Source organism: Ranitomeya variabilis, chromosome 2 (genome assembly GCF_051348905.1).
Source record: "Ranitomeya variabilis isolate aRanVar5 chromosome 2, aRanVar5.hap1, whole genome shotgun sequence".
NCBI classification, from domain to species: Eukaryota; Metazoa; Chordata; class Amphibia; order Anura; family Dendrobatidae; genus Ranitomeya; species Ranitomeya variabilis.
This window is the reverse complement of record NC_135233.1, coordinates 362,160,829-362,277,292: the sequence shown is the minus strand read 5'-3', so window position 1 is coordinate 362,277,292 and position 116,464 is coordinate 362,160,829. Positions and strand designations below refer to the sequence as shown.

General features: G+C 45.7%; 2 protein-coding genes across 2 annotated transcripts; one reads left to right on the top strand and one right to left on the bottom strand.

Annotated features, from left to right (window-relative positions):
- The first annotated feature begins 23,313 nt into the window (after positions 1-23,313).
- On the top strand, positions 23,314-36,474 carry NOP53 (NOP53 ribosome biogenesis factor). The gene is made up of 13 exons (XM_077285713.1): positions 23,314-23,581; positions 24,781-24,845; positions 25,544-25,640; positions 26,291-26,487; positions 26,567-26,637; positions 28,033-28,128; positions 28,429-28,533; positions 28,944-29,108; positions 32,345-32,520; positions 33,488-33,554; positions 33,701-33,777; positions 34,674-34,730; positions 35,987-36,474. The coding sequence occupies exons 1-13, from the start codon at positions 23,373-23,375 to the stop codon at positions 35,991-35,993; spliced, it is 1,389 nt and encodes a 462-aa protein (XP_077141828.1). The 5' UTR covers positions 23,314-23,372; the 3' UTR covers positions 35,994-36,474.
- A 14,923-nt stretch (positions 36,475-51,397) lies between these two features.
- LOC143805945 (gap junction delta-2 protein-like) lies at positions 51,398-113,926 on the bottom strand. Its single transcript, XM_077285712.1, has 2 exons — positions 113,118-113,926; positions 51,398-52,679 (listed from the first exon to the last, which is right to left on the bottom strand). Exons 1-2 carry the CDS (start codon positions 113,186-113,188, stop codon positions 51,848-51,850), a joined length of 903 nt encoding a protein of 300 aa, XP_077141827.1. The 5' UTR covers positions 113,189-113,926; the 3' UTR covers positions 51,398-51,847.
- Between the last annotated feature and the right edge of the window lie 2,538 nt (positions 113,927-116,464).

The window sequence follows — 116,464 nt, the reverse complement described above, 5'->3', positions numbered from 1 at the left end:
TGGGACCCCGTATCTTCTATGTACTACTTTGGATGGCTTGATCCAAGGGTGTGTAATGTAGTGCGGGGTGGTAGCCATGGACGAGGTACTAGTCTTTCACACTCCAGCACGCTACATGAAGATGGGTCTTCTTGTTGGGTGTATGGACCTTTGCTACACCCTTGCAGGCCACATGATGCCATTGACTTCGGCTGGAAAGTACCAGGTTTTACAGAGTTCAATGAGCATGAGGAAGACCACCATTTAAAAAGGAACAGTCTTTTACTGAACAATAACTTGGTGGGAATTATATGCAACAGATAACAGGTGCATGACTTCATGAATGTTTCTCTAAATACAGTACATGGAACATCTTCAAACACATTTTCTCTATCCTGCCTTATTTAGTCCTCTGTCTTCACCACCACCCAGAAGTGTACTTCAGGAACTTTCCTCGTCCCCAACAATGGTCCTACAGTCAGTAAGTGAGAGTCTTATACTTCAACCTGCAGTTCCGAGTCCTTTTTCCCTTAGGGAAGCTACTTGGTCACCATAGTTGCTACTCTGGTTTTCTACTGGCCAACACCTTGGAACTACCACCTGGGGAACTCTCTATATCTCACGTTCCCTGCTCTTTTCTGACCAGTTACCTTCTGGATTTGCAAGCTCTGATTTGCTCCAAATCCGGGCTCTGAAGAATTACTCACACCTTCTGTCACTTTTCTTGCCTCTTTCCTGGATCTCGCTATCTGTTCCTTCGGTCTCCTCTCACTTCAGGGACACCAACGTAATGTGACTCTGCATACTTATCAGACCATAGGTCTGCTTCTGCTGCAGGTTGGGCCCCATCTGACCCCAATGACAGGAAACTGTCTGTCTCTTCTCTTTAGCCCCTCCTACTCTGGCTAGTCCCAATCTAACTCTCCCTACTGTCGGGCAAAGTACAACACCATCACTAATAACGCATGGCACAATGCACAGTGCATATTACAACAACCCATGTGTCTTTAATAGGGAATATGGGCAGCATGTATACCTCTTTACACGTGGACATACCATTGATGCAACCAGTGCAGGTACACAATTGCCCAAGAAGTAAGGGGTCCACAACCACCTCCAAATTAGGAATAATTGGGCTTTATGAGATATTGTCAAAAGGCCCATATATTTTACCTGCACAGGCACCCTCTTCTGTCTGTGTCCGCTCCTAGCTGGACTGGATAAGAAATGGGTTCAATATGAGAAAACGCAGGATATTTGTGGTGTTAGAAATCTTGGTGGAGGTGCCTACAGGAGTCTATAGACCTTCATTATTTCTAGAGTGAACATCTTTTACTCCTGTACACTCCTCTCTTGTCTCGGAGCATCCATGGGTTTTCCACCTGTCTGTGTCTTGCCCTTCTCCTGAAAATACAAGGATTGGGCATAGAAAACTGCAACATGCCTCATCCTTTTTCCCCATACACATAAATTTGTAAGGTGGTTCCACCAAAATTGACTGATTTGGCTTTGACTTTCCTCTAATGTGTATGGACGTTACTTGAAGACAGACAGTACACACATTATAATAAATCTGAGTTATGAGCCCACCCGAAATGTCACCTTTGCAGATGAGCACTAAGACACAGCAATCAAATACCTGACGAGACGTGGTATCCAGTTAAATGGCAGTGCCCAAATTCACTATGATATTACTTGTTCCAAGGGCCCAATTGGCTACATGCTTTCAGAAAAGTGCAGCAAAGTTTGCCAGATGGCAAGAAATCCCAACAGTCCAACCCCTGAAGAGTCTAGCTGAAAGTAGGTATCCTTTAAGAATTCAGCCAGTTACTTTCCTGGATTGTTGTGAGGTATTTGATCCTTGGCCATATGGTGAACTAAAGCCAACCATACCCTTTCATTTTGTAGATCATCTGCCACACTCTATGACAGTAAGTGCTGGGCCATCACATCTACAAGCCTTTGCCACGAGTCAAAACCCAACTGTTAGTCCGTCTGGAAGATGTGAAGACGCCTCTTTATATTCACACCTCTACACTGACGGAAAGTTTAAAGATTCCGATGGTTCATATCTTAAACTCTTCGGAACCCCTGAATACCAATTTAGGGGTATGCAGACAGAAATGCAGAGTGGGGAGGAGAAGGTCCATTCTCAATGTAAGCTAAATATTACATCCAGACCCTTTTTTTCAGTGATCCTGGTCTTTTTATTTTTTACCACATATGATGTTCTTGGCTTATGTCCATAAAAGCCAACGCCCAGGCATCTTCGCATTTCCACCATTGTCTTCTAATGAAACCCCACTGAACAGTCACTCTGCACGGAGATGCCGCAGACCGGTCGGCTAATGGCTGCACACTATATACACCTATTACTTGCAAACAATGTTTACAAGTGTGAGGAAATTGTGTCGCAGAGGGGATATGAATTATGTGTGTGACATGAATACAATGGGAAAGCGAGCAAATCAGCCAAGAGATGCTGCATCCTGCATGATCACAGCGGGGGTTATGTATATTGTAAAAGTGGTGCAAGTAACAGCCGCAGGATAAATCTGGCATCTGAGAGTGACAAAGCTGTGGTTACAGGTGTAGACGGTTTTCTTTGGTGTGCCGATAGTGCAGTACTATCTAAATAATCATTGATTCACGTAATGGATCATTTTGTGAGTTTCATTAAAAACTTTTGCACCATTTGCTTTTACTGGCTCTTTGTTTCTCTGAACTTACATCTATGATGTAGTCTGTGGTCATAAATCAGATGAAGGGCCGGTTTTAGGCAAAGTGGGGTCCTGGGTAAAAGTTTAAAGTGGGGCCCCAAATGCTAACATATCGCACCATCACACAGAAAAATTAATGTTGCATTTACATGCACTAAGTTCTGACCATTAAACAATCACGATCCACAATATTAACGTCCTTTGGAGCCTGTATCCCGACCTTTTTACACTGGCGGAGGAAGAATAATGGGGACAGAAGGATCACTAATTGATCTATTATAATAGATCAATCTGTCTCCATACAGTATCATGTTATCAGCAGCATATCTGCAGTTTACACTGGTCGATTTGCTGCTGAGAACAATGATTTTTGATCTGGCATAAACAATAGACAGCATTTTGCTCGCTCGTTGGGCGATTGCTGATGATTACACCTATGGACTCCCGTCTGTGCTACTGGTATTTATAAATGTGGATGCTAAACACACATGTATACACAAACTGCATGTTACACACAGGTGAATATACACATAGCACACACACATATACATAGAGCACATACATACAGATACATGTATACATACAGCACATACGTACAGGCACATACATACATACAGATACATGTACTGTATATACATCACCTACATACTGACACATGGGTACATGGAGCACATACATACCGACACATGCATGGATGGAGCACATACATACATGCATGGACAGAGCACATACATACCGACTCAGGCATGGACGGAGCACATACATACCGACACATGCATGGACGGAGCACATGCATACCGACACATGCATGGACAGAGCACATACATACAGATACATGTATACATACAGCACATACGTACAAGCACATACATACATACAGATACATGTATATAAATCACCTACATACTGACGCATGAGTACACGGAGCTCATACATACAGACACATGCATGGATGGAGCACATACATACAGACACAAGTATGCAAAGAGCACATACATACTGACACAGGCATGGATAGAGCACATACATACCTACACATGCATGGACGGTCACATACATACCGACACATGCATGGATGGAGCACATACATACCAACACATGCATGGACAGAGCACATAGATACCGACACCTAAATGGACGGAGCACATACATAATGACACATGCATGGACAGAGCAAATACATACCGACACATGCATGGATGGAGCACATAGATACAGATACATGCATGGACAAAGCACATAGATACCAACACATGTATGGATGGAGCACATACTGTACATACAGAGACAAAGTATAATGGTCCCACACATCCCTACAAGCTGTATAATGACCCCCACACAGTATGATGGACCCCACACAAACCTTCACACTGTATAATAGCTTCCATACAGTATAATGACCACACATAGCTCTCCATAAAGTGTAAAGGTTCCCACATAGCCCACCATATAGTATAATGGCCCCCAAATAACCCTTCAAATATTATAATGGCCTCCACATAATCCACCAAATATTATGATGGCCCTCCAAATATTATAGTGATTAAAAAAATAAATACATACTCACCTCTCTCTCTTCTCCCGGTCCGGTCTCCGCAGCACGTCTCCTCAGCAGCTCCACTGCCTGGCATAGCGTAGAGTGGTGAAGTGATGTCATCGCGCTCGCTGGCTGTGACATCAGACACCGAGGGAGAATGATGTTAGAGGGATTGGACGGCTTCCCTCCTCCATTATTGCTTTCAACTGTATCAGCAGTTGAATGTACGATGCCAGGCGGGGGGGCCAGGTGGTTTGCGGCTATTAGTGGAAAGCCTCTGGCTAGGGGCTCCTGGGGGGAGTGCGGGCGCTGGCCAATGTCCCATTTTCCCCTAACGCCGGCCCTGATCAGATGAAAGGAGCTTAGAAGAAGACAGAAAAAAGTCACACATTCCTTTTCTTACAGTCATAGCGGGCTCACTTTCAAAATCACAGATAAATCATTTTTCAGCCAGCAATAAAGAATGCATCAAGGAGGCTACAGAGGGCAAACGTGCAAAATCTAGAATGACAACCAATTGTAAAAATGATTTTTAGCCCCAAATATAAGCATTTAATAGAAAAATGTCTCCACGGGTAGACAACAATTTTAGTAGTTGCAATATGGATGATCCTTATGGGATATTATTTTTTTTTAGCACCAATATGACTGAACGAGTCTCATCTAAAATATGGAAGAGACGATGAGAGCATGGACATCATCTCAACAGCCGGGTCGAGGTCTACGTGGGCCTTTGGGTGACAGAGTCCCAGTAGGTCGCTCTTCGCTTTTGATTTCTCCTCCTTGCCTTCTGAGCACTCAAACTTTTTTGTTGTTTTTGGTCGATACGAGCTGTAGTTTTTATTGGTATAATTTTGGGGTCCATACAACCTTCTGATCTCATTTTATTCCATTTATTTTTACAAAAAAACAGCAATTCTGCCATTTTGATGTTATTTATTTTGATGTTCACTGTACAGCATCAATACTATAATATTTTCTTAGTTTGGACAGTTTTTTGCATGCGGCTATACCAAATAGTTTTTCTTTCTAATTTTTAAATTTTCAAGAAAAGGGGGTGAAATGAACTTTTATCATTTCTTTATTATTATTATTATTATTATTATTATTATTAATAATATTTTTTATGTTTCTCATAGTTTTTAACATTTTCCACTTTCCTTTGAAGCTCAGGCTTCCGAGACAACGTTGTCGGCACACCATTTCCAACTTCTTGAATACCTGCTATCACAATGGACAGTGGCATATAAGGGGTTACAGTGAGTGTTTTCTTTTTTTAGACATCGATGCAAACGGATGAAAAATGGATTATTAATTGGATGAAATATGATCTTTTGACCTGGCCGCTAAATGGAGGCGACACTTTTGAATAAGGTGGAGAGAAAAAAAAAACATTACTCTGACGCACGTTTCCCGAAAGTATACTGAAAGGACACGCTTTTTCTATATAATTGACGAAAACTAGCAAAGTTTTCACAATGTGTAAATAAGCAAAACCCCTCTGATGTTGATTGCACATTGTACCCCAATAGTCCGGCTACACTTTGGGGTCCGTTCCACCTCAGTGCACTGACATGGAGCCACTCCCGGATACCAGCAGCACATACTGTTACTGAGATCTCTCTCTTGATGATTTTTCCGTTCCAGCCCCGGAATATCGCTCTGTTTTTTTAAGGAATAACATGTTCTATAAGTTTGGCAGCGGTCTCCCGGTGAATCAGAGTATGACTCACACTCTCCATAAGGAAAAGACTCTGCAGCAGGTAGCACAAGGGGGCTCCCCGGCAGGGTGGGCACAAGCAATACTGCCCAGAAGTGACACTGCCCCAAATGCATACACCTTCTATCAATGGAAATAGTGAAACCCTTTTTCTTGCTGTATATTTATTTTTCCATTTCTAGGAAAGTGATAATAGAGGAGTCATCTAGATTTTCCTAAAAGTACAGTATGTTCACACTGTGTTTTGTTCAAGTCTTCCCCCACCAGAAATCGCATGGTGAGTATTTGCGTGCAGAAATTTCTGCAAGGTTTCTGCATCTCTTGGCAGCAAAAAAGCTGCAGCAAGAACGCATCGTGTGAATATGAAGACACTCCATACCTTACAATAAAAGTAAATGGGACAGCTAAAAAGAAGAAGCCCGTGCCGCTTTGCACATTTGTAAGCGTTTCCAACGCAAAATGTACTAACATGTCCTTCATTCATTAATTAATGTCAAAGAAAAGTCTGAAAAAAAGCCCCAAAACTGTAAAAAAAAGCTCAGGAAATGACATCAAAACCAATTAAGAAACGTCTAAAAAAAGACAACAAAAAACTCTTACAAAACATAGTGGGATAATAAAGTGCTGTGTTTCATAAAGTGGTTTCTGCTTAAAAAAAAAAACCTCTCTGTTCTTGTGTGATTTTTATCTGAGTGTTGAATGAAACTCGCCAATGCAATTCTATGGATCCGGGAAAAAAAGCAGACAACACTTGGACACCATCTGAGTGCTGTCTGCTTTTCACCAACTGTTTGATAGGAGCTCTAAAAAAAAACATCTGATGGTAAAAACTGACACCGACAAAACTCTGATGACTCTGATCAAAAACAATGATGAATTTCGGACGTTTTTTTGCACATGAGAAAAATCACTAATGTGTGAAGTAGCCTTAAAAGGGAATTCCCACCTCCAAGATCCTGTCCCAATATGTAGTAGGTATAATAATAATATTATCAAATACCTCCAATTAGAAATGTAGTATAGTTCTTCTGAGTAGCTATGTCGCTTTCCCCATGTGTAGGGCATTGCGCTAGCTGAGGTATCTATGGATACGACCACTCAAATAGAGACAGTTCTTAGTGGTGGTAACCATGGATACATAAGCTACTGCAATGTCCTGCACATGGCTAATCAGAAGAACTGTACTACATTTCCAATTGGAGGCATTTGCTAATATCATTATTATTATACCTATTACATACTGGGATAGGATCTTGGAGATGAGAATACCCCATGAAAAATTGGTGGCATTTTATCCAGAAAAACTGGACATTTTTCATCCGTGTGTCCAAGGCATAAAGGATCGAGCTCTGCAGAAACCATAGAATTGCACTCTGCACTGGGTAAATGAAGTATATGGAGCCGTGCTGTACTGTATCCAGACTTTATTCTGTCTCAACATGTTGAAGTAACAGTTATTATTTTTGAGGAGCGTTTTCGCACAGAGGCGTGCCGGGGCAAGGGAGCGGATTAGCGTGCAGTAGATGGCACAGCTTGTAATGTACGCTTCTTACATGCGGAGGCTATTTCTACCATGAACATGTCATCTGTAGAAGCTCTGTGTACCAAGGACCGTAATATTTCACCAAAGATATTTGCAGTTTTTGTAAAAAAAAATGTCTTTATGTTGAGTGTTGCCTCATGAGAACCTTTATCTATATTTCCTTTAATGGTCTACGGACCCATAGGGTGGGCCTCCTACATTACTGGGAGACCCCTAGAGGAACTAGAGAGGAGAGAGTCATCGATACCATATCTGGAGGACCTGGCCCATCCTTATATTACATTTTCTTTAGTGGCCGCCATAAAATATTGCCGGGCATGTAGGGTGCAACTTCCTAGTAATGCCGGTTTGGCTTCATTAGAGCTGGTGCAAACCAATTTTGTGGCCACGTTAGTGATTTGTTGCCCCCCAGACGGATGTGTGCCTCAACGACTCTAGCTTCCACCATCTCTGGCACAACTTTGATTAGCAATCCCCTGTCGAGACATCATGGTTGCGGAGTGATGCACATGTGAAGTCGCGCCACCGGACTGGATCGCCGTGGATGCTGTCAGGCACGAGGAGGTTCTCAGGGCTCCTGTCCAGCAGTCATAGATTACCAGTGCGGCTGTGGTACCGGATCCTGCAAACTGATTGGCACCAACGCCAGTGATCATGATGGGACAGCCACCTTTCGATTCTACAGTGAACTGGATATTACCATTGTAGCATTAGATCTGTCGAGTGCCGCAAGGAAGAGATAAGACGGAGAGACCGGGTCTGGTCGAGTCTCCTCTTTAGAAGACAAGGGTTACACAGTGTCATCTGAAAGCGATTAGTTCGACCAAAAATATTTGCGCAGCTTCTCTGTGACTTGGTGTGACTATTTTAAAGCGGCAATTTTACAATTAAAAAAAAAACGACTGCCAAATCGTAGCAAAGACGCAAGTGAGTCACAAAAACCCATCACTTTTGGAAACATTTTGCGACTATCCAGCTCTAAATCACAGCGTAATGCAGGTAAATAGGGACACATTGCAACCTCAAGGGTAACTCGACCATAATAAGCAAGGCTTTGGGACTAAATAGATTTTTTGTGAGTCGTTTGGAAAATTGGAAAAATTGGAAAATTAGTTTAATCTAGCTGTTACTGAGCTGCAGTACCAGACACAACCATTCCAAAACATGTGGCACTGCATCTGGGGAGATGGCACTCTCTGCAGCACTGCCGCCCGATCTGCGGGGGCTTTGGGCATACTTTGTATGCAATTCCTAACTTGACAGTTTTGAAAATGTGTATAGAAAAATAGAGACGGAGTAGCAGATAATGGAATTTTACACAATGGTCGCATTATGTGCCATGAGAACAATTTTTTTTGCAGTTGTCAGAATGGATTTCATACAGTCCCTGGCAAAGAAAACCAAAAACCCCACCTGCTCCTGCCAGGGCTGCCCCAGATTCCACAGAGAAGTGCAAGAATGCCAGGTCATAGGATCAGCAGATTAGTGAGCAGGAATGAGGCAGCGGCCTGCCATTTCTCCAAAACAAGAAGACAGTGGAATATGAATAGCATGTCAGAAAACCAAGCAGGGGTGCACGTCCCAAAATTACAGGTTCCGGGAAGAACCAGGACAAGCATCCTGTGCATTCCACTTACAAAAGGACCCCCATCCTGCTCTTTAAAAGAGATGTACCTCTCTCCCTTCATTGGTTTGGGAGTCCTGAAAATTGCTAAGCAGAATCTTTTAGAATCTCCATACAAATGAATGTAGAGAGCCGCATATGGTTGCCCACCTGTTCCTTCCATTCTGGAGATAGATACAGGTTGCAGTTGTGGGACCCCCATGTTCTTCTCATCTTCATATATGGGTATTGTCAGATAGAGCTTGTGAATAAAGGCACTTTTGCAGTTTACTGCTTATTAAAATTTTTAGCCGTTCTTGAGATATTAAGACTTTTATTTACAGCTTGTTGCCTTGGAAACCGACCACCGATCATGCATAGTGTTTATAAGCTCTTTTATACTGAGCTTTTAAGCAATAGTCTGAAATTAGTCAGGAGGGCTGTTACCTACTAACCCTGGCCAGCTTCAACATAGTGCTTACAAGCCAGACAGCAACAGTGGTCGGTCTCCTAGGCAACACATTGTAAACAAAAGAAAGGAAAAGCGTTAACATCTCATGAATGGCTGCAAATTTCAATACGCAGTAAAGTACAAATGTGCTCTGTTCTGACAATGCCCTTGTATGAAGATGGGAATAACCCTTTAAGACATTTAGGCCATAATCTTTTGGATACCAAATGGAAAAAACCTTTAAGCTTCATGGACAAAGGGTGATTCCTAAATCCCTTTCTTGGACACCTTGACAGTTTGATAAAACTCCGACACCAAACAACCCCTTTAAAGCTGATGCTACACAAGATTTTACATACATTATCAATCTCTTAACCCTGATGAAGCTGGTGTACATACCATGAAAATTCATATCAGAATGGCTATATATGCCTTTTCTTTTTACCGTTTTCCCACCTATCATTAAAATGAGTCTAGCTGGGTTCATAAAATATTCATTTTAATATCAGGAATATAAGGCCATTCTGATGGGGATTTTCAAAGTAAGTACACCAACCTCTTTGGGGCTAAAAGACCTATTTAAAATGTATGCAGTCATTCTTGTGCCATGTATAGGTCTCCTGAAAGACCCTAAATATCTATCCTCCTGATTTTTACAACCAGGTATGACTTCTCCAGATCTACATGTCCATAACATCTTATAATGCCCCCCGCCCGCAGAATCCTTCATATACATTCCTAGGGGATCTTTCATCCCGCTATCCATCGCTTCCCTCCATTGTCCTCCACGGCATTTTTTTCTGAGTGTGTAATGAATGAGATTGGTGAGTTGCGTGTATTTAATTCCTGAGTTTTTCGCTGGGCATAACCTAGTGGTGACCCCTGCGTGCCTGGGTGTGCCCCATAAATAAGGGAGATGGGGAGGGGGGTAAGGAAACCTTGTGTAAATGTACAGATTGCAGGGTGGGGGGTGTTATTTGCGCACAAAGGAATGTTCATATATGGCCCAAATCTGGAGAACTTCACACACACTCCTCCTGTAGTCATATAACACTTGGCCTCTACATTCAGTGCAGTAACTCTTTACATGCCACGTTTGACTGCAACCAGCCGTCCTTTAATGTTCTATGATATTGGGCAGTATATACCATAACGATTAAAGAAAAACTTGAGTCTGATAATCAGTTTGTGATTATCCCAGAATTAATTGCTTGGCCCATTGATCTTGATCTCCATCGGTGGGATCTGAGTTTAAAAGGGGTGTTTCTGGACTAATGCATTGATGAAGACAACCTCGGAGAAGGGATATATCACCCTCCCATTGAACATATAGGATTAATTATAACGGGTGAAAAGGGAAACTAATTATAACTAGGAAATTGAGAGAAAACTGACTGCATTGAAGTAGGGACCTCCTGCAGTGAGCAGGTAATTACAACAGGAGATCTACTCTGAGAGCCAGACACTAAGCTTGGGATTCATTTATTCAGAAGCGGAGAAATTTTCCAAGCTTAGAGATTCTTATAATCAACCACAGATCAAAGACTTTTTGGAGCCAGTGGACAGCGATGAATATTAAAGGGAGTCTGTCACCTCATTTTGCCGCTATAAACTGCGGCCACCACCATTAGGGGCTTATCTACAGCATTCTGTAATGCTGTAGATAAGCCCCCCGATGTAACCTGAAAGTCACAGGTCCGGTGTCTCTCATCTTGTGATGACGTCCTCTTCCTGTCGCGGCTCCTGCGCAGGCGTACTTTATCTGCCCTGTTGAGGGCAGAGCAAAGTACTGCAGTGCGCAGGCACCTAGAAAGGTCAGAGAGGCCCGACACCTGCGCACTGCAGTACTTTGCTCTGCCCTCAACAGGGCAGATAAAGTACGCCTGCGCAGGAGCCGCGACAGGAAGCAAAGAAGAGGACGTCATCGTACGAAGATGGGAGGCACCAGACCCGGACCTGTGACGCCCATCAGACCGGACAGCACCGGACCGCCCCTGGGTGAGTATAATCTAACTTGCTTTTCTTATATTCTAGGTTACATCGGGTGCTTATCTACAGCATTACAGAATGCTGTGGATAAGCCCCTGATGCCGGTGGCAGCAGTTTATAGCGGCAAAATGAGGTGACAGATTCCTTTAAGGTTTACATCGATCCGATATTTATAGGAGATATATTTTCGTAATCGTAGCGAAGGAACAACCATAACGCATTCACTCACATCACCGTAAGGCCGTTCTAACTCCTCCAACTTAATATCGAACCGATGGATGATGTTATCCATGCCATGTTTCATCTCTATAGAAAGATAAAATCACAATAGAAAACATGACTACAATATCTACCAACTGGGACCTACAGGGGCGAAGATATCCTGTAAGTTGGCGATCCCATAAACTTCTAAAAGACCTAGCACATCCTGCAACCAGCCCCCATATGAGCATAACATTTATCTAATAAAAATGAGAGTTTGTGTGTCTGTTATTGTTCATTCTGGAAGACAAAGTTCACTGTGTCCCATTTTCCTAATCGGAGAGTTTCCCTCCATAAAGATAAGAGCCAGTCCTGCAACATCAGGTTTAGTAGTTCTCTTTCATTATTCATTTTTATTTTACATAATTGTATATATCACTATGTTTTGTTCCTATTTTGTATTATCTTTGTATATTTTTATAAATAATTGGTAGGGGCAGCTACTAGTTCTTTTTGTTATTGTGGAGCTGGCAGTGACCGTGCTGGGATATATATGCCCGACTAATCCACCTGTCTCCCCGCTATTCCCCAGCCTCTTCCCTATGCCAAGCCCTTCACTGGCTTCCTATCGTTCAGAGACTAAAGTTCAAAACCCTTACTATTAACCTACAAAGCCATTCACAATCTGTCTCCTCCATACATCTGTGACCTCGTCTCCCGGTACTTACCTACACGCAAACTTCGATACTCACAAGATCTCCTTCTCTACTCCCCTCTTATCTCCTCTTCCCACAACCGCATCCAAGACTTCTCCCATGCTTCCCACATACTCTGGAACTCTCTACCCCAACACATCAGACTCTCGCCTACCATAGAAACCTTCAAAAGGAACCTGAAGATCCACCTCTTCCGACAAGCCTACAGCCTGCAGTGATCCTCAACCTACTGAACCACCGCACAACCAGCTCTACCCTCTCCTAGTGTATCCTCACCCATCCCCTGTAGACTGTGAGCCCTCGTGGGCAGGGTCCTCCCTCCTTATGTACCTGCTAGTGCCTTGTTTTTTGCTCATGTTTATTGTAACTGTCTATATTTGCCCCCTTTTTCACATGTAAAGCACCATGGAATAAATGGCGCTATGAGGTATAATAAAATTATATATATATATATTCCATCAGCTGGAATCGGAGGTGTATATACCATACGCTCACTGTGAGTTCCCCAATAACTGGTCTAGTAATAATAATAATAATAATAAGTAGAGGTCTAGTAGAGGAAATGGCCTCGTCCATCCCTCAGCAGACAATTGTATAGTAATAGTAATGGTGATTGGAGGTAGTGAAGTTGCGTCCCCTGACAAACTGGTGACAACAGTGGGATGTACAAACCTCCCGGTTGTTATCCTTGATAAACTAGTGGCAGCGGTGGGATCTGCGTGACCTCCCTGCTGTTGGCCTTGACAGTGACATCCCTGGCATAGGTCATTAATATCAGATTAGTTGGAAATCGACGCCTGGAGCCTCCACCGATCAGCAGTTACAAGCTCTGGCAGAGGATGATGTAAACAGTATGCGGCCCAGAACACCAGAGCTCCAGAACCCAGTGTAGTGACGGCTCCTATTTAAGTAAATGGTCACTCATCTGCAATTCCCATAATGGACTATACACAGTGTGCAGAGCAGGGCTGTCCTGGCTCTCTTCAGTGCCCAAAGTTGGACCCCCACTGATCTGATACTGAAGACCTACCCTAAGGATAACCCCTTTAAGGGCCTGGTTACCATCTCCATTTCTGTGCCACTAACCTCCTAGGTCTATGATCCCTCTGGTCTTGTACATGACATTTTGTGGTACAGAATCCACCGACAACATACAAGAAATTGAAAAGAGATGTAATGTAGGAGGTTTGGAAGCCACTTATCTCTGTTCCTCCATAGAAATAACATATATGTTGAAGAGGTGTTCTCATTTTGGATATATTCACAGTATATCTGATATATTTATAGAAGGATATAGCCACTAGCTTAGCGGGCTGATAATGGCCCTGATTGATCAGGCAGCTTCCGTCAGTTTTCTGGCAAAACAAACCTCTGCTTGAAATGGCACAAGATTTTTTACTGGTAGCTGTGCGAAACTTTGCCTCTTCTGGGGTTTCTATAGTGTTCCTTGCCAGCTCTGCAATTTTGGCAAAAAAAAGGAAAGGAATTAGGGGGGAGGGGGCCCTTGCTGAGCATGACTAACAAAGTCATCATAATTTATGCCAAAAAAGTGACATAAATTAGAAATCCAGAAATCTGCTCCAGTCCTTGACGGCAGCCGAAATAGTGAAATTTTTTTAACTTACAGCTATGCGAAACGTTTGCTTCTTCTGGTGTTTCTATGATGCTCCTAGCCAGCTCTGCAACTTTTGGAAAAGTATGAAGAATTACGGCAGGAGGCGGCCATGCTGGGCATGGCTGGCAAAGTAATCTCTTGTGGTGGCCGTGCAAGGCAGGCAAATAATACCCTAAATTTAATAAGAGGCGCACCCGTCATCAAGACCAGAGTACAAAATACCAGTCTTGTGTAATCTGAGCCAAATAGCAAGACGCCTGGGAAAACAAGGGTCAAGGGATCCCGAACCTGTCAGGAAATGGGACCTAATTTGTAGATATAACATTTCACTTTATCTTAGAAACAGAAATATCCTCTAAGAATATTACAATATGATGATGCACCCCCCCTAACCAATAATACATACTATTGTAATTATTGGACATTATTGGACATACTATTTAATAGCAGGAAAATAATTTTTTCCGAGAGAAGCGCGGAGCAGGTGCACCCCATACAAGAAAAAACAAGCCGGAAATGGAAATTGCACATTTTTTTCCCCTTGGATAGGGTACATGCGCCCTCTACTGCCAAGAGAGAGAACTGAACCACTGGCACCAAATGCAGATGTGGGTGTAACAAGGGCTGTAAAGGAATTTGTTTTTTGGACCACAGATCTTTGGGCATGCCCTATCAGGAGCAAGAAGAAGAAAAACTGGAAATATTCATAGCAGACAAGACCCGAGGAGGTGAAATGTGTTACTCAATATCACATGGGGTCACTAGAAACTTTTGTTTTCATTTGGCAAGAAAATGAATGTCAGAAGTTTTGCATTTCTTACAGCGCCCTCTGCTGGACTCTGATCTAAAACCAATAAGAGACGCAGCAAGAACGAGGACTAATAAAATGCGGACTAATAAAATGAGGACTAATAAGTCACGATATATTCCACAAAATGTATAGGAAGTGATATATGCAGAAGAAAAGATACGGGCCGAAAAGGGTTATTCCCATCTCGTCACGTTACCACTTATCCACATCTACAGAGCGGTGCAAAAGTTTTAGGCGGGTATAGCAAAAGGCTAAAAACACCAGAATGCTTTCAAAAGTAGATATGTTAATGCAGCTCCCCAGAGTCCTGGTCGTTGCAGTACTGATGCTCCGCCGCTAAGGGGGGCTATGGTACGTCTGATGGCACTGAAGGAGTTCACCTGACCAGGTATCACAGACACCAATACACTTCATAGTCTGGCCTCCAGGGGGAGCTAAGGGTGCTATGTATTAGGCCACTCCTCACAATTTGGTAAAACTGGGGGTTAGGTAGGAAGTTAGTTAGAAGCTGACTGGGTTGGAACCAGGCAACATCCTGTGGCAGAGGGTGTTGCAGGGGAAGATTCAGGGGGGTCCCTGTCAGGGGTGGGATCCTGACAGAGGCCTAGCGAACAGAAAGAACATTACGGGACCGCGCCTGCACTTCATTGCGGCGGTACCCCAAGAAAGGACAAGAAGCGAGGTTTATTGTGCTGAGTGAGAAACGAGATCAACGCAACAAGGAGAAACACCAGTGGGAGTCGTGCTGTAAGACGAGGCAACATCCTACTGAGGCGCGCAGCCGGTGACCGGAACGCCGAGGAAGTATTGAGCTCCAGGCCTTACTTCAAACCTACAGCAGGACAGTCAGTCATAGGCGGGCTGTCTCACTCAAATCACCTAAGAAGACATAGGGGGCAACATTTGGAGAGGGGCGACACTAGGGTCCCGGAAGAGCTCCGAGCCTACCCGTCATACGGGTGCGTCCTAGCCATATCATCTGGGGGACGAAGCAGAACATCATAATCGAGTTGTGAGGGAACTTCAGAAACAGACACAACAGTTGTGGGGACTATCCCGTAAGCACAGCAGGGGAGGACCACAACACACAAGCGCTAGAAGGTAGGCACAGATTTCCACCTGCAAAGGGAGCTCTGGAGGTGCCATCGGACCGGCCGGACTTACGCAGCCTGGTTAACCGTATTCCGGATTGAGGACCCTGAAGCCTTCAGTAAAGAGGTAAAGAGACTGCAACCTGGTGTCCTCGTTATTTACTGCGACCTGCACCGCACCATAATATCATCACCATCCACACCTTTCATTGGGCGCCCCTCAGCAGGGTCACGGACCGGGTCTAGCCACCGTGACAACCCCAGAACAGAGACTCAGAGGCCCGGTACCGGGTACCCCTTGGCCCTGCGGCAGTGGGGGCGCTACATTAATAATTAGCACAGTCCGATTTCTTCCACGGACTCATTGGCTTATTTCTTCCATGTGCAATATCGGACGCAAATAATCAGGTACGGCCCCGTAGACTAACACTGGTCCGAGTGCGATGCTTTGTCGGATCACACTTGGACCGAAAATACGGACATTTACACGAGCCCTAATGCTGAGAAATAAAGGAAGATACTGATCCATCATGAAATACCATCAGGGAGGAGTCTGATTGGCTCCAAATTAATTTTGCAGCCGGACAACTGCCCCCAAACATCCAGCCAATGGGATTAAGAATAAAGAGTCCTGGGAGTGATGATCCAGCCCCCGCAGAGCCCTGATCTCACATTGTCCAGTCTGTCTGGGATCACATAGAGAGACAGAAGGATCCATACAAGAAGATCTGGGGTTGGTTCTCCGAGATGTTTGGAACAACCTCCTGCCGAGTTCCTTCAAAAACTCTGTGCAATTGACAAGTATCTAGAAGAAGTGATGAAGGCAAAGAGCGGTCACCAAATATTGATACGATTTACATTTCTCTTTTGTTCATTCACTTAGCATTTTATTAATTGACCAAAATAAACTATTAACACGTCTATATTTGAAAAGCTTTCCTGCTTTGCAACATCTTTCCCATACCTGCCTAAAACTTTTACACAGTTCTTTAGTAAAGAAACCACCGGAGACTAGATGGAGGTGGACATGACATGGGGATGGGTGGACCGAGAACTCCTGCAGCTTTTGTTTGTATTGCGGTGTAGATTTTAAACAAGAGTGTTGTTGCTTTAAGAGGAAGTTTAGATGTTTGTGCCTGGTGTATTACTGTGAGGAGGGTGGGGCTTATATAGGGGAGGCAACTCTGGCTCTCCCTCTCTCTCTCACAGGATGGACAGGAGGAAACATTACCCGCCATCCCGCCCTGTTTATAATCTTTGTCCTTAAACTTTTTAATTATTGCTTGTATAATGATAAATGTTTTATTGTATTTTTGAATTTGTCATTGTATATCTTGTACCATGTTCAATTGTATATTGGCTATAAAGAGTTATTATTTGTGGTAACCTTCTAAGCCCAAGGGAAGGGCAATCCTTCAGCCATGGTTCCCTGGAGGTTTCCTCCACAGGGGGTTTTTCCTCTCCTGAGCGCTGTAGGATGACTCTTTGTGAGTCGGGGGTTTGCCAAGTTTAGTCCCATTAATGCTTTTGCAGGGACTTCTAGTTTTTAAGTTTACAAAAATGATTTAATTATTTATAAAAAAAAAAAAAAAAAAAGGTGTCAAATGAGACTTGGAATATTTAACCCGTCATGGCTTTGCGGTTTAGGAGTCAGGTGGAAGTTGCAGACAAGTTAAGGTGGACTCATTTTAACTAATAGAGGATGTAAAACCTCATGGTGGTGAGCAGGCTCGGCTTTGGTGGCCAGCCTCAAGGACGTTGTAATGGTAACATCAATCAGGGGCGGGCACAGTGGTTAAGCACAGGAGTGAGGATAATAGGGTCATTGGTGCCCTGAAAGTTTACTGGCTCTGCTTGAATGGCAAGCCAGTGCGTGCCGCCCCTTTATGGCTGTCTGTCCTGGTGCTGTATGTCAGACAGCTGAGGATATCGCAGTACTTGTGAATCCCAATGTACTAGCACTCCACCTGACTCCTACTGTGATTATTTAATCCTGTGATTTGAATAAAAGCTGTGGCCATTTTGACAACCAAAATAATGTGTTTTGTGTATTTATTTTAGTACCTAGGTTTACAGTAGTTATGGTGGTTTTAAGAAGGAGTGGGGTCCATCCCATATCCAAAAGTCATGATCGCTGTGGGTTCAGTCACTAGGACTCCCATGATCCAGAGCTCTGAAAAGTCCCGATAGAAAAAAGTAAGATTGCTTCCACTCCATTTCCTATGGGATTGCAGAGGATAGCATTTGCATTTTAGAGCCTCCTTGAGATAAGAGGGGGTTTCTGAGATCAACGAATATTGGAAATTGTAAAACCCAGGGGTGTAACGGTTAAATACACTTATTTTGTGTATGTATTTATTCAGGACTTCTTACAAGATGTGATACAGCAAAGGAAAAGGCACGATAATTTGTATAAAAATTACAGTGGTTTATTGGATTATCCACCAAAAAGCATAGAGTCAAAACATAAAATAGGTGAAGTAAGTAATATTTAATAGGATCTATAGTGGGTGCAGGGTTTGTAGATTAAACCGGGCCCTGGAGCTTAGGGGGGCCCAAAAGGACCTTCTCAACCGATACTATTAAAGACTGGTGATAGTTGGAGATTTGGCCACAAGCTTTATGTTACACCATATTACGGCCATTTGAATATAGCTTACAGTGATTATAAATAAGCCCCGACCCACCTCAGACCTCCAGGGAGATTGTTTGTGAGACCACCTGTATGGGATGCATCAATGATGATGATGACGACATAGTCATGTGCACAAAGCCTGTTTAGCAGTAATGGAGACTGCCGGTGCCAGTGAATACGGCTGTGCCCGCAGCCGCATCTGCTGAAGAAGAGCCTGTAGTGACAAGAGATGAGTGATTAAAGGGGTCCGATATTGGGGTACATACACAGGCGACAGGTTTGCTGTCGAAATTTCCATTAACCTCCCATCTGCCTGAGTAGGATTTTCAGAAATCTACGTTTGTCACAAAAACAAACAAATTCAAATGAATTGAACCGATTTTCAGAAATCTGCATTGTGTGAATGTGAATTAACATTTATAAGTTAAGGTCTAGGGTCCTAAATGGAATCGGCTGCTCCCCAAACTCAGCTTCAACTAAGCAGATAGGGCACCTTTCCCCGAGTGCGGCCTGAAGTGAAAACTCAGGTGTGCATGCACCAGTGAGACTGTCGGCGCAGAGTAGGAGCGCACACATCCCTCTCTCCCGTCTGTTGTGACTGCCTGCTAGGTGTATACACCACCGTATATCAGTGTAAGGCCGGCGTCACAATCAGCGTAGGGAAATACGGTCCGCATTTTACATGCGTAATACGCAGAAATGTTCCCAAAATAGTGATCCGTATGTCATCCGTAGGCAGGGTGTGGCAGCGTATTTTGCGCATGTCATCCTCTGTATGTAATCCGTATGGCATCCGTACAGCGAGATTTTCTCGCCGGCTTGCAAAACCGACATACAATGGATCCATGGGCTGAAATATTCATGAAAACATATATACAGTCTCTCTCTCTCTCTCTATATATATAAGAACCTGAAGACCCACCTCTTCCGACAAGCCTACAACCTGCAGTAACCACCGATCAACCAAACCGCTGCATGACCAGCTCTATCCTCACCTACTGTATTCTTACCCATCCCTTGTAGATTGTGAGCCTTCGCGGGCAGGGTCCTCTCTCCTCCTGTACCAGTTATGACTTGTATTGTTTAAGATTATTGTACTTGTTTTTATTATGTATACCCCTCCTCACATGTAAAGCGCCATGGAATAAATGGCGCTATAACAATAAATAATAATAATAAAATATATATATATATACTGTATATATATATATATATACTGTGTATATATATATATATATATATATATATATGTCAGTGAGACACATATATAAGTATATATGTATATTTCATACAGCGCTAGATGGCAGAAAAGCCGGTAATTCAATTGCCGGCTTTTCCTATCTCCTTCCCAAACTCGACAGGATATGAGACATGGTCTACATACAGTAAACCATCTCATATCCCTTTTTTTCGCATATTCCTCACTACTAATGTTAGTAGTGTGTATGTGCAAAATTTGGGGGCTCTAGCTGTTAAAATAAAGGGTTAAATCACGGAAAAACCTGGCGTGGGCTCCCGTGCAACTTTCTCCGCCAGAGTGGGAAAGCCAGTGACTGAGGGCAGATATTAATAGCCTAGAGAGAGACCATGGATATTGCCCCCCCCCTGGCTAAAAACATCTGCCCCCAGCCACCCCAGAAAAGGCACATCTGGAAGATGCACCTATTATGGCACTTAGCCACACTCTTACCACTCCCATGTAGCAGTGGGATATGGGGCAATAAAGGTTAATGTCACTTTGCTATTGTAATGTCACCTGCTGGTATAACCTCAGATGAACTCGAGCGTGAGAAAATATTCAGAAAAATTCCCCCACTCGAGTTCATCTGAGGTTATGCCAGCAGGGGTCGCAGAACCGCAAGTCTAGGTAGCTACGTTCCCCTGCTTTCCATTCATTCCCCAGTTTTTACAGGCAGGGGCGGCTGCATTAGCAGGCTCCTGCTTGTAAAATTATTTAACCCCTTCAGATGGATTTACAGCGTGGGACAAAACTGAACGACGGAAGGTATGGGATATTGTTGATTTTTTATTTTAACTTTGTTTCAGGTGACAAGGGTCTTCAATTGGATTGAGAGTATAATAAACTATTACAACACCCTGTGTCTTTATTTCAATAAAATTCTTTTTTCCTAATGTGTGTGTGCTTTATTAACCATTTACTACTATTGGATTAATAATGGATAGGTGTCTTATTGACACCTCTCCATTATTAACCTGGCTTAATGTCACCTTACAATAGCAAGGTGACATTAACCCTTTATTACCCCATATCCCACCGCTACACGGGAGTGGGAAGAGAGAGGCTAAGTGCCAGAATAGGTGCATCTTCCAGATGTGCCTTTTCTGGGGTGGCTGGGGGCAGATGTTTTTAGCCAGTGGGGCCAATAACCATGGTCCCTCTCTAGGCTATTAATATCTGCCCTCAGTCACTGGCTTTCCTACTGGTTCCCACGCCAGTTTTTTTCCGCGATTTAACCCTTTATTTTAACAGCTAGAGCCCCCAAATTTTGCACATACACACTACTAACATTAGTAGTGAGGAATATGCAAAAAAAAAAAAGGGATATGAGATGGTTTACTGTATGTAAACCATGTCTCATATCCAGTTGGGTTTGGGAAGGAGATAGCAAAAGCCGGCAATTGAATTACCGGCTTTTCTGCTATCTAGCGCTGTATGAAATATAAAAACAAACATATATATATACATATATATATATATATATATATATATATATCTCACTCACATATATATATATATACCCCTATACTATGTGTAGACATTCTATCTATTCTATTCTGTCAGTGTGATTTTACTGTACACCGCACTGAATTGCCGGCTTTTCTATAGAACACCGCTGTGTATTTCTCGCAAGTCACACTGATGGTCCGTGTGTAATCTGTATTTTTCTCGCCCCCATTGACTTTCATTGGCGTATTTTTTGCGCAATACGCTGACAAACGCAGCATGCTGCGATTTTCTACGCCCGTACAATACCGTATAATACGGATGTGTAAAATACGGCAGATAGGAGCTGCCCCATAGAAAATCATTGGTCCGTGTGCAATGCGTATTTTCTGCGCCTCTCATACGTCCGTAAAACTCGCTAGTGTGACGCCGGCCTAAGGGTTCATGCAGACAACTGAATCGGATGAGTGCTATCCACAGCCCCTGCACCGACGCTGTGCGCACTCAGCCCCCCGCACCGACGCTGCGCGTACTCAGCCCCCGCACCGACGCTGCGCACACTCAGCCCCCTGCACCGACGCTGCGCGCACTCAGCTCCCGCACCGATGCTGCGCACACTCAGCCTATGCACCGACACCGTGCGCACTCAGCGCCTGCACGAACACTCTACATGCTCAGCTCCTGCGCTGACACCGTGCGCACTCAGCTTCTGTCCCGATGCTCTATCTGCTCAGCCCTTGTGCGCGCTCAGTCACAGTGCCAACACTGTGCGCGCTCAGCTCATGTGCTGACGCTCTGCACGCTCAGCCCGTGAGCACTCGACCTCTGCGAACCGACTACGACCTTGTGCGCACTCAACCCCTGTGCGCACTCAGCCCCCGCACCGACGCCACGTGCACTCAGCCCATACACCGAGGCCGTACGCACCCAGCCCATACACCGAGGCCGTACGCACCCAGCTCCTGCACCAACGCTGTGCGCACTCAGAGCCTGCACCGATGCCGTGCGCACTCAGAGCCTGCACGGACACTCTGCATGCTCAGCTCCTGCACCGACACCGTGCGCACTCAGCTTCTGTGCCGACGCTCTATCTGCTGAGTGCTCAGCCCTTGCGCGCGATCAGTCACTGCGCCGACACTGTGCGCGCTCAGCTCATGTGCTGACGCTCTATACGCTCAGCCCCTGTGCACGCTCAGCCCCTGTGCACGCTCAGCCCCTGTGCACGCTCAGCCACTCTGAGCACTCGACCTCTGCGACCTTGTGCGCACTCAGCCCTGATGCTAATGATGATGATGAGTTTTCCGCACAGGCAGCGCTCACACTAAGCGAGCACGGCCAATCAACAAATGGGGTGGATGAGTGCACGGAGAGTTTGGTACCGAGCGCCCTCATTTGCATAATGATTAAGCAGAACTGTCGCGCAGTATCACATCACTGATATTCTGTCGTATGTCCGTCTGGGATTTCTCATGTTTCCCATTGTGGATGAGGTTTGTCCTCAGTCCATGGTTTTTTTCACAATTTTTGCAACATTTTGCTTTATAAAAGGCTAAAAAAGACCAAACTAAAGAGCAGTTTTAGATTTTCTGCAAAATTCATGAACCATTTTGAAGAATTCTGCACAAAAAACATCAACGAACGTCACAAGACCAAAAAAAAATAACTAAAAACCCACAAATGACGAAGCGCGGCTTTGTATGTAGCCCAAAACGGCGACATTAAAAAAAAATACAACTTGACTCATTAATAAATTTGGCTACAATTACTGAAAAATTACATATATGATCGGGTTGTTCGCGCTGCAGTGAGGGGAAAATAGCTGAACCTCTAAGGGGTTAATACCACGTGTTACTGCATACGTCACTATAGAGACTGACAAGAGAGCCCACATACAGCGCTGCACCGCCTCATGGACCAGTCCACTGTGTGTGGGGGGGGGAAAGGAGGGGTGGGATGCTTCCCTTCTGCTAACAATATACTCGTCCCCTGTACAAAAATGGCCGCCACTCGGCTTCAAGCGTCTGCGCGGTGACGCACTTCCGGTCCGTACGGCAGCACAGTCTTTTAACTCCAAGATGGCGGCCGCCACAAGGCAAGACGGCGGCGTGGGGCAAGCCTCAGATTTTTTGGGGTTCACTCCCTTTTCCAAGAGCGGGGAGAAGAAGGACGGACCGAAGAGGAAGCGTGTGAACAGGAACAAGAAGAAGAACTGGAAGAAGCACAGCGATGTCCGCGACGTGGAGGAGTTCTTGGACGACGTGCGGCTGCAGGAGAGGACGGCCGGGTGAGGAGGGCTGATGGCAGGGTAGTGGGGAGCTAAGCAAGCATTGGTCAGAACTACACCCACCAGGCTTCCCGGGACTGGAAACGGGGCATGCTGGGAGTTGTAGTGTCTCATTTTCGTTATTGCTAAAGAGACCTTTTTTTTTTTTTTAAAGTGCCCCTTTAATGTCTATAGTCCGGTGGGTGTTACTAATCTCAGAAGTTACTATTTATTATATATATATATATATATGTGTGTTTTTTTTTTTTTTTTGTTTTGTTTTTTTTTACTTAAAGGGGTTGTCCACTTTTGGGCAAACTATTATTATTTTTGTTGTCTAAATTTTTCTCTAAAAATCACTTTTATAATAGGGAAACATTTTTTAATAAAACCCATTTTGCCTACTATAATCTCTGGCCGCACAGCGAGCTAACTGAGAATCGATCAGTGAGCTCCATATGTTAGGCTGGGAGTCTGTAACTTATCCCTCCCCTTTTTTTTTTTTTTTTTTTTTTTTTTTTTTCCCCCCCCTTCTTTCTCCGATTGTTTGATGGCTTGCACTATATACTATCCTATAGACCTCAGTATTGCAGTATATAGTAGCAGCAGCAGGCCCCCGGCTATGACGTGGTCGCGGTCCCATAGTGAGTATACAGGCTGTTAGGAGCCATTAACTACCGCTGTATGAGATTAATAGCAAACGAAATGGGCGATGAGCAGTGACCGGAGTTGGCTCTGATGGCAGATAGAGCTGCATGCTGACTGTAGAGCACAGGCTGGGAGGCACCGCCCACTGGACTCTTCACAAGTAACACCCACTACTATACTATATTGTCCTCTGGTTTAGAGAGACACACACACACACACACACACACACACACACACACACACACACACACACACCCACACCTAGATCTCTTACTAATGTCACCCAGCTAGAATAAAGGGGATGAAGTTATCACCGATCCTGTGGATATCATTATGTAATTTTTGGGGTACCGCCATGGGGGCTTGTCCGGGGCCTCTTCACTGCCATTCTATTCTCTATAGGACGGTGAGCTCTGTCATGAATGGCGCTGATCTCTCCCGTGGATGGGTGATGACTTCTTATTCCGGGAGTGTTCCTCTTAAATCTTGTAATTTCTGCCTATTTCTAATGCACGCTCTGCCACGGTTTATTCTGATGTGGCGCCTTCTGACCCGTCTCTGCTTTCTTCCAGGGGTTTACTGTCGGAAAAAGCCAACGAAAATCTGTTCTTTGTGGACACCGGCAAAAAGAAGAAAGGTGAGAATGTCCAAAATGGACACAGACTCTACATCCCTGATGTTATCCCTGTGTATATTTGAGTCCTTGGTGATGATGTCCGGTACCTGACGGTGTCCCCATAGATGTAGTCTACCAGCCCACCTGGGACCAGACGTGTCCAGCTATATAGTAAATCTACTGGTGGAGCCATTTCTTATTTTTCGGTTTCTGGATAAGGGAAGGTTCACACTCGTGCAGACTTCCATTTTTCTCTTACACTATGAAAACCAAGAATCTGAAGATCTGCAGAAAGCCTCTCCATTCGGTGACAGATGTATGTGCTTCGGGTTCCTCTAGTGGGACCTGCCTCCAGCTGGGCTGTTTCCCTCCCCTGCTTATCGGTAGAGATGATCGAAAATTCCCATAAAAGCGAATAACACACCCGACCTCCTCTCTACTGTTCTTGAGATAGATGCAAGGGAACAAGAAATGGCAACCTGATCGTCGTTCTTCAGTTGCCTCCTGTCCTCACCCCCTTTAAGAAAAAATTGGCTATCAATAAAAACTCGCCACATTTAAAAACACCTGGCACAGCTCCATGGACAGAAAAGTAAAGAACGCCATCCGCCTTCTTGATTGCTGTAGTCAGTACACTGACAGTGCTTCCACCTCCGGACCCAGAGACCATGCTCCTCAGCCCTCTTCTCTATTATTTTATTTTTTTAATTTCTTTGCAGGCCCTAGAACTGATCCCAAAAGGCTGAAGAGACGCACCAAACCTTTAAGGATCGACCTCAATCTACAGCCAGACTCTAAAGTACCTCCACCTAAAGAGTGAGTGTCGGTGCTCAATCTGCCCTTGCCAATTGTACACTATGTTCCCATTCACTGACGGGAAGCAACGATTCTAGTAATATATTATTCCAGTGTCTCGCATGTCATTAGATTATTTAGATATGTGCACTGTCCCTGTTTGTCCACCAGGCGGCAGTGTCAGATGACTGGATAGAAACACGAACCAGCCAGGTTACACTACCGGTCATTGGGGTTTGCAGAGTTTCTCTCTATGGAACCTCTGCAATTTCTTATGAGTAAGGTCAGAAGTGAACATGGCAAGGCAGAAAAAAAAAATCTGTTATACTGCTTGAAATGGAAGTTAAAGAAAAGCAAATCTGGAACTTATCATCCATCTGGTGAATAGGTAATACGTTGTGATGGTGGGACAACCTCCAGGGGCCCCCACTTTAAAGCTCCCATCACTGCAGGATAGGTAATAAATATAGGACCCCCATTAATCATGAGAATGGCCGTCCTGTTCTCCCTAACTGGATGCAGAGGTGACAGCTTGGTGGTCCCATACTCAATGCGCGATGCTTCGTGCTTCTGATTGACTGTGTTCCCCGGTAATCACACGTTTTATCCCCAGTCCTGCGGCTTTACACTGTTTCTCTGCCGTGTTGCTGACATCATCGGTCTCTCCGCAGCATTCTATCTCACCAGGTGCCCAATGGACAGAAGCTGAAAAGGAAACGGGAGCGAGAGGGGACCCTAGAGAAGAAGGGCATTCTGCCGCGTACGGACAGGCTTCTGCTGGCACAACTGGACAGGCCTACCCCAGCACACGTAGACGAGGCCAACAATAACCCGGGCAGAGGCTTCTATGACCTGTGGGGAGAGAGGAGTAAGCGGATTCCCTGGATGATGATACAACCTGGCCGTGCCGTTTGCCATACATCATATTCACTCTCCTTTCACCATAGATCCCTTGGATTCTGCATCTCAAGGAAAAGACCCCTGGTATTTAGAACAGACCAAGAAGAGTCGTGTGAAGGTGAGCTTGGGCTGAACATTGTCCTTCCTCTGTTTCTCCTCCCGACCGGACCCTAAACTATGGTTGTGTGAATGCATATTCACAAAGAAATGCCCCAAATAACGTTACCCATCACATCTTGGGTTATGTCCTACTGTATTCAACATTTTATCACTTATGGTGATCAACTAGTAATAAGAAACAGATCCCCAAGTAGTACTTATGTATAAAAAATCACTTTTATTAATTTTTATAAACACGAAATTACATTTAAAACAAGGGTGCTAGGTCCTTTAATGAGGGACTTCAATGCCATAGGGTATTCCTAACTATTAGCTGCATACATGATGGCAAACAAATCCCTGTATGCTAGAGCAGAAATCACTTTTTCACATGGGATGTATAACTGTACCTCTAATAAACCTCCTTGGAATTCCTAAAAGGAGGGATATGACTGCATTAATCCCTCTGTCTGTGTGCTCAATGGTGCAATGGCAAGGGCTCAAACCATAATAGTAAATAACAAGTTGTTTCAATACCTGAGGTGCAGCCACATGGAATCCTGTCGGCATCCCTCTGCCCCGACGTGCGTTTCGCAAATGCTTCTTCGGGAGGTTGTGTGAATGCGCCCGCACACCCCTCATTCAGCTACGTATGTACAGAATAAGGCCGAGCCCCCTGTTTGTTATCCAATCTGCATGAAAACAATTGTTTGCTGTGGATTTAACCCTCTTATAACCAGGAAATTCTTGTTATTTTATTGCCTTGTTCAAAGTGAAATAACGTCTTCTTTTTCCCATATATGTAGCTGGACAAGGGCTTGTAACATGTTTATTTTTGGGACATGCTGAGGTTTTGGATTGCATTCACTTTAACCATGCAATGAAAAATGGAAACTGTTTTGGGGGGGGGGGGACGGGGGTTATTTTCAATTTTGCCTTTTTTTTTTTTTTTTTAAACAAAAAAAAAATCATGGTGTTCCATGGAGCTCAACTTGTGGTAGCCATATGGGTCTTCATCAGACCACCAGCTGATATGGTATTCCATCGGTGGGCTGTCAGGAGATGGTGCACTCACTTAACATCTAAAGGGCTATCAGCAACAGCGGAGCTGGACACAGATACCGGCTGTGAAATAAATCGGCTCTGAAATAAATCGGCTCCTGAGCCCCTTTCACACTTGCGGACCCCTTTCCTGAGATGTTTAGTCACATCCTAATGCTTAAAGAGGAATAATCCACAGCATGTTAACTTGTGCTGCAGATGAATGCAGGAGGTGCCATTCGCTGCAGCCCCACGTGTAGCTTATGTGGATTTCCGTACATCCCGTGTGGACGCACCTTTTAGGGTTTGATTTTTATTTTATCATATTTTTTTTTTGTACACTACTACACCTAACTACGTTTCTTCTCCTCAGCGTCCGGACAGACTCCACAAAAAGCCATCTGAGCTTCCAGCCATTGAAATTGCAGCTGCCGGAGCCTCTTATAACCCGACCTACGAATCGCACCAGGTCAGCGCAGTCACTAAGACCTCATTCACACAGGTCGAATTTGTCACACTTGTTACCGTGTATTGTGAAATCTGACCACTCCTCGTCCCACGCATATAACGGGGGTTCTGCGACATCCAAAACGCAGAGGATTAGTCCTATTGATTGGCAATGAGGCTAAACCCACGGAGATTACACGACTGGTGTATTTGACCTGTGTGAGCAGAATGCGGAGATGTAGACCTGCACATGTCAGCGTCTGCCCTGCTACCGAACGGTGGTATAAAGGAAACATTCTTAGTTATTGTGTCTAACCCTCAGGATCTGATGCTGAAGGCTCACGAGGTTGAAGTGAAGAAGCTGAAGGAGGCGAGAAAGCTGTCGAGGAAGCTGAAGTTTCCAACCCAGGATAAAGCGCCCACCGAGGTCTGTATCCCCCTCAGTATACCTACCAGACAATACTACCTAACCCCTTAAGGGTGCAGCAACTTCAGATTTGGGTTTTTTTTTGTGTGACCTACCAGCACCCTGCAATTGTAATAACTGCTACATCTCTGGGGTTAAACATCTATGATCAGAGCTAGCGCAGACCTGACTGTTGCTGCAGTGTCACAGTGAAGATGATGGCCGCTCGGCTTGTCATAACTTACAGCGTTGGGGTGAGATCTTAGCCATCAGTGCCGTATATATGGGGTGCAGAAAGGCAGCAATCCGGGGGTTACTGAGATCTCATAACGTGTGTATCCATATAGTCTTCGATGATCTGCCCTATGCAGGAGAATCCCAGATATCGTCCGTCCATTGCTTACAGTCCTTTGTTTTCTCTTCGCTGTCAGGAAAGCCGGTTACGGGAGCTGTGCGAGGGGCTCGTGGAGGAGTCTGAAGACGACAATCCTTCAGGAGATGAAGGGGAACTCAAGGAGCAGAAGGCGACATCCCTACATCAGAGAGAGCGCAAGACAGAACGACAGAGAAAGAAGGAAAAGGAAGCCAAAATCCTGGTGAGACTCTCACGGCAGTTAAAGAGGTGGTCTTATCCCAATATGTAGTAGGTGTAATAATTTTAGCATATACCTCCAATTACAAATGTAGTAGTCTAGTTCTTCTGATGAGACGTGCAGGGCATTGCTGTAGCTTAGGTGTCCATGGTTACGACCACTCATATAGTGACAGCTCTTAGTGGTCATAACCATGGATACCTAAGCTACTGCAATGCCCTGCACATGGCTGATCAGAAGAACTGAACTACATTCCTAATTGTGGAGGTATTTGCTAATATTATTACAGTTACTACATATTGGGATGGGCTCTTGGAGATGAGAATACCCCATTAGTGCCTTTTCAATTTGGAATGTGGTTTGAAGGAGGTTTCTAAGCCTCTTGTCTTGGCGCTCGGTGCACACAGCGTCGTCTTCAGGCAGTTCAATGTAAAAAAACAAAAAAAAAGCGACTTGTTGAGGTCTTTGGAGCGGCTTCATGTTTCTTAAGACAGGAGGTGGATAAGGGTATGTGCACACGTTGTGGATTTGGCTGCTAATCCGCTCAGTTTTCCATGTGTTGTACAGTTCCATGGAAACCTATGGAAAACCAAATCTGCTGTGCACATGCTGTGGGGAAAAATAACGCCCAGAAAAGCTGCAGATTATTTTCCACAGCATGTCAATTTTTTCTGCGGAATACGCAGCGTTTTTACACCTGTTCCATTTCACAAAATCCGCAATGTGTGCACATACCCTAAAGGCCCCGTCTCACATAGCGAGATCGCTAGCGAGATCGCTGCTGAGTCACTAGTTTTGTGACGCAACAGCGACCTCAGTAGCGATCTCGCTATGTGTGACACGTACCAGCGATCAGGCCCCTGCTGTGAGATCGCTGGTCGTGTCGGAATGGCCTGGACCTTTTTTTGGTCGTTGAGGTCCCGCTGACATCGCTGAATCGGTGTGTGTGACACCGATCCAGCGATGTCTTCACTGGTAACCAGGGTAAACATCGGGTTACTAAGCGCAGGGCCGCGCTTAGTAACCCGATGTTTACCCTGGTTACCAGCGTAAATGTAAAAAAAAAAAAAACAGTACATACTCCCCATCTGATGCCCGTCAGGTCCCTTGGCGTCTGCTTCCTGCTCTGAGTGCCGCCGTAAAGTGAGAGCACAGCAGTGACGTCACCGCTGCGCTCTGCTCTCACTGTACGGCGGCTCAGTCAGAGCAGGAAGCAGACGGCAAGGGACACCGAAAGGCGAGTATGTACTGTTTGTTTTTTTTGGTAACCAGGGTAAACATCGGGTTACTAAGCGCGGCCCTGCACTTAGTAACCCGATGTTTACCCTGGTTACCCGGGTGCTGCAGGGGGACTTTGGCATCGTTGAAGACAGTTTCAACGATGCCGAAGTCGTTCCCCTGATCGTTGGTCGCTGGAGAGAGCTGTCTGTGTGACAGCTCCCCAGCGACCACACAGCGACTTACCAACGATCACGGCCAGGTCATATCGCTGGTCGTGATCGTTGGTAAATCGCTATGTGAGACGGGGCCTTAAGAGGTGACATGACAGTTCTTCAGGTGGCTGTAGTTTAGTTTGCACAGTGTTTTACAAAAAAAACCCTCCCGATATTTCCTGAAGCATCTTCTTCTGTTTGGGGAGGGGGGAACTCGGTAAGTACATGAGCGCCTCCACACCTAAAGGATGTCATCTGCACGTACTCTAAGGATGAGCCATAACTGTGAGTCTTCGGAATCCCCGCTGATGATAAAGGCTCCGTACATACCACTTCTGCCATTACATCCTTTTTTTTTTATTTTTTAATATTGCTTTGCTTGTAAATTTATGATGTCCTGTGACCTCCACCCCCCACAGTTAAGCAGCGATGCCCTTCTCAGAGACTGTAAATCCCTGCCTGATAATTCATTGCCACCTGGGCATACGGCCAATACCGGCTTAATTCTGCCTCCCCGGTCAAGGTGTTCCCCCTCCAGTTGCCTCTTATTTATTGTTTTTGTTTTTTTTCCATGTGGATTTTCTTAAATTAATATTTAATCTGCTTTAGTCTCATAGGAAGATAACAAGCAGGTAAGGAACTCGTCAGTTATGGATCTGAGACTTTTAGCTTCACGTAGACAAATTTTATTTTCTTTATAAAGCTTCCTGTCTGCTTTTTTTTTTTTTTTTTTTTTTTTTTTTTTTTCCCACCACCTAAATTAAAAAAACAAACTGTACATGTTTGGTATCTGCGTACTTGTACGCACCTGGGAAATCATATGGCCAGGTCAGTTTTACCATATAGTAACTAAAGTCTCCGAGCAGCTGCGGTCATTGATGCCGGTTTTGATATTTTTAGTTAATACCAACGCAATAGAAAACAAACAGACCTGGATGCAGCCAAATTTCATTTTGCCACTTAATTTTTTGTCCTCTTTCTTGCAGTTGCTAGATTTTATTTTTAATGGTTTATGTTTAGATTTTGAGTCTAAGATTCATTTTTCTGTTGCTAGATCTGTGTACATGGTTCCCCCCCCTCCCCTACACTGTATTAGTCCCCCAGCTGCCATCAGCACCCCGCATTGGACTGGCGTCGGCTCCATACGGTCTGTATAGATGCGTCAGTCCGGTACAGGCTGCGTGACCACAAACGCCATTGTGGAACCATGTTAATTCTTAGTAAAACTGGTCTGGCTTGCATGTCACAGACTGCTGTGTACGGGAGGCCCCCTGGTGTGTATAGGCCCCCAGGAGCCCCTCGCCTGCTGTTACATGGTCTTCCTACCCCATGATGAGATCCATCCTTGCGCTGTGATCATTCTCTGCCTTACATGCTGGGAATGTGATGCAAAATTTGGGTGCCCTGGGGTTCTGGTCTGTGTCCATCCCCAGGGTCTGAGGGTAGGAAACCATTGTCGTCTCATGCGGTGCCATCGGTCCTTCCTGCCTTGTTTTACAGAGAGGATAAATAAATCCTTTATTAGCGGTTACTAAATAGCAGCCCTGTCCTGGCGCTTCTTCTGCCATGCTGACATCGGAGTACTGCTGCTCAGTAAGACTGTGGTGGTCCCGGTGGGCTATTTATGACCAGAATTTTTGGAATACCCCTTAAAAATAAAAATCCACAGTGCTAGCAATGAGCCTGCTTTAAATCATATGTATGGAAGAAGCCCCCATCTTGCTGCACTATTGCATGCCGTCCTTTACAGTCTCCTTCCCATTTTTATGGTAATAAAGAAAAATGAAAACGTCTGTGATCTTACAGAAAGCCCGACAAGATGCCGAGAAAGCCGAGCGTCTGCGGCGGCAGAGTTTGTTCCAGCTGAAGTCCATCCAGACGTCTCTGAAGACCAGACAAGAGCACCTGGCAAATCGCAAGAAGCTGCGCGGGGAGAAGCAGAGAGCCAAAGCCTTGCAGCCCAAGAGGCTCGGCCGTCTGAAGTAAGTGGGGGGGTAAAGTGACAGACTAGGCAATATTGTAGTTCGTGCGTGGCAGATCGCCCGCTTCCACACCCAGGGGTTGATCCCTAAAGCTACATGCACGTAGGCTTGCCGCTTAAGGCCCCATTCAGATGACAATTTGTGCACCAAGTGCACGGACTGCTGCGAGGCCTGCTTGGATGGGCTGAACACTCGCAATCATTTCTATGATGAATCGGATGCACGTGGCCGCTAATAAATGGGAGTTTTTGCAGGAAAGCTGTTGCTTTCATTGGAAGTTTCATTACAAAAAAGTGCAGTCTCCTGGTCATGACTTGCAGGGACCTTCCTAGACTCCAATATTGATAGTTATTTGGCAGGGATGGTGGATACCCCTACTCCAAATCTAAGGGTCTGCGGCCATATTGTCCCCTTATTTCTTTACCAAGTGTGTCTCCTTACTTGTAGTGGCCGTGCTGTTATGCTCAGTGCAATGGGGGTCCGCCACCAAGTGGATGGATCTGGTAAAAAATGGACTTGAACGCTGCAGTTTCTTCAGATACTGCGTTGGTGGAAGTCCATCTGTCCGTCCCCCCTCCCTATTTAATAACCCCAAACCCCTTCTTCTCCACATATACTTATTAGATGAAAGCCAACCGTCTATCTATGGGGGCCTCCCTAAAACGTCAGCGACAGACATGATCCATGCACAGGTGCGGTTCTGTTTCTAGACGAAAGCGACACTGCTCTTCTAACCCTAAGCAGCCCCTTTACCACCGTAAGGGTCTGGACTCTGCCCTGTGATGAGACGCATCCTTGCGCTGCGAGAATTTTCGGCTTTGCTGGAAATGTGATGCCAACACTGGGTGCCCCGGAGCTGGGTGCGGTCACCTACTCCGGGGTCTGAGGGCAGAGGACGGAGTGTGTGGTCCAAGGGGCAGACCCATATATGTAGGAAACGCTGTGATACAAATCCTATAATTTACAGGTATCAGGAACCCGACATAGATGTCCTGCTGAGCGAAGAGCTGACCGATACCCTGAGGAGACTGAAGGTAAGCCGGGGTTCTGACACTCGTCTGCCATTAAAATCACATTTCTCTAAGCTTAAACCTTGGTGATTTCAGGAGTGGGCAGATTATCTTTTGTCAGCACTTGCTTAGCAAAACCGCTATAATAACAGGAGATTGTTGTCTTACAGCCGGAGGGGAGCGTTACCAAAGACAGGTTTAAGAGTTTCCAGAAGAGAAACCTCATCGAACCAAGGGAGCGTGCAAAGTAAGTGGTGGGGGGGACGTGCAATCATTACCTAATTGTTAAGCCGGTAATATCATAAGGCTGCTAATAGATTCCCTGCAGGGTAAGTCCAGACATGGCGGATTCAGCATTGGAAATCTGCCGTAAACGTACGGTGCAAGGGGATGAGACTTTCTATACCTTCATACACGTACTAGAAAATTTCTTCTAGCCATGATGCAGACATCCAGATCTGCAACATGTGAAGGTGGATGAGAAAATCCCTTTAACCCCCTCAGATGTGTACTGCAAAGTCACATGAGGGTCCGGTGTACGGAGTGGACTCGGGCAGTGCCAGGGAGACGCTGTCTGTTACAAGCTCTGTAACTGCAGCGACCTCCATTCTGCTCTGATTGCTGCAGTTATAGCACATTAAATACCGCTGGCAGTCATTGACTGCATCTATTACGGCCATCGCCTGCCGCAACAACGGGGTGGTGATGGACTGCCATGGTTCCGGGGGGGGGGGGGTATAGCATTGCTAATACCTTTAGTCTTTGCTGGACTTTATAGAGAAATATCCTTTTGACTGTCCGCTTCTATACTACTGCGGTGTCGCTGTATTAAATACAAGTCATCGAGCGATCACAAGTTCATGTATAAAAGTTGTGGCTCTTAGAAGTAAAGCTGGACACTCTGTGGATGGACGAGTTCCATGAAGATGAGTTTTTCTGATACTGTACTAAGCGTCGTTTGTAAATTCCTCATTGGCCATGTCGCATCAGATGTGCCGAGATTAAATATGTCTTTTCCCTTTTGAAGATATAATTTCGCCTGTTTTGTTTGCTTTCGCCTCTACAAATTGAACAATGTAAAAAAATTTTTTTTTATTTTTTTTTTTACTTTGAGGTCTGAATTTATTTATTTTTTTTGTGCAGATTCAAGAGAAAGCTGAAGGTGAAATACGTGGAGAAACGCGCATTCAGAGAAATCTCGTAAGTTACCCAGGACCTTGAGTAAAAGGCACATTCATGCATCCGTTTTTAGTTTATTCATCCATTTACAAACCCTTATTTGGCTCATAGCAAATACCTGCCTGTGAGTAAATAAATCCTAACTACTTAGTAATTACCTGCCTGTTCTACCCGATCCGTCAATTGCTCCTGCGGTTCTGCTGCTCTGTCGATGGGGTGTTACTGCCTTATGTCAGGGTGATTGACTGCCAGCTCCTTGCCTGATGTTGGCAGTCACTCCTCGATGGCGCAGAGTGGAAGAGAGAAAGCTGCTCTGTTGATTTAATATTAGCAGAAGCCGCAGGAGTAATCAGTGACCGATCTGTGGCGGCGGGGATCTGCTCTGGGCAGAACAGGTAGGTAGTTGGCATCTACCTGCCTGTTTATTTTTTACTATGGGTCTAAAACTTTTTAATGGTGAAGTTCTGAGTGCAAACACAAGGGGCGGATGTGTTGCTGTTATGATGCAGCCAAAAACCCTTTAAAGGGAACCTGTCACACACCCCCAGGCGTTTGTAACTAACAGAGCCACCTTGTTCTGCACTAATGCTGCATTCTGACAAGGTGGCTCTTTTAGTTCGGGTCCCTGACACTGCTGAAAGAATCGTTTTTGGAATTTGTCCCTCATACTGTGAAATTGCCATGGGGGTGGGAAAAGACCTGCCCGCGTGGTGATTTCACGGTATGAGGGACAAATTTCAAAAACGAGTATTTTTGCTCATCACTAATTAAAACTAGATTTTTAGAAAACTTTTTTCTTTTTAATTATTTCTTGGATTCAATTTACAGAACTGCCCGGCTGTGCCGCCTTTGGATGTGTAGCCCTCCTTCTAGTGCATCTGTACTTTTTGCATCCCCATATGATGCCCTGGTTGGAATCCATCCAGATCTGACGTTCTCTTCCAAATTTATATCTTTTCATAAGACGGGATAAAACAAAGTCAAGGATTTCACTCATTGCAAAAAAAAAAAAAATAGTGTGAAATCGGCTTGTACAGCGGAGATTTCATTGCGGATTTGCAGCCATCTCCGTCACATCTGAGCAGACTTTTAGCAGCTTATAGAACCCAACATCGCCGACTAGGTTAACCCCTTATGGAATCTTAAAGATTCCTTTTAAATGTATGAAGGAGAAGCCCCCTTACTCCCAGGCCGTGCCGGGCTTTGTGGATTTAGAGCTGCGTCGTCTCCTCTTGTTACATCTTGTGGTTTCATACAATTTAATTCTCGTCAATCAGGGCCTAATGTGGACAGGAGCATCTCGCCCCGGACTGCATCCTCAGGGGGGCTAACATCTGAACGGACCCCCACAGTGACTGTCTTCTGTCTCCAGTCGCTTCAGCCGGCTCATGCCTATTGGATTAGCAGGATTCATCAGGTCACTGCCATCACTTCCGTGTTTATCCAGATTGAATTATTTCACCTCGGCCGCTGTCTGCGGGATAACTGGTGTCAGATCTGTACGACACGTCCCATTACCAGACGCTAGAATGCAACCGAACTGCAGGTTTCCCACGCACCGACCATTGCACCATGCAGCAAGAAAAGCGCGGGTGTCGCTGTACAGCTCGGGACCGGTGCTGGCACCCGAAACTGCAAGATCACGAAACATGTGGCTCCCAGGGTGGCTGATGTCGTGCTGCCTCTCCTTGTACATCAAATGTCGTCACCCTTTTGCAGGGACTTCAATATGTATTTCCTGTGCAAATAAATATCTATTTTGGAATTTGTAATGTTTCTTGACACATAGCATGAGACGAAACTCAGGAACGATGCACGTTGTCAGTTTATTAACCCCTTCACCTTAAGGAGATATAGAGATATATATATATATATATATATTTATTTTATCAATATAGCCATATGAGGGCTTGTTTTGGGGGGACTAGTTGTTCTTTTGAATGACCCTATTCATTTTATCATGTGATACACTGGAAACCGGGGGGGGGAAAAAATTCAAAGTGTGGTGATATTGCAAAGAAAAATCTGTCTCTCAATTATTTTTTTTTTCCTTCTAAATTATGTGAAGGCAAATAAAATAAAGGGATGTATTAAAAGAGGCATAGATGCTCATGAGGAGAACATAATTTTACCTCTATACAAGTCACTAGTTCGACCACACTTAGAATACTGTGCACAGTTCTGGTCTCCGGTGTATAAGAAAGACATAGCTGAACTGGAGCGGGTGCAGAGAAGAGCGACCAAGGTTATTAGAGGACTGGGGGGTCTGCAATACCAAGATGGGCTATTTAGTTTGGAAAAACGAAGACTAAGGGGTGATCTTATGTTAATGTATAAATATATGAGGGGACAGTACAAAGACCTTTCTGATGATCTTTTTAATCATAGACCAGGGACAAGGGGGCATCCTCTACGTCTGGAGGAAAGAAGGTTTAAGCATAATAACAGGCGCGGATTCTTTACTGTAAGAGCAGTGAGGCTATGGAACTCTCTGCCGTATGATGTTGTAATGAGTGATTCATTACTTAAATTTAAGAGGGGACTGGATGCCTTTCTGGAAAAGTATAATGTTACAGGTTATATACACTAGATTCCTTGATAGGGTGTTGATCCAGGGAACTAGTCTGATTGCCGTATGTGGGGTCGAGAAGGTTTTTTTTTTTTTTTTTTTTCCCCCAATGTGGAGCTTACTGTTTGCCACATGTTTTTTTTTTTTTTTTTTGCCTTCCTCTGAATCAACGTGTTAGGGCATGTTAGGTTAGGCTATGGGTTGAACTAGATGGACTTAAAGTCTTCCTTCAACCTTAACTATGTTACTATGTTCAGTATATGGTAAAACTGACCTGACGATATGATTCTCCAGGACAGTACAAATGTGCAGGTTTTTGTTTTAAGTGGTTAAAAAAGTTTGAAAATTTGTAAGAAAATTTAATATATGTACTTAATAGTTCCCTTAGGGGACATATAGCTGCAATTGCTCGCCTATTCTATAAAGAGGAGTGCGTCAACCCTGCTATGTACAGAGAAAATCACGATCTATGAACGTCAGCTACAGGCTGCTATTGACAGGAGGATCGTGATGACAGGCACGGGGGTCTTCAGCAGATCCCTGGTCACCAGGACAAACCATCGGCACCCTGTGATCACATCACAAGTGTGCCGATGGGAGCGTTGGATTCAACGGGTTAATAGCTGTGGGCTCTATTTTGCATGTTTTCACCCAGTATTGCTGTAGTGTCCCTGCAGTTCGCAGTTCCTACCAAACTGGGATCTGTGCATACCTAGATGTGGCTGAGACCTAGTGCTTTAAGGCTATGTGCACACGCCAGGATTTCTTGCAGAAATTTCATGAACAAAACCGGACATTTTCTGCAAGAAATCCTCATGCGTTTTTTTTTTTTTTGCGTTTTTCTCGCATTTATTGCGTGGGTTTTTTTTTCTGGAGGTTCCCAATGCAATAATATAGTGGGAAATCCGCAAAATGTAATGAACACGCTGCGTTTTTTTCGCGGAAAAAAGCGCAACATATGCACAAATTGCGGAATGCATTATAAATGATGGGATGCATATGTAAGTGTTTTTATAGCGAAAAAAAAACGCGACAAATCCTGAACGTGTGCACACAGCCTACGTTTTAGGATTTATTTCATGGCTTAGAAACTAGATGATAGCTCTCCTGATCCTGTGGCCATGTGCGGATTCCACGACAGACTCCGTGGGGCCCTGTGACCTGCCACCAAGGCTGTGGTGTCAGTAAGCCAAACCTCCCGACTCAATTTCCATGACACGGACTCCACCAAAATCGGCTCCAACTCCGACTCCACAGCCCTGCAGCCACCTAGGCTCCTCGTTTAACTACCCAGCTTAGTACGATGTGGCGTATCCATCATTCCGCAGCAATAATGTGGCGCCAGACTGACATCCCCCCCCCCAAAAGAAAAAATAATAACCTGGCATCCTGGTGGCTAGGAGGCGGCGTGCTGGGCTTCCTCCTGATGTGGCTGTCAATTCTCTCCTCTCTACAAGTACTGGAGAAGTGGAATGATGGCTGCAGAAAACTTCCAGCGTGTCTCTAGTCTTGCAAATTTTACCTGCTATCTTTTTTTTTTTCTTATACATATTTCACAGTGTTGTGATAACTCACAATCCAAATTTCCTATGCTGTAAATCCATGTGAAGGGGTTAGATAATTTAAAAAAAGAAGAGAATGTCCAGCTTCACCGAATCCGTAAAAAAGTTTTCTTTATTCACAAACTTTAAGCATAGAGGATACAGACTTAAGAAAACTCTTTTTTACGGATTCGGTGAAGCTGGACATTCTCTTTTTTGGATTCTATACGCCTGGACACAGCGGGTCCGTGCTCCCAAAGATTAGTTTATGCATCACGGGTGAGCTGGTTTATATTCCTTCTTTGTTAGATAATTTTACAAGCAGGAGCTCTGCTAATACAGCGGTGCGCCTGACTAAAATCTGGGGAATTAATGGGAAGCAGGGGAACGTAGCATCGTAGACTTGCGGTGCTGCGCCCCCTGCTGGCATAAACTCATATGAACTCTAGCGTGAGAAAATATTCAGAAAAATTCCCACGCTAGAGTTCATATGAGTTTGAGCAGGGGGCAGAGCACCGCAAGTCTAGGTAGCTACGTTCCCCTGCTTTCCATTAATTCCCCAGTTTTTACAGGCAGGGGCGGCTGCATTAGCAGGCTCCTGCTTGTAAAATTATTTAACCCCTTCAGATGGATTTACATGGTGGGACATGACTGTAACGGTAGAAAGGTATGTGATGTTGTTTTTTTATTTTTCATTTTTTACAGAATGAGGGTCGTCATTTGGATTAAGAGTATTATAAACTATTACAACACCCTGTCTTTATTTCAATAAAATACTTTTTTCCTAATGTGTGTGTGTTTTATTAACCATTTACTACTATTGGATTAATAATGTATAGGTGTCTTATTGACGCCTCTCCATTATTAACCAGGCTTAATGTCACCTTACAATAGCAAGGTGACATTAACCCTTTATTACCCCATATCCCACCTCTACAGGGGAGTGGGAAAAGAGAGGCTAAGTGCCAGAATAGGCGCATCTTACAGATGTGCCTTTTCTGGGGTGGCTGGGGGCACAAGTTTTTAGCCGGGGGGGGGCCTATAACCATGGTCCCTCTCTAGGCTATTAATATCTGCCCTCAGTCACTGACTTTCCCACTCTGGCGGAGAAAATTTCACGGGAGCCCACGCCAGTTTTTTCCGCAATTTAACCCTTTATTTTAACAGCTAGAGCCCCCAAATTTTGCACATACACACTACTAACATTAGTAGTGAGGAATATGCAAAAAAAGAAGGGATATGAAATGGTTTACTATATGTAAACCATGTCTCGTATCCTGTTGGGTTTGGGAAGGAGATAGCAAAAGCCGGCAATTGAATTACCGGCTTTTCTTCTATCTAGCGCGGTATGATTGATTGATATATATATATATATATATATATATATATATATATATATATACACTCACCGGCCACTTTATTAGGTACACCATGCTAGTAACGGGTTGGACCCCCTTTTGCCTTCAGAACTGCCTCAATTCTTTTCGTGGCATAGCTTCAACAAGGTGCTGGAAGCATTCCTCAGAGATTTTGGTCCATATTGACATGATGGCATCACACAGTTGCCGCAGATTTGTCGGCTGCACATCCCAAAGATGCTCCATACAAGGCAGGATGGATCCATGCTTTCATGTTGTTTACGCCAAATTCTGACCCTGCCATCCGAATGTCGCAGCAGAAATTGAGACTCATCAGACCAAGCAACGTTTTTCCAATCTTCTACTGTCCAATTTCGATGAGCTTGTACAAATTGTAGCCTCAGTTTCCTGTTCTTAGCTGAAAGGAGTGGTACCCAGTGTGGTCTTCTGCTGCTGTAGCCCATCTGCCTCAAAGTTCGATGCACTGTGCGTTCAGAGATGCTCTTAGGCCTACCTTGGTTGTAACGGGTGGCGATTTGAGTCACTGTTGCCTTTCTATCAGCTCGAACCAGTCTGCCCATTCTCCTCTGACCTCTGGCATCAACAAGGCATTTCCGCCCACAGAACTGCCGCTCACTGGATTTTTTTTCTTTTTCGGACCATTCTCTGTAAACCCTAGAGATGGTTGTGCGTGAAAATCCCAGTAGATCAGCAGTTTCTGAAATACTCAGACCAGCCCTTCTGGCACCAACAACCATGCCACGTTCAAAGGCACTCAAATCACCTTTCTTCCCCATACTGATGCTCGGTTTGAACTGCAGGAGATTGTCTTGACCATGTCTACATGCCTAAATGCACTGAGTTGCCGCCATGTGATTGGCTGATTAGAAATTAAGTGTTAACAAGAAGTTGGACAGGTGTACCTAATAAAGTGGCCAGTGAGTGTATATATATAATTAGACTGTATATATGTTTTCGCGAATATTTGAGCCCATGGATCCATTCTATGTCCATTTTGCAAACCGGCAAGAAAATCTCGCTATATGGATTACATACGGAGGTTTACATGCGCAAAATACGCAGCCACACCCTGCCTACGGATCACTGTTTTGGGATAATTTCTGCGTATTACGCCTGTAAAATACGGACCGTATTTCCCTACGTTGAGTGTGACGCCGGCCTTAAAAGAATACCTTTATTGATCCAGTAGTGTAAAAACGCACAAAAAAAATGGTTGAACCCTACGGCTACTTTCACACTAGCGTCGTGCACTGCACATCGCTATGCGTCGTTTTGTAGAGAAAATGCATCCTGCAAAAGTGCTTGCAGGATGCGTTTTTTCTCCATAGACTAGCATTAGCGACGCATTGCCACACGTCGCAACCGTCGTGCTGCATCGGACCGTCGCCACCAAAAAAGTTGCATGTAACGTTTTTTGGTGCGTCGTGTCCAGCATTTCCGACCGCGCATGCGCGGCCGGAACTCCGCTCCCTCCCCCCCGCACCTCACAATGGGGCAGCGGATGCGTTGAAAAACAGCATCCACTGCCCCCGTTGTGCGGCGCATTCACTGCTAGCGTCGGAACGACACAATTCGTCGTGCGTCGTACGACGCTAGTGTGAAAGTAGCCTACAGCACAAAAATGAAAAATATATCTTTTTTGTGCGTTTTTTATTTTTGTGCTGTTGTTTTCAACCATTTTTTTTCTGCCTTTTATATTACTGGATCAATAAAGCAATTATTTTATGAGGATGTGAGCCCCATGTGCTTCCTGCCCTTGATGGGATATTGCATGGACAATATTTTTACATTTTTTCTTCCCATAGTGGATTGGCACCAGTGTGAGTCGTTGACTGGTGCACTACGCGGCTGTTATACGAGCCGGTGCCTGCGCCATATGGCACGTTACTGGGCTTATTGGGAGAGGAAACGCTTTGATTAAATTACGCAGTGTGGCAGGTATCAGGAGATCCCAATGGAGTCTGCAGAAGTTCCTGGTCTGTGCTTAATGCAGAAATGTCCTTTTTTCGTCTAATCCCCGGCTGCTCACTCACTGCGCGTCTGCCTGCTGATGTGAGGCTTCTTGGCTTTGCTCCATGTATTATTCAAGGGATTAATGCATTTTCGATGTCTTACATTTTGTTTTCGCTTCCTTCTTTCCTGCTGATGCCACCAAAATAGAAACACTGATTTTGTATTTTTCGTTTTTGCATCCCCCCCTCCGCGCCTGTCCTTTATCCATTCTAAATTTAGCTGTGAAGCCGCCCTGCGGATCTAGCGGCGGAGGGAAAGATGGGGGCTCGCGTGTAGGGGAGCGAGCGTGCTGGTCTCCGAGGCTACCTTGTTCTGCTCTGCTGATGAAATGTTAACTACTAAGAGGCCGGGATGGGAGAGAAGCCTTCGCTCCCCGTAGCCCACCATAAATCCAAAAGCAAGACCCCCCAACCCCCCCGCTCCTGTATTAGACGTCAATCATTACCGTTCATTTACTTGATTAGATTTTTAAAATTTGGAGCCTTTCGGTTCCCTGCGTCCCTGCCTGCAAATAGTCTTTGTTTGCACCCGTACGATGTGTCACGTTACATCAAGCACAGGAATAATCTATGCACTGGGAACGACTGGAGGTTTGCCATTAATATTAACGCGGCCGTAGGACTGCTGCAGGGAGGTGAGCGCAGCCTCGTATTTAGAGAATTTGGATCTAAACATTTTTGTAATTGTGTGTCAGTAAAAAAAAAAAAAAAAGTTGCACATTTGCCTTCTTTAGCTTCGTTGTTACACTTCCTAATGGTGCTGAATGAGTTAACTGAGGATGAGTCAGTGAGCGCATTCTGATGGGCTAGTATGAACCTTTTTTATATGTGGATGTATGACCACAGACCACATCAAAGTTGAGCTAAACTTTGATGTGGTCATAAATCGGCTGAGAAGGAATGTCTGGGTTCAGACGGGCCATATATACTCAACTTGCGTCTCCTGACCAGAACTTGCTGCCTGATATGCATCTATGAGGCTGTAAGTTCAGGTCAGGACCATAAATTTCGCCTGTTTGAACCTGGCGAGCAACAGTGCAGGTAAAAGGCAAGCGGTGCAAAGTTTTTAATGAAGCCCAGGTGCCAAATTAGTTTTAGGCCAAAATACACACACTTAACAGAGTTTTGTCATCTCTGAGACCCTATCCCAATCTGTAATAATATTAGCAGATACCTTAGTATAGATCTTCTGATAACCTATGTCACTTACATCAGCGCTGGGCATTGCAGTAGCTTCAGTATCCATGGTTCTGACCACTAACAACAACGGTTACCTAAGCTACAGCAATGCCCTGCACATGGGGTAAGTGACATAGTTAATCAGAAGAACTATAACACATTTCCTATTGGAGGTATTTGCAGATATTATTATTATTACACCTACTACATATTGGGATAGGATCTATGCTTTAAGTAAAAAAAAAAAAAAACCCTAAAAATGTTTTTTTATCCTTTAAATGAAGCGCTTAGGACATGCTGGAAGTTGTAGTTTTGCAATGGATGGAGAATCGCAGATATGGGATCTGTACTATCATTTAGAATTTCCTTTTTCCATCACTGGACCAATCACCCGGCAGCTTGTCGGCTGAACGCGCGTCGGGTCCTTGATGTGTTGTATCCTTCCATGTCCTCTGCAGTTTACGCACATAGATCTTGGATCCATCGTCACTAATACGTGACCCAACGGCATCTCTGAATTATTTTTTTTTTACAAGAATTTTCCTATATTGAAGAGGAGGGAAAAAAAAAATAACGGGTGCAGCCCCCTTCATTTTCAGGATCAGTGCGTGGTCTTGATAAGGTGATGGTATATGCGAGCGATATGCTAGGAAGTCCGCTTAACGTTTTATGTGAAATCAGTAAACCTGTTTAGGAAGAGACATTTGTCAATGGCCAAGATCGAAGGAAGAAATGATAAACTTGTCCTCGAAAAACACGAAAATGAACCGACAGGAAATGAGACCACCCTACGGTGCCCCCATATAACAGTAACATTAAGAAGACACATATCAGCATTTATTATAGTAATTCATAGATTCTCCATAGAATTCCTGAGACTTGTTCTTCTCGGAATATTGCACCTGTATTACAGCTGAAATCTGCATTGCATCATCGGTTCACCCCACCCCATGACCCTGTGCCAGAAATGTCATTATGGAAAGTCAATGTCCGGAATGGTTGGATATTTCTGTACATTTGGTTGATACAAGCACCTTTGAGTTTCTTCCATTTTGACTGTATCCTGAGTCTGATGCCGGGTGACAGCACGGACGCGCGCTGCCTGCAGGTGAAGGTGGGCGTAGCGTGGAACACTGAGTTGACTCTTCGCTGAGTTACCTAAAAGACGTCCACTGACTTGTCTCTCTTGAGGAAGAATTTGCTAAATGGAGGCAGTGATTCCTTAAAGGGAAATAAACATCAATTTAAAGAATAAAAACCCTTTGGATTTTTTTTACCCAATTGCTGATCTGCAAAAATTAATCATCAAACCATTAATATATTATTCTAGTACAATACTCCACTTTTTTTTTATATATATAGAAAAATTACAGGCCGTATACAGGTATTAAACACATGCTTACATACCAACATATGACTTTAGAAAAATTGCGCGGTTTATGACGTGTTGGGGGGCACATACTTAAGTGAATTGTTCAGATCTAGGCTGAATTCTAAGCAGCTGCAGCCCCAGCCTAAGTGAAGTTGCTACTAGTTATTTTATACGTGACCTTGATTAAGGCTGCGTTCATACCTTGCGTGCAAAAAAATCAGTTCAGTATGAAATGTAAATGACTTCTGCAAAAATCACCTTAACTGTTAATGGCCATGTAGAGACGAGCAGATCGATTTGTAGGACCCTGGTCTAACGATGACTTCATTTTTCCGGTTGCCCTGCAAACTACCTCCTACCTACTGTCATCCCCGGTGCCTCCTCTGATTTGTAGGACCCTGGTCTAGTGGTGACTTTAGTTTTCCGGTAGCCCTGTGAACCACCTCCTACCTATCAACATCACTGCTGCCTCTTAGACTTGTAGGACCCTGGTCTAATGGTGATTTCAGTTTTTCTGGTAGCCCTGCGGACTACCTCCTACCTACCGGCATCCCCGATGCCTCCTCTGATTTGTAAGACCCTGGTCTAATGGTTATTTAAGTTTTTCCGGTAGCCCTGTGGATTACCTCCTACCTACCGGCATGCCCGATGCCTCCTCTGATTTGTATGACCCTGGTCTAATGGTGACTTTAGTTTTCTGGTAGCCTTGTGAACCACCTCCTACCTACCGGCATCCCTGCTGCCTCCTCTGATTTGTAGGACCCTGATCTAGTGGCAACTTTAGTTTTCCAGTAGCCTTGTGAACCACCTCCTACCTACCGGCATCCCTGCTGCCTCCTCTGATTTGTAGGACCCTGATCTAGTGTTGACTTTAGAATTTCTGGTAGACTTGTGAACCACCTCCTACCTACCAGCATCCCTGATGCCTCCTCTGATTTGTAGGGACTGTGTCGTCACGTCATTGTTGCAGCATGATGCCCACATAACTAATAAGAAGAGGAGCCGGGAATACCAGTAGGTAGAAGGTTCGAGGGGCTCCTGTCCAGGACCAGGGTCCTGTGAATCGATTCGGTCATCTCTATGGGCATGTAGTTATGCAATTCTCTGCATGGCTATTATTAATTAAAGTGGTCTGAGTCACAGTCATTTGTGGTTCTTGGGCTGCATAGTAAACGCAATGTGTGGACACAGCCTCAGGTTTCCTAATTAAGTCACCAAACGATAGAGGAGGAGATGCTGAAGTGGACATATATAGTTTTCTATGATTTGGTTCAGTATTTCAATGTAAAACACATTCAGATTCATTGATTGAGGACCTAGAGAAATAATTCACTGAATTAAGTGGACTAACAGTATAAAATTATAACCTTTATTAAAATACATTAAAACAACCAATATTCTAACCCACCATGCAGAGTATGTCTATCTCCCAATCGCACCTCTTAAGATTGGCGCAATATCTGATCCCACCCACTCATAGAGAATCCTGTGAGTCATGCTTCTGCCACCCACTCATAGAGAAAGCCTGAGTCCTGCTTCAACCACCAACTCAATAGAGAAATCTATGAGTCCTGCTTCCCCCACCCACTCATAGAGAAGCCTAGGAGTCCTGCTTCCCCCACCCACTCATAGAGAAGCCTATCAGTCCTGCTTCCCCCACCCACTCATAGAGAAGCCTATGAGTTCTGCTTCCCCCACCCACTCATAGAGAAGCCTATGAGTTCTGCTTCCCCCACCCACTCATAGAGAAGCCTATCAGTCCTGCTTCCCCCACCCACTCATAGAGAAGCCTACGAGTCCTGCTTCCCCCCACTCATAGAGAAGCCTAGAGTCCTGCTTCCCCCACCAACTCATAGAGAAGCCTATGAGTCCTGCTCCCTCCACTCATAGAGAAGCCTACGAGTCCTGCTTCCCCAACCAACTCATAGAGAAGCCTACGAGTCCTGCTTCCCCCACCAACTCATAGAGTAGCCTATGAGCCCTGCTTCCCCCACTCATAGAGAAGCCTACGAGTCCTGCTTCCCCCACCAACTCATAGAGTAGTCTATGAGCTCTGCTTCCCCTGCCAACTCATTGAGAAGCCTGTGAGTCCTGCTTCCCCCACCGACTCATAAAGAAGTCTACGAGTCCTGCTTCCCCATCCACCCATAGAGAAAGACTACGAGTCCTGCTTCCCCATCCACCCATAGAGAAAGCCTACGAGTCCTGCTTCTCCCATCCACTCATAGAGAAAGCCTATGAGTCCTGCTTCCCTCGCCGACTCATAGAGAAGCCTGTGAGTCCTGCTTTCCTTGCCAACTCATAGAAAAACCCTGTGTGTCTTGCTTCCTCCATCCACTCATGGTGAAAGACTGTGAGTCCTGCCGCCCCTGCTCATTCATAGATAAAGCATGTGAGTCCCACTTACCCCGCCCATCCATAGAGAAAGCCTGTGAATCGCGCTTACCCTGCCCACCCATAGAGAAAGCCTATGAGTCTTGAATCCTCTGCCCACTCATAGAGTAAGAATATGAGCCCTGCTTCCTCCAACCACTCATAAAGTAAGATTATGAGCCCTGCTTCCCCCTCCCTTATAGAGAAAGCCTGTGAGTCCCACTTACCCCACCCACTCATAGTCTGTAGTCCTACAAACACATACAGGAGAACCCATCAGTCACTGTGTATGAGTCGGGTAAGGAATTGAATAGCTTTTTACATACAAATTTGAATTCAAATCATGAAAAACTATATATCTTTGAGTTGAGCGTTGGAAACTGGTCCAAGGGCAAACCCACATTTAGAGGCATTGCCCATGGGCTTATTTTCAGTGGGGCCCAAAAGCTCCTTAGGCAGTTAAAGTGCTCCTTAAAGGGGCATTCCATCAATATACATATCTGGGGGTTCCACTCTTGAATGGAGTGATGACACACATTTGACCAGTCAGACTAGACCAGTCTACTCCTTGTTGCAGTGGAGCATCAATTCTGATGGTCCTTAGCACTTATCAAACAGATAGGTGATAGATTTTTTTGCGCAGAAAGCTCCTTAAATTAAATTTCACCATTTCTGGATTGATCCCCATTAGAAAGTTACCATATTACATCGATGAGTGCTCTTATGATGTATGGTACTCTACCCCCTCTTCTACACTACCCAAAATTAAAATTTGAAGTTCTCCATAGTCCTTACTTCTGGATCACCTGCTTTTATACCGCTGTTTTAGGGTTACCTCTCTCTTGTCCCTACAGTGAGTATTAGCACCAGAGTTACCATACATGTTCTAGATCAAGAGGTTACCACGTTACGTGGGCTACATATTATTTGGAGACTGTACAAAAAGTGCATTGAAAGAAAGTAGAAAGGGTCCGACATATCTTATCGGCAGAGCCATGTCGAAGGCATATTATCACAATTGCTACTAGATGGTGGCCACTGGGTCACCTTATGTCCCGGCATTTTTTTTGGTCAACTTTTTGCATTAATTCCATTGGATTAAGCACTTTTTAGTTACTTTTATGCTACATCAGTCTCTAGACCATGTTGTTTGGTTGTTTGGTAATTTTAGAAGGAGCAAATTGAGTCACAGAAAAGTTTTTTCATTATTCTAACACTATAATGGAAGGTACCCAACAAAAAAATGGGGGACTTCTAAGTGAGATGGTATTTTTTCTCAAAGTTTTTCAGAATATTGTCTAAGCCCTTGGTTCACACTTCGGTTGTATGCCACCGGAGGTAGATGTCCTTTGCTAAGGGGGTACTTGAAAAACTAGCACATTGTGTAATTCTAGCTTTGGGGTATTGCTATTTATTTGAATAAGGGGTATTGGTTTACACCCCAAACATGAACCCTATATCTATGTATGTTTAGGCTCTTTCCAATAGTAGCTAGCTATTGGAAATCCAAACGGTTTTCCCATCTATCTCTAAGATATGTCATCACCTTATGATCGGCGGAGGTCCAACATTTTGGATTCCCATCAATCCAACAAATGAAACAGAAGCAACGCTACTCCAGGGGATTAGCATTCCTTATTTCTTGCATAGCGTCACTGCAGCAGGGGGAAAAATCAGGAATGCTACCCCAGTGCTGCATCCATATAATTTTTTGCAATAAGGAATTCCCAGAGGTCGGACTCCCACTGATAATATGGCATATCTTAGTTATAACTCGGAAAATTCATATAACTGGTGAATCTATACAATTAGTACCTACTTTTATTTCTCCCTTCCCTGGCCAAGTTCTTACTTGGACTGGATACCTTCTTACAAGTCGTGGCATTTTTCAATATGGATCGACCTATTTAATAGTTCCCTAAAGTTTTTTAATGCCTTCTTCAAAATTAGTAAATATAGAGAAGGTGGCAACTTTATAGGGGTCAATTTTGTTAGAAGGGTTACAGCTGCGATCAGTAGGGATCAGGCGCAATCTTCAGGAGGACTGGCAGAAAGTGTTCATTTTCCCTGCAGCACAACCGCAGGACAAATAAAGCATTACATCATGCCTATTAAAATCAATGGCTGACAATGTAATGCCGAATCCTCCAGAAAGATTGCCACTCTTTGCAAGTTGTGAGAGGTGGGCTATTAACTATTAAGTCAAAATCACTCAATAGGGAATATAAAAGTGAATTTTCTAAAACCAAACTACTATAATCCTCCCAGGTATAGCATTGGCTGGGAATCCCTATGGATGAAAGTCCTGGTGCCCACAACCCATTCCAGTTACTGTTAAAAATGTGTTATTGATTGAAAAATGCAGATCATTTCTATTTAGATGGCAATTAATATAGATATCGAATGAGCATGAAGATAGCACCACAACATGCCAAATTTACAACCACTAAATGCAATCCTCATTTACCCAAGCAAGACATTCATGTCTTTGGAGGCATCATCTCATCTTGCACATAGCAAATCTTAATATTATTTAACATGCAAAATGTAAAAAATAAAAATCAGGTTGAGTAGTTTTAATCATCAATCGTCATGCTACTCGTACTTATATGAAATCTGCCCCGAAGCCTTGCATCTCAACAGCTTGGTGTTTCAGTGCTCCCTCATTGTGCCTGCTTATGTATCCTCATTCTGTTGTCTAAATAATGGGTTGTGTTTTGAAAGATCTTGAGCTTTTGTTTAGAGCGCTCTTTGTCTACGAGTTGGGTGTGAAAACGTTTCCTATTTCTTTACGATTGATTGCCTCTTTTACGTCGAGACCATAATCATCCTCCATCGGAAGCGCGAGGCCGAGAGTAATCAGGGAATTTGCCGCCGACAAGGATGAATCTGAATGCGAATGAACAATCGCAATAACGATCGCTCGGCAGCATGCCGTGCCGATGACTTGCTCAACCTAACTGGAGCTAAATGAGCACTGACATGCTGTGACATTGATCCATGCAAAAAGACCCTTAGGCTTGGTTTACATGGCCATGTTTTGGGTTCGGTTGTGCAACGGGCTGCATACGGTCATAATCTGTAGGATACTGCACATGAGCAAGTTTTGCTCTTTTGGAAAAAATTGCAGGATATGCTATTCTCACCATACAGTGTATGTAACTGCGGGTATCTCCGAACAGCATGGAGACCTACAGACCTAGTAATATCAGCGAATGCCGACATCAGCATCAACCTATCAAAGGATGCCACTTGATATCGGGGCGTAATTATAGCGGGTGCAGAGGTTGTAGTCATATCCAGGTCTGGTGCTATCAGCTACCCAAAGTACAACTGCACCATAAATGGTCTATGATGGTTGATCCAGAAGCACTGAGGGTCCATTTGCACAAACAGTTAAACTGCCCAAACTTGGTCCGATCGACAGGTTGATATTCATGGGGCAATCGTGAATTTACTATTGGAAAAATGATAATTTTTGCATAATTGCTGTCCCTATTTTTACACGAGAGTATGTGCTGCAGACATTGCTAACTTTTAGAGTTGCGTAGTAAATGGGATCAGCCAGCAATCAGCATTTGTTGGGCAATCGCTGGGTATTTATACACAGGTAACGATGGGAAATGGCCAACGTAAAAGGGCCCTTACTTACATCTGTCCCTAGTATCTTCCTTCACCTCCATCACATCTGGTCCCTTGGTCAACCCCTGAGTTTATGACAACCATATGCCCCTTAATAAATTAAACTGCCATGGTAGGTGTTGTAGTGATTCTTTAGTTATCTGTTGGGAGTAGTGTCATTTACCCTCAACTTCTACTTTATTCAAAGTTCCTTCAAGATGTGTCCTTGGCTTTGGTGTTTCCTCCTAATATCCTCTGGGCTATCCTTTACTGGATCCTTGCTGGTTCTACCTCTTGTTTGACTCTTCTACCAGGATACCTGTTAAATTTTATTCTTTGCTGTATTCGGGTTGCAATGTTTTCCTGACCCCGTTTGACTGCCATGTACTCTTACCGTGCCTTCTGACTGTTCTTGTGCCCTTCCATGTCTTAATTAATGATTTGTGTTAGATATAGAGAAAAAAAATAAACAAACTAGAGATTCCTGGCTCCTTAGCAGGTTTTGTAATTGGCAATTCTGTTTCGGGAGCAGGTGAGGTGTGAATGAGGATTTTATCGGAGGGAGTTTGCAGTGAGTGGGAGGTGAGAGGTATATAACAGTCGTGAGAGGTTTTTTTTACATAAAGTCCTCTCTTGAAGAACCCCTTATGTATATCATTTATTTATCCTCCCTGCTTGTCGTTATGGCTTCTTATAAGTTAGTGCAGATTTTCAATATTTATAACACTCCCTGGAGGATACATGTACACCACTCTCCATCATCATCGGTCCATCAGTGGCTGGCATTATAAAAACAAGATAAATTGCAGAATATAATACTGAGCAAAACTCTTCAATTTACAGGCCCAAAGTTGTAGTAAAAAAAAGCAATAGTCCATATTTTCATCTCCCACCCCATCCTCCCATGCTAAATCCAAGCTTCGCTTCCCATAAAAGCCAGCAGCCATAATCGTCGACAGGCCACTAATATAGTTTTGAGGGTCTCCACTGTTGGTTGGAAGACTGACGCCATTCTCTGCCATATTTGCGTTCCCATACATTCTCTAAAGCATGGAGGAGATCTAGAAATTGTTGGCATGACCACACGTGGGGTCAAACGTAAGCTGACTCACTGGACTGTGTCCTCCCCAATGTTGGCACTTGAGCCAAGGTGGATGGCTCCTTTTTACGCACCTCACACACTGACTTCCTGCGAGCCTGTACTCCCCTCATGGCTGTCTTGATCTTTCGCCACCCAAGATGGTTTAGCTCGGCTAAGTTAAGAAGGACACAGATGCCACTGACAGCAAACATGAAGACCAGGAAGACTGTCTTCTCGGTTGGCCGAGACACATAGCACTCTACCTCCTTTACGCAAGGGTAGCGGTCACACTCAAAGATGGGTGGCACACTGAAGCCATAAAGAAAGTATTGTCCTGCAAGGAATCCAATCTCTAAAGCATTCCTAAAAAAGACCTGAATGATGTAGAAGCGGGATATGCCCTCTTGACGTTTCACCTTGGGACTTTTCCCTGCTTTCTTGGGTGTGTTCGGGATCTCTTTCACTTCCAAGCAGTCTGGTTCATCCTTGGAGGACATGTCTGGGTTTTGCATTAAGATCCCATTGATGTTTTTCATTCTTCTGTTTTCTCGTGGCAGTTCCTTCTCTAGCAGAGGGTAGAGAAAGGAGTATCTGCGGTCTCTCTGCTTGGCGGACTGATGGACAGAGTATGTAATGAAGCAGAGGCTTGGTGTGCAGACAAGAATTATCTGGAAGACCCAATACCGGATGTGGGAAATTGGGAAAGCTCGATCATAGCAGGCTTGGTTACAGCCGGGTTGAAGGGTGTTGCACATGAACATCGTCTGTTCGTCTTCATAGACCGTCTCCCCAACGATTGCCACAATTAATATGCGGAAAATGACCACTACAGTCAGCAGGATCCTATCGGGAAGAAAAGAAGATAATGAATACTCTACATATATGAAATGGCATAACCAAAGTCTACAGTGAACCTGTCTTGTCATGTACTGGTCAGGAGTGTAACCATGGAAGAGGCATGTGTCATGGTTGCTGAGGGCTAGTAGGGTGCCAACTAGTGATTTGCCTTGGCTAGCATATTTAGATACGTGGCTTGGGGCAGTAAAAGGAATCTTTGTGCCAGGTGAAACAAAGCCTAGATAACTACTCTGCCGTAGACTTAGCCTTTTGACTTTTTCAACAGACATTAAGATACCCAACGAGCAATAAAATGTATAAACATTACATATATAAAAAAAAAAGCAAAAGTAATCAATAGTTGTTATAAGGGGTGGAAAAGCAGACCCCCATCTCCGTCGTGTGGTTTGTACAGGATGACTCTTGTAAGGCCACATTCATCGGAACCATCTTGGTTGCCAATATCAATCATACAGAATTCAGCATTCATTCTATCAGAGCAGTGTATGTCGACACCCACTGATACCGAAGGGTTCGACAGACTGTATGAAGTGTATGTTTGTCGAGGCAGTTAAGGATCTGGCATGACTGATTTCAGACTGCCGATCCTTTTGTTCTCTCAGAGGTAAGCCTCTGCCAAACATGTCTGGCGGTGGCTCTTTTATAGGGAACACAGGAGCCCTTGGCTGAACAATTGCTCCTGTGCATAGGAGAGAAGACCAAGATGGCTGCCAGCTGTACATTTCAGCCAAACCATCGTTTGGTCAACAGTTATCTAATGTGTTTGGCGGCTTAAGAAATGAATTCCTCCATCCTGCCAATTGGGTGGTTCTCAGAGGTAGGTATGTCCAACATGGTGTGTTTGGATAGTGGACACCAAGTTGCACACAGTCTCATTCACAGGAACACACGACTGTTCTTCTGGGCAATTTCCAGACTTTCCTGTTCCAGCAAAACACAGTATACATGGTGGATGGTGTCATAACTAAGGATCCCTGGCCAATGCAAAAAAATGGACAATCATCTGTTCAGATATCCATTATTGTTGCTGACAGCCAGGAGATGATTATAAGAAGCCTGAGGAAGTTGAACAAAATGATTCCAGAAGGCGCATGTCTACACAACGACATGTCGCCATGCAGTGATCGAGTGTGAGCAGTGTAAGAGTTAAAGGAAAACAGAAGTGTAGGGTGATCTACTGGATAGGATCATAGATAATCATTTAGACTTACAGTATCTCCTGTAACAGTTAAATGAAGTTATCAGAAAATGATCTATTTTTTAAAATTATTTTTTGTGTGAACTTTTTTTTTTACATTTTCAGCATATTTTTCCATATTACAATCTGAATTAAAAATAAATAGAAATCTTGCAATTTTCACACTAACTTCCTGTTGTTTCAGAAAATGCACATGTACATTAGCCACAATGACTATACTGTTTTGTATTGAAGCATCTAATGAGCGTGTGCAAAGGTCATTGTGAAGAGAGGGAGCAGGGTCATTTGTGACCAGTTATTGAGATTGGTGGTTCCTGTGTTATCAGCAGTGTACAGAGGTCTTACATGTTATTGTAATTCTGCCACTGCTTAAAAATCTTCATAAACAGACAGGAAGTACAAGTCTCAAATAGCCCCAATGGCTAGTTTGAAAATGGTAAAATTAATATTTTTACTTTTATTTTTTTTTTTAAAGATCGTGATATGAGAAAAATTGAAAAAATTGCCCAAAATTATATGTATAAAAAAAATATGCAAAAGGAAAACCCGATTTAAACCATGGGTCATTTTCTGATGACACATTCCCTTTAAGAGTGCCATTCTTCCGTTATCCTATAAACACCGCACAAGGGAACGGGAGTTGTTTTTCATCTCTCTCCTGGTACAACAGCTAGATATACCGGTACATAATTCTTCATCTTGTAAAAAAAGTAAAAATCTATAGACACCCATGAGACAAATGTGGTGTAATAAATGAAAATGCCTAAAAATCCATATGTGATAATTACACAAATGGATTTTTCAGATAACCAAATTTCATTTTGATGTCAGACATCATCACATACGAGTCATGTCAAACACAAAAATCAAATTTTATGGAGAAAAATAATAGTAATAAGAACAAAACTACGGGACTATTCAACGGTACAAAATATCACTAAGCGCTATATAGCAGCATAGGGTTCTTGTTATTAGGCACTGTATGGTGGTAATATTTAGGTACTATATCTCACTGATCTTTTCCTCCTGCCAACCAAAATATTTCAGATCCTGATAGCTCAGCTGTAGGAGCAAAACAAAATTTAGTATACCCTGATTGTTTCTTAAATTAAGAAGGTAAGCATCAGCCAGGTGCTGCTAATCAAAAGCCCTTGATTAATTGTTCATCACCAAAGCGTGACCACCTCTATAAAAGCAGAAGTTTGGGCAGTTTGCTGGTTTAGTCAGGAGCGGGTTAATGCAATACTAATGAGGAAAGATGTACACTGAGATCTCAGAGAAGCAGTTGTTTATGCTCATGAATATGAGTAGGGTTATAAAGCCATTTCCAAGCAATCTGGAGTCTATCATTCTACAGCAAGAGAGATTATACACACGTGGAAAGCAAGTAAGAAAATTGACAGTCTTCTCATGGGTGGACATGTCAGCAAATTCATACCAAGGTCAGACGGAGTAATGCTCAACGAAATTGCATAAAACCCAAGAGCTACAGCTCAGACTCTAAAGGCCTCAGTTAGCATGTTCAATGTTCACGTTCATGACAGTACAATTAGGAAAAGACAGAACAAGTATGGCTTGTTTGAAAGTGATGCCAGGAATAAGCGCCTTTCTAAAAAAAGAAAGGGATATCACCTATTGTGAATGGTGGATCCAGTGTTATCTACTGTATATAGAGGTGTTATCAGTTATTGTACAGGAGGAAGAGGAGGTGAGCTGTGACATCACCTATTGTGAATGGTGGATCTAGTGTTATCTACTGTATATAGAGGTGTTATCAGCTATTGTACAGGAGGAGGAGGAGGTGAGCTGTGACATCACCTATTGTGAATGGTGGATCCTGTGTTATCTACTGTATATAGAGGTGTTATCAGTTATTGTACAGGAGGAGGAGGAGGTGAGCTGTGACGTCACCTATTGTGAATGGTGGATCCTGTGTTATCTACTGTATATAGAGGTGTTATCAGTTATTGTACAGGAGGAGGAGGTGAGCTGTGACATCACCTATTGTGAATGGTGGATTCTGTGTTATCTACTGTATATAGAGGTGTTATCAGTTATTGTACAGGAGGATGAGGTGATTTGTGACATCACCTATTGTGAATGGTGGATCCTGTGTTATCTACTGTATATAGAGGTGTTATCAGTTATTGTACAGGAGGAGGAGGTGAGCTGTGACATCACCTGTTGTGAATGGTGGATCCTGTGTTATCTACTGTATATAGAAGTGTTATCAGTAATTGTATAGGAGGGGGAGGAAGTGAGCTGTGATGTCACCAATTGTGAATGGTGGATCCTGTATTATCTACTGTATGTAGAGGTGTTATCAGTAATTGTATAGGAGGGGGAGGAGGTGAGCTGTGGCATCACCTATTGTGAGTGGTGGATCCTGTGTTATGTACTGTATATAGAGGTGTTATCAGTCATTGTACAGGAGGAGGAGGTGAACTGTGATATCACCTATTGTGAATGGTAGATCCTGTGTTATCTACTGTATATAGAGGTGTCATAAGTCATTGTACAGGAGGAGGAGGTGAGCTGTGATATCACCTACTGTGAATGGTGGATCCTGTGTTATCTACTGTATATAGAGGTGTTATCAGTCACTGTACAGGAGGAGGAGGTGAGCTGTGATATCACTTATTGGGAATGGTGGATCCTGTGTTATCTACTGTATATAGAGGTGTTATCAGTCATTGTACAGGAGGAGGAGGTGAGCTGTGACATCAGCTATTGTGAAAGGTGGATCCTGTGTTATCTACTGTATATAGAGGTGTTATCAGTCATTGTAAAAGGAGGAGGAGGTAAGCTGTGACCACCTATTGTGTATGGTGGATTCTGTGTTATCTACTGTATATAGAGGTGTTATCAGTCATTGTACAGGAGGAGGAGGAGGTGAACTGATCACCTATTGTGAATGGTGGATTCTGTGTTATCTACTGTATATAGAGGTGTCATAAGTCATTGAACAGGAGGAGGAGGAGGTGAGCTGTGACATCGCACATTGTGATTGGTAAATCTATATACAGCAGTTACCTCTTACTTTTCATTGCAGTCCTGTCTGTCATGATAACGAGGCTGCTAAAAAGTGATCTTAACAGAAAAGGAATTATGAATTAAGCTTAAAGCCTCGCTCACACTGGAGTATAACACGGCCGAGTGCTATCTGTGTGTTTTACTCATCCCAATGTTACACTATGAGGCAGCGCAGATCTGTGATTATCTGCTATTATTTTATTGAGAAAACAATCGCATCGTGCAGTGAGTGCATCTGATAATCAGGTCACATGCACCCATACAAGACTGTGGGTGTGTGTGAAACATCAGACTGCACTCAGATGTCATCTGACTGCAGTACGATGTACTCTCACAGGGATAATGGAAAAGATGGAGAAATTACTTTCTCCGTCGTCTCCACACCTGTGCTGCGATTCCCTCATGTGAGAGAATGAGATCACACTCACATGACAGGCGGACACTCAGATCGCACTTGAATGACACTCGGACACTCAGATCACACTCGGATGAACTATTTGGACACTCAGATGACACACAGATCACAGTCGTACACTCAGGTCACACTCAGATGACACTCAGATGACACTCGGACACTCAGATGATACTCGGATGACACTCAGATTACATTCAGATGGCACTCACATCACACTCAGATGACACTCTCTGACACACAGATCACACTCAGATGACACTCTCTGACACACAGATCACACTCAGATAACACTTGGAAACTCAGATGACACTCAGATCACACTCGTATGATACTCGGACACTCATGATACTCAGATGACACTCAGATTACACTCAGATCACACTCAGATCACACTCGGACACTCAGATGACACTTGGACACTCAGATCACAATCAGATGACACTCGGACACTCATTATATTCAGATAACACTCACATTACAATCAGATGACACTCAGATGACACTCTCTGACACTCAGATCACACTCGAACACTCAGATGATACTCGGACACTCAGATCACACTCATATGACACTCAGACACTCAGATCACACGCAGATGACACTCGGACACTCATGATACTCGGATGATACTCGGATGACACTCTCTGACACTCAGATGACACTCGGACACTCAGATGACACTCGGACACTCATGATACTCGTGCAGCGCCCCAGAGTCCTGGTCGTTGCAGTACTGTGGCTCCGCCACTATGGGGAGCTATGGTGCGTCTGATGGCACTGAAGGAGTTCATCTGATCAGGTATCACAGACACCAATACATTTCACAGCCGGGCCTCCGGGGGGAGCTAAGGGTTCTATTCACTAGGCCACTCCCCACCATAGTGGGTAAACTGGGGGTCAGGCAGGAAGTTAGTCAGAAAGCTGACTGGGTTGGAACCAGGCAACACCTTGTGGCAGAGGGTGTTGTGGGGGAAGATACAGTAGGGTCTCTGTCAGGGGTGGGATCCTGACAGAGGCTTGGCAACTTGAACGAACGTAACGGGACCGTGCCTGCTCAGGATAGCGGCGGTGCCCAAGGAAGGACCAGAAGCGAGATAGATTGTGCTGAGTGAGAAACGAGATCAAGGCAATAAGGAGAATACCAGTAGGGGTCGTGCTGTAAGACCGAGGCAACACCCTACTGAGGCGCACTACCGGTGGCCGGAACGCCGAGGGAGTATTACAACATCCAGCTTCAAGCGATACTCTAAACAGCGGCAGGACAGTCAGTCTAAGGCGGGCTGTCTCACTTAAATCACCTATGCAGTCTTGGGGGGCAACTTGTGGAGAGGGGCGACTCTAGGGTCCCGGAAGAGCTCCGAGCCTACCCGTCAAACGGGTGCCGTCCCAACCAGAACATCAGGGAGGGACGGAGGATTAGCAGAACATCATCTAATCGAGTTGTGAGGGAACTTAAGAAACAGACACAACAGTTGTGGGGACTTTCCGTAAGCACAGCAGGGAAGGACCGCAACACATAGCGCTAGAAGGAAGGCACAGATTTCCACCTGCTAAGAGAACTCTGGAGGTGCCATTGGACCGGCCGGACTTGCGCAGCCTGGTTATCCAGATTCTGGACTGATGACCCAGAGATCTTCAGTAAAGAGGTAAAGAGACTGCAACTTGGTGTCCTCGTTATTTACTGCACCGCACCACTACAGCTTCACCACCATCATCCGTCATACTTATTCACTGTACGCCCCTCGGCAGGGTCACGGACCGGGCCTAGCCACCGTGACAACCCCAGAGCAGAGACTCAGAGGCCCGGTACCGGGTATCCCCTCGGCCCTGCGGCAGTGGGGGTGCTACAACTTGGCGTCACGAACAGGATCCACTTAAGCCTGAAGAATTAGGTCATGTGTGCCTTGGAACTGTGATTTATTGTGCTTGGAACTGTACTTTATTGCAAAGACTGTGCTGTGCCACTTGCCGCCAAAATCCGCCGCCATTACAGCGCTGAGGAGAGCGCAGGAGAAGAAGAGGGGCGTGGAGTGGGCGTAGACAAGCTGGAGAGCGCGAAGGACAATGGCCGCCCAGTCTAAATATTTCTGTGTCCTGAGGACGTGTCCGTCAACAGCCGAGGTCCGCCTCCTGATCTTGTTTGGAGGGTGGAGACCATGGAGATGGGGCCGCCCACGAAAGAGACCACGGGAAGAGGACACTGGAGAAGAAGCGAAAATGGCGACACTAGGAACACCGCATGGGAATGACCAGACTCGGCGAGAGGCTGTACAACCTGATGCAGCCCAGGATACGCCGTCACTGCGAGAGCTGACCCTTGCAGAGCCAGCGATGGGCCGACCTCCCCGGCCGCCGTCCGAAGAGTGCGTGGCCGCAGCTGAAGCCCGGCGGATAGCCTACCGCTTGGAAGCCGATGCCCGCGTGATCGCTCGGCTGGGCCAGCCTACGGAGGTCCGCCTGTCTCCAGTGTCCCCTGCCTCCTCCATCCAGGCCGCGGCAGAGTGTGAGCTGCGCGCATCGGGCCTGAGGATCCTACCGGAGGCCGAACACCTGCGGCGCCTCATGGCAGCCTGGCGGAACAGACCTCAGCCTGCCACTCAGGTTGATCTAACCAGTGTGGAAGAAACCCCACCGTCCCACTGGGGTGTGGTGGTCTCCTTTAACTCCCGACATGGGAAGGGAGTTATCCAAGAGATCGGGGAGCCACTGCAGGTCCGCGTTGACCGTGAAGAAGTCGAGCCCTGTGGAGGAAGGTATGACGCCGACCTGGAACCTGGCAATGCCGTGACCTACACCCGGTGGAAGAGGGAAGCGGGTGGAACAGGTTGGATAGCTCGGGGTGTCCAGCGGTGCGTCGCCCTGGAGGCTGCTACCGGAACGATGGAAGATGAGCCTTCTGCAGAGAAGAAGCCGGAACCAGCCCCCAAGGAATCTCAGGAGGTCCGGGTCCACCGCGTGCCTCTGGGTCGCGCTCGCCCACAAGCAAGGAGGGCATCCCGGCGTGGGATCCTGTCGCTGCTGGTGCCAGGACTGGCCCTTGTTACCCCAAGGCGACCCGTTGGCCGGGTGAGGCCTGGAAGGAGACCGTTCCCTGCACAAGAAGACTGAGTAAGCATGAATGCTTTATTAATGTAAATAGTTCCTTTAACTGTTCGTTGTCTGCTACGTTGCTGCTAAACCCGTTCAGGGTTAACTCTTAAAGGGATCCCTTTGTTGACCCGGGATCCCTATTGTTTTGTTTATTTTTCTGAGCTTTTTGCACAAGTTTCCAGAACTGCCGCAATCATGAACAGTGCATGATACAAACTTTTTGTAAATAGTTTGCACCTTATTAAAGGTGCTCCCTACTGGTTTTACTTCAAAAAGGACTCTTTGTGAAGATACCACACTGGAACCTTTGCTGAGTATGGACTGGTAGCTTGAGAAGACATGCTACCTCATAGAGACTTGGTCCCCTCTTAAAGGGGACGTTCGTGTGTTGCACTTGGAGAATAGTATTGCTTTAAGACTGAGAGATAGCAATAATGTTTTGATGAAAAGAAAGTGATGATAATGTTTACATGAGAAAGTTATATGTATCCAACTAGTTAATTGTAAAGAAATGCTGATAATGTTCCCTGAAAGAAAGTAAGAGCTAGAAGAAGGATGCAGTAGGCCCGTAGGGGTAGATGTAGTGTCCAGCATACATGTCAGTAAGAAGATAATAAGAAGGTTTAATGTTACATAGAAAATGTTTGATAATGTTGATAGACAACGAGGATAGAAGGTGAACCCTGAGTCCTCCTAGGAGCCATGTAGAGATGGCTCAGTGCTCTTAAACTGAAAGTAATGTTATGTTCTATACTGTGTATAGTAGTTGAAAAGACAGAAGGCTCGGGCTGAAAGGAGCGGTCCTGTAAGAAAGGAGAGGCAGTAGGTCTGGTGCCGTTAGGACAGGCGGTCCTGCAAATTTAACCCCTTCCCGACATCTGACGTACTATCCCGTCGAGGTGGGGTGGGCCCCCATGACCGCCGACGGGATAGTACGTCATACGCGATCGGCCGCGCTCACGGGGGGAGCGCGGCCGATCGCGGCCGGGTGTCGGCTGCATATCGCAGCTGACATCCGGCACTATGTGCCAGGAGCGGTCACGGACCGCCCCCGGCACATTAACCCCCGGCACACCGCGATCAAACATGATCGCGATGTGCCGGCGGTGCAGGGAAGCATCGCGCAGGGAGGGGGCTCCCTGCGGGCTTCCCTGAGACGATCGGTACAAGGTGATGTACTCACCTCGTACCGAACGTCTTCTCCCTGCAGGCCCCGGATCCAAAATGGCCGAGGGGCTGTATCCGGGTCCTGCAGGGAGCACTTCCGGGTCGGAGCAGGCTGCAGATGAAAGCTGCAGCCTGCACGGCTGTAAGTGAGATCGGAGATCTCACAGAGTGCTGTGCACACTGTGAGATCAGCGATCTGTAATGTCCCCCCCTGGGACAAAGTAAAAAAGTAAAAAAAAAAATTCCCACATGTGTAAAAAAAATAAAAAAAAATTCCTAAATAAATAATAATAAAAAAAAAAATATTATTCCCATAAATACATTTCTTTATCTAAAAAAAACAAACAAAAACAATAAAAGTACACATATTTAGTATCGCCGCGTCCGTACCGACCCAACCTATAAAACTGCCCCACTAGTTAACCCCTTCAGTAAACGCCGTAAGAAAAAAAAAAAAAAAACGAGGCAAAAAACAACGCTTTATTACCATACCGCCGAACAAAAAGTGGAATAACACGCGATCAAAAAGACGGATATAAATATCCATGGTACCGCTGAAAACGTCATCTTGTCCCGCAAAAAACGAGCCGCCATACAGCATCATCAGCAAAAAAATAAAAAAGTTATAGTCCTCAGAATAAAGCGATGCCAAAATAATTATTTTTTCTATAAAATAGTTTTTATCGTATAAAAGCGTCAAAACATAAAAAAATGATATAAATGAGGTATCGCTGTAATCGTACTGACCCGACGAATAAAACTGCTTTATCAATTTTACCAAGCGCAGAACGGTATAAACGCCTCTCCCAAAAGAAATTCATGAATAGCTGGTTTTTGGTTATTCTGCCTCACAAAAATCGGAATAAAAAGTGATAAAAAATGGTCACGTGTCCGAAAATGTTACCAATAAAAACGTCAACTCGTCCCGCAAAAAACAAGACCTCACATGACTCTGTGGACCAAAATGTGGAAAAATTCTAGGTCTCAAAATGTGGAGACGCAAAAACTTTTTTGCTATAAAAAGCGTCTTTTAGTCTGGTTTCACACTTGCGTTTTTATCTGCATGCGTTTTTTTAAAAAACCACGTGTGAAAAAATGCATGTAAACGCGGTAAAACGCATGCGTTTTTATAGAAAAACACAAGAAAACAAGAAAAAAACAAAAAACCCTAACCCTACCCCTAACCCTACCCCTAACCTGAAATACGTGGCACTGAAATACGTGGCACTGAAATATACGTTTATATACGTATATAAGTGCCACGATATTTCAGAGGCCACGTATTTAAGTGCCACGTATTTAAGTGCCACGTATTTAAGTGCCACGTATTTCAGTGCCACGTATTTCAGTGCCACGTATTTACGTGCCACGTATTTACGTGCCACGTATTTACGTGCCACGTATTTTTCAGTGCCTGAAATACGTGGCACTGAAATACGTGGCACTGAAATATCGTGGCACTTAAATACGTGGCACTTAAATACGTGGCACTGAAATATCGTGGCACTGAAATACGTGGCACTTAAATACGTGGCACTGAAATACGTGGCACTGAAATACGTGGCACTTAAATACGTGGCACTTAAATACGTGGCACTTAAATACGTGGCACTTAAATACGTGGCACTTAAATACGTGGCACTTAAATACGTGGCACTTAAATACGTGGCACTTAAATACGTGGCACTTAAATACGTGGCACTGAAATACGTGGCACTGAAATACGTGGCACTTAAATACGTGGCACTTAAATACGTGGCACTTAAATACGTGGCACTTAAATACGTGGCACTTAAATACGTGGCACTTAAATACGTGGCACTTAAATACGTGGCACTGAAATACGTGGCACTGAAATACGTGGCACTTAAATACGTGGCACTTAAATACGTGGCACTTATATACGTGGCACTTATGACTGTCAGAAAATGTTCAGTAAACGGTTAGGGGTGAGGTTAGGGGTAGGGTTTCAGGTAGAATTGGGGAGTTTCCACTGTTCAGGCACATCAGGGGCTCTCCAAACGCGACATGGCGTCCAATCTCAATTCCAGCCAATTCTGCGTTGAAAAAGTAAAACGGTGCTCCTTCCCTTCCGAGCTCTCCCGTGCGTCCAAAAAGGGGTTTACCCCAACATATGGGGTATCAGCGTACTAGGGACAAATTGAACAACAACTTCTGGGGTCCAAGTTCTCTTGTTATCCTTGGGAAAATAAAAATTTGGGGGGCTAAAAATCATTTTTGTGGGAAAAAAAATATGTTTTATTTTCACGGCTCTGCGTTGTAAACTGTAGTGAAACACTTGGGGGTTCAAAGTTCTCACAACACATCTAGATAAGTTCCTTGGGAGGTCTAGTTTCCAATATGGGGTCACTTGTGGGGGGTTTGTACTATTTGGGTACATCAGGGGCTCTGCAAATGCAACGTGACGCCTGCAGACCAGTCCATTTAAGTCTGCATTCCAAATGGCGCTCCTTCCCTTCCGAGCTCTGTCATGCGCCCAAACAGTGGTTCCCCCCCACATAGGGGGTATCAGCGTACTCAGGACAAATTGGACAACAACTTTTAGGGTCCAATTTATCCTGATACCCTTGTGAAAATACAAAACTGGGGGCTAAAAAATCATTTTTGTGGAAAAAAACATAATTTTTATTTTCACGGCTCTGCGTTATAAACTGTAGTAAAACACTTGGGGGTTCAAAGTTCTCACAACACATCTAGATAAGTTCCTTGGGGGGTCTAGTTTCCAATATGGGGTCACTTGTGGGGGGTTTGTACTGTTTGGGTACATCAGGGGCTCTGCAAATGCAACGTGATGCCTGCAGACCAATCCATTTAAGTCTGCATTCCAAATGGCGCTCCTTCCCTTCCGAGCTCTGTCATGCGCCCAAACAGTGGTTCCCCCCCACATAGGGGGTATCAGCGTACTCAGGACAAATTGGACAACAACTTTTAGGGTCCAATTTATCCTGATACCCTTGTGAAAATACAAAACTAGGGGCTAAATTTCATTTTTGTGAAAAAAAAAAAAAAAAATTATTTTCACGGCTCTGCGTTATAAACTGTAGTGAAACACTTGGGGGTTCAAAGTTCTCACAACACATCTAGATAAGTTCCTTGGGGGGTCTAGTTTCCAATATGGGGTCACTTGTGGGGGGTTTGTACTGTTTGGGTACATCAGGGGCTCTGCAAATGCAACGTGACGCCTGCAGACCAATCCATTTAAGTCTGCATTCCAAATGGCGCTCCTTCCCTTCCGAGCTCTGTCATGCGCCCAAACAGTGGTCCCCCCCCACAAATGGGGTATCAGCGTACTCCAGACAAATTGGACAACAACTTTTGGGGTCCAATTTATCCTGATACCCTTGTGAAAATACAAAACTGGGGGCTAAAAAATCATTTTTGTGAAAAAAAAAAAAAAATTTATTTTCACGGCTCTGCGTTATAAACTGTAGTGAAACACTTGGGGGTTCAAAGCTCTCAAAACACATCTAGATAAGTTCCTTAGGGGGTCTACTTTCCAAAATGGTGTCACTTGTGGGGGGGTTTAATGTTTAGGCACATCAGGGGCTCTCCAAACGCAACATGGCATCCCATCTTAATTCCAGTCAATTTTGCATTGAAAAGTAAAATAGCGCTTCTTCCCTTCTGAGCTCTGCTATGCGCCCAAACAATGGTTTACACCCACATATGGGGTATCGTCGTACTCAGGACAAATTGCACAACAACTTTTGTGGTCTAATTTCTTCTCTTACCCTTGGGGAAATAAAAAAATGGGGGTGAAAAGATCATTTTTGTGAAAAAATATGATTTTTTATTTTTACGGCTCTGCATTATAAACTTCTGTGAAGCACTTGTTGGGTCAAAGTGCTCACCACACATCTAGATAAGTTCCTTAGGGGGTCTACTTTCCAAAATGGTGTCATTCGTGGGGGGTTTCAATGTTTAGGCACATTAGGGGCTCTCCAAACGCAACATGGCGTCCCATCTCAATTCCAGTCAATTTTGCATTGAAAAGTCAAATGGCGCTCCTTCCCTTCTGAGCTCTGCCCTGCGCCCAAACAATGGTTTACACCCACATATGGGGTATCAGTGTACTCAGGACAAATTGCACAACAATTTTTGGGGTCCAATTTCTTCTCTTACCCTTGGGAAAATAAAAAATTGGGGGTGAAAAGATCATTTTTTGTGAAAAAATATGATTTTTTATTTTTACGGCTCTGCATTATAAACTTCTGTAAAGCACTTGTTGGGTCAAAGTGCTCACCACACATCTAGATAAGTTCCTTAGGGGGTCTACTTTCCAAAATGGTGTCACTTGTTAGGGGTTTCAATGTTTAGGCACATCAAGGGCTCTCGAAATGCAACATGGCGTCCCATCTCAATTCCAGTCAATTTTGCATTGAAAAGTCAAATGGCGCTCCTTCCCTTCCGAGCTCTGCCCTGCGCCCAAACAATGGTTTACACCCACATATGGGGTATCAGCGTACTCAGGACAAATTGCACAACAATTTTTGGGGTCCAAATTCTTCTCTCACCCTTGGGAAAATAAAAAATTGGGGGTGAAAAGATCATTTTTGTGAAAAAATATGATTTTTTATTTTTACGGCTCTGCATTATAAACTTCTGTAAAGCACTTGTTGGGTCAAAGTGCTCACCACACATCTAGATAAGTTCCTTAGGGGGTCTACTTTCCAAAATGGTGTCACTTGTTAGGGGTTTCAATGTTTAGGCACATCAGGGGCTCTCCAAATGCAACATGGCGTCCCATCTCAATTCCAGTCAATTTTGCATTGAAAAGTCAAATGGCGCTCCTTTGCTTCCAAGCTCTGCCATGCGCCCAAACTGTGGTTTACCCCCACATATGGGGTATCAGCGTACTCAGGACAAATTGTACAACAACTTTTGGGGTCTATTTTCTCCTGTTACCCTTGGTAAAATAAAACAAATTGGAGCTGAAATAAATTTTGTGTGAAAAAAAGTTAAATGTTCATTTTTATTTAAACATTCCAAAAATTCCTGTGAAACACCTGAAGGGTTAATAAACTTCTTGAAAGTGGTTTTGAGTACCTTGAGGGGTGCAGTTTTTAGAATGGTGTCACACTTGGGTATTTTCTATCATATAGACCCGTCAAAATGACTTCAAATGAGATGTGGTCCCTAAAAAAAAATGGTGTTGTAAAAATGAGAAATTGCTGGTCAACTTTTAACCCTTATAACTCCGTCACAAAAAAAAATTTTGGTTCCAAAATTGTGCTGATGTAAAGTAGACATGTGGGAAATGTTATTTATTAAGTATTTTGTGTGACATATGTCTGTGATTTAAGGGCATAAAAATTCAAAGTTGGAAAATTGCGAAATTTTCAAAATTTTCGCCAAATATTCGTTTTTTTCACAAATAAACGCAAGTTATATCGAAGAAATTTTACGACTAACATGAAGTACAATATGTCACGAGAAAACAATGTCAGAATCGCCAAGATCCGTTGAAGCGTTCCAGAGTTATAACCTCATAAAGGGACAGTGGTCAGAATTGTAAAAATTGGCCCGGTCATTAACGTGGAAACCACCCTTGGGGGTGAAGGGGTTAAAGAAGGAGAATGTAAAAGTTAAGTTGCCTTATAATGTGATTATAAGAAGGTCTTTAGTGGATTCAGAGTGTACGTCCTTAAAGGCAATGTTAAATTATTGTTCAACAATTTTGCACTTAGTAGAATACCCGGTTGGGTAAAAGAAAGTTATTTATAGCATGTTGCTATGATATTTAACCATGTTTGTAACGTTCAAGTGTCCTCACCTCCCATAAAGGGAAGCTCTGTTTACATATACTTATTGTTATTGCACTCAACAAAATTGTATGTCTTTTTGCTAACTTGTATTGTTTTCTTCTCAGTCCCGGAGTACTGTGTTTAACCAGGGGGGAGTGCAGCGCCCCAGAGTCCTGGTCGTTGCAGTACTGTGGCTCCGCCACTATGGGGAGCTATGGTGCATCTGATGGCACTGAAGGAGTTCATCTGATCAGGTATCACAGACACCAATACATTTCACAGCCGGGCCTCCGGGAAAAGCTAAGGGTTCTATTCACTAGGCCACTCCCCACCATAGTGGGTAAACTGGGGGTCAGGCAGGAAGTTAGTCAGAAAGCTGACTGGGTTGGAACCAGGCAACACCTTGTGGCAGAGGGTGTTGTGGGGGAAGATACAGTAGGGTCTCTGTCAGGGGTGGGATCCTGACAGAGGCTTGGCAACTTGAACGAACGTAACGGGACCGTGCCTGCTCAGGATAGCGGCGGTGCCCAAGGAAGGACCAGAAGCGAGATAGATTGTGCTGAGTGAGAAACGAGATCAAGGCAATAAGGAGAATACCAGTAGGGGTCGTGCTGTAAGACCGAGGCAACACCCTACTGAGGCGCACTACCGGTGGCCGGAACGCCGAGGGAGTATTACAACATCCAGCTTCAAGCGATACTCTAAACAGCGGCAGGACAGTCAGTCTAAGGCGGGCTGTCTCACTTAAATCACCTATGCAGTCTTGGGGGGCAACTTGTGGAGAGGGGCGACTCTAGGGTCCCGGAAGAGCTCCGAGCCTACCCGTCAAACGGGTGCCGTCCCAACCAGAACATCAGGGAGGGACGGAGGATTAGCAGAACATCATCTAATCGAGTTGTGAGGGAACTTAAGAAACAGACACAACAGTTGTGGGGACTTTCCGTAAGCACAGCAGGGAAGGACCGCAACACATAGCGCTAGAAGGAAGGCACAGATTTCCACCTGCTAAGAGAACTCTGGAGGTGCCATTGGACCGGCCGGACTTGCGCAGCCTGGTTATCCAGATTCTGGACTGATGACCCAGAGATCTTCAGTAAAGAGGTAAAGAGACTGCAACTTGGTGTCCTCGTTATTTACTGCACCGCACCACTACAGCTTCACCACCATCATCCGTCATACTTATTCACTGTACGCCCCTCGGCAGGGTCACGGACCGGGCCTAGCCACCGTGACAACCCCAGAGCAGAGACTCAGAGGCCCGGTACCGGGTATCCCCTCGGCCCTGTGGCAGTGGGGGCGCTACACTCGGACACTCAGATCACACTCATATGACACTCAGATCACACGCAGATGACACTCGGACGCTCATGATACTCGGATGACACTCAGATAACACTCTCTGACACTCAGATGACACTCGGACACTCAGATCACACTCAGATCACACACGGACACTCAGATCACACACAGATGACACTCGGACACTCATGATACTCGGATGACACTCAGATTACACTAAGATGACACTCTCTAACACTCAGATCACACTCAGATGACACTCGGACACTCAGATCACACACAGATTACACTCGGACACTCATGATACTCGGATGACACTCAGATTACACTAAGATGACACTCTCTAACACTCAGATCACACTCAGATGACACTCGGACACTCAGATCACTCACACTCAGATGACTCTCGGACACTCAGATGACATTTGGACATTCATCTCACACTCGGACATTCAGATGACACTGACAGAGCTTGAGCTGAGGGCAATTTGCATAATCCGCCTGATTCTCTGCAAGAGAGAATACGGTCGTGTGAGTGAGCCCTAGTAGTGTGAAAATTGTACTTTTTTTTTTAAAATAGTGATGTATAACATTTTAAAAAAGTAAAAAAAAAATTAACTTAAAAAACAGGATTTTAAAAATAGATGATTTTCTGATGACACATTCCCTGTAAGTACAAGGTAAGATGTCTGTCTCATGTATCATCACTATGCACTCCATACCCCCATGAGCGGAGCGCTATGTGCCGCACAGCCGCTTCCTCATTATAATTGTTAATTTGATTAAATATTTGATTAATCCCTAAAATAAAACCGCACGGGCATATTGAAAAAGAACGCGATTTATCCAGACGTCTATGTCTTAAAACAAATGAGCTTATATCATTACCTCTTCCTTTCCCTTTCTGTAGTGGTAACAGCAGGGGATTGCTTTATTAACCCTTGGTCGGCCGTTAGAGTAATCCAGTGCGGAGAGTGCACGGAGCGCGTGCTGCCAGAGGATGGCGTTCCCTGCAGCATGGCAACACTTGTCGGCAGCTTGTGAGGCTCCCAGAGCCATAGGGCAAGATGACAATGTTTTCGGCAATCTCACCCGTGATAACTCGGTTGTCACATTGCGTCATGTTAATATGACTGATGGAAAAAAAATGGCGCCGTGATGACTTACACAACTATGGTCAGATAGTAGAAATCCCTATATAAAGCCCCATCTTACATGCAGAGGAATTCATTTCCCTTTATTGGAAAACTCTATCCACATTTAATAGGGGTATTCTCACATTGGTGGGGTCATCATGACCGCTGTCTCGGAGAGCGGGGTCTGAAATGCCCCATTGCTGTCCGACACCTTTTCGTTCATTTTCCTGAGGATTTTCTGGTGGTAGTGGAGCACAGAATCGGCAATCTCTGGCAGTCCACAGCACTACTTTCTGATGGGGCATTTCAGGGCCCCATTTTCGGGATCGGTGGGAGTCCCAGTGCTTGTTCCCCCAGCGATCAGTCAGTTAGCACCTAACCTTTCAATATGTAGTAACATTATAATGGTGGGAATGACCTTTAAGGGCTCATTTACACTTGTAAGAGAAAAAACGGTCCGTAATCTGGACCGAAAAAAACGGATGCAGCGTAGGCGATTGTCATGCGAGTGTCATGCGTGTGCAATGCGATTTTTTAATTGCACCATCCGTTTAACATCTGTATGCAATCTGTTTTTTTCTCTGCAACTATTTTTATACAGTCATTTACAGGACCATTTACAGTGTTCTATGCCATCGAATGGTAATGAATCCGTAAAAAACGGACGGAATACGGATGGTCCGTATTCCATGCGTTTTTTTTCTCGCACCCATTGACTTGCATTGGCGAGACTCGCAGCAATACGCAGCATGCTGCGATTTTTTTCTCTAGTCCGATTTCGGCAGAGAAAAAAATCGCAAATGAAAAGACACCTATTGAATAACATTGGTCTGAGTGCAATCCGATTTTTTCCTCGCAAGTGGTAATGAGCCCTAATACTGAGAGTGGAAACTTCACCCTTTTCTGGAGACAGAACTAAAACGTGCCGACTACATCACACTAGCTGTGGGGACTAGCAACCTAGCATAAGAATTGCTCGACGACTCCATGGCCAGAGGTAGACCTCCGATTCAGCAGCACAGAGACCGTGCATCTAAAATATTTATAGGGACTGTTGTACACATGTATAATATTACACATGTATAATATCGCTATACTGTACACACATTATACCACTATGTACTATACTCAGATATAATACTGTTATATGCTATACAGATATCATATATGTCTTACATATGTATAATATCGCTATACACTGTACATAATATTGCTATACACTGTACACACATAATACCACTATAAACCGATAGCGAAAACGAAGGAGCAATAGATCCTCAGTAGTAATAGCATGACAAATTTTTATTTGAATTAAAGATAGGAGATAATAAACAATTCAGACACAGAAGTACAATAACAGTGGGACATAAAGAGAGAACACTAAAAAACAGACATACTGTAAACGCCAGTGGTAACCGGGCACATCAGGAATATGTATCAGTTATAACAGTATATCAGTATAGGAAGACGATATATGAAACTGATATGTCCAGTAAAAATCTCTCTCTATATATCTATCTATCACAAAATACTCAGGCACAGGTATCAAGTAGAAAGTGCTGATGTAATACCAGAAATGGCCTTTAAAAAATGCCAAAAAATTCTAATGAAATATTCTAATAAGTTAAGGTCACTGGCATTACAATGAAAAGACCATCAGGTTAAATCACAGTATCATAGTGGGGTGCTCAGATACATCGTCATGAGTCATGACCTGCCGACGAAGATGCAGAGGCGGTGAAACGCGCGTCGAGGTGCGTCATAGTAGACTATATACCCCATCTACTATGGCTACAGGTGTCTTTATTAAATGATCTCTTTACATATTATGCCATGACTCATGACTTGATGGATCTGAGCACTCCACTATGATACTGTGACTTAACCTGATGGTCTTTTCATTGTAATGCCAGTGACCTTATTAGAATATTTCATTAGAATTTTTTGGCATTTTTTCAAGGCCATTTCTAGTATTATATCAGCACTTTCTACTTGATACCTGTGCCTGAGTATTTTTTCATAGATAGATATATATAGAGATATTTTTACTGGACATATCAGTTTCATATATCATCTTCCTCTACTGATATACTGTTATAACTGATACATATTCCTGATGTGCCCGGTTACCACTGGGGTTTATGTCTGTTTTTTAGTTTTCTCTCTTTATGTCCCACTGTTATTGTACTTCTGTGTCTGAATTGTTATTTGTTATCTCCTATATTTAATTCAAATAAAAATTTGTCATTTTATTACTATCGATGATCTATTGCTCCTAAGTTTTCGCTATCGGTTTCAGTGATTTATGTATGAAGGGATCATTGCATTGAATTAATAATAATAATAATTACCCATGAGGAATTTTATTGGTTCTACATAATACCACTATGTACTATGCTCACATATAATACTGCTATATAAAATACAGATATCACTATATGTCTTACACATGTATAATATCGCTATACACTGTACACACATAATACCACTATGTACTATGCTCATATATAATACTGCTATATACTATACAGATATCACTATATGTCTTACACATGTATAATATCGCTATACACTGTACACACATAATACCACTATGTACTATGCTCACATATAATACTGCTATATACTATACAGATAGCACTATATGTCTTACACATGTATAATATCGCTATACACTGTACACACATAATACCACTATGTAATATGCTCACATATAATACTGCTATATACTATACAGATATCACTATATGTCTTACACATGTATAATATCACTATACACTGTACACACATGATACCACTATGTACTATGCTCACATATACTACTGCTATATACTATACAGATATCACTATATGTCTTACACATGTATAATATCGCTATACACTGTACACACATAATACCAGTCCTGTACTCACATATAATACTGCTATATACTATACACACATATCACAATAAGCCTTATACACTCACCGGCCACTTTATTAGGTACACCTGTCCAACTTCTTGTTAACACTTAATTTCTAATCAGCCAATCACATGGCGGCAACTCAGTGCATTTAGGCATGTAGACATGGTCAAGACAATCTCCTGCAGTTCAAACCGAGCATCAGTATGGGGAAGAAAGGTGATTTGAGTGCCTTTGAACGTGGCATGGTTGTTGGTGCCAGAAGGGCTGGTCTGAGTATTTCAGAAACTGCTGATCTACTGGGATTTTCACGCACAACCATCTCTAGGGTTTACAGAGAATGGTCCGAAAAAGAAAAAAAATCCAGTGAGCGGCAGTTCTGTGGGCGGAAATGCCTTGTTGATGCCAGAGGCCAGAGGAGAATGGGCAGACTGGTTCGAGTTGATAGAAAGGCAACAGTGACTCAAATCGCCACCCGTTACAACCAAGGTAGGCCTAAGAGCATCTCTGAACGCACAGTGCGTCGAACTTTGAGGCAGATGGGCTACAGCAGCAGAAGACCACACCGGGTACCACTCCTTTCAGCTAAGAACAGGAAACTGAGGCTACAATTTGTACAAGCTCATCGAAATTGGACAGTAGAAGATTGGAAAAACGTTGCTTGGTCTGATGAGTCTCGATTTCTGCTGCGACATTCGGATGGTAGGGTCAGAATTTGGCGTAAACAACATGAAAGCATGGATCCATCCTGCCTTGTATGGAGCATCTTTGGGATGTGCAGCCGACAAATCTGCGGCAACTGTGTGATGCCATCATGTCAATATGGACCAAAATCTCTGAGGAATGCTTCCAGCACCTTGTTGAATCTATGCCACGAAGAATTGAGGCAGTTCGGAAGGCAAAAGGGGGTCCAACCCGTTACTAGCATGGTGTACCTAATAAAGTGGCCGGTGAGTGTATATGTATAATATCACTTTACACTGTGCTCACATAATAAAGGGTGGACCATTTATATGGATACACCTAAATATGATGGGAATGGTTGGTGATATCAACTTCCTGTTTGTGGCACATTAGTATATGGGAAAGGGGAAACTTTTCAAGATGGGTGGTGACCATGGCGGCCATTTTGAAGTCAGCCAATTTGGATCCAACTTTATTTTTTCCAATGGGAAGAGAGTCATGTGACACATCAAACATATTGAGAATTTCACAAGAAAAACAATGGTGTGCTTGTTTTAATGTTACATTATTCTTTCATGAGTTATTTAGAGGTTTATGACCACTTATAAAATGTGTTTAAAGTGCTGCCCATTGTGTTGGATTGTCGATGCAACCCTCTTCTCCCACTCTTGACACACTGATGGCAACACTGCAGGAGAAATGCTAGCACAGGCGTCCAGTATCCGTTGTTTCAGATGCTGCACATCTTGTATCTTCACAGCATAGACAATTGCCTTCAGCAATAACAAAGATAACAGTCTAAGGGGGTCAGATCTGGAGACCTTGGTGGCCATTCAACTGGCCCATGACGACCAATCCACTTTCCAGGAAACTGTTCATGTAGGAATGCTCAGACCTAACACCCATAATGTGGTGGTGCACCATCTTGCTGGAAAAATTCAGGGAATGTACCATCTTCAGTGCATAAAGAGGGCAACACATCATCATGTAGCAATGTCAGATATCCAGTGGCATTGAGGTTTCCATAGATGAAGAATGGCCCCACTATCTTTGTACCCCATATACCACACCATACCATCAATTATGCCATCAATTTTGGGTGTCAGGTCCGAGCATTACTACATGAACAGTTTCCTGGAAAGTGGATTGGTCGTTGTGGGCCAGTTGAATGGCCACCAATGTCTCCCGATCTGACCCCCTTAGACTTTAATCTTTGGGGTCATCTGAAGGCAATTGTCTATGCTGTGAAGATATGAGATGTGCAGCATCTGAAACAATGGATACTGGAAGCCTGTGCTAACTTTTCTTCTGCGGTGTTGCTATCAGTGTGTCAAGAGTGGGAGAAGAGGGTTGCATTGACAATCCAACACAATGGGCAGCACTTTGAACACATTTTATAAGTGGTCATAAACTTGTAAATAACTCATGGAAGAATAAGGTTACATTAAAACCAAACACACCATTGTTTTTCTTGTGAAATTCTCAATATGTTTTATGTGTCACATGACCCTCTTCCCATTGAAAACAATAAAGTTGGATCCAAAATGGCAGCCATAGTCACCACCCATCTTGAAAAGTTTCCCCCTCCCATATACTAATGTGCCACAAACAGGAAGTTGATATCACCAAACATTCCCATTTTATTTAGGTGTATCCATACAAATGGCCCACCCTGTACAATACCACTATGTACTATACTCACATATAATACTGCTATATACTATACAGATATCACTATATGTCTTACATATGTATACACTGTACACACATAATGCCACTATGTACTTTGCTCACATATAATACTGCTATATACTATACACAAATATTACTGTATGCCTTACACATGTATAATATTGCTATACACTGTACACACATAATACAATACTACTATTTACTATTATATTGTGTATTGGAGGAGCAGGGGGACATCATTATATTTATAGGGGAACTCTGAGGGACATCATACAGTGTATAGGGGAGCTGTGGGCTCACCATACTGTGTATAGTGGAGCTGTGGGCTCACCATACTGTCTATAGGGGAGCTGTGGGCTCACCATACTGTGTATTGGGGAGCTGTGGGCTCACCATACTGTGTATAGGGGAGCTGTGAGCTCACCATACTGTGTATAGGGGAGCTGTGGGCCCACCATACTGTGTATAGGGGAGCTGTGGGCACATCACACTGTGTATAGGGGAGCTGTGGGCCCATCACACTGTGCATAGAGGAGCTGTGGGCCCACTATACTGTCTAAAGTGGAGCTGTAGGCCCACAATACTGCGTATAGGAGAGGTGTGGGGACATCATAATATGTATAGAGGAACTGTGGACCCATCTTACTGCCTATAGGAGAGCTGTGGGGACATCATACTGTGTATAAGGGAGCTGTGGGCCTACCATATTGTATAAAGGAGAGCTGTGGGGGTATCATACTGTGTAAAGGGGAGCTGCGTGTCCACTATTCTGTGTAAAGGGGAGCTTTGGACCCATCATACTGTGTAGCGCTGTGGGTCTTTGTGTAGAGATTTATTTTCATTAACAGCGTAGTCATCTGCTCAGGTTCCCGTATAACCACTATTCGGGGGAGCCACTATAGTTGTAATCGGTTACCGGTTAGGGGCCCACTCCGATGTTTTGCCCCATCTGAGCGGAACCCCTAGCTACGCCTCTGGTTCAGACAGTACACAACAGATGGGGCTTTGAAGTGTCTCATGTAATAACATAGCAGGAATATGAGGCTATGATCTGCAGTTCTGTCATGCAGAGAGCAATGGCCTGCGTGCAGCTAGGAACAGATGGAAAGGCAGGTCGCACATGTGCCAGACTGCACCACGGGGCTCTAGACATGCACTCACGCACACAATGGCACTGAGTGCACAATGCCCTAGTGAAATGTTCTTGTCTTCTTCTACAGGCTTGCGGTAACTTGCACGAAGATGCAGTGACCAGCTGATGTCTAATAGAGTCTCTTCTCTACAAGATTCATTGAAAATAATAACGTTACTAAGTTTTGGAGCTGACTCAGGGAGGCCAGGAAATCAATTTTATAAAATGTCTAATAACATAATGCTTTGTTGCATGCTCCATGCTGAACACGTTACGTCACCCTTTGCATGCATTACTTTAGATCAGTATTTTGTGCTAAAAGAGACACATTTTGGGACTGCGTGTAGCCAACTTTCCTATCACTGGGGGTCTCACCACTGAGACGCCCATGATCCAAGCAACAGGGCTCTGGAAAGCTTTGTCTGAATGTAGCCAGGAATTGTACTTTGCACAAATCTTGTAAAGCAGTTGTCCCATCTTAGCATGTATTTTAGAATTTACCATTAATGATGATAGATGTTGGTCCTACCACTGGGATTCACATCTATATCAAAGCCCAAAAATAAACACTTTATAAGTTCTAACTTGCCACATAGGTTTGCACCCTAAAGCCCACCATACACATTAGACTAATGACAACTGAAACTGCCAACATCGATGGGTTCAGCCAACAGTCCAATGCATATTGGGGCGCCGGCCAGATGATGTCAGGGGAGTTAAGGTTTCGGCATATCTAATTTTGGACAGCTGATCCGTTTGTTCTCCCTGAGATAACCTGCCTCCAGAGATGTCTCTCTCATGGAAAACATGGAGCGTTTGCTCTATGGGAGAACCTGGTGAGATAGCTGCCAGATGAACGATTGGCCAACAACCATCTAAGGTCTATGGTGCGGGGCAGGCTTAAAACTAAACAATGTGGTTGTAACAACTCTGCTGGCATCACTGCATGGGCTCCCATCCCCCACCTGCATTACACTCAACTCACTCACTTCTCTGGGCCATCTTGTGACTTCTCTCTGCTGCCAGCTCCATGCTGTGTGCCTCATGTCTGCTGTTTGCTCTGTGCATGCTCTGTCTGTGTCCATAGGGGGGCGGTGCTGGCAACTCCTGTTTCTTATAGAGACTGTCAGGGCTGCCACTAGAAATTTCGGGGCCCCATACTGGCAAAATTTTCGGGGCCCCTTAAGACTCCGCCCAGGCTCCACCCCAGCCCCGCCTCCAACCCTCGAACTGTCCACAGCACCACCGCTGTCTCTTGGAAAAACTCCACTTCTCACCAATCACACATTAACAGTTCCCATCACCAGATCACACACATAGCCAGCAGATTTTGTTTTGGCCAAAAGGTTTTTTTAATCTGCCACAATGACAAGGTAGACTCTTTTGGCCGGGCCCTACTCTACTCTAACTTATTAAACATTTGTTAAAATATGCAATACAATTTAGGTATATTTTTATTTATTTTTAAATTTTTCAAATGACCAATGATACCACATACAAGGGACAAATACCACAACACCATGACCAGACACCACATTATCACCACATAGTGACCTATAATACTATCTACAAGGAATAAATACTGCCACACCATGTGCAGACCACATATTACCACCACAGTGACCGAACAATATCGCATACAAGGGACAAATACCACCGCAGGATGTACAGACCACATATTACCACCACATGGTGACCAACTACATACAAGGAACAAATACCAACACAACATGACCAGACCACATATTACCACCACGCGGTGACCGAATAATAGCACGTACAAGGAACAAATACCACCACACCATGACCAGACCACATATTACCACCACATAGTGACCAAATAATAGCACATACAAGGAACAAATACCGCCACACCATGGCCGGACAACATATTACCACCACATTGTGACTGAATAGTACAATACTGATCATTAATAAAAAAAAAATACTATCACCATAAGTGCCATTATACATAGGAGATCTGTACTTAGTATGCAGTGTCTGTGTACAGGTAATACAGTGGTCACCGGTGCCATTATACACAGGAGCTCTATATATAGTGTCAGTGTACAGGTAATACAGGGATCACCAGTGACATTATACACAGGAGCTCTATATATAGTGTCAGTGTACATGTAATACAGTGATCACTAGTGACATTATACACAGTAGCTCTGTGTATAGTGTCGGTGTACAGGTAATACAGTGATCACCAGTGACATTATACACAGAAGCTCTGTATACAGTATACAGTGTATGGTGTCAGTGTACAGGTAACATACTGACTCACCAGTGATGTCTCTAGCTGAAATCCTTCATCTTTGCGTTTCTTTTTAATCCAGCGCAGACCGCCATCACTTCTTTCAGCCAGGACTCGTCTCTGCATAAAATAACACAGTTATCTAGAGCACCGCTTCCAGAGCACATTCCCCACTTTTTCCCTTTCTTCTACACTACACATCTGAATACAGACTTTCACCCACCATTAATATATACTGTAATTGGTTATTATGCAACCCATCATTCCAAATATAAATTATAATACGCCACTGAGCCCCTTCTAGCTATACATAGCCACTTTCCCCATTTAATATATAAATTAATTAGCACCTGTACTCTTTCCCCCAATTTATTTCCAGTTACTTTATCCTCAACGATCCCACTATGTACCTCCCGCTCTAACCCTAACTCCGATTCATTATAGTTACATGCCCCTTCTGCCTCAATTCATTGTCATGTCTTCTCTCTCTCCCACCCTCTATTCATTATCAACTGCTCTTCCACACCCTCAAAATTCATTATTTGCTCTCCCTACCTTCAATACACCATTGGCTCTCCCCACCTTCAATTCAATTGCTGTCCACCGTCCCTCACACTCACTTGATGTGCAGTCCCCATCACCCCCACTTCATCATTTGCAGTCCACCTTACTTCATCATTTAGTCCCCTATCCCCTTCGCTTCATCTGCAGTCCCCCTTACTTTATCATTTGCAGCCCCCTATCATTTCATCATGTGCAGTACCCCCTCAAACACAATTCATCATCTGCAGTCTCCATCACTCCCACATCATTTGCAGTCCACATCACCCCCACATCATCATTTGCAGTCCACATCACTTGCAATCACCATCACCTCATCATTTCCAGTCCCCATCACCCCTGCATCATTTTCAGTCCACATCACCCCCACATCATCATTTGCAGTCCGCATCATCATTTGCAGTCCACATCACCCCCACATCATCATTTGCAGTCCCCATCACCCCCACTTCATCATTTGCAGTCCCCTATCATTTCATGTGCAGTACCCCCTCAAACACACTTCATCATTTGCAGCCCCCTATCATTTCATCATGCGCAGTGCCCCCTCAAACACACTTCATCATCTGCAGCCCCCTATCATTTCATCATGCGCAGTGTCCCCTCAAACACACTTCATCATCTGCAGCCCCCTATCATTTCATCACGTGCAGTGCCCCCTCAAACACACTTCATCATCTGCAGCCCCCTATCATTTCATCACGCGCAGTGCCCCCTCAAACACATTTCATCATTTGCAGCCCCCTATCATTTCATCTTGTGCAGTGCCCCCTCAAACACACTTCATCATTTGCAGCCCCCTATCATTTCATCACGCGCAGTGCCCCCTCAAACACACTTCATCATCTGCAGCCCCATATCATTTCATCACGTGCAGTGCCCCCTCAAACACACTTCATCATCTGCAGCCCCCTATCATTTCATCACGCGCAGTGCCCCCTCAAACACACTTCATCATTTGCAGCCCTCTATCATTTCCTCTTGCGCAGTGCCCCCTCAAACACACTTCATCATCTGCAGCCCCCTATCATTTCATCATCTGCAGCCCCCTATCATTTCATCATCTGCAGCCCCCTATCATTTCATCATGGGCAGTGCCCCCTCAAACACACTTTATCATCTGCAGTCTCACTCCCCCCACCACACCCATTTAAAAAAACAAAAATAAAAATGTTTTTTATACTTACCTCAGTCGTTCCGGAGCGTCTAGGGTTTCCAGCAGTGAAGCAGCAGCTAGAATGTATGGGCTGCTGAGAGGACCTGACAGGAGCCCCTACATTCTAGCACATTCACTACTGAGACTGCTAGAATGTATGGGCTGTAGTCAGGACCTGCAGGGAGCCCATACATTCTAGCTACAGCCGGGCAGGAGCTGCGCAGCCGACTAGGGTAAGACGGCCGTGCACAGCTCCAAAACGGCTCCCGGGCCCCAGCGCCGACGTGTGCGCCACAGTGCACAGTATTTTAGTGCACGATGGGGCCCAGTCAGTAGAAGCACAACAGTGGGGCCCCGGATCTGCAGGCCCCTCTGTGTACTGCTGCTGACCGGGCCCCATACAGCAGTAACGGCTGTAATGCCCTGATGGCGGCCCTGGAGACTGTGTGCACCTTGCTAAGGTGTCCCAGGTCAATCGCCATGAGGCTTCCTCTGTTTAAGACATCCCCACCCATTGGTGGGGGCCTGTGCAACTTACTCCCTCAGTCAGTTTTTAGCTGCTGAGGTGCCAGGCCCTGTCTCGCTTATTCTTATGTCTGCCACCCAGGGGGTTGTTGTACCCTGGTCTGTTTCCTGTGTAGCCACCCAGTGGGGCTTCGTACCCTGGCCTATGTCCTTGTGTAGCCACCCAGAGGGGCGTCGTAACCTGGCTTGTGTCCATGTCTCTGTGCCTTGTCTCGTTCCTGACTCTGTCTTAGTCTAGTCCCGTTCCTGTGTCCGTTTATATCCCTGTCTTGGTTTGCTTTTTCTGCTGTGCGTTCTCTGTGTCTTGCTTTGCTCTGCTCTGCCCTCTGTGTCTTGCTTTGCTCTGCTTTCGGCTCCGCTCTCTGCAACCTTGCTTTGCTCCTTGCTCTGCATTCTGTGACCTTGCTCTGCACTCTGTGTTTCTGCTCTTGGCTCTGCACTCTGTGTCTTGCTCTGCACTCTGACTTTGCTCTGCTCTCAGCTCTGCACTCTGTGGCTTTGCTCTCAGCTCTGCTCTCTGTAGCTTTGCTCTGTACTCAGACTTTGCTCTGCGGCTCCGCTCAGCTCTCGCTCTGCGGCTCCGCTTCTTGTGGTTCTACTTTGCGCCGCTCCTTGCAGTTCTACCTGGCTCCGCTCCTGGCGGTTCTACTTCTCCCGCTCTTGGCTCCGCCTCCTGCGTTTCTGCACTTGGCTCCAGCTCTTGGCCCCGCCTCCTGCGTGTCTGCACTTGGCTCCGCCACCAGCTCTTGGCTCCGCCTCCTGCGTTTCTGCACTTGGCTCCGCCTCCTACTCTTGGCTCTACCAGTGTTTATGCACTTGGCTCCGCCTCCTGCACTTGGCTCCACCTCCTGCATTTCTGCACTTGGCTCCACCTACAGCTCTTGGCTCCGCCTCCTGTGTTTCTGCACTTGGCTCCGCCTCCTGCATTTCTGCACTTGGCTCCGGCTCCTGCTCTTGGCTCCGCCTCCTGCGTTTCTGTTCTTGGCTCTAGCTCCCGTGCTTTCGCTCTGCATCCGCTCTTGCGGTCTTTCTCTACCTATTATTTAGTCCTCCTGTCTGAACAGGTTCTTACCTGTTTTACATGCCTGCAGACCGGTTCCTACCGGTTCTTCCAGTGTACCAGTCGTACCAGTCTTGTCCGCCTGTCCTGCCAGAGAGCCAGCCGTATCTGCCTGCCTACCAGAGAGCCAGCCGTGTCCGCCTGCCTGCCAGTGTCTCTATTGTACCCGTCTGCCTGCCTGTGTTCCAGCCGTGCCCGCCTGTCTGCCAGAGTGCCAACCGTGCCCGCTTGCCTGTCTATGTTCCATTCCCCAGTGGGATCAGCAGCCACAGCCAGACACCACCCTGGAGTGGTACCTGGTAGCTTCCTATTGCACAAGCCTGACCTCACCATTGGAGGCTCTAGCGAACACCAAGGAAGCTACTTAGTTACTCCCCTTCCAGGGAAGTTTGGTCTGTGGTCCAGTGGGGCCACATCCCCGCACGCCTGCGCCAGCCAGACTGGGCACGAGCGTGACAGTGCTGTCCTCACTCAATGTGGTCTGGACCTGTTATGACCCTAAAGACGAGAATAGAAAGGTTCAATAAAGAAGGCCTAAAAAATATTCTGCACATACAGAAAAAATCTCACTAAAACAAAACAAATCACATACGCTAAAATAAACTAAAAGAAACATGTAGTCAGCACAATCCATGCCTCAATGTTGGTCAAGTATACAAAGTCCTTGGGTGGAGAAGGATGTTATCAATTCCATGGAAGGCAAGAAGAACAAACCATCAACATTGGAACAAATCAAGACAGACATGGCACTGGAAGCAAGGATCACCAAGCTACGACTTGCCTATTTTGGACACATCATTCGGAGAGCAATCACTGGAGAAGGGCATCATGGTTGGAAGAATAGAAGGAACAAGGTGAAAAGGAAGACCAGTAACCGAATGGTTTGATACTATCAAGAAAGCAGTGGAGAAGACCCTGGTGGATCTATCTAGGCTTACACAAAATCGATCTTCCTACAGAGTGTTCATCCTTCAAGTCACCATGGCTCGAGACCAAGTCGAAGGCTGTTAAATAATAATAAGATTACGTTAAAATATTAGGACAAAGCATCCCATTGACCCAAACTTGATGCAAGGCAAAGGTCACATTTCCCAACGTGTTTTCTTTCAGGTTCATAAATGGAGAAGGGGAACCATCTGCTGTAAATCACTCAGAGTGAGGGATGCTCTACTAAACACTAGGAGGCATGACATCCATGGTGTGGCATGAGGAATACGCAGTTGGGCATGCATGCACAGATCTTTTCTGTCCCGTGTTCTGAAAGTCATTACGCAAGTGAGCATTTTCAGAAATTCTATGCACTTGGATAGAGAGAGATGACCATTCGTGGTCACCTCTCCATTCCCAGCAGATCTTAATGGAGCAGAGGATACACATGATAGATGGGAGACCTTCATCTTGTTTTTTTTCTAGGACCAGGAAAATTCAAGTTGCTGCATTGCTGTGCAGCAGAGTAAGGGAAGGAAGAGGCATCAGATTTCCAACAACAGTTTGCCAAGCACAGCAAAAACAAGCAAGATGAAGCACCAGCGATTCCTATACACTCAGGTGTCACTGAATCCGCACACAATAAATATACATTCAGCTCCAACTGATCCAATGGCGAAATTCTAGCTGGAGGAGTCGAACTCGTTACGAGATCTTTCTTCTTCCTTTAGGTCCAGACACAAAGCATATTACAAGCTAATTTGTTCACTTTTCCTTCCCACACAAGAATCAAATTTTGATAATTGTCCCCCCAGCCTTCAGCAATTGGGTCATTTGCAGTGATAATACAAGTTGACCTAATAAACAAGGCAGGGTTTATCTGATAGATTACATAATTGGTATAAACAGATTACTGCTGAACATATCTAATATATAATTGCCTAGAATACTACTTCCTGCAATTTGTGCCAACTTCCGTGGCTTTGTCCGGAGCTAATGTCCGGAGATAATGTCCGGAGCTAATGTCCGGAGATAATGTCCAGAGCTAATGTCCGGAGCTAATGTCCGGAGATAAGTGACGTCACCAGTGTCCTACACCCAGGCAGAGCACAGTGGCCCCAGGCAGAGCACAGGGGCCCCAGGCAGAACATGGGGCCCCAGGCAGAGCACAGGGGCCCCAGGCAGAGCACAGGGGCCCCAGGCAGCATATGGGGCCCCAGGCAGCGCACAGGGGCCCCAGGCAGCATATGGGGACCCAGGCAGAGCACAGTGGCCCCAGGCAGAGCACACACCAAATCTGAGGCCGAGGGGCCCCGCCAACCAAATCGGAGGCCGAGGGGCCCCGCCAACCAAATCGGAGGCCGAGGAGCCCCGCCCACCAAATCGAAGGCCGAGCGGCCCCGCCCACCAAAGCGGAGGCCGAGGAGCCCTGCCCCGCCCACCAAAGCGGAGGCCGAGGGGCCCCGACAACCACATCGGAGGCCGAGGGGCCCCGCCCACCAAATCGGAGGCCGAGGGTCCCCGCCCACCAAATCGGAGGCCGAGGGTCCCCGCCCACCAAATGGGAGGCCGAGGGTCCCCGCCCACCAAATGGGAGGCCGAGGGTCCCCGCCCACCAAATCGGAGGCCGAGGGTCCCCGCCCACCAAATCGGAGGCCGAGGGTCCCCGCCCACCAAATCGGAGGCCGAGGGTCCCCGCCCACCAAATTGGAGGCCGAGGGTCCCCGCCCACCAAATCGGAGGCCGAGGGTCCCCGCCCACCAAATCGGAGGCCGAGGGTCCCCGCCCACCAAATCGAAGGCCGAGCGGCCCCCGCCCACCAAATCGGAGGCCGAGGGCCCCCGCCCACCAAATCGGAGGCCGAGGGTCCCCACCCACCAAATCGGAGGCCGGGGGTCCCCGCCCTCCAAATCGGAGGCCGAGGGGCCCCGCCCACCACATCGGAGGCCGAGGGTCCCCGCCCACCACATCGGAGGTCGAGGGTCCCCGCCCACCAAATCGGAGGCCGAGGGTCCCCGCCCACCAAATCGGAGGCCGAGGGTCCACACCATCCAAATCGGAGGCCGAGGGGCTCCGCCCACCAAATCGGAGGCCGACGGGCCCCACCCACCAAAGCGGAGGCCGAGGGTCCCCGTCCACCAAATCGGAGGCCGAGGGTCCCCGCCCACCAAATCGGAGGCCGAGGATCCCCGCCCACCAAATTGGAGGCCGAGGGGCCCCACCAACCAAATCGGAGGCCGAGGAGCCCTGCCCACCAAATCGAAGGTCGAGGGGCCCCGCCCACGAAAGCGGAGGCCGAGGGTCCCCGCACACCAAATCGGAGGCAGAGGGACCCCGCCCACCAAATCAGAGGCCGAGGGGCCCCGCCCACCAAAGCGGAGGCCGAGGGTCCCCGACCACCAAATCGGAGGCCGAGGGTCCCTGCCCACCAAATCGGAGGACGAGGGTCCCAGCCCACCAAATCGGAGGCCGAGGGTCCCCGCCCACCAAATCGGAGGTCGAGAGTCCCCGCCCACCAAATCGGAGGCCGAGGGGCCCCGCCAACCAAATCGGAGGCCGAGGGGCTTCACCAACCAAATCGGAGGCCGAGGAGCCCCGCCCACCAAATCGAAGGCCGAGCGGCCCCGCCCACCAAAGCGGAGGCCGAGGGGCCTGGCCCCGCCCACCAAAGCGTAGGCTGAGGGGCCCCGCCCACCAAATCGGAGGCTGAGGGTCCCCGCCCACCAAATCGGAGGCCGAGGGTCCCCGCCCACCAAATCGGAGGCCGAGGGTCCCCGCCCACCAAATTGGAGGCCGAGGGTCCCCGCCCACCAAATCGGAGGCCGAGGGTCCCCGCCCACCAAATCGGAGGCCGAGGGGCCCCACCAACCAAATCGGAGGCCGAGGGGCCCCGCCCACCAAATCGGAGGCCGAGGGTCCCCGCCCACCAAATCGGAGGCCGAGGGGCCCCGCCAACCAAATCGGAGGCCGAGGGGCCCTGCCCACCAAATCGGAGGCCGAGGGTCCCCGCCCACCAAATCGGAGGCCGAGAGTCCCCGCCCACCAAATTGGAGGATAAGGGGCCCCGTCAACCAAATCGGAGGCCGAGGAGCCCCGCCCACCAAATCGGAGGCCGAGGGTCCCCGCCCACCAAATCGGAGGCCGAGGGTCCCCGCCCACCAAATCGGAGGCCGAGGGGCCCCGCCAACCAAATCGGAGGCCGAGGGGCCCTGCCCACCAAATTGGAGGCCGAGGGTCCCCGCCCACCAAATCGGAGGCCGAGAGTCCCCGCCCACCAAATTGGAGGATAAGGGGCCCCGCCAACCAAATCGGAGGCCGAGGAGCCCCGCCCACCAAATCGGAGGCCGAGGGGCCCCGCCCACCAAATCGGAGGCCGAGGGTCCCCGCCCACCAAATCGGAGGCCGAGGGGCCCCGCCAACCAAATCGGAGGCCGAGGGGCCCTGCCCACCAAATCGGAGGCCGAGGGTCCCCGCCCACCAAATCGGAGGCCGAGAGTCCCCGCCCACCAAATTGGAGGATAAGGGGCCCCGCCAACCAAATCGGAGGCCGAGGAGCCCCGCCCAACAAATCGAAGGCCGAGCGGCCCCGCCCACCAAAGCGGAGGCCGAGGGGCCCGGCCCCGCCCACCAAAGCGGAGGCCGAGGGGCCCCAACCACCACATCGGAGGCCGAGGGGCCCCGCCCACCAAATCGGAGGCCGAGGGGCCCCGCCCACCAAATCGGAGGCCGAGGGTCCCCGCCCACCAAATCGGAGGCCGAGGGTCCCCGCCCACCAAATTGGAGGCCGAGGGTCCCCGCCCACCAAATCGGAGGCCGAGGGTCCCCGCCCACCAAATCGGAGGCCGAGGGGCCCCGCCAACCAAATCGGAGGCCGAGGGTCCCCGCCCACCAAATCGGAGGCCGAGGGGCCCCGCCAACCAAATCGGAGGCCGAGGGGCCCTGCCCACCAAATCGGAGGCCGAGGGTCCCCGCCCACCAAATCGGAGGCCGAGAGTCCCCGCCCACCAAATTGGAGGATAAGGGGCCCCGCCAACCAAATCGGAGGCCGAGGAGCCCCGCCCAACAAATCGAAGGCCGAGCGGCCCCGCCCACCAAAGCGGAGGTCGAGGGGCCCGGCCCCGCCCACCAAAGCGGAGGCCGAGGGGCCCCAACCACCACATCGGAGGCCGAGGGGCCCCGCCCACCAAATCGGAGGCCGAGGGGCCCCGCCCACCAAATCGGAGGCCGAGGGTCCCCGTCCACCAAATCGGAGGCCGAGGGTCCCCGCCCACCAAATTGGAGGCCAAGGGTCCCCGCCCACCAAATCGGAGGCCGAGGGTCCCCGCCCACCAAATCGGAGGCCGAGGGGCCCCGCCAACCAAATCGGAGGCCGAGGGTCCCCGCCCACCAAATCGGAGGCCGAGAGTCCCCGCCCACCAAATCGGAGGATAAGGGGCCCCGCCAACCAAATCGGAGGCCGAGGGGTCCCGCCAACCAAATCGAAGGCCGAGGAGCCCCGCCCAACAAATCGAAGGCCGAGGGTCCCCGCCCACCAAATCGGAGGCCGAGGGGCCCGGCCCCGCCCACCAAAGCGGAGACCGAGGGGCCCCGACCACCACATCGGAGGCCGAGGGGCCCCGCCCACCAAATCGGAGGCCGAGGGTCCCCGCCCACCAAATCGGAGGCCGAGGGTCCCCGCCCACCAAATTAGAGGCCGAGGGTCCCCGCCTACCAAATCGGAGGCCGAGGGGCCCCGCCTACCAAATCGGAGGCCGAGGGTCCCCGCCCACCAAATCGGAAGCCGAGGGTCCCCGCCCACCAAATCGGAGGCTGAGGGTCCCCGCCCACCAAATTGAAGGCCGAGGGTCCCCGCCTACCAAATCGGAGGCCGAGGGGCCCCGCCCACCACATCAGAGGCCAATGGGCCCCGCCCACCAAATCGGAGGCCGAGGGTCCCCGCCCACCAAATCGGAGGCCGAGGGTCCCCGCCCACCAAATCGGAGGCCGAGGGTCCATACCAACCAAATTGGAGGCTGAGGGGCCCCGCCCACCAAATCGAAGGCCGAGGGGCCCCGCCCACCAAAGCGGAGGCCGAGGGTCCCTGCACACCAAATCGGAGGCAGAGGGACCCTGCCCACCAAATCGGAGGCCGAGGGGCCCCGCCCACCAAAGCGGAGGCCGAGGGTCCCCGCCCACCAAATCGGAGGCCGAGGGTCCCCGCCCACCAAATCGGAGGCCGAGAGTCCCCGCCCACCAAATCGGAGGCCGAGGGGCCCCGCCAACCAAATCGGAGGCCGAGGGGCCCCGCCAACCAAATCGGAGGCCGAGGAGCCCCACCCACCAAATCGAAGGCCGAGCGGCCCCGCCCACCAAAGCGGAGGCCGAGGGGCCCGGCCCCGCCCACCAAAGCGGAGGCCGAGGGGCCCCGCCCACCACATCGGAGGCCGAGGGGCCCCGCCCACCAAATCGGAGGCCGAGGGTCCCCACCCACCAAATCGGAGGCCGAGGGTCCCCGCCCACCAAATCGGAGGCCGAGGGTCCCCGCCCACCAAATTGGAGGCCGAGGGTCCCCGCCCACCAAATCGGAGGCCGAGGGTCCCCGCCCACCAAATCCGAGGCCGAGGGGCCCCGCCCACCAAATCGGAGGCCGAGGGGCCCCGCCCACCAAATCGGAGGCCGAGGGTCCCCGCCCACCAAATCGGAGGATAAGGGGCCCCGCCCACCAAATCGGAGGCCGAGGGGCCCCACCAACCAAATCGGAGGCCGAGGAGCCCCGCCCACCAAATCGAAGGCCGAGCGGCCCCGCCCACCAAAGCGGAGGCAGAGGGACCCCGCCCACCAAATCGGAGGCCATGGGGCCCCGCCAACCAAAGCGGAGGCCGAGGGTCCCCGCCCACCAAATCGTAGGCAGAGGGATCCCGCCCACCAAATCGGAGGCCGAGGGGCCCCGCCCACCAAAGCGGAGGCCGAGGGTCCCCGCCCACCAAATCGGAGGTCGAGGGTCCCCGCCCACCAAATCGGAGGCCGAGGGTCCCCGCCCACCAAATCGGAGGCCGGTCCCCGCCCACCAAATCGGAGGCCGAGGGTCCCCACCCACCAAATCGGAGGACGAGGGGCCCCACCAACCAAATCGGAGGCCGAGGAGCCCCGCCCACCAAAAGTAAGTGCGGCCCCAAAAGTAAGTGCGCCCCCGGGTGCAAAAGTAAGTGCGCCCCCGGGTGCAAAAGTAAGTGCGCCCCCGGGTGCAAAAGTAAGTGCGCCCCCAGGTGCAAAAGTAAGTGCGCCCCCGGGTGCAAAAGTAAGTGCGCCCCCGGGTGCAAAAGTAAGTGCGCCCCCGGGTGCAAAAGTAAGTGCGCCTCCGGGTACAAAAGTAAGTGCGCCCCCGGGTGCAAAAGTAAGCGCGCCCCCGGCCCCGGGTGCAAAAGTAAGCTCGCCCCCCAGTCCCGTGTGTGAAAAGTGCTGCTGTAAAGCTGGTAGCGCTGTTCAAGCACCATGTATTTCCTTCAGGAAATGCCCATCTAATATATAATTGCCTAGAATACTACTTCCTGCAATTTGTGCCAACTTCCGTGGCTTTGTCCGGAGCTAATGTCCGGAGCTAATGTCCGGAGATAATGTCCGGAGCTAATGTCCGGAGCTAATGTCCGGAGATAAGTGACGTCACCAGTGTCCTACACCCAGGCAGAGCACAGGGGCCCCAGGCAGCATATGGGGCCCCAGGCAGAGCACAGTGGCCCCAGGCAGAGCACAGGGGCCCCAGGCAGCATATGGGGCCCCAGGCAGAGCACAGTGGTCCCAGGCAGAGCACAGGGGCCCCAGGCAGCCTATGGGGCCCCAGGCAGAGCACAGTGGCCCCAGGCAGAGCACAGGGGCCCCAGGCAGCATATGGGGCCCCAGGCAGAGCACAGGGGCCCCAGGCAGCATATGGGGCCCCAGGCAGAGCACAGGGGCCCCAGGCAGCACATGGGGCCCCAGGCAGAGCACAGGGGCCCCAGGCAGAGCACAGGGGCCCCAGGCAGCATATGGGGCCCCAGGCAGCATATGGGGCCCCAGGCAGAGCACAGGGGCCCCAGGCAGCATATGGGGCCCCAGGCAGAGCACAGTGGCCCCAGGCAGAGCACAGGGGCCCCAGGCAGAACATGGGGCCCCAGGCAGAGCACAGGGGCCCCAGGCAGAGCACAGGGGCCCCAGGCAGCATATTGGGCCCCAGGCAGAGCACAGGGGCCCCAGGCAGCATATGGGGCCCCAGGCAGAGCACAGTGGCCCCAGGCAGCATATGGGGCCCCAGGCAGAGCACAGTGGCCTCAGGCAGAGCACAGGGGCCCCAGGCAGCCTATGGGGCCCCAGGCAGAGCACAGTGGTCCCAGGCAGAGCACAGGGGCCCCAGGCAGCTTATGGGGCCCCAGGCAGAGCACAGTGGCCCCAGGCAGAACATGGGGCCCCAGGCAGAGCACAGTGGCCCCAGGCAGAGTACAGGGGCCCCAGGCAGAACATGGGGCCCCAGGCAGAGCACAGGGGCCCCAGGCAGAGCACAGGGGCCCAGGCAGCATATGGGGCCCCAGGCAGAGCACAGGGGCCCCAGGCAGCATATGGGGCCCCAGGCAGAGCACAGTGGCCCCAGGCAGAGCACAGGGGCCCCAGGCATCATATGGGGCCCCAGGCAGAGCACAGTGGTCCCAGGCAGAGCACAGGGGCCCCAGGCAGCCTATGGGGCCCCAGGCAGAGCACAGTGGCCCCAGGCAGAACATGGGGCCCCAGGCAGAGCACAGGGGCCCCAGGCAGAGCACAGGGGCCCCAGGCAGCATATGGGGCCCCAGGCAGAGCACAGTGGTCCCAGGTAGAGCACAGGGGCCCCAAGCAGCCTATGGGGCCCCAGGCAGAGCACAGGGGCCCCAGGCAGCATATGGGGCCCCAGGCAGAGCACAGGGGCCCCAGGCAGCATATGGGGCCCCAGGCAGAGCACAGTGGCCCCAGGCAGAGCACAGGGGCCCCAGGCAGAACATGGGGCCCCAGGCAGAGCACAGGGGCCCCAGGCAGAGCACAGGGGCCCCAGGCAGCATATGGGGCCCCAGGCAGAGCACAGGGGCCCCAGGAAGCATATGGGGCCCCAGGCAGAGCACAGCGATATTTTGGACCACTGTGCGGTGTTTCAGACCCCCTGTGTGATGTCTGGGGCCCTGTTCTTAAGTATATTAAAGATTAAAGTAACGTATATTAAAGTATATTATAGATCAAATTTGACACGTTTATGAGCACCATTGAGTGATATACTCAAGAATGACATAATTTTTCAACATTTTATGGTTTCAAACTGTAAACACTCAGAGTTTTTTTTACTTCAACCAGAAAACCTTAACGGTTCATAAAAAACTTGACTGTTCAGGATATGATAAAAGTCATAGTATTCTGAATCTTTAACTTACAAAGATACCTTTACATGGGGTGATTATTGGTTCCAGAGAGGCTTTCGGCCGATAATCGTACACATGGCTGGTGACAGGACAATACAATATAAACGTTCAAAGGTAAACACTGATAACATTAAAATCTAATATATAATTGCCTAGAATACTACTTCCGGCAATTTGTGCCAACTTCCGTGGCTTTGTCCGGAGATAATGTCCGGAGATAAGTGACGTCACCAGCGTCCTACACCCGCTCAGGGTGGACAAAGATATATGCCTTCGTGGTGCGCGGCACTTTTCTGATTGGTTGCCGCCTGCCGCGAGCGACCAATCAGAAATGTGCCGTACTGTCAAGAATTGTCAAGAGCTGGTGAGTGCAGCCATTTTTTGTTCTTTCTTACTATTATTTATTAATTGTATTATTCTTACATTTGAATAAATAAAGTATATATGGATTCTAGACTCCCGATTCTTTAGAATCGGGCTGCCATCTAGTAGATTATAATGGATTGAACTTATAGTGGGTAAAAAAAGTATTTAGTCAGCCACCAATTGTGCAAGTTCTCTCATTTAAAAAAATGAGAGAGGCCTGTCATTGAGAGTCAAAATAAGAAAACAAAACCAGAAAATCACCTTGTCTGATTTGGAAAGATTTATTTTGCAAATTATGGTGGAAAATAAGTATTTGGTCACCTATAAACATGCAAGATTTCTGGCCTGTAACTTCTTCTTTAAGAGGCTCCTCTGTCCTCCACTCATTACCTGTAGTAATGGCACCTGTTTGAACTTGTTATCAGTATAAAAGACAACTGTCCACAACCTCAAACAGTCACACTCCAAACTCTACCATGGTGAAGACCATAATCAAACAGCAGCATGAATAAGACGAAAGTCGAAACGCGTTGATCGTGCTTTTCCCCCTGTGTCATAAGGCTGCTGATCTAATACTCTGCAATGCTTTTGCATTGCAAGGCATTAGATCTGAGTATTGCAGTCAGGGAGGAGGCATGTCAGCTCATACTCTGAGCAGGAGCTGACAGGCCATCGTCCCCGGGTGACCCCGCTGCCATCTTTCAGGTTCGGGGTCACCATGGAGACCATCGGCACAACGTGATCGCAGTAGCATTGTGCCGATGGGTGTAAAGAGGGAGCTCCCTCAGTCTGCGAAATCCATCAATATCGCTGTCACTATTGACAGCAGCATCAGAGGGGTTAAACGTCCGCGATCGATGCTAGCACCCATCGTGGGCATTGCTGCAGGGTCTCCTCTCATATAGAGCTGACATCCGCACTTGATCGCAATGGCGCTCATAGTGAGCCAGCACAATCATTGGGAGGTATATGTACTGCAGTTTGCGGGAACGCAGGCTTTGCAGTGATGTACATATACCACGCATGTCGGGAAGGGGTTAATATATTTCAATCATCATAGTATATAGCACTGTGTACTTTCTATTGCTCATTTTTCCTTTCTACCCAGATAATTCTTCTCTTTTCACTGCTCTATGTAGAAATATAAAGTCTCTTTTCCATGCATGAATCATTCCCCTCTTCAACTCCAGAGATTTTTGCAGTGACTCATGACTTATGCAGGGAAAATAGACTTCCTGTTTCTACATAGAGCTTAGAAGGATTCAGCTAGTCAGTTTTTAATCTGGTGATGTCATAGACCTAATGGAAAAGAGAAGAATTAACTTGGCAGAAAAACAAAATGAGCAATTGTTATTACACAGTGCTATATAATGTGATGATTGCAATGTATTAAGAGGTTAAATACTTTGATGGGAGGTGGAGGAGGAGGTGGTGGGCTTCTTCAATCTGTCACTTTTTTGTTCTTGATAACCTCTCTGTGGTTTTGGTTATGTAAACTTAACATGGTGTAGTGGGGTTGGTGCAGTGTGACAGACAGGCAGTGACCACAGGAAAGTTCAAAACAAAGTGTCTTTAATGTCCAACGTACTCACAAATGGAAAACAAATGGTATCCTCCATATCACAGCTGGGAATCAAGACAGTCCATGTCCATGAGCGACTGCACCACCGTGTCATGCTGAGCAGTGCCAGGCCTTTTGGCTTCGCTTGGCTCCGTGTTACTTCACAGAGGGTGAGCCTTGCAGAGCCACCTGCCCTGCAGTTTGCAAACCCTTTGCTGCAGGGTTTTTAATTGGAATCTGTAGCCATGGGCCACTTGTAAGACCCAGCCTGGAGAGAGCGAACCACCCCACTACCATCCTGTAGTTCGCACCAAAAATTAAAGCCCATGCCGGGTTTTCATAAATCTGCCTTGGGAAAATAGCTAATCCAAGACCACACTGACTTTTATTCTGAAATGTTGCTGATGTATTTTCTGTGTATGAATCTGAAATATTACCTCCACACAGGGGGTTACAATTGCCGCCATTGATCTGGTACCAAACTCCCATTTCCCTAAGGGTAAAATATATAATCTTTCCAGTCAAGAATGCAAAAAAGGGTTCATCAGACCGTCCAAGTCACCTGTGGACACAGGTATTTTTTGTTGGTAAAAAAGATGGTGGTCGCGGACCATATACTGACTATAATCACTGTAAATCTTGATCTCAGGGGAGCCTATAACCTGGTAAGAATAAGATGAAAATGTTTGGAAGACAACATTTACACCTTGGAGGAGCACTATGAGAATCTTAGGATGTTTATTGCGCTAAGTAACATTCCGGCTGTTTTTCAAAATTTTGTCAATGACATAGTCAGAGATTTCTTTGCTAAACTGGGAAAAATGTGTTTCTAGTTCAAGAAGTACATTTCCTGGAGGATATTTTGTCTGCCAAAGGTTTCTTTATGGACCCCTCTAAGGTCCAAGCTATAAAAGATTGGGTGTCACCCAAGTCTCTGAAAAACTTAGCAGCGCTCTCTTTGGTTCACTAATTAATATCGTAAAAATGTGTGATATTTTTTCCCCAAGATTGACAAATCATAAACTGATTTAACCAAGAAAGGGTCTCATGTGATCAACTGGAAGCTTGAGACAATCCGTTACTTCACGGAATGAAAGGAACACTGATCATCAGACCCCATATTGGTGCAGGATGATTTAGAACATCCCTTTATGGCGGAGGTCAAAGCCTCTGAGGTTGGAGTTGGAGAGATGTTATCTCAAGGTACCCTGTCTCTACTCATCTTCGTCTGTGCACCTTCTTTTCATAAACATTTTCATCTACAGAGAGGAATTATGACATTGACTACAATTCACCGTTAGCAATCACGTGGGCATTTGAGGAATGTTGCCACTAAGGCCCCTTTCACACATCAGTTTTTTGGCATCAGTCGCAATCCGTCGAATTTTGAAAAAAAACAGATCCGGCGACTGATGCTGCCAGATCTGTTTTTTCTCATAGACTTGTATTAGCGACGGATTGCGACGGATGGCCTCACGTTTCATCCGTCGTCGAAAATTGTTTGTCTGGCGGGCGGAGACAACGGACATAGTAAAGTTTTTTTGTGTCCAGCGAAAAAAAGGACAGCGATCGCCATCAGTCGCCATCCGTTGTTTGCCAGAATGGAAGCCTATGGCGCCGGATCCGTCAAATGATGGAATCCGGCAACAGATTCTGTTTTTTTATACTGAGCATGCTCCAATTTTTTTAGGATCCAATTAGCCAGATCAGCTAGTCGGATCCGGCAAAAAAACGGATCCTTCGCATCAGTTTTTCACAATTTGCAACTAATCCGTCGATCTGTCGAGCCAAAGGATTGTGACTGATGGCAAAAACTGATGTGTGAAAGGGGCCTAACTCGAAGGTGTCAAACATAATGTCTTGTTTATCAGTTATCGCTGACCACAAACATCTTACTTATCTAGAATCTGTTAAGACTGAATACTACATAAGCCAGATAGTCTTTATTCTGACCTTGGTTTGATATTGAAGTACCATTTAGACCTGGTACTAAGAATGTTAAAGCTGATGTTCTCTCCCAAATCTTCTGTCAATCTGAATCTGAGGACTCTGAACAGGTCCCCGTTTTAGCTGAGGGTATTGTGTGTGCTTCCCTAGATATTGTTGAGGAGATCTGTAGATCTTAAGCATTAGCACCTGACAATATTCCCACTCAAAAAATGTTTTCCACTAAGTACACTCAATTCTATGTGAGAATTCTTTAGGAGTCCCATGATTTAGTGCTTGTAAATCACCCTGGGGTTAACAATACAATTCTACTGGTAACCAGGAATTTTTGGCGGCCAACCATTATTTGAGATTGTAAGAAATATTCCGGGACTATTAGGTCTGGACAATTGGATTGCATATTCCAGATCAAATAGTTTGCATTCTTCATATTCAATAGACAGAGATTCTATATACAACTGGCATATCCTAATAAACGGTTAATCAAAGGAATGGCATAAGCTGTCACTGGGTCATCCTCAGCATCTTGAGAAAGCTGCCAGCACGTGGTGAGACTTCTAGCAGTAGCTAGATATGGCACCTTCAAGGTGTTAATGAGCTGAAAGCTATTGTTAGCAAGTGCTACCACCTCCTTTATACCAAGGACCCCGGGTACTAGGGAAGAAGAAAAGTCTGCCAACATTGCTTTCACTAAAGAAAAGTTTCTCAAACTCTATGTTGTGTAGCCCCCAGACAAGAGCTACCAAAAATTACATTTTTATCAAAATACTCTATTTCTTTAAAAAGTACCTATCAGTCTATCATTGAATCTAAATGTAGCGGCATGACTGTGTAGGCGATTGTCCTCCAATAAAAATTAAACCTTTTTTGTAGAGATCCGATGGGCCAGTCTTGAGAACTGTAGCATAGAAGCCATATGCTAATCAGATTGGAAACGCATCGGGGGCGGGTCAATGCATTGGAAGAAGTTTCACTGCCTCCAGTGCCCCAGCAGCCTAATTTGCATAGGTCTTCTACTCTAGATTTCTCATGACTGGCCCATCGGAGCTCTACAAAAAATATGTATTTTTTGTTTTATTAGACAAGCGCCCATACAGCCATGCTACTACATTCAAATGTAATGTTGCTTTAATGTCTTTTTTTTGCAATAGTAATATTAGGGACAGGAATACTGGACCAAACAGGAAAAGGGGCCTTCCAGAGGCATGTGGGCTCCAATAGCAGGGACCCTAATCTATCACATACTATCCATAATTCTGGGGGGTTTTTTACCCATTCCGGCAGCTAGCAACAGGTGTGACTGCTACCACTACACCCTCTACACCCTTATTGCTCTGCCCCTTGTGTATCGCCACATTAAGGGAGATCTCTTTGGTGTAGAACTCATTCTAGCCCTCAGTCACAACTTTGAACCAGACCAACAAAAGTAGACATTTTGGGGGCCTTCCAGGCATGGCTTAGCATCAGTTGCATCTGGACCCCTCTGACACATATGACGGCACCATATTATATACTGTATATGGCCCATAGTCAGAAGAGGGTGCAGTTACAGATAGTGGTGGAACTTGAAGCTCACCCCAATGCAAAATCTCCCACAGGGCCCACAATTTTTGCAAGTCTTTAATAGCATTGGTCTTTTCATATGGGCCAAAGGGACTTTTTGGGCCCCTTAGGCTGCTGGACCTGGGTGTCATTGCAACCCCTGCACCTATTGTAGTTACTCCTGGTTATAGACCTTAAGATGAAACCCAGGACTCAGGAGGCTTTAAGTTCCACCTCTGTGGTCTGTGCAGTAGTCCATCATCCGTCATGCTGTGCAGCGTCACCTAGTAAGTAGGATGTAGCAGTGGGATTATTCACCTTCGCCTCTGATACATCCCACGGTGTCCCCCTTAGTGCACTATGATTAGTCATCCGAAGACAATAATCTAACTGATGTGTCAATGGAAACATGCCGGGATTGTCTATAGATTTGTGAGACAGGTGAAGCCTTCAGAGCAGAATCATCAATGTGACTTTTCCCATGTCCCCGGCATCGTTATGCAGCATTTACCTCCACCGTGTAATCCTTTTTTTCTTAATTAAGTTCCCTTAATGGATTGCACTAATTGGACGGCCTGGTATTGGCATGTGCAAATGATTAATCACCAGTGATTTGCTAGATTTGAGCTCACAAAATGCAGAAATGAAAACTGAGGATGTATACAGAAGCCACACACGATGCTTTGCTTTTTCTCTACAAGATGCTATAGTAGGTTTACACATGGATGGGGTGCGCCGGACCGAGTCAATAGAAAATGCACATTGACAGGGTGACCTTCTTTTATATATTATTTTGCAGCACAATGAATGTCAATTTTTAACACAATGTCACATTCATTCATTTCCTAAATATATCGTTATAGTAGTTTGAGCTCCATTTCTCTGATACATAGAGAACGGTAGATAGTAAAGATCTGCCGGAAGCCACCACTAGGGGGAGCACACTGTACACTGACTTACTATTGATTTCTATGAATAAACAATATATACCTAGTTCCTTAGAAAAACTGCTACTGTTGAAGAGGAGTGTTCAGAAACAAGTAAACCCTTTTAAGCAGCAAAGACACATGTCCTGTTGTCCACTGGTCATTGATGGCCTGCATTACGAACCATAACATTGTGGGGACACAATACGCCATTAATATCTGAGAGGTGGGAGTCTAAAGTGATCACAAATGGGAAGAGACTATTGGGAGAAAAAGGAACGCCTGAAATAGGTAGCCGCTTGATATAGGCTCAGGCTAAATGAAAGGTGGTCAACATGTGTATGGAAAGGGGTGGGAAAACCACTACATACTTGAGGAAATCCAGACAAGTTGGATGCATGCTACTGGTGATGTAACTTGAAGCTCCTGGACCCCAATACAAGAGTGACTGCCCACCTCCCACGTGTCTGGTGTCTTCTCATATAGAAGACTTTGGGCCCTAAAGATACTTCTGCACAAACTGATAATTCCCTGGATGATGGTTGCCATTTACTGTCAAGTGTAAACATGTCCAGCAATCGAACGACATGCGATAATTAACTTGGTTTTCGTTAATTGCATCATTACTGATGACATAAAAATGGTTGTAAATCCACACAGATAGACTATCGCTTACCCACAAAAAAAACACATTGGTGTTATAACATCTAAAGAAAAGCATTGCATATGTTATCATATTCATCATCGTTCATCAGTTTATGTAAAGGACCCATTAGGCTGTAGTAGATTACTTCTGCCCCCCATAACTTCACCCCTCTATGGCAAACGTGGTTAGAAGATTCATCCAATAGCATTTGCATGGTTTCTATAAAGGTTATTTTAACATTCTGAATGAAATGATGTGTATTATCCATATGAATCAGCTAATGTCAAATATTACCTGGTTCCTGACTGTGTACGCTAAAGAGACTTCACAGATAGCATTGCATATTTTACCATAACTAGCTGCTAGGCTTTGATGGATTATGTAGGTCATGCATAATGTCAGGGGTATGATAATGCCATCATTATTCACTTTATGGTGGCATTAGCGGAAAAATAATCTGATGAAAGCACACTCTTATTAGAAGGTAACCCACAGCAAGCGTAGACAGATATGAGATAGATATGAGATTTATGAGTTATTACGAATCCAGATAGCTTTGTATACCTCCATTGACTATGGGAGGTGTATATCATCAATAATAAAAAAAAGTTAATGAATACTGATTATTCCACTGAGAGTGTAACCTAAATTTTTGATTTTTTGGAGTTGGCTTTGAAAAATAAATAATTTTAAGTTCAACTGTGTGGGACCGCCATGGGCACCAATATGGTGCCCACATATGCTAATAATGATGGCTGCCATGGAGGAGGACTTTGCCTATGCATCCCACCGCTTCACCGGGGTCTTGATGTGGTGGAGGTACATAGTTGATGTTTTCCCTTTGGAGCGTTTTTCTGGCAGAATTACATGATTTTCAAGCTTTTCTGAACTAGTTGAACCTTGATGTCAAGTTAGACTGTGGAGTTCTACTAGAAATATACCATTTCTTGCTATATTAGTTTGATCTTGACAAGCATAAGCTAACAACCATGCTTTTGTCAAACCCACATATAGAAAAAACTTGCGTCAAACTTTTTTTTTAAACAAAATTTATTTGATGAAACAAAACAGTTACATCTCATAGCATTAATTAATCAATACGTGTTCATTTTCCAAGTTTATACAGTCTACATCACATTGATAATGATTTTGTGTAATATTCCGTCATCTCATCCTTTTTTACTTGTTACAGCAATTTTTACAAACATGAGTCTCTATATATATATATGTATGTGGTGCGGTGACCCATGTTACAGCCAGGGGGCGCTGTGTGTGTTCTTCAGGATGCGCTTGGAGGCATAATTATGGTGATGAGACAAAGTCCGGCAGGATTGTAAATGGCCGGTATGTGTCGCAGAGGTGCTCTGCGCTGTAAGCCCAAAATGATATCGTTATGCTGGGACTTATAGTTCCACAAGAGTTTGTTGTGTTTACTTATAAGGGCGGGCTTATAGGGTTAGCTGTGAGCTGGGCGGGACTGGCTAACCACACACACACCCATCTAGGGGAGTGGTTACAACCATATAATGTGTCTGAGGTCTGGTCACATGGTCAGAGTGTATGGATCTGTTTGGTCCATGTGCAAGATCCTGGACGGTCGATGTTGGAAGCTCCTGTGATTGGAGTCTTCCTGGAAGCATCTGAGAGACCGTGGACCTGGACGGTCGGTGTTCGAGTCTCCTGTGAGTGGAGATGTGTTGGTTTGTCCTGCGATGGACTGGAGTCCTGCAAGCACCTGGTGAGAGTGTGAGTCCTGAACGCTCAGGGTGTTGGATTGTCCTGGGATGGACTGGAGTCCTGCAACCACCTGGTGAGAGTGTGAGTCCTGGAATGGTCAGGGTGTTGGATTGCCCTGGGATGGACTGGAGTCCTGCAAGCACCTGGTAAGACCATGGACTGATGGCATGTGTGTTGGAAGTGCCTGTGATTGGACTTCCTGGAAGCGCATAGAAAGGCTGCATGTACAGAGCCTGAGACGGTTTCTATGTTGGGGAGGCTACAGTTCCTACTGTGGGTCTGGACTATCTGAGGTGCCCTGGTCACAAGGACAGTGATCCCAGTGGGGCAGCTTTCCCCTGTGAACCAGCACTGGCAGGAGTCAGTGTGTGGAGCCGGAGCTCCTGTAAGGTAACTCCAGGTAACAAGGGGTTATGGGCAGACACGGATCTGCCAATGGAACAGACTGTCAATGGTTAATGTGTTCCGTTGATGTGTATAATAGACTGTATGTCATGTGGTTTATGATGTCTAATAAACCGGATTAGACTGTTTACGTGGAGAAACCGTGCCTGAGTGCTTAAATCCCGTGCTAAGCGAGTGTTCCCCAACCCACTCAGGTAGTCAGGTAGGTTTCACCACTATATATATATATATATATATATATATATATATATATATATGTTAAAAAAAAGAGGCAGCACTCCATTGTTAAAGTGGAAAAAATGTGCAGGATTTAATCACATCTTAAGGCGACGTTTCAGCCCGCAATGAGAAAAGCTCATTGCGAGCTGAAACGTCGCCTTAAGATGTGATTAAATCCTGCACATTTTTTCCACTTTAACAATGGAGTGCTGCCTCTTTTTTTGAACTTATATGGAACTTGGATGATCGGTGGACTGGTTATCTGGGGGCTTTGCACCCGAAGATAAGTATACCTGTGCTGTTCCCTTTTTCTTTGCTATATATATACAGTATATACAAATCATAAAGAATTTGTCTAAATCAATTCTTATTAACTTGTAAGTATTCCCAAAGTCTCACTAAGTGCCTCAATGCTGTACCATGATGTGTATTTGAATACCTTTATTAACTGTGAGATTTGTATTTGTGTATAATTAAGTTCAATAAAAGTAAATTTTTCCTTATGTTTTTCTGTTTCAATATTATCATATAACATCAGCGTCTTTAGGGAATTTATTATTTCTGACAGTTGCGGAGTCCGTTTTTTTAGATAATGTCTGAGGATGCATTTTTTAACCACGAAAAGTACTCTTTGAATTATGCTTCAGTACAAAATGTAACCCCTTTATTTTCTTCTTTCTCTAAAGCAGGGATGTAAAACTCAAATACACAGAGGGCCAAAATTAAAAACTTGGACAAAGCCGTGGGCTTGATATTTCTTTAAAAAGAAAAGTGTCCAATTAACCCCTTCATGACCGAAGGTATTTTTGTTTTTCGTTTTTTGGTCCCCTTCTTCCCAGAGCCATACCTTTTTTTATTTTTCGGTCAAAATGGCCATGTGAGGGCTTGTTTTTTGTGGGACAAGTTGTACTTTTGAACAGCACCATTTGTTTTAACATATCATGTACTTTAAAATGGGAAAAAAATTCCAAGTGCAGTGAAATTGCAAAAAAAAGTGCAATTCCACAGTTGTTTTTTTTTACCATGTTCACTAAATGCCAAAACTAACCTGCCATTATGTTTCTCCAGGTCATTGAGTTCATAGATACCAAACATGTCCAGGTTCTTTTTATTTAAGTGGTGAAAAAAAAAATCCAAACAGTGGTTAAAAAAAAAAAAAAAAAAAAAAGAAAAATGGTGCCATTTTCAGAGTCTCCATTTTTTTGTGATCTTGCCATCTTGTTAATTTTTATTTTCTATTGATAAATTGGGCAATTCTGAACAAGGCAATAACCAATATGTTTATATTTGGGGTTTTTTAAATAGTTTTATTTTGAATGGGGCGAAAAGGGGGTGATTTGAACTTTTATATTTTTTAAATTTTTTAAATATTTTTAAAAACATTTTATTTTTACTCTTTTGCATGCTTCAATAGTCTCCATGGAAGACTAGAAGCTGCAGTTGTCTGATCGCCTCTGCTACACACAGGCGATGCCTTATTCCTTTCCTACAAGTGGCGGGGAGACGCGTCAGGGAGATGGAACTCCTGGGAGCTGCGGGGCCGAGTGAAGTATCTCAGGAGCCACAGGAGCCAATAAGCGAAAGGATGGCTCTGGCCGAACGAACAGAGAACATGGAAACGTACTGTGCTGTAACATCTGTTAAACATGGACTGCTAAGTAAAGTTGATCTGTTGATTATGAATCAAATATCCCCTGATTTATGTGCGGCTGTTCCTAGATCCGGAAACGTGGAGACAGCGAAGGCCTCCTGCCAAAATGTGTTATACAGTACACACACCGCACATGAGAGCCGGGACATTGTGGAATTGTAGGGTGCCATGGTGTGAAACCCTCGCCCATGACTACTGCCCTGGGCACCTTACATATCCTCGACCAAGAAATATGTATACTGTACTCACATCCCACTGGGAACGTATTACGCCATTCATCTATAAAGTTAATATTGTCCATAAAAAGAACCAAAACTCTATCATACAACCTTTCGAGTGTTTTTTGACCCCGACACATTAGGTACTGTGTTTACATCTTCCAGTATTTGCTGCTCTAACTCATAGAAAAAAGCCTTGAGGTTACTTTTGGAGAATATTTAATTTTTCTTCATAATCCAGATATTTTACGATTACCGGCCTTGGACTGCTTGGAGATGATCCTTGTGATGGCGGGCCCGAAGGACCTACTCTGTGTGCGCTTTCCACCCTTAGCGTGTTGGTAATGCCAGAGATGTAAGTAATTCCTCCATGTGTTTTCCAATAAATTCATGGGGGTGAATAACTCTGGTAAGCCAATAATTCTTAAATTCCACCAAGTGGAGACCCCGTAACGTTACAAAGCAGGGTGCCGAGTGCTGAGGAGCAGAGGGAAGAAAAGTCACCAACACTCTGCTGAATCCATAATGGCAGAGTCCAGACCTCCTCTGGTATTAACATCAATATAAAAACTGTGCCCCTGCTGTAAGTTTCATGGCATGATGTCCATGGCCGTGCAACTGCATTCAAGCCTTACATCACCAAGCAGAATGCCAAGTGTCGGATGGAGTGGTACAATTTCATTTTGCCAACTGTAATATTTGGTGGAGGAGTGAAAATACTATGGGATGCTAAGCTCCATAAAGATATGGTTGGGGGAGTTTGGTTTCAAAAAACAAGACCGGATGCACAGAAGCCTGACCTCAATCCCATCTGACCTGGAATGGAGATTGCGAGCCTGGTCCTCTCCTCCAATATCAGCGTCTGACCTCACAAATGCCCTTATGGATGAATGGACAAAAATTTCCCAAAACACCTCCAAAAAATCCAAAAAAGGAAATGCTGTTCAAATTCATTGATCACATACCAGCCACCTTCTTAGGAGAGGATGAGATGGGACACATCTCTGCGCCGTATCTGTGCCATAGTAGATGACTTTGGAGTTACTTTTTCTGCACTGTAATTTTTTGTTGGAGCTAGTGATGAGCGAGTGTTCTCGTTACTCGAGTTTTCCGAGCATGCTCGTGTGTTCTCCAAGTATTTTGGGCGTGCTCGTAGATTGATTGTGTCCCCGCAGCTGCATGATCTGCGGCTGTTAAACAACCTGAACACATGCAGGGATTGCCTGTTTGTTAGGTAATCCCCACATGTATTCAGGCTGTCTAGCAGCTGCAGATCATGCAGCTGCGGAGACACAAACATAATCTACAAGCACGCCCAAGATCCTCGGGGATCACCTGAGCATGCTCGCTCATCACTAGTTGGAGCACAACTTTGAGCCATAGATCTAGCAGAAAGCCAGTACCTGGTGCTGTATATCATATCTACATCTGGATGGATTTTTATATTAATTGCATAATGATTGTGCAGCACCCCAGGTGACCGGTTGCTGCAGTTATGTTGCCTTTCCTTCGGGGAGAGTAATATCATGCTCAGAGGCAATGGAGTTCTCCTTACCAGGTAAGGCACCCACACACAACATATTCCAAATCCAGGCCAGGAGGGGGAGCTCAGGACCCAGATTCAGGGGAGCTTCCCTGAGCTATATGTATCCTGACCTGGAGGAGGAGCTAGGTTAGTCTGAGAGAGACACTGAAGTAAAAGGAAGTCTGGAACTGAGTGCAGACAGAGAGGCCTGGCAGCCACGAGGGAGCTGCAGCCTCTGGAAGAAGGAAGACCTGAGGGGTTGAATGTGGAGGAGCCGGAAGGGAAGGAGCAAAGGAGAGGAACAGGGCTCAGAGGGGAACTGTGACTGGGCACCCTCAGAGCCGAAGCGCAGTACCGGGTACAGGGAGCCCAAGGCCTTAGTGGAACTGTACGACACTTGGCAGAACCAGAGGGCTTAGAGCTTTATCTATTGGCCCACACCACGCCTGAGACGCAGTAGCACCTAGGAGCCTGGGGCATGATAGAGTCCCTGTAAAAAGGCTCAAGCTGCCTGTCATGCAGGTACCTGTCTCAGGACAGGGGGAATAGAGGACTCTGCAGGAAACTTCAGGCAGCAGGGACCTCATACACAGCAAGCCCTAGTCGAAAAGGCTCATGGACCTCTACTGAAACAAGGGAACCCTCCATTGCCTCTGGGCCGGCCAGGCCATACCATCATCCGTGCCTGGTACCCTGGACTGTGGCCTGCCAACTACAGTAAACCAGGTAAAGACTTACAATTTGTGTCCTTTACTCATTTACCGGCAACCTTTATCACCACCATACACCTTAGGACCCCTGGGGACCCCGCTTCACCTGCAATAACATCCCCCAGAGGACCCCTTTAATGCAGCGTCGGTCCCACTATCGACCGAACACCACAGGTGGCGTCACGACAGACTCATAAACACTTTTCCCTTAAAAGACCTTTCCCCTTTTATTGGATGCCCAGGGCCGCAGCCACCGTGACATCCCCTTTAAGACCGGACCCAGTACCGAGTACCCCACTGCCCTGGTTGGGGTGCTCCAACTGTATAATAATCATCTTTTAATGATGCGTCTAATTATATGCAATTGGTACAACTTGTACACTGTTTGGGGAAGGTTATGTTATACCGAGCCAAAATGTTGCCGCATGGGCTAATAATGGGATAGATAGGTAGCTAGATATGGAATAGACACATGTGGGACAGATAGCACAGAAAGAAAAAGCAGACAGCACTCAATGGCGTAGTATTATTATTATACATTTTTATAGCGCCATTTATTCCATGGCGCTTTACATGTGAAAAGGGGCAAATATAGACAAATAGAATTAAACATGAGCAAAAAACAAGGCACTAACGGGTACATAAGGAGGAGGACCCTGCCCGTGAGGGCTCACAGTCTACAGGGGATGGGTGAGGATACAGTAGGAGAGGGTAGAGCTGGTTGTGTGGCAATTCAGTATTCCATGCCAAGGATCATTTGCTCTTGAGCAGAAATGTTGCCACCTATTCACATGGGCCAATAAGTACACCAGTTTTGGTTTTTTTTTTTTTTTTACAGGGAATTTACTATTGAGTGTTGTCACTAGGTTGGTGGGTTACAACCTGTGGGCTTTCAGCTTTACCTGCACACTTTACGCTCCATTTTTTTTCGTATTTCTAGATGGAAAGATATGAGATAGATGACTTGTGAGACAGTCATTTTTTGATCCAATCGTTGTCATGTATGGCCAGTTAAGGTCCAATAGTTTTCAAAATATTTTCTGGAGCACTGTCTATTTTTGGATTATAGATAAAGATATATAGTGAGATCCCTGGAGCATAAGCGTATATTCACACTTTTCATTTTTAGTTTGGGTCTTTTTTTTTTTACGCTGAAGCAGCTTTTACCTGCCCCAGCAAAATGAATGTCATTTTGGAAATCTCATACACGTGCTGCTAATTTTTCCTTGCAAATTTGAAGCAGTGTCAGATCTGCAGCCTGTCAATTCTTTCAGCGTTTTTCCAGCATTTTAAACCTATTATAATAAAAAGAGAACATTATAACTGCAGTGTTTTTCCTGCCAAGAGACACGATTTTTGAGGCAGAAATGTCTGCAGTAAATGCTTAATGTGTGCACATGCCATAATGGTAGAACTTTCAGAGATATGTTCGTGCACTACTCTCGCCCATGACAAGGATACGAGGCAGAGGCACAGTAGACTAGCCATCAATACCATTATTTTCCGTAGACTTCTTCCATCAACCTAATTCAATAGTCAGTGATCGTGCTAATTACATGTGATGTATCGGTGACTGATGGGCGGACAGTGAGGAGAAACTGTTTAGGTTTTGTGAAGCATACAGCTGTCGGTATAATGAGGCCGTCTATCTCAGGTTGGATAAAGTAATATTAGAGGGCTCAGGTTGTAATCACAAAGTTTGGATCTGCGTTGTACCCTACTCTAATGGATCATGCCTTGAATTATACCTATATATTAGTTATATTAAAATGTGAATACACAAATCAGACTGTGATAGTACCGGGGAGCAGGTCTGACCAAAGGCAGCAATTATGCTTTTGGTAACTCTTACAAATTTGTTTTATTTAAACAAAAAATCCCAAAAACATGCTGGGAGCCCAAGTGATAAGTCGTAATTGGCAAAAGAACTCGGAATTAGGTGTTGAGTTTCCTTGTAGCGCCTCCACAGGAGAGACAAAGCAATACATGGTTCCTATTGAAATCATAGGACAGTTGTGTAATACTCCGAGAGGTTGGGTTCTCTTTGTAGCCTCTCTCTACTCTAAGGAAAGGAACCTGCCTCCTTTACAATTTCAAAAGTCATATATTGAACCATAAAATTTCTGAAATTTAGAACCATAGAATCATAGAAGGTTAGAGTTGGAAGGGACCTCCAGGGTCATTGTGTCCAACCCCCTGCTCAATGTAAGAGCCACTGAACCATCTCAGACCGATGTCTGTCCAGCCTCTGTTTGAAGACTTCTATTGAAGGAGACCTCACCACCTCTCATGACAGACTGTTCCACTCATTGATATAGATTAATAATTCATCCACCCTCTTTAATTATTGTGCTAATCAGAAGATATAGATGTACTGAATATTAGGCCAATGGTCCTAATGTATAATGCAAACCAGAAGTTTAAAAAAGTCCTGGAAACTACTGGTAACAGAGTTACTGAAGACCTTGGGCAGATAGCAGGAGGCATCATGGAGACACAAACGAGAGGCATCATGGAGACTCAGACAGGTAGCAGACAGAACTCCACAGTAACAAGAAATCCTATTACCATAGAAGCCACACACAACCAGTAAGATGTCCTGAAAACCACAGGTGGACACGTAAAGTGGTCCTAGAAGACCAGAGACAGGGAGCAGACAGGTCTAGGGAGAACCTACAAAGTCTGAAAACCTTGGATGCTGCAAACAGCCAGTAAGATGTACTGGAAACCACAGGCAGGTCGATACTGGAAATCGCAGGAAAGTAGGTGAGGTACTGGAAAGATAAATAGGAACACAAGGATCACACCGGGCTACTTGCAAAGCACGACATGGAGCACCAGGAAATCAAATGGACCGGGGCCCATGCGCAACAAGCTGGCCACAACCATTTCCCCCATTTTAAACTAGTGTCTACGTGAGGTTGTTTTGCATATTTAGTGATAAGTGTTTTTAGAAAGAACCTTTTCCTCCTCTGATTACCACTGATTCTGGAACAATTTTTTTTTCTTCCGGGCCCCTCCATTCCTAATTTGTGCCTTCCACTTAAAAAAAAATGCAACTTTTCCCTTCAATCAGCTGAGCGTATACCACAGAACTTCTAGGTGGGCAAACCTGGGTTTTGATTGGCCGGCATCAGCGGAGAAAAAGCAATGCCCACAGAGAAGTTCTGTAGTATACGCTCAGTTGATAGTAGGGAAAATTTGCATCTTTATTACTGCAGGCCATGACTTTGGAACAGAAAAGCAACAATTAAAAATAAAAACTGTTCCAGAATCAGTGGAGCAACGGTATTTGGAGAAGGTGCTCAGTTTAAAGAGAAAAGACCTCTTTAACAGAAGGTTTGGTGTGTACCATACAAACATATTTAGATGATGACACCTAGCACCGGGCCTGTGCAGTGATCCAGCAGGTCCATTGCCAGATTCATTGGTCAGTAACTCATACTTGGTGATGTCAGCACAGTAACATCAGTTCCAGTTTAGGAGTCGAGATTTGTCTTGCTACCCCGCAGCTTGCAAAATGACGCATCAATAAGGCTTTAGTACAAGGTTTTATTAGATATTTTCCCAATGATGCTATAGATACAAGCATTTTACTGGTATTAACCTCTGAATCATACACAATGACTCATTCTACACAATGAATGCCTGGTTTCCCTTTCTTAGTTTATAATACTTCAGCGTATCAGATAAAACCCTGCAGTTAATGGAAGTATCCTATGAAAGAAAAAGGTGAATTGCTTTAGACTTAAGTCCCCATACATATCAGACCGATGTCATCTGAACTTGCTTATATCGATAGGTTCTCCCGGCAGTGTATATGGATATGGCGGCCTCCAACTGATGTGATGGGAGAGACCAGGATCTGGCATGCCCGAATTCAAACTGTTGAGCCTGAGATAAGTCACCACCAGAGATGTCCGGCAGCGGCTCTCTCATAGAGAACACAAGAGCGCTCCTGTCTATGGGATAGTCGGGTGAGATACCTCCTAAAGTGCATGGGTGACATTAAAGATTAATAATAGCGCAACACCGGACAAACATTCTGCGGATTTGTACAGGGGAGATCTATTACAGTACTAACCATGACGATGAGATTTTAACAAAAATCTTATCCATGTGCTCCAGAATGATCATTCTCGCGTGCCACAGGCAAGAGCTTTACTGACGAGTATAATCACGGTTTGCAATTACAAGCTGCTAAATACATACATTCCGGAACTGCCAAGAAGTGAAGAGCAAACGTGCTCGGATAAGGTGCTATGTGAGCATTCTCTACACGCAAGAAAAATATGTTTGATTCCCCGTGGCTGAATGTCTCACGGCTGTTAGACAACCGCATCTCATGCAGGGATTGCCTAACAAGCAGGCTATCCCTGCATGTGTGGCATCTGTCAAACACCCATGAAACTTGCAGCCATGGGGACTTTAACCTATTTTTCGAGCACGGCGAAGACACTTGGTCAGCACCCAAGCATGCGCAGATAACACCTTAACCGAGCACGTTTACTCATCACTACTGCCAAAGACGAAGACTTATTGTAACCACCAAGCCCATCGCCTCTAAGGAGTAAAACATTCTGTTTTTCCCAGCCTGTGTCTTCTGTGTGTATGGGGGAGCATTATCTGATCCCCTATGGGATGGCATAGCTGGGGAGTCACTAAACTATACAGAAGAAATCAAGAGTAAAATAATATGGCGGTGCAATATGAAGCTATAATTGTAGGCAGAAGCTTTTGGTTGATCAAGCTGAAGCATAAAGGCGAAGCAGGCAAGCGAGCAGCACGATATGCAAGTTTAAAGTTAGTCCGCAGAACAGACACGACGTTGATTATTTATGCAAAGCTCGTGGCTTTGATTGAGCTGGTTGAAGGTAGACACTAAATATCACTTATGGTTCTCGTTGACGGAAAGCATAAATGGCATTTTGGGAATACCATAATCTTATCTTCAAGGTCATCTTTCCTTAAATTGAATTAAAAGTGAAGATACAATGTGCGTTCTGTATTCTGCATTTCCATCCATTGAATATCGTACCACCACAAGGTCCTAAATGGTCATAACTATTAAATAATTAGAATTTTTACTTCATTTTATGGGAATTCAAGATGCTTACTAATCTCTATACAGCTACTCCTCATAGTTTTCTGCCAACCTTTTCAATACTTAGGCCCGGGATAACTTTTGCATCTAGATCATTGAACGAAAGACAGTGTGATCAAAGATGAAACCAGGTTGGCCTATATTTAGGGATCAGAATACAGCAGATTAAAACCTGAATTTGTTGAGCAAAAACTCAACCTAATTCAAGGACAAAATCTAAATTTAAGTCCAAAATAATGAGATTAGCTTTGTAAATTGAATAACTGGCAGAGTTCTGTTTTTCTGACATAAATGGTAACATTTTGGCAATACGCAGCCACCACAAGGGGGACCTAACCACTAATAGAGGTACACTGCTGAGAATGAGCTTGTCTGTTTGCACTGTGCTCCCCTAGTGGTGGCTGAAGGTAGTCCGCTACCCTTTGTGACATTATAGGACTGAGTGTAATCAGCTTCAATTCTCGTTAGCATTTCAAAACATCTGCAAACAAGCTGCCTATGTAGGAATGGAACGTTTCTTTTCTATTTCCCGTGATAAATGACAAAAATCAGCAAAACTTCACGGGATATCAGGTTTTACAATGCAAATGCTGGGGCAATTAGATGATTGCCTCAGGTCCCGCTTCCGGCACACGGCTTATTTTGCCAAGGGAAGCTGCAGTCACTTGAGGGGAAATGTAATACTACATAGCGACAGTGAGGAGGACTCTGAATGAAGTCGTACTTTAGCATGTAGCCGAAATAGCCAAGTGCACCACTGAGAAAGACACTGGGAGATGGAAATGTATAATACTGCAGTAATCCTACAAGTGCACTAACCTCACCCATGACTTCAACATGATAAAAGTGACGGAACTAGCTTCCATGATGATGATGTATTTTCATCATTGGTCATTAATAGGTTAAGGATTAGTGGTCCTGGACTTTCATTTGATTTATAATCTCTAGATTATAATCTAATATTATTACATTACATCTAGGAAAAGTGGTGTCAGTACCCAGGGGTCTTAAAAGTAACCATCATTAATAAGGCCCATATGGGGATCCCTTGTTACTAATGTAAGGGTTTCCATATACAATAGATGGCTGTTGGCCAACGATGGATGGTTTGGTCAGTAGATATCTCTCCCGACTACTCTATACACAGGAGAGACCCTACCAGATACTCTGGAGGCGATTTATCTCACCAAGAACAAAAGGATTGGCAGTCCAAAATAAGACATGTCAGATCCTTCTGTCCCATGACATCTTCTGTTAGTTGAACCTGACATCATCTGTCGGGGGACAGTCAGGAGGCTCCTGTAGACATTATACTGTCTGCCGAACCAGTCAATATTGGAGGGCTAGGCTGATATTAGTCTTACTGCTCATTCAGGAGTCCATGCAAATCGGTCAGAGATTGGACCACAATGCATAGACTGGCCACGGTACTCCCAACCCAAGCGAGACAGCCTCATAGACATACATGAAGCTGTCATGCTCGGATCGGGAGATCCATGGCCAGTCCATGCATTAACGGTCCGATCTCAGACAGATGTGCACAAATGTCTGAATGAGCCTTAATATGTATGGGGGTCTTCAGATTAAAATTGGCCAACCCACAGATTTCAATGAGGCCAGAAACCATCTAATGAATATGAAGGTCTCTCATCAATTAATGGGCACAAGAAGAACTGGAGATCAAACTTAAAAAAAGAAAATAAAAAGTTCACAGCAAATCAACTTATTATATTTCTAAGCTTCTGTCAGGCTAAACACCAAAAACGTGACATGATGCTTACCGTTGGATCCAGTTGAATGAACACGTAGGTGGGCTGTGCTGCTGGAATAAATCAATTCAACGTATTACTGGCGTCTTTATCAAGTGAAAAAAAAAACAAATGTTCCATTTTTTTTTCACTTGTAAAGACGCCGGTATGACGTTGAAATGTCTGTGTGTTCATCCAACTGGATCCAATATTTCCTCGAGGCATTATCCACCAGCCACAGGGCAGCAGCTATTTTCCTTCATGCCTACATAGGAGTTGTGGCTCTCACAACTCTACCATGTGAACAAAACCAGCACTCTACCTCCATAGGACATCACCCTATTGTGCGCTCTATTTCACTCTTTCAGATTTACTCATGAAGCTTACCATGTTGAATACCTGGTTTTGAAGGATCGTGCATGTTGAATTTCAACACCTAATCCTTTTATTCCATGGGTAGATAGACCACCACCAGAGATGTCTGACCAGACACTGGCCTCTTCCCATTAATGTGTGGCCAATCTGCCCTTGTATGTGTACAAGGAGGTTGGGAGAAATCCTTGTCTGCTCAGTTGACAGGTATTGAGGGCACCATACATGGATCTAGGAAACATCAGACCGGAAACCACACAAGACTGAGCTGAACGTGTCAGTATAATATTCAAAACGAACATATAGATCAAAATTACTCTCTATAAAGCCTTAGTGGGTGTTTGTACATCTGGTCGGCAGCAGAATGCTTCATGCCTGTATGGTTGGTTGGTCATCTTTAGACTGTACATAAGGGCCTACATCAGTTTTCAGAATCCTTAGGCCTAGAATTGAGATAAAGGAATGTACGGTACATTCACTGCTGGTCTAACCCAACGCAAGACGCTATGTATCCAGCAAGATGGATCACACCACCAAGCAGCATTATACCAGATATACATACAGTATGGGGGCAAAGGTCCAAAATAATGGGGTCCGCATATGTATCAGACATTAACCTCCGCATCAAAAACCACACCATAGAGTAATGTATCTGTCTCTGATTTATGGGGAAAAAAAAATCCACATTTAGAAAATTAAACCATGAAAGGTTATGAAATGGTAAAAGAAAATGAAAAAATCAAGTATGACATTTCAGGAGGGGAAAAAGAATAGACTGCGGGGAACGAGTGATCTTTATGAGTTAGTAATTAACGTGTGTACACAGAAATACGGTGAAGCATCCATACATCCATCACACAGTGGCAGGTTTGCATGGTTACACTAGTAATACCACCGCGACCTAGCAACATGCAATACATATAGTAAATAGTGAGAATCATGGCAGACACACCTAGTACATTCAGATTTTGGCTCCAGGCTTCTAGGGGTTAAATGGAAAACGATCACATTTTTTTAAGCCCATTTTTATGCTGCCTGGTGTTGTGTAAATGTATGTTAGGAGGTACATGGTGCAAAGCTCTTAATATCAGCACAAACCTCTCGGTCCTATAGATTATTATAATCGTTTCATGCCCAAAATATGCATAGGATATCAAGTTATACTCATGCAAACCACCTGCCACACCCACTCGTTAACCTGGTGTAATTAGCATAGGCCCTGAATGATGGAATATCAATGGTGTGAAGATGAAGATATAATGTACGACATGCAGAATCATTGACTGTTATACTCCCATGTTTCCAAGCCTTTGGACCCCATCCCACCCCTCCATTGCAGTCCATCAGCTTACCTCCCTATCATGGTGGAGTGCTGCTGTACTGCAGCCTCCAGCAGGCGCTCCAGTATGGTCCACTCGCCCATCACGTCCGCCTCTTGCCCTGCCGTGCTCAGCTCGGACACCGGGGAGGAACGAGCTGGCCCCCCTTTCCGACCACCTTTTCCCACTACGGATTTCTGACCTCCTAATTTTACCGATCACTGTTGGGAAGCATCCTCAGTTGGTGAGATGAGGAGAGGCACAGCTCCCCCTCCTCCTTTACTACCTAAAGTCCTGTCCTCAGTTCACCCCAAATCTTTTACATGGGGCAGGTAGTAGCATATCCTTGATATTGGTCACCTAGTGTAGGAGATGGCTGGTGATTCCGCCTGCATGGAAAATGCACGCCTCTTTCTACATCGATGCCCCCGCCGGCTAGGATCGATAACTCTCCAATGGTAATAAATGATGGTCTGTTGGGTAAGCAGCCAACGCTTAACAGGCACCTGTTTAATGAGTTAAAGAAGTAGCGTCTCTTCTTGTGTGAGACCCCCTCTACATTCGCATGGTCTCCTGCTTACATATCCCCCCCTTCTACCTTCCTGAGCCAGGTCGCTGTCCAGTGCTGAAATTGCTGCTGATCCAGAAGAGATGCTTCTTCTTTTTTGGGGGGCCAGTGATCAGCATCAGTTCCAGGTTATCTCTCCCTCTCTGCCATCTCGTCCTCTTCTCTCACCTTCTCGCCTCCTGCCCACCATCCTACCTGCTGTTTCCCCTCCTCTCCTTGTGTCATCGCATCCCTCTGTCTTCTACCTTTCTCTGCCCTCCCTTCGTCTCTTCTCTCTTTGTCTCCCCCTCACTCCTTGTCGTAGATCCCTCCCCTCCCGAATCTTCCACCCTGTGATCTCTCACTGTCACTTTCCCCTGCATGCACACACTCTCTCTCTATAGCCCCCGTCTTGTGTGTCTCTCTCTCACTGTCTCTCTCCCACATGCCGCTGTCTCGGTTAATCCGGATAAATGACTCTTTCTCTATTGGATGGGAGGAGATTTTCTGCCATATTATAAGCTGATTTCATCCTGCATCTTTCCTCAGTCTTTGGTATCGCTTGTGTGTAGGAATGTAGGCGAGTGATTGTTTTGTGGCTGTCTCATATATGAGGTTGGTCTCGTATGTCAGCCTCCCCTCCGGTTGAGGGTGTCTTTCACACCCGTGGTCCTTGCACCTTCCTTTGTCTTACAATTTTCATTAGACCAGCCTTTTGTTCCCTCATTGCTTGGTTTAGTAGCTGCCCCTCACCCTTTCTTCTGCATCTCCATCACCCTCTCACAGCCATGTCTCCATTTTATCACTGTCACTCCATGCCCTCCGCACCCTTTCCTTTCCCTTTCGTCATCGCTAAATTGTCCCGATGAGTTTACATCTATTGTTCTGATTCTATTAGTAAGAAGCAAATAATGGAATGTGAATCCAGAGGTCACTGGAAGGAAAATGGGCTGCAAGGCTTGCTTCACTTAGGGCGAAAAAAAAATCACTTTGTTCCCCTAGTCCTAATCACCTCTTGCATGTCTGTTTTTTTACTAAGTACTCACATTCAAGGGAACCTGTCATGTAGCACATGTCGTCTAATCTGTGTACTGCACACTATAGAGAAGGAGAAGCTGAGAAGAATGATATATAGGTTTATTGGAAAAGATCTAATATAACATATCTGCATGCAAATCATGGATTCCAATTAATAAAGTATGAGTTCAGTGGGCGGTCCTACTAGGGATTGACAGTGTCTGCATGTGCAGTGATACAGAAAAGCCTGTCAATCAGTCGTAGAACTGAACTCTGAAATCCCTGGTGTTTGTATGTATGAGTCCGGTGGGCGGTCCTACTTGTGATTGACATTGAGTGTCTGCGTACACCAAATGATACAGGGAAGCCTATCAATCACTAGTAAGACTGCCCACCGGACTCATGCATACAAACACTAGGGATTTCAGAATCCAGTGGGTCCTACTAGTGATTGACTGTGTCTGCATGTACAGTGATACAGAAAAGCCTGTCAATCACTAGTAGGACCACCCACTGGACTCAGAAATCCCTGGTGTCTATATGTATGAGTCTGGTGGGTGGTCCTACTTGTGATTGACAGTGAGTGTCTGCATACATACACGCATGGTGATACAGGGAAGCCTGTTAATCACCAGTAGGACCGCCCACTGGACTCATACATACAAACACCTGAGACTTCAGAGTCCAGTGGGCAGTCCTACTAGTGATTGACAGTGAGTGTCTGCATGCACAGTGATACAGGGAAGCCTGTCAATGACTAGTAAGACCACCCACTGGACTCTGAAATCCCTGGTGTTTGTATGTATGAGTCTGCTGGGCAGTCCTACTAGTGATTGACAGGCTTCCCTGTATCACTGTGCATGGAGACACTGTCAATCACCAGTAGGACCGCCCACTGGACTCATACATACAAACGCTAGGGATTTTAGAGTCCAGTGGGCAGTCCTACTAGTGATTGACAGTGGGTGTCTGCATGCACAGTGATACAGGGAAGCCTGTCAATCACTAGTAGGACCACCCACTGGACTCATACATGCAAACATTAGGGATTTCAATGTATGAAATGCAAGTTTTACTGATACTTCCCTCAACTTTGCATTGTGCTGTTTCTCTGATATTCCTCTTGTAAAGATATGGATACATTGACAACAGGGTGTTACTATTCCGAATGCCAAAGAGGCGTGTCCAGCACAGTCTGATACTGCCAGCACTGATTGGACAGCCATACTGTGGAGGGACGCCCGCTGTTAACATCCAATGTATTCATTCCGTTACAGGAGGAATAACAGAGGACTGGTCGATCTACGATCAGTTATACTATATAAAATAAACCAATTCACTAAAACACAGAAGAGTCTTGTCCATCGCAAAGTGGTTGGTACAATGATGGCCCCCAACCCTCACTACACCCCTGACATGGGTGTGTAGTTCACACAGTACGTAGATGACATGCTCGGACTGATGGACTCGTAGCAGAAGGTGACCAGTTAATTAAGTCAGTAATTCATTATGTAGATAAACCATGGCAATACAGAAAGATTACCAGTTACGCATCGATGGATGGGAGCCCACTTTGTGTTTTAATTAGCAACAATTGCATGTTAATTATTGATAAGAATATGATTGTATCCCACTGTGCACGGTCAGATACAGTGTGGACGGGATGTAGAGTTTAGGAGCTAAGCTGGCCAGTGTTGTGCGGCCTGTACCGGCTGTTCCGATGGCTGAAATGTGATTCATCTATGAAGAATAAGGTTGGAATATAACATCGTTAGCGGTATAAATACCTAAACCTTAGAGCATGTAGCTAATATGG

Coding starts and splice junctions, on each gene's coding strand:
- NOP53 (XM_077285713.1), top strand. CDS start 23,373: ATGGCGGCCGCCACAAGGCAAGACGGCGGCGTGGGGCAAGCCTCAGAT. Junction 24,846..25,543: donor CACCGGCAAAAAGAAGAAAG/GTGAGAATGTCC, acceptor ATTTCTTTGCAG/GCCCTAGAACTGATCCCAAA. Junction 29,109..32,344: donor AAAAGGAAGCCAAAATCCTG/GTGAGACTCTCA, acceptor GTGATCTTACAG/AAAGCCCGACAAGATGCCGA.
- LOC143805945 (XM_077285712.1), bottom strand. CDS start 113,188: ATGGGCGAGTGGACCATACTGGAGCGCCTGCTGGAGGCTGCAGTACAG. Junction 52,680..113,117: donor CACTCCACCATGATAGGGAG/GTAAGCTGATGG, acceptor TCTTCCCGATAG/GATCCTGCTGACTGTAGTGG.